General features: G+C 38.9%; 1 protein-coding gene across 8 annotated transcripts; it reads left to right on the forward strand.

The window, feature by feature from the left end:
- Positions 1–45373: 45373 nt before the first annotated feature.
- Positions 45374–99844, forward strand: Wac (WW domain containing adaptor with coiled-coil). 8 transcript variants are annotated; one of them, XM_005083445.4, is made up of 14 exons: positions 45374–45513; positions 46452–46488; positions 47954–48149; positions 74078–74184; positions 78842–78957; positions 79777–79889; positions 84815–85123; positions 90762–91007; positions 91860–91982; positions 92669–92817; positions 94662–94780; positions 96150–96336; positions 96684–96811; positions 98406–99844. In XM_005083445.4, exons 3-14 carry the CDS (start codon positions 48011–48013, stop codon positions 98473–98475), a joined length of 1806 nt encoding a protein of 601 aa, XP_005083502.1. In that variant the 5' UTR covers positions 45374–45513; positions 46452–46488; positions 47954–48010; the 3' UTR covers positions 98476–99844. The 8 variants fall into 8 exon arrangements, with proteins under 8 accessions (XP_005083502.1, XP_040611191.1, XP_040611195.1 ...); XM_040755257.1 differs by lacking the exon at positions 45374–45513 and adding an exon at positions 45526–45547; XM_040755261.1 differs by lacking the exon at positions 45374–45513 and adding an exon at positions 45947–46085 and having other exon boundaries at positions 47936–48149.
- The last annotated feature ends 27583 nt before the right edge of the window (positions 99845–127427 follow it).

Raw genomic sequence — 127427 nt, forward strand, 5'->3', positions numbered from 1 at the left:
AACATGGAACAGGAAGATTTTGTCATAATCTTACTATTTCTACCCACCTTTTCCTACTTTTTAATTTTATCAAAATAGGCTTTGCTGTTACTTTTGAAGCAAATGATAAATAAGGGACAACATGGATTTGGGTTTTCTGATCAGTGATCATGTTGCTGGATGTTGCTAAGGAGCAGCCCCCTCTGCTTCAGATGAGCACACGTGTGTGTGTGTGTGTGTGTGTGTGTGTGTGTGTGTGTGTGTGTGTGTATGTGATGATCACACAAGACTTGTTATTTATTTTGATTCTTCCAAGACAGGACTTCTCTGTTTAACAGTTCTGGCTGTCCTGGAACTGGCTTTGTAGACCAGACTGGCCTCGAACTCACATAGATCCACTGTCTCTACTCCCAAGTGCTGGGATTAAAGGCGTGCACCACCACCACCCAGTACACACAGGACTTCTAAACAGATGAACTCTGGCTAGCTTCTCAGCAGGTCAGACTTTCAGGATAGATGACCTGTGGTTTGTTTAATGTGACTCTTCTAGGAATGGCTCCCCTTTTGCTTGCACAAGCTTGGGGATGAAGAATGGAAAGGCAGGCCAATGACATGACTGCCTACCACCAAGCCTGTCCTAACCGCTGCTGGTGACACTATAGCATCCTGGATCCTGGCTAGACTGTGCAAGGCAAGGGGTCCTTGACTCTCCTGGTTTTCTGGGGTCTAAGTGAGACTTCAGTTCTCATAAGAGACTTTGCTTTTAGGCAGAGTGCTCACTTATTGGACCAACAATTTGCTCAGCAAGTAAAGGCTCTTGCTACCAAATCAGATGACCTGAGTTCAGTCCATATATCCCACATGGTAGAAAGTGGGAGCAAATGCAAGGGATCCTCCACAGGCATGATATGGCATGTACACACACATGCATAGAATAAAGAAATCTAAATCTAAAGTTATAAAGAGATAAAACTCACTGAGACTTCTTTAAGTCTTTAAGAGTATGGGAAAGAGAAGGGAAATGGGGAGCAAAGGAAGGAGAAGGGGGTCAGGATGAATGCTAGTGTCAGGGATGAGGCTACAGCAGGGGGCATCAGAGGTTTGCTTTCATTCTGTCTCCTGCTGTTGTTTTCCTGCCTACATCTTCTTTCTTTGCTTTTAGTTTTTGGAGTGTGTGTGTGTGTGTGTGTGTGTGTGTGTGTGTGTGTGTGTGTGTGTGATACAGCCTCACTGTGTGTAGTCCAGGCTAGTCATAAGCTCACAATCCTCCTGTCTCAGTCTCTAGAGTGAGAATTGTGTGTGTGTGTGTGTGTGTGACTATAATGACTCTCTTTTTAATTTTTTTAGTTGTTCCAAATTCCTCACTTATCCTCCTTACCATAACTCTTGTAGTATAACCAACCTTATTCTTTGTGAAGACCTACCTCCATCAGTTTTTGTTTCTCTTGATAAACATGGGATGGAAATAATAGCAAAACTAAGACATAATCTTCCTAGGTTAACGTATTGTTTATGCATTTAATTTATGACTGAATATAGCATGCATGTTGTGGTTTGAATGTAAATATCCTTGCATAGGCTCAGGTGTTTGTACTTTTGGCCTGCTGCTGGTGCTGTGCTTGGAAGATTGCAGAACCTTTAGGAGGTAGAGCATCTCTGGAGGAATTGGCTCACTGGGAAAGGCCTTGAGGTTCAATATTAAGGTCCCACTTGCCATTTTCTCTTCTTGACTGCAAAAAAGATGTGGCCAGCTCTCTCAAACTTCTGTTGCCATGCCTTCCATGGCAAATGGTGCCCTCCCTGAATCATGAGCCAAAACAAACCCAGTGCTTACAGTTCTTTTGATAGGCATTTTATTGAAGCAAGAAAAGTTACTAATATAATATGTGACTGAGCCAAGATATTTGACTAATACACTTGGGTTGTTTATTTCTCTTCCAAACCATTTACAGACCAACAGCTTCTGTCATCATCCAGGTGGTGGGAGGCCTTTTGAGTGAGGAAGACTGACTGTCTATTACATTCTAAACATTCCTAAAAAACTGTTCCATCACATGTAATTTGGGGAGGAAGTGTCTGCTATCCCTTGGTAAAAGCCAGGGTTTAGGGGTGAGGAAGCAGCAGAAACAAGGACATTAAGACTGTGATTTCGGGGGAGGGCCTAGGCCCCGCCCTGAATGAAATGACAGACTCTGGAGATCCCCCATGGAGGGTCTCACCCTCCCTGGGGAACGAAGTGGGGAGTGGGTGGGGGGGTGGGGGGACTAGGAGGGTGTATAAGGAGGGGGAGGGAGAGGGAACTGGGATTGACATGTGAAGCAAGCTTGTTTCTACTTCAAATAAAAAAAAATTTTTAAAGACTGTGATTTCATCTTGGACAGCCAAATGATCCCTTGGAACCAGTGGGGCACCATCCTAAGAACACTTAGAAGTTAACAGAAGCTTGCTAAGGTTGTGTGACTATTGCTAAAAACATGTTTCTTTATCCTTGAGAGTAGGTTGGGTCTTGTTCTTTGTCCAAGTCTATTCCTCCAGCTTTCCAGTAATCCTGTAAGCTCTTTCAGTACATTCCAGTTTACTTACTATAACCAGAGTTGGGTTTTGTTGTTTGCAATAACAACAGGCCTAGGTGAACTGCAAATTCCTACTTTGATCTCACTGTAAAAATAAAACAAAAACAGTATCCTAGTCACAACACCAAAAAATGCTTTAAGATGGCAACTTGAGTATCCATGTAGACCATTAGTTGCTCTGGGTATTTTAGAGATACATTTGACATTTTAAACCAGTTCAAGCAACGTATTAGATAGATGAGAAAAATGGAAACTATAAAAATGAAAATTGTTTCACTCATTAACTGTAATTATTGTGAAAACCAAATATAAATATCTCCAAACTGGTACAAGCTAATACTTCTACTCACTTATCCTTCTGTATAAACCAAAATTGGGTATACATTTTTACTTTTTTTTTTGCTCCTTGGCCTTTTGCCCTTTGTAGCCAGTTCTGTATGCAACAAATTTTTATCAATGTTGTGGATTTGTTAACTCAACCACAGAAATTTCTCGAATCTCTTGCATTATTTAGCTTGATTAGTTGATAGAGGAAAAGTCAAGAATAAATATGCTCAGGCTATATGGTATTCTACTGTACATCTTTATCATTAATGGACATTAAACACCCAAGTTGACTAATGGGACAGGAATATTCTGATACAATGAAAGTCCTTAGTGAAATTCTCACCCCTCTCTTCTTAATTTTGTGATCTGAAGCAATCATGTAATCTCCATGCTTCTTGGAATCTCTATCTGCACAAAGAAGATGAAACTATTGTCCTTCCAGGCAGTATGAAGATTAAAGATAAGATTTCTTTTTAAATGTAATTGGGCATAGTATCCTGTGCCTTTAATCCCAGCACCTGGAAGACAAAGGCAGACAGATCTCTGCAAGTTCCAGATTAGCCTGGTCTACATAGTGAACCCTAGGACTACACAGAGAGAGACCCTGTCTCCAAGAAAAAGTTACCTTTTCAAATGTATAAATGAATGGCTAAGTACCCATTATGTGTGAGACCTCTGTTATCCAGTAACCTGTCTTAATTGGGCTATAACTGCTCATTATAAAAGGAAGCATAACAGCTAATCCCATAGTTTTTCCACTTCTGGTCTAAATCATCAATAAGAGCAGCAGTAACATCAGCAATTTTATTTATTTATTTGTTGGCTTTTTAACAGAAGTGTCAATCTGGCTTTAAACTTGTGAGTCTGAAAAAAAACAACTTGTGAGTCTTAACTTTTGCCCCTCAAACACCTCTTTAAGACCAAAGAAAGCTGTGGATCCTCTCATAAGGAATGATAATGTGTCATAAATGAGCTCAGTATTACCACACTGTTTCATCGTCCCTGGGGAGAATGTGATGCTAGCTTAGGTTTGGATTCTGGCCGATGGAATCATATACCCCGGCTAAGCTAGAATACAGACAGACACACCCACTCTTCATGTGCCCAAGAAACTCCTGTTGCAGTTCCCTGAGTTCATGATCCATGCCAGGCATGGGTTTAAAAGACTATTCCTACAGAAGTGATATCATCACCCTATAACATTGAAAAATGATTAGTTAGAAAACATTGGGCAATTGTGAGTAGGATTATTGTGGTCATTGTCTCTCCTTACAGAGTGAGAAGACCTAGGTGCCCAATTAATCTATCCTGAATTGAATTAATTTGTAGCCTATATAACTCCCTTGAGTTGTCTAGCAGGAATTTAGACTACAGCAAAACACCTGCTTATGCACTTTGGAGGGGTTGGTAGAAGCAGAGCTTGTGATGATTTGATGGAGCTTAAAATGCTGCAAAGAGAGTGTGTCAGAGCCCTGTTTGCTGTGGGAACCAGAGAAACCCTATTCTAACAAGAGACAACTGAAGGAAGGGTGGCAAAGTGTCAGGATCCCACCCTGAACTGAATTTACAAGCAAAATTGCCTTAGTAACGGCTTCTAAGTGGGTGCAATCACTAAAAATTAGGAGAATAAAGGAACTCCAGAAAATCACTTTCTGGTTCCTCTGTTTTGATTCAGAGACCTGTAATAGCTTCAAGGCTTGACATTAATTCAGGAACTATGATCTACTTGGGTAGAACCATTTCAAGAATAAGAAACTGAGCCAGGTGTTGGTGGTGCATGCCTTTAATCACAGCACTCAGAAGGGAGAGGCAGGAAGATCTCTAAATACAAGGCTAGACTGCTTTACAGAAGAAGTTCCAAGGCAGCAAGAACCACTCAGAAAAACTCTGTCTCTGGAAAACAATAACACAGCAATGCCTGGAGCCGTGTTGACATCCTGGGTCATGCTGCCATATTGATGTGAGTGGCCTGTGGTGCTGCTCTCTGAAGCCATGTTGATGTCCAGCCTGTGCAATCACTGAAGGCCGTGCAAATGTCCATGAGCTGTATTGATGCCTGAAGCCATGCTGATGTCCATGGGGTGTGTTGCTGCCAAGGGCAATGCTGATGTCCCCCTGGCCTGTGCTTCCACCAAGGGTGCTTATGATGGTATCTGTGGCCCATGCAGTGGCAGAGGGCTATGTTTATGTCCATGGTCTGTACTTCCAGTAGAGACCATGCTGAGGTCCACAGTACATGTTGACATTAGAGACTATCTGGATGCCTGTGGTATGAGCTGTCCCCAGAAACCATGTGCAAACCCATGGGCTGTACTCCTGCTGACTGTAAAGGGTAACAAGCTACTTTCGCCATAGTGTTGATGACTACAAACTCAGAGTTGAGAAAGAATGACATCGAAGGATTCTGTGACAAACCCTACCTACATCCCACTTCCCCAAAAAGTAATAGCCTAGACAGAAAGCCATGGAAGAGAACTCTTAAAACTTGTGATAAAGATGCTGAAGTGTAGCTCTCCAGAACTTATGGCTTCTGGCAGGGGTGTGGGTGGGGAAGGACTGAGTTCTAAGAGGTTGACCACCAGGAGCCTCACATGCTCTAGTGAGTATATGGACAACACAAATTTGATTTGGTTTTTTTCTTTATTTTTCTTCTTTTTTAATGGGGGATGGGTCACAATGGTGAGGGGTGAACCTGGGAAGACTAGGAATTGAGTGTTCTTGGGGTTCATGATATGAAATTTCCAAATAATCAGTAAAAATATTATGAAAAAATCAAGAAAAATGAATAAATATGTTATGTTTGTGCAAAAAAAAAAGCAAAACAAAACAAACAAAAAAGAGTAGTAAACTGAAAGCCTAGGATCTGGCTCAGTAATAGACAATTTGCCTACTATAACAAGATCCCCAGCACAGAAAAAAGACTAAAGCAGAAAGCAATCATACATTCAGTTTTGCTTTCCTTGAAATGTGCCCTCCTGTTACTCTGCTGAGGCTGGGAGAGGTGCACGCTGCTCCAGGACTTTAGGACTCCTACCAACAACACATGCCTCTTCAACAGATGTGGCTACTAGGACAAAAGACAGCATGTGGGACAGTAGCAATGAGCACACACAGAAGGAGGATAAAAAATTGTTTCCATAATGCTGTGCTCCTCGGAAATCCTAGGGAATGAGGGCAGCCTAGATGTCCATCAACAGATAAATGATAAGAAAATGTGACATATATACACAATGGAAATCAAGACTTTTATAGGAAATTGAATGGAACTGGAAATTACTATATTGACTAAAAAAAATTCAGACACACACCAAATGTTTTCTCTCATATGTGAAGCCTAGACTTGTGTATGTGAGATAAAACCAGAGAAGGAACTAGAAAGGGAAGAAGAGTTCTTATGGGGGTCGGAGATGCAGGTGGGGTAATGAAATGTGCCACGAAAGCAGAAGGGAGAGATGGTGTGTGGGAAGGAAGGGGACCAGAGGAGGAGGGTAGATGGAGCACATTCCTCACCAGGAAGACAGTGGGGAAATGAGGGAAGTTAGAACTAAGGCTAATGGCATCTATGTGTAGAAATGTTGTAAGGGAATCAATTCTATTGTATGATAATTTGAAAAAAGAGATGCTGGCTGCCTCTGTGTCTAAGCTTGAGAGATGCTGCCTGTGTGCAAAGTTTCTAATGCTGTAAAAAGCACCACTCCCCTTCTTCTTCCTGTTCTTCTCTCTCATTTCGTCTTATTTTTGTTTTTCTTTTAAATTTGGTTTTGATTTGGGGTGGGAGGTCACAAGGGCAGAAGGCAGATTTGAGGAGATGGAGAAATAAGTGGGATTGGAATGCATGATGTGAAAATCCCCAAAGACTCAATTTAAAAAAATTAAGTGGTCATCAATTGGAGATAGCTTCTGGGTTAGGGATGGGGACTTGTTTGTATCCATTTCATGTCTCAGTGCTGACACCCCAACTAACATAGACCTGTGTAGGCTCTGTGCCTGCCTATGGTACAGTCTCTGTGGGTTCATATGTGTACCCCAACCATGGTGTCTTGAAGGCCTTGTTTCCCTGGTATCTTCCATCCCCACTGACTCTTACAACCTTTCCATTTCCTTTTCCATGCAGCTCCCTGAGCCTTGAAGGGAGGATTTGATGAAGGCATCCCATTTAGGACTGAGTGTTCCAAGGTGTCTTACTCACTGCACACTGTCTACTGGTAGGGCTCTCTATTTGTTCCCATCTGCTGTAGCAGGCAGCTTCTCTGATGTAAGTCAGAGCCACTTGCCAAGTGTGGACCAGACTCTCCCACATCAACCATTAATCAAGAAAATGCTCTCCCAGACTCATGCACAGACTAGTCTGGGGGGAATTTTCTCAATTGTGGTTCTTTGCTTCCAACTCTGATAACTCTAGATTGTGTCAAGTTTACAGAAAAAAAACAACAAAAACACTTTTGGAGGTTTTGTTTTAGTGGGGAAAGTACAGAGAGCAACACACGTTCTGCTTGTGTGAAGGAAACTGGAAGTGGGACAGAGGCCCCACTGACCCAACTTTCCGTTCCCTGCCAATGACCTTGTGGGACAGAGGCCTCACTGACCCAGCTTTCCGTTCCCTGCCAATGGCCCTTTAATTTGGTAGCTTTCAAACTCTGTGGTCCTGAGAACTTTAAAAAAATTATCCTTAATGTTTTAAAATTATTGAAGCCTCAGAGTTTTAACTTCAATGTTTTATTCTATTGATATCTGTCACCTCAGAAATTAAATCTTGGGAAATATAAAAACATTCAATTCATTTAAAAAAATAACCCAATCATCCGTTAACATATTTCTATAAAATCAAACAAGGGTCATTTGTTTCCTTGTTGTGCAAGCCTTTGTAATATCCAGCCTAATTTAGAACTCAGCCAGACTTTTGTCTGCTTCTGCAACATTACATGTCATGTGACCTCCTGAGAAGTGCTTGAAAGCAACAGTTCAACAGTTCAAGTAACATTTTTTCAACATTATGAAAAGATTGTCACCGATTTGAAAAGCCACGCCAGACTGTGCTTGAAAATGCTGTTTTAGTTCATCTGCAAGGAGAGAGGACCACAGCGTGTCTGCGAAGTCTGTATGCTAGCTCAGATGAGAGCAAGAGTGAGGCTGTGAAGTCTGTATCCCAGCTCAGATTAGAGCTGGGCAGCTAAGCCCTTATCTCAGCTCTGTGGCTTCTCTGAGCTACTCCACTTTAGCCAAGTTGTTTAACTTTGTTAGTTTTCTTATTGATAAAAGGGACATAATTACATGATGTATATTAAGTGTGTAACTGTGAAATCAGAAAAATGAAATAAGATATTTAAAGGCATATGTAGGTACTAAGTTTAATTTTGAAATTGAATTTTATTCTTATTTTACATTCAAGCATTCATCATTGGTAATTTGTCTTTCTGCTTTTGTTTTTAAGACAGGTCTCTTATGACCCAGGCTGGCGTTGAATTCTTGATTCTTCTCTCCACCTCCCAAAGAATAAGACTACACGTGTTTGCTACCATGCCTGGCTCTATCTGTATTTCTTTTTTTTTTAATTTATTTAAACTCTCTATTGGTGTGTTTTATCAACTTTCTGTGAAGTTGCTGGTCTTTTTAATTAACTATTGGAGCTTCTTATATTGTATATGTATTAACTCAGTTACTTTTTTAGTATTGTTATTACTCCCCTCTATATCTGTAACTATAATATGTAAACTATGAGAATGCAAAAATTTAAAACTATGGCTCCATAATCCTTTAACCTTTTCTGTGCTATGTTTCTCAGGATAAGGAAATTCTAAATTTGTGTGAGGTACAACAAAATTATTATGTAGAAGAGAAGTCCAAGCCTGTGTCTGCCTCATTGTCACTGAGTGAGTAATCACAAACAGGTCTTCAGAGAACATGCCACCTGGGCTGATTCAGTCTGAGTTTCAACCTCAGAATCCATGGGGTCAAAGTGGAAAACCAGGTCCTAGATTGTTCTCTAAACTCCATACACATGCAGCAGTGTCTGTGCACTTCCTCACATAAAACAAATAGTATTTTTAGGGAGGTATGTCATTCTCTACCCAACAATACAGGGACTGGAGAGATTGCTTGGTGGGTAAGAGGACACACTATTCTTATAGAGGATAGGGTTCAGTTCTCATTGCCTACACTGAGAGGTTCACATCTGCCTGCACCTCCAGCTCCAGGGTATCCTATACCCTATTTGGCCTCTGCACTCACCTCCACTCACATGCATATATGTATACACAGACACACATGCATATGCATAACTTTAAAATGATAAAAATTAGAATCTTAAAAGAAGAAGGGGGAGGCTAGACAGCTGCTTAGTGGTGAAGAGCACTTACTGCTCTTGCAGAAGACCCAAGACTAGCTCCCAGCACACATGTACAATGACTCTTAACCACCTGTGACTTCAGCTTCAGAGGGATCCAACACCTGTAGTCTCCTGGAGGGACCTGCAGTCATGCACACACACACAGACACACACACTCATGTAATTAAAATTAAAATACATCTTTTAGAATACTACATTTTAGTCTTCAGCATCATATCCTGATGCACAACCTGGTAGAATCCCAGTGATCCACCAGAGGCCATGACCACTGCCAGAACTCTAAGCCCCCAACTCTGTTGAAGGGACTTCAGATGAACCAGAGGTCACACCAGCCATCAGAAGTCCAGCCTCCACCTCCTGTGGATACCATCTACTCAACCACAGGCCACTGCAGCAAGAAGACAAAAGATGAAACAGAAACCAAGGAACAAAACACCCATTCAACAGACAAACTCAGAAATCAGTACCCAGACCCAAACCCAGATGACTAGATATCAGTGTAACACAACAACTGCCAAGGGAATATGTTACCACCAGAGCCCTGATATCCTACTATAGCCAGTGCTAAATATGCCAACGCTGCTGAAGCACAAGAAAATGACTTTTTTTTGTTTTTTCGAGACAGGGTTTCTCTGTGGCTTTGGAGGCTGTCCTGGAAGTCACTTTGTAGACCAGGCTGGCCTCGAACTCACAGAGATCCGCCTGCCTCTGCCTCCCAAGTGCTGGGATTAAAGGCGTGCACCACCAACCCCCAGCTAAGAAAATGACTTTGAAACCAACTTTTTGAGCATGATAGAAGCCCTTAAAGAGGAAATGAATGCATCCCTTAACAAAATAGAGAAAAAGACAAACAAAAAAATTGGAGAAAACCCTCAAGGAAAGCCAAGAAAAAAAACCCATTAAAGGAAACAAAACTGTTCAAAACTCAAAAAATGGAAATAGAAGCAATAAAAAACAAAAACTGAGGGAATTCTAGAAATAGAAAATCTAGACAAGTGAACAACAGCTACAGATGCAAGCATCATGAACAGAATATAAGAGATGGAAGAGAGAATCTTAAGATTGAGGATACCATAGAAGAGATAGATACATCAAAGAAAATGTTAGATCTAAAATATTCCTGACACAAACTTCCAGGAAATCTGAGACACCATGAAAATATCAAACCTAAAGATAATAGAAATAGAAGAAGGAGAAGAATCCCAGATCAAAACCTCAGAAAATATTTTCAGCATAATCATAGAAGAAAATTTTCATAAGCTGAAGAAAGATATTCCTGTAAAGGTACAAGAAGCTTACAGAACACCAAATAGATTGGACCAAAAAAGAAAGTTCCCTTGCCACACAATAGTCAAAACACTAAACATGCTGACCAAAGAAATACTATTAAATACTGCAAAGGGAAAAGGCCAGGTAACACATAATAAAAATTAAACTGAGGGCTGAAATCAATAAAATAAAAACAGAGAGAAATAATACAAAGAATCAATGAAACAGAGTTGTTTCTTTAAGGAAATCAATAAGATAGAAACCCTTATCCAGGTAACTAAAAGACACAGAGACAATATCAAAATTAAGAAAATCAGAAACAAAAAGGGGACATAACAACAGACACTGAGAAAATCCAAAGTATCATTAGGTCATACTTTAAAGTCTATAATCCACAAAATTAGAAAATCTAAAAGAAATGGATAATTTTCTTGATAGACACCACTTGTGAAAGTTATGTCAAGATCATTTGGGCTGGAAAGATGATTCAGAGGTTAAGAACACTGACTGTTTTCTACAGGTCCTGAGTTCAATTCCCAGCAACCATGTGGTGGCTCACAACCATCTGTAGTGGGATCTGGTGTCCTCTTCTGACCTGCAGGCACAAAAGCAGACAGAGCACTACATACATACTAAATAAATAAATACATCTTTAAAAAAAGACCAGATAATGCCGGGCATTGGTGGCACACGCCTTTAATCCCAGCACTCGGGAGGCAGAGGCAGGAGGATCTCTGTGAGTTCGAGGCCAGCCTGGTCTACAAAGTGAGTTCCAGGACAGCCTCCAAAGCTACAGAGAAACCCTGTCTCGAAAAACCAAAAAAAAAAAGACCAGATAAATTATTTATTTATTATTTATTTACCTCTGTGGTTTGAAAGAAAAATGGCCCCCAAAGGGAGTGGCACTATTAGGAAGTGTGGCTTTGTTGGAGTAGGTATGTACTTACTGGAGGAAGTGTGTCACTTTGGAGGCAGATTTTGGGGTCTCATATATGCTTCAGACACACCAAGGGTCATAGTACATTTCCTGATGTCTTTGGATCAAGATGTAAGGACTCTCAGCTCCAGCATCATGCCTGCCTGAATGCTGCCATGCTACCCACCATGATGATAATGGACTAAACCTCTGAACTCTAAGTGAGCCACTCCAATGAAATGTTTTCCTTTAAAAGAGTTGTTATGGTCATGATTTCTCTTCACAGAAATAGAAACACTAAGATATTTGCTTGTTTTATTAGTTAGTTTTTCAAGACAGGGTTTCTGTGTGCAGCCTTGACAAATTCTGTCCTGGAACTTGCTCTGTAAATCAGGTTGGCCTCAAATTAAAAGATATCCACTTGCTTCTGCCTCCTGAGTGCTGTGATTAAAGGCATGCACCACCACTGCCTAGAACAATTTAAATAGACCTATAATCCCCAAGGAAACAGAAACACTCATTAAAAGTCTCCCAACCAAAAAAGCCTAAGGTCAGATGATTTTAGTGTAGAGTTCTACAAGACTTTCAAAGAAGATCTAAAGTCAATACTCCTTCCTCAATTTATTCCACAAAATAGAAAAGAAGGAATATTGTCATATTCCTTTTATGAGGCCACAGTAACCAAGATACCTAAAACAATACACAGATTCAACAAAGAAGAGAATTACAGGGTAGTTTCATGAACATAGATACAAAAGTACTCAATAAAGTACTCATAATCCAAATTCAAGAGCACAACAAAAAGATCATCCACCATAATCAAGTAGGCTTCATCCTAGAGATTCAGGGATGGTTCAACATATGAAAATATGTCAATATAACCCACCATATAAACAAACTGAGAGGCGGGGGGGGGAGGAGGAGGATGACAATGATGATGGAGGACATGATCATCTCATTAGGTCAAGGTACATAACTAAACATAATGAAAGCAAAGTACAGCAAGCCTATAGCCAACATCAAATTAAATGGAGAGAACATCAAAGCGAATTCACTAGAATCAGTAACAAGACAAGGTTGTCTACTCTCTCCATATCTGTTCAATACAGTACTTGAAGTTCTACCTGGAGCAATAAGACAACTGAAGGAGATCAAGGGGGTACAAATTAGAAAGGAAGAAGTCAAAGTATCATTCTTTGCTAATGATACGATAGTATGTTGCAGGATATTTGATGTCATTGTGACACTATGAGATTGTTAATAAAGTTAACCTTGAAACAGGGGTGGGGTAAATGACTAACTGACCAGAATTAGTCAGAGATTTTGGAGAACCCAGCATACAATAGAGAGGCACAGGAAAAAGTAGGGAGGGGCTTAAAAGGATTCATGAACTTTTTTGATCTGGGAAGCATGAAGACAGGGTCATCTGGTCATTCCTCCATTGCTTTCTTGAGCTATCGGGTTTTTAACCCCAATATCTCATTCTTAATTTTTATTAATAATTGAGTAATTTAGATAATTGATTCAATAGTATACATAAGCAACCCCAAAAATTCTACCAATGAATTCCTACAGCTGATTAACACCTTCATCAAAGTAGCTGAATAAATTCCAAAAAATCAGTAGCCCTCCTATATACAAAAAAAAAGGGCTGAGAAAGAAATCAGGGAAACAGTACCTTTAACAATAGCTACAAATAATATAAAATATCTTGGAGTAATTCTAACCAAGCAAGAGAAAGACCTGTATGGTAAAAATTTCAAATGTTTGAAGGAAGAAATTGAAGCAGATATCAGAAGATGGAAAAATCTCCCATGCTCATAGATCTGTAGGATTAACATAATAAAAATGACCATCTTACCAAAGGCAATCTACAGATTCAATTAAATCCCCATGAAAATTCCAACACCATTTTTTATAGACCTTGAAAGAATGATACTCAGCTTCATATGGAAAAATAACAACAACAAAAACAGGATAGCTAAAACAATCCTGTACAATAAAAACACTTCTAAAGATATCACCATCCATGATTTTAAGCTGTACTACAAATCTGTAGTAATAAAACCAGATTAATATTGGCATAAAAACAGACAGGTGGGTCAATCAAATGTATTCAAAGCCCCATACGTAAATCAGCACACCTATGGACACCTGATTTTTTATAAAGAAGCCAGAAATTCACAATGGAAAAGAAAAACAAAGCATCTTCAACAAATAGTGCTGGCATAACTAGATGTCTGCATATAGAAGAATGGGAATAGAGCCATATCTATCACCTTGCACAAAACTCAAGTTCAAGTGGATCAAGGGCCTCAATGTAAAACAAGATACACTGAACCTAATAGAAACGAAAGTGGGGAATAGCCTTGAATGCATTGGCACAGGAGACAACTTCCTGAACACAACACTGATAGAACAGGTACTAACATCAATAATTAATGAATGGGACCTCATGAACTGAAGAGTTTGTGTAAGGCAAATGACACCATCAATAGAACAAAATGATAGCCTAAAGAATCAGAAAAGATTTTCACCAACTCCATGTCTGACAAAGGACTAATACTCAAAACACATAAAGAACTCAAGAAACTAGACATCAACAAACCAAATAATCCAATATAAAAATGGAGTACATTTCTAAACATAGAATTCTCAACAGAGGGATCTCTTTTTTGTTTTGTTTTGTTTTTATTTTGTGGGGGCGGGGGGAGGGTGTAGTGTTGAAACAGGGTTTCTCTGTGTAACAACCCTGGCCGTCCTAGAACTTATTTTGTAAATCAGACTGACCTGGAACTCTTAGAGATCCAACTGTTTCTGCCTCCTAAGTGCTGGGATTAAAGGTGTGCTCCACCATACTCATCTACAGAGGAATCTCAAATGGCTGAAAAATACTTAAAGAAATGTTCCACATCCTTAGACATCAGGGAAATACAAATCAAAACTACTTTGATATCCCATTTTACACTTGTCAGAACTAAGTTTAAAAACACGAGTGATAGCATGAGATAATGAACACACTTCCATTGCTGAGGGGAGTGAACCTGCTAGTATAGAAATCAATATGATGGTTCCTCAGAAAATTAGGAATCTATCTACATCTAGATGCAGCTATACCACCCTGGGCATATGCCCAAAGGACACTCCATTCTTCCACTAAGATACTTGCTCAATTATGTTCATCTCAGTTTTATTCACAAAAGCCAAACACTGGAAACAACATAAATGTTCCTCAACCAAAGAATGGATAAAGAAATGTGGTAAATTTATACAGTGGAGTATTACTCAGTTGTTAAGAACACTGACATGAATTTTGTGGGCAAATGGACAGAGCTAGAAAAAAATCATTCTGAGTGAGGTAACACAGACTGAGAAAGACAAACATGGCACTTACTTACTTATCAATGGATATTAATTGTTAAGCAAAAGATAATCATGCTTTAATCAACAGACCCAGAGAGGTTAAGTAACAAGGAAGACTCAAGGTGGGATGCATGGATCTTCCTGGAAATGGGAAATAGAATACACTTTGGAGGCAGACTGGTGGCAGGTGGGGATGGGAACAGAAGGGATCGGGTGGGGAGTAGGGGAGGGGTGGAAGGACAAAGAGTACTGAGAGAGACTACTGGAACTGGGGGGGGTGGATTTGGTAGACAATATAGAAACCTTGTGCAGGGAAAACTTTCTGGAATCTATGATGTCATCCTAGTGACATCTTCTGTAACTGACCATCATCTATAACCAGTCAAGGCTTCCAAAAATGGGACTGAGACACCAACCCAGTCACAAATCCTTTGACCTACAATCTGTCCTACCAAGAAGTTGTGCTGGGATAATAGTGGTACATAATTTGTGGGAGTAGCCAACCAATGACTGGTCCAACTTGAGGAGCCCATGCCTGACACTGCCTAGATGGCCAGGAATCAGAGACTAGACAGCCCAGAGACCCAGGATAGAATTAAACATGACTGGAGAAAAAAGTCAATGAAATAATTGCTAATGATATCCTGCTATACTCATAGATTAGTTCCTAGCCCAATTATCATCAGAGAAGCATCATCTACCCATGGTTGGGAGCAGATGCTGTGACCCATAGTCAAACACTAGGTGGAGTGTTGGGCCCTAGCCCCATGGGGTCTCTGTAAGTTGTTGGTCAGTCTACAAGGGCAACTTGTTTTTTAGTTTAAGTGCTTTCTGTTTTACTTGGCCTGGCCTTGACCCTCTGACATCAACATCCAGCAGGAGGAAAACAAGATCTCTCCTACCTGGGTTTTTTTTTTACTGTGTTGTAAACCTGTATAAAAAGCTTTTCTCTCCTACAAGGGAGAGACCTCTTAGCACTTACAATAAAGACACACACACACTCTCCTGGTAATAAAGACAACACATACATTCTTAGTACAAACAAATGGACGTCTTGTCTCTCTTTTCCTGATACCTTGGAGTTGCTTGTGGCGCTGGCGCCACAATTGGAGGTTCCACAATTGGTAAAAACAAACACTTATAAACAATATTTGGGAATGTGGGCGTTGTTTTTTTTAAGTTACTTTTTGCTGTTAAGGGGCGTTGAAATACCATGGGGATCAGGACAAAAAAAATTAAAACCCAGAAACCTGTTGAAGTTTTTGTTTTTGTGGTCTGTAAGGCTGTATCATCTCAGCTGTTTTAGGTGTTGGATTACCTGGGCCACTGTTTTAGGTGGTCTTGTTTTATTAAACCATATTAGTCTGGAAGGAACCCACAGCTTTTTATGTTTTGTGGAAACAAAAGTAGAAATTTTTTTTAAGTAACCTGTCCTTATATTTAAATTTAGAAGTTAAAGTATTTTTAAAACATGTAAGTTGGAATAATTTAGTAACATTAATAATTAAATGTCTTTTAGTAGTTTTTGTTTTTTTTTAGTAATTAAACAATTTAAAGACACTACAACTGTATACAGTATTTAAACTCTTTGTGTATTTTTTATTTTATATACTTTTATTTATTTTTTTTTACTTAATACCAGTACCTCCTTTATTAACCATTACCAATTTTTAATTTACCCACTTTTAATCTACCCTCCAACCGAGGGTAATCTCTCAGGGTCCCCTTACTTTCCTGACCTTTGTCAGGCGAAGGCCTGGAGATTTAATCCAATCCACCCCCCCAACTGAGGGCGATCTCTCAGGTTCCCCTTTCTTTCCTGACCTTGGTGTCAGTCGAAGGCCTGGAGATTTAATCCAATCCACCCTCCAACCTAGGGTGATCTCTCAGGGTCCCCTTACTTTCCTGACCTTTGTGTCAGGCGAAGGCCTGGAGATTTAATCCAATCCACCCTCCAACCTAGGGTGATCTTTCAGGTTCCCCTTTCTTTCCTGACCTTGGTGTCAGGCGAAGGCCTGGAGATTTAATCCAATCCACCCTCCAACCTAGGGTGATCTCTTAGGCAAAGCCTGGAGGTTTGACCATTTAATTTTACTGTTAGAAGGTGAGGTACCTGTTTAATTATTTTTTTTGAGTCTTTTTTTTTTGAGTCTTTTATCTGGCCAATCTTTCCCAGTCTTTTTAAGTCTCTCTGGATCTCAGTGGAACCTCCAATTGTGGTGTCAGCGCCACAAGCAACTCCAAGGTATCAGGAAAAGAGAGACCAGACATCCAGTTGTTTGTACTAAGAGAATGTATGTGTTGCCTTTATTGTCAGGAGAGAGTGTATGTGTGTGTCTTTATTATAAGTACTAAAAGGTCTCTCCCTTGTAAGAGGGAGGAGCTTTTTATACAGGTTTACAACACAGTAAAAAAAACCCCAGGTAAAAGAGATCTTGTTTTCCTCCTACTAAATGTTAATGTCAAAGGGTCAAGGCCAAGACAATAAACCAAGACTAAAAAACAAAAAACACTTAAACTAAAAAACAAGTTACCCTTATAGGCTAACCAACAACTCACAGAGACCCCATGGGGCTGGGGCCCAAACAGTGGAGCCAGGAGAATCCTACAGAAGAGGGGGAGGAAAGACTGTAGGAGCCAGAGGGGTCAAGGACACCATGAGAACACAGCCCACAGAATCAACTAAGCAGGACTCACAGGGGATCACGGAGACTGAATTGACAATCAGGGAGCCTGTATGGGTCTGTGCTTATTCCTATACATATATGCTATGGTTGTGTAGCTTGGTGTTTTTGTGGACCTCCTTAACAGTGGGAATGGGAGGTGTTTCTGACTCTTTTGCCTACTCTTGGGACCCTTTTTTCTCCTCCTGTGTTGATTTGTCCAGGTCTTGATATGAGGGTTTTGCCTAGTCTTATTATGACTTGTTATGCCATGTTCAGTTGATATCCCTGGGAGGCCTGCTCTTTGTCTGAAGTGAAAGAGAGGAGTGAATGTGGGGGAGAAGGGAGGTGTGTTGGGGGGACTGGAAGGAGTGGAAGGAGGTAAAACTATGGTCAGGATTTTATGTATGAGAGAAGAATAAAGAAATAGATTTTAAAAGATGTGTCAATATCTAGGTTGAAAGCATCATTAAGAGTGTGCTGAAAAACAAAAGAACACATGACTTTCTACTTTGATCCATATAGACGTTTCTAACCTACAATATTAATTACTTTAGACTCAGTGAATTTTAATGTGTGATATGAAAATCATTCCACTGTGAATTTTCATGAACAAAACTGTTCTTGTTTTATTTTTGTTGCTGTGACAAATACCATGGCAAAAAGCAACTTAGGTGAAAAGGGGTTTATTTTAGATATTTGTTACAGGTTGGAGCACATATTACAGGCAAAACAAGGCAGGGATTTGAAGCAGTTAGTAATAAAGAATTCACAGTTAACAGCAGACAAAAAATATGCATGCACAATTATTTGTGCTCTACCCCCTTCTACACTTAATACACTCCTGGACTCAATGCCAGGGAACGGTGCTACCCACAGTGAGCAAGTCTTCCCACTTAACTTGATACAATAATGGCAACCCTATGCCCAAGCTTATAGGATGGTTTCTTCTAGTTCCATCCATTTGCCTGCAAATTTCAACATTTCATTGTTTTTTTTCTGCTGAGTAGTACTCCATTGTGTAAATGTGCCACATTTTCTGTATCCATTCTTTGGTTGAGGGACATCTACATTGCTTCCAGGTTCTGGCTATTACAAATAATTCTGCTATGAACATAGTTGAGCAGATGTCCTTGTATAAATGTGCATCCATTGGGTAGATGCCTAAGAGTGGAATTGCTGGATCTTGAGGTAGACTGGTTCCCATTTTCTGGAGAAACTGCCATACTGATTACCAAAGTGGTCGTACAAGTTTGCACTCCCACCAGCAATGGGGAAGCGTTCCCCTTTCTCCACATCCTCTCCAGTATAATCAGTGTTTCTGATTTTAGACATTCTGAAGGGCGTAAGATGATATCTCAGAGTTGTTTTGATTTTCATTTCCCTGATGGCTACCAATGTTGAGCAATTTCTTAAGTGTCTTTCAGCAATTTTAGATTCCTCTATTTAGAACCCCCTGCTTAGTTCTGTATTAATTTAATTATTTGGTGACTAGCTTCTTGAGTTTTTTGTATATTTTAGAAATCAGCCCTCTGTCTGATGTGGGGTTGGCAAAGATCTTTTCCCATTCTGTGGGCTGCAGTTTTGTCTTCTTAACTGTGTCTTTTGCTTTAAAGAAGCTTCTCAGTTTCAGGAGGTCCCATTTATTAATTGTTGATCTCAGTGTCTATACTACTGGTGTTATGTTCAGGAAGCTGTCTCCTGTACCAATTAATTTCAGGGTACCTCCCACTTTCTCTTCTAAGAGGTTCAGTGTGGTTGGATTTACGTTGAGGTTTTTGATCCATTTGGACTTAATTTTAAGTTTTTGTTTTTTGTTTTTGTTTTTTTTTGAGACAAGGTTTTGGAGCCCCTGGAACTCGCCCTGTAGACCAGGCTGGCCTCGAACTCACAGAGATCCACCTGCCTCTGCCTCCCCAGTGCTGGGATTAGAGGCATGCGCCACCAATGCCCAGCTTTGAACTTAAGTTTTGTGCATAGTGATAGATATGGAACTCTGCATCATTATACATGTCCACATCCAGTAATGCCAGCACCATTTGTTGAAGATGCTTTCTTTTTCCATTGTACAGTTTTAGCTTGTCAAAGATCAGGTGTCCATAGGTGTGTGGGTTAATATCAGGGTTTTCAATTTGATTCCATTGGTCTACCTGTCTGTTTTTGTGCCAATACCAAGCTGTTTTCATTATTATAGCTCCATAGGAGAGCTTGAAGTCAGGAATGGTGATGCCTTCTGAAGTTCCTTTGTTGTACAGGGTTGTTTTGGCTCTCCTGGGTCTTTTGTTTTTCCATGGAAAGTTGAGTATTGTCCTTTCAAGGTCTGTGAAGAATTGTGCTGGGATTTTGATAGGGACTGCATTGAATCTGTAGAATGCTTTTGGTAAGATTGATATTTTGACTATGTTGATCCTATCTATCCAAAAGCATGGGAGATCTTTCCATTTTCTGTATCTTCTTTAATTTCTTTTCTATCAACCCAAACTTCTTGTAATACAGGTCTTTCACCTGTTTGGCTAGAGTTACCCTAAGATATTTTATGTTGTTTGTGGCTATTGTAAAGGGTAGTGCTTCTCTGATTTCTTTCTTAGCACATTTATTGTCAATATATAGTAGGGCTACTTTTTTATAGTTAGTCTTGTATCCTGCCACTTTGCTGAAGATGTTTATCAGCTGTCGGTATTCCCTGGTAGAATTCCTTGGGTCACTTATATAAACTATCATATTATCTGCAAATAGTGAAAGTTTGACTTCTTCCTTTCCAATTTGTATCCCCTTTATCTCCTTTTGTTGTCTTATTGCTCTAGCAAGAACTTCAAGTACAATATTGAAGAGATATGGAGAGAGTGGACAGTCTTGTCTTGTTCCTGATTTTAGAGGAATCACATTGAGTTTCTCTCCATTTAGTTTGATGCTGTCTAGAGTCAGTTTGCTGTATATTGCCTTTATTATGTTTAGGTATGTTCCTGTTATCCCTGATCTCTCCAAGACCTTTATCATAAAAGGGTGTTGAATTTTGTCGGAGGCTTTTTCAGCATCTAGCGAGATGATCATGTGGTTTTTCTTTTTCAGATTGTTTATATGGTGGAATACACTGATAGATTTTTTATGTTCAACCTTCCCTGGAATCCTGGGATGAAGCCTACTTGATCATAGATTTTTTTCTGACGTGTTCTTGGATTTGATTTGCCAGTATTTTAAGGAGTATCTTTGCATCAATGTTCCTGCAAACTAAGATGTGCAACTCAGGCCGGCTGTTGGTGGTGCATGCCTTTAATCCCAGCACTTGGGAGGCAGAGGCAGGCAGATCTCTGTGAGTTAGAGGCCACCCTGGTTTACAGAGCAAGTGGCAGGATAGGCTTCAAAGCTACACAGAGAAAACCTGTCTCAAAAAAAAACCCAAAAAACAAACAAACAAAAGATGGAGAACCTTCTCCAGCCCCGTGTTTGCATGTATGCTGCCATGCTTCCTGCCACAAAGATAATGAACTAAACCTCTTAAACTGTAAGCCAGCCCCAATTAAATGTTTTCTTTTATAAGTGTTGCTGTGATCCTGGTGTCTCTTCACAGCAGTAGAAATCATAAGACAGGTGTCAAGGGTCAAATAATAATAGACTTGAAGAGTGTCTGTTAGGATGAGCATGTGGAAATGGTTTGTGCCCGTAATGAGGGCATATGCTTAAGAGACAGGGGACAAGACCTGATTGGAGTGGGTTTAGGTACAAATTAGGAGAGGACTTCAAAACAATAAGGACAGATTATTTCTAAGTATGGGTTGCAAAGAAATAGAAGAGTCAAGAGAAGTGGTGTAGAGACTTTTATTACAATTACATTTATTCATGCAGGGTGTGTTAGTTAGAGATTCTATCTATTGCTGCAACAAAACACCATGACCAAAAGCAAGTTCAGGAGGAAAGGGTTTATTCAGCTTATACTTCCATATCACAGTTTATCATCAGAGGAAGTCAGGACAGGAAGTCAAGCAGGGCAGGAACTTGGAGGCAGGAGCTGATGCAGAGACCATGGAGTAGTGAGTGCTGTTTACTGGCCTGCTCCCGGTGACCCATGGCTTGCTCAGCCTGCTGTGTATGTGGTTTTTTGAGACAGGGTTTCTTTGTGTAACAGTCCCGGATGCCTGGAACCCACTTTGTAGACCAGGCTGACCTCTACCTCCTGAGTGCTGGGATTAAAGGTGTGTGCCACCACTGCCTGGCTTCAGATAGTGGGCTGGGCCCTTCCCCATCAATCAGTAATTAAGAAAATACCCTGCAGCCAAAACTTATGAAGGCATCTTCTCTGTTGAGGTTCCCTCCTTTCAGATTGTGTGTCAAGTTGACATCAGACTAGCCAGCACATGCAGAGCGGTATGTGTACATGCTACAGTGTGCATGTAGGTCACAGCACAGCTTTTGGGAGTCAGTTGTCTCTTTCTACCACATGGGTCCTAGGAATTGAACTCCAGTTGTCATTGGCAGCAAGTGCCTTTACCTGTTGAGAAGGATCTGTCCCTTCATTTGTTTTAGGGATGTGAAAATACCAATGCTTGACTTGTCTTGGAAGTGGTTTCCATTGGAGGCAACTGTAGTTGGAGGGAGAATTGCACATCAGTCCTGAGCTCTCAGAGGGGACAGGACCTGGGATGGAAATCAGATGGAATTTTGTTGTTATTTGTTTGTTTTCTTTTGTTATTTCTGTAAAGGGCCAGACAGTATTATAAAATGTGTGGGCTACATCCTTCCTCTGGTGCATATTTCTCCACCCAACAATTTAAAATTATGAAAACCACTCTTAGCTATGAAAAACAATGAGCAAGATTTGGCCCCCAGGCTACAGTTTGCAGACTTCTACCTCAGGACATGAGCAAAGCATCTGACTTTAGATAAGGACACAGAGAGCACACAGAGTTTGCACATGTTAGCAGTAGGCTGGAAAGAACTGTGTAAGAGTTCAGATGCTGATAAGGCTGTATAAGAACAGTAGGTCTTTTCTGTTTGCCTCAATTTTCTCTAGGAAAGAGAAAAAGTTATCACTGTGGCGAAGGCTGGGAGTTAAAAGGGCTAGATAAGCAGTTATGGGGATTGGTGTCTTTAGATTTTTTTTCAGGAGTTGGGGAGAATGCTCATGTGCTGCGGTGACAATGAGGGTTCTCAGAATTAAACTTCAGTTGCCAGGTTTGGAAGCAAGCATCTTTATCTGCTGAGCCATCTTACCAGCCCACAACATAATTTTAACTCCAGCACTCAGGAAACTGAGGAGAGAGTATTGTGAATTCAAAGTCAGCCTGGGCTATATAGTAGGTTCCAGCATGTCTGAACATGTCTCACTACAAACACACAAAAAGTACTAAGTTATTTGCAGAAGCAAATTAAATAGTCCAAGTCAGGGTGGTGGTGTATTCTGAGTGTTTGTGACCCCCCACATATAATGCTGGAATCCAAACTCCTAAGGTGAAACTTCAGGAGATGATTCTGTCCTGAGGATGGAGCCCTTCTATTTTGATGAGTAATGGCCTTCTATGTAATGACTTGAATGGGGGGGGGGTGGATGAAAAGGTAAGGACAGAGGGAAACTTGGTCAACACATTATATACTTGTATGAAAATGTACTTATGACACCCAGAGCTATCTACAATGAATATGAGCTAATAAATGTTTTTTATAGCTTTCATCACTAGAATCTAGAAAATGGATTCTTTTGTTTGTTTGTTTTTCAAGACAGGGTTTCTCTGTGTTATAGTCCTGGCTGTCTTAGAACTTACTTTGTTGACTAGGCTGGCCTTGAACTCACAGAGTTCCACTTGCCTCTGCCTCTGAAGTGCTGGCATTAAAATCTGGGTCACCACACCTGGCTCTGAAAAATGTATTCTTATCGATAACCCAATTAGATGATGGTTCCTTGATCATAGATTTCTTACTGTAAGAAATAAGGTTCTTGCACAATGAGATAACTCAGTGACTAAATCCACTTACTACAAAAACTGATGAACTGAATTTGATCCCCAGAACCCTCATGGAGGAATGAGATGGCTTATTCACATAGACTGACCAACAAATGGACACACACACACACAAATAAATAAATGTAATTTTCAAGAGAGGTTCCTGTTGTTATTAACTACACAGTTTTTGCTAACTAGGACAGGAAGAATGAATAAACTGGAGAAAATTTCATTAACTGGCAGTATTTTGACACTGCATGGAATTTGTACTTCTGAATTTAATGGACATTTTCCTTCCACTCATATTCAGTTACACAAAAGTAAAGTGGAGTAGATAAACTCTGACTGGAGTTACATTCTTGCCTGCATGCATGAGGAATCTGGAAAGGAAATTGAGGAACTATCTAATGATGCAGTCACTGACTAACTCTTGGACAAAAAAACAGTGATAGGATTAACACATCAAAATTCCCAAAGAAATGGAATGATTATGATCTAGGGGAAGTTAGTAGAAATACAGGAGGGAATAGACTGAGAGAGCCATGCATGAAGGGCACATCAAGATGGCTCTGTAGGTAGCAGCAGGCTGCTAATCCTGCTGACCTCAGTTTGATCCCTGAACCCACATGGTAGAGGGACAGAACTACTGTCTTTCACAAGTCATCCTCTGACCCGTGTACTTACATGAGTGTGCACACCCTGCCCCCATAAATAAATGTTAAAGAGGAGTAGTGTATGAACTTGAGACAACTGAGGGTTTGCCAGTTGCTAGGAATAAGATCTAACTGAGGAATGACCATATAGACAGAGTGAGTAAAGATGCTCGAAGTCAAGGCCTGGCAAACAGCATCAATGTGCATATTAAAATCAGCAAGGCATTGTATATATCACCCCAACACTGAGAAGTCTACAGCAGGAGAATTAGAAGATTGATGGCAGTCCCCAATATATAACCAGACATAACATATATTTCATTCTCTTGTTCCAAAATATAGGTTCTAGGAATCAACTCAGCTTGTAAGACTTTGTGGCAAGTGCCTTTACTTCTTGAGCCACCTCTCCTGCAGATTTCGTTGAGTTTTAAGGAATGTGGAAAGCTCAGATTGGAGGCCACACAATGACCAAAAATGGTGACATGGATGAGGCTATTGGTATAGGAAGAGCAAGCTGATGGAATGAGTTTTTAACAATGTCAAATCCTGTATTGCATACTTTGCTTGCCACCATGACCAAACTCCCTATAGAAGCAACTCCAGGAAGGGCTTGTTTGAGGCCATAGCTTCAACAAGCTAGGCCTGCTGGTATGGGCTGACACTCCAGCAATGAGGCTAAAGCTGAAAATCATTATGAGTTTGATGCCATACAATAAGTAAACAAACCTCAAAAGGTTAATCGACAAAAGCTTTCCTTTCTTTAGCATGCAATGATACATTCTCATCATTTTAGTGGACAGATCTGTGACTTGAATACATTCGCAATGTTCACAGAAAATTACCGAATCTCCAATATGCTTCTACCAGAGTGCAAAAGGAGCCCAAGACGCCATCTTGTCACTTTCAGTCCTCTTGTGTCTTTGGCTCTTGTTAACATGCCCTACTTAAAATATTTACAGAAAAAAATCCACTCTGCCAATTTCTTGTTGGTTGGAGCTGAGTATATTTTGTCATTTGCTCTTAGCATTTGGCTGCTCAGTTCCTTCCTTACTGTTTTCTTCTATTAATTAGTCAAATACTTTCTAGCATATCATCTTGAATCTCTTAAGGTTTTTCTTAGTAGTTGCCCATAGGGATCATCTTAATTTGTGATGCTCTCCATGACCAGTTAGATTGCATGGTACACAAAATCTTTTTCTCCTCTATACCATCATCTTTATAATAACTTTACTGTCATATATTACACCTTTATAACAGTGTTCTGACACATATTTCTCATAATAGTAGATTTTTTGGGATGGTGTATTGCTAAGAAGACTACGCTGACTTTGAATCCACCATGTAGCCTAGCCTGGCCTTAGACTCAATCTTCCTGCCCTAGCCTTCTAAACGCAGGGGTTACAGGCATGTGCGTCTTGCCCGGCTAATCACATTTTGGTTTTAGCATTAATATAGAGAAGATGTTATTAGCAAAACAGCATAACTACTGATTTTGTATCTATCTATATAGCTACCTTTACCGATGGTTTTCTTAAATATCATCATGAGGATTTGAGTTACTGTCTAGTGTCTTTCAAGATCTGGCATTACTGTCCATGTCTTTTTAGCAGTTCTTGGAGACAGTAACATATCCTTCTCAGTTTTGTTTATCTGGAGATGTCTTCAAGTTTTCCTTCACCACTGAAGGACATTTTTATTACATAGAAGTTCTTTGTTGACAGCTTTCTTTCCGCACTTTAACTATGTCATCCTGTGGTTCCTGATGAGAATTCAGCTATGAATTATTCTGATGGCTGTGGATATAACAATTCACTTCTCCTTTGGGGTCTCAGGCTGTACTTTTGGTCCCTCAGTTTTGACAGTTCAATTACCATGTATGCCGATGTAGGTTTGAGTTTATCCTATTTGACAGTGAGCTTCTTGGATATCTAGATTTAGTCTTTTACCAGTTTGGGGATGTTTTCACCCACTATGTCTTTCAATAGTTGGCCATTTTCCTGCTTTCCTTTTGGCATCCCCTCATGTATAATAGTATGCCATGTGATGGCCCACAAGTCTGAGGGTCTGTTCATTTTTATTCATTCTTTTTCCTTTCTTGTTCATCAGAATCAGTCATCTCAATCAACTTATCTCAAAGTTGACAAAGTCCTTATTCTGTTAAAATCTGCTGTAAAAACCCACAGCAGGTCATTGTTGTTGTTTATGATATAATAATTTTCAATGTCAGAATTTTTATTTGGTTTCTTGTTTGCTTTCAGTCTCTTTTTTAACATTCTGTAATTGCCATGGCTTCGTCCTTTCGATTTGTTTTAGTTCTTTGCTTATCACTCACTTTAGCTCTTGCAGCATATTTAAAGGGTAGAGAAGGTTTGGTGGAACACACTTGTTATCCCAGCATTTAAAAGGCAGAGGCAGGTGGACCATAAGTTAAAGGTCATTCTTGGCTACATAGCAAATTTGGGGTCATACAGAGATATGTGAGGCTCTGTCTCAAAAAGAAACACAAAAAAGCTATGGAAAGCCTATGTAATATTTCAGATGTCTGTACTTCTTCAGGATAGTTTCATTCCCTTTTCTCCGTGTGTGGTGGTTTGAATAGGCATGGCCCTCATAGACTCATGTGTTTGAATGCTTGACCCATAAGGAGTGGCACTATTAGGAGGTGTGGCCTTGGTGGAAGAAGTATGTCATTTTGGGGGTGGGGTAGGCTTTGAGGTTTCATACACTCAAGGTACACCAAGTATAGCACACAGGCTCCTTCTGCTGTCTGTGGAGCAAGATATAGAACTCTCAGCTCCTTCTTCAGCACCATGTCTGCCTACATGACCCCATGTCCTGCCATGAGGATAATGGACTAAACCTCTTAAACTGTAAGCCAGCCCCAATTAAACATTTTCCTTATAAGAGTTGCTGTGATAATGGTGTCGCTTCACAGCAATAGAAATCCTAACTAAGGCAGAAGTTATTACCAGGCACTAGGGTATCCTTGGGATAGGCCTGACGAAGCCTTTGCTTAGAGGAATGTGGATTTGGGAATTTTCTTTTAGGAAAGCAGTGAAATGCTTTAAGGTGGGTTAATGGGCCATTCTAGTAGGAAGCCAGAAGGGAGTGGGCCCTGAGAATGATTTTAACTATGGGTGCCTGGCTTAAGAAGTTTCAGAGGCGAAGAACTTTAGTATGTTGCCAGAGATCTTTCTTGTGATATTTTGGTGAAAATGTGGCTGCTTTTTTGACCTTGACCAATGAGTCTGTCTGAGGTGAAAGAGAAGAGATTTGGATTAATTCCATGGACAGAGGACATCTCAAAACAGCCTACTGTGGACTGTGTTTTGTGGTTATTAGTGGCCATACTTACAAAGATCTATAATGAAAAGGAGAAAACCGAGAAAGGAAGGTTACAAAAAGTATAATTTGAAGAGAAAAGGGGCACCAGGAAGTGGAATGGAATGGAATCCTGTGTTCAAGGAGATAAAGAGATTAAAGAAAAACTGGGTGTTAAATGAATAAAGGGAGTAGTTACATCAGGGCATCCACCTAAGTTTCTTTTTTAACTTTTTACAGGTTACTCTCAGTTCCTTCTCCCTTCCTCCTTCCCCTGCCCCCAAGCCCTCCCAACCCCCCACCCACTCCCCAGGGAGGGTAAAGGCTTCCATGAGGGATTTTCAGAGTCTGTCCAGGCCGAGAGAGCATCCCTCCATGTGGAATGGACTTCCAGAGTCTATTTGTATGCCAGGAATAAATACTGATCTACTCTCCAAGGCCTCTTCTCTGGCACCCAGGTTGGAGGGAGGGTGTCTGGACCAGTCCCATGCTGTCCTCCCAGGCATCAGTCTGGGGTCCATGAGCTCCCCTTTGTTTAGGTCAGCTGCCTCTATGGGTTTCGCCAGCCTGGTCTTGATTCCTTTGCTCGTCACTCCTCTTTGCAAATGGGTTCCAAGAGTTCAGTTCGGTTTTTAGCTGTGGGTGTCTGCCCATTCCTCCACTGGATGAGAGTTCTAGGATAGCATATAAGATAGTCATCAATCTCATTGTCAGGGGAGGACATTTAAGGTAGCCTTAATGCCTGTTGGTGTCATTCTTGTAGATCTGTGAAGATCTCACTAGTGCCAGATCTCTCCTCCAACTTATAATGACTCCCTCTATTATGGTACCTCTCATCCTGCTTCAGCTAAGTTTCTAACTTGTGAAAAGGAAGGAAAGAAAAGCTCAAACTGGGTGTGGTAATACACACTTTTAATCCCAACACTAAGAAGACAGAGGAAGGCAGATCTCTAAACTCAAGCCCAGCCTGGTCTATACAGAAAGTTCCAGGATAGCCAAGCTTAGGCAGTAAAGGAAACCATCAAAAACAGAATTTTGGTGAAGATATAACTAAATTAGAGGCCATGTTCCAGCCCCAGCAAGTAGACCTTCGCAGCTTCGAATACATGGCTCTGGCTTTAGAATCGAGGACAGAATGAAGGTGTTATGTAATCTCCTTCTGTGACTACAGAAATCGCTAAGACCAGGCATGTCCTGCATGGATGCTCAGATGTCATCGTGTGAAGCTGTGAAGATGAAGCCTGTATTGCCTTGGAAACCTCAAGATATTGAAGAAGTCATGTGATACTTGTCAAGGAAAGCTGCTAATAGGCAGTGGAACCAGTGCAAGAGGAAGAAGTGTATTGCAGTCAAAAAAGATGAAAGAGTTGGAGATTTAAAGAACATTTTGACATCAGACATGGAGATGTAGAGTTCATAGTTTGCCCAGCTGGTTTTTGTTCTTGTGTTGGTCTACTTTTTCCTCACTATGCTCCATTTCCTTCATTTTGGAACAGTATAATATAGACCCTGTACCATTATATTTCCAAAGTATGTAACTTTTTTAATTTTGATTTTACAGGGCATTACAATCAAGAGATTGCATGAGTCTCAATAGAGATTTTGAACTTCAGATTTTTAAACAAGTTTGAGAATGTTATAGATCATGGGAACTTTTAAAGTTGAACTAAATGCATTTTGTATTATGGTATGGCTATAAGCATGGAGTGGAAATGTGGTGGTTTTAATAGGTATGGCCTCTAGAGACTCATATGCTTGAAGGCTTGACCATAAGGAGTGGGGAGTGGCACTATTAGGAGGTGTGATCTTGTTAGAGGATGTGTGTCACTGTGGGGCTGGTCTTTGAGGTCTCTTATGCTCAAGCTATGCACAGTGTGGTACACCAGCTCCTTCTTCTGCCTGTAGATCAAGATGTAGAACTCTCAGCTCCTTCTCTAGACCATGTCTGCCTATATGCTGCCATGTCCCATCATGACAATAATGTTCTAAACCTCTGAACTGTAAGACAGCACCAATTAAATGCTTTCCTTCAGCTGGGTGGTGATGGCGCACACCTTTAATCCCAGCACTCAGGAGGCAGAGGCAGGCGGATCTCTGTGAGTTCGAGGCTGGTCTGGTCTGACAGCCTCCAAAACAATAAAGAGAAACCCTGTCTCGTAAAACCAAAAAAAAAATGTTTTCCTTTATAAGAGTTGTTGTGATCATGGTATCTCTTCACGATAATAGAAACTCTAAGCCACCATGTATGAGCCATATTTTGTCTTATGCTTGCTCAGAAATTCTTTAGTAAGGGCAGGCCTAGAGAAATGATTCATTAGTTAAGAGCACCTGTTTCTCTTGCATATTCCAGATGGACTCTGACACCCTCTCTTCTGATCTCCATGGGTACCTGTATGCACAAGGTGGATATACATACAAATAGGCACACACATCCACATAAATTACAGAAAGGATGTTTTCATTACAAATAATGCCCTTTTACAAATAATTCTTTTTGACTATAATGTGATGATCAGATTTCCCCTCCCTCTAGATTTGTTGCTGATATCACTGTTCTTATTTTTAGCTTAGTGCCTTTTTTGAATATTTTACATATGTGAAGTTTCCTGTTGGCTTAATAATCATCTATCGTCTCAATGGACATTTCCTTCAGTTTCTGGGATAAAAACAAGGAAGTCTTTTGTCAGTAGGTTGGCTCTATTTGCAATACATTATGTCTTCAGTTTTCAGGAAGACAGCTCACAACACATCTAAACTTTACTTCCCGAGGTTATCCTGAGCACTAGGCAGAAGTGATGGGTTAGAATTTGAAACTCTATGGGCAATGGTATGCCTTTAATACCAGGACTCAGGAGGTAGAGGCAAGAGAATATCTGAATTTGAGGCCAGCCTGGTCTACAGAGTGAGTTCCAGGATTGCTGTGCTTTAAAATAGTTTTGACAAACTTCCTCTGACTGAAGAGTCACCTCCGTATCTTCCAACAGACTCAGGTAAAATTAAAGCAAGCACTCTGCTGCAATCCTCCAGGGAGTCACCATGCAGCTAGAGTAAACCACCACAATTCTTCAAGAACAAGGTTCATTCCTCTTCCTGTAGCACCATAAATATATTTGTCATATTCAAAGCTACTGCTGAGCTAGGGACAAGGAGACAGTGAGTATAAGACGAACAACTCTCCTCTGAGATATAGTCAGTGTTTACTTAAGTATTTTCCAAGAGTCCACATAAATTTGATTTTGAAAATTTTCACTAATTTATCCAATGGGAGTGTGTGTGTGTGTGTGTGTGTGTGTGTGTGTGTGTGTAGGATAGGTCTGGAGTTTCATACTTGTCATTTAATTTTTTAAGATTTATTTTATTTAATACATATGAATGTTTTGCCTGCATGTATGTATGTGCACTATATGCTTGCCTGGTGCTCACAGAAGTTAGAAAATGGCATTGGATCTCTTGACATTGGAGTTATGGATTGCTGTGAGCCACCACGTAGGTGATGGGAGCCTAACCTGGGTCTTCTGCAAGAGCAGCCAGTGTTCTTAACTTCTCATCATCTCTCCAGTCTTCATAGTTGCCAATTTTGCTGGATTTATCTCCACAGTACTGAAGAATGAGAGTGAAATAGAGAGGATGAGTCTGTGAAAACAATAAGAGGAGTGGTCAGAACAACAGAAAGAAAATAAGGACTACATTGTGACTGGAGAAGCAATAGGACAAGGGTAATGCCGAGAGAGTGTCAGATGTTGTGAGAACAAGAAGGAAAGAGTGTTCATTAAACATAGATATAAAGAAATAACTTGCAACCTTAAAATTCTTTTCCCTGGGGCTGCAGGCCATAAACTTACATTGGGCAGCTCAGAACCATCTGTAATTCAGCTCCAGGTGATATAACACCTCTGGACACTGAATTCACATGCACATATCTACACACAGACACACACACATGAGAACAGTAAAAGTGGAGATCCTGATTTTTTAGGCAGGATGATTCTTGACTGTAAAGGATTGTTTTCTATACTGCTTTGTCTTTTGATTCTTTAACCACTGACACTAAATGTCTGTAATATCCCCTACTCACACAAGCGATAACCAAAAATGACTGTCCACCTCCCTCTGAAAAGGCAGTGCCCTGAAAAGATCTGCATTGGTGATGTCACAGAGGCAGGTATCAGATTGCAGTGACCTGAAACATGAACAGGAAAAATGAAACCTGGGTGGGCCACAGACGAGACTTACAGGAAGTCTGGCTTACACGAGGAAGGGGGCAGCCTAACAGACAGGAAATATGGAGTCAAGGAATTTCATAAATGTAGGATTTAGAAAGTGGATATTAATAAACTAGGTGAAATAGAAAAAATAACGAATCAACAATGAAAGGAATAATGAATATAGATAACTGAAAGGGTGCAAGGAGAGTAAGAATAAAAAAAACAACCTTAGAAACTGTTGCAGAATATTCATGATAGAAAATTATGACAGAAAGTGAGTTAGGTACAAAACTTTGGAGTCACTAAAACAGAATAGATAATAGAGTATTTTCTCCAAAATTTTCAAATACAAATAGACTAGACATTGTGAATGCAATTCTTATCTAGTAGTTTATATAGTTTTATTGTGTTAGAGTTAAACCCTTTCCTTTTTATTTAGAAAAGGGGAGGGGGGATGTTGCAGAATATTTCTTTACACTCTGTGAAGATGTGTCACTGTGATTGGCTTAATAAAGAGCTAAATGGCTAATAGGTAGGCAGGGGAGAATAGGTGGAACTTCCTGGCAGAGAGAGTGACTCAGAATGAATCTGGGCATGCAAGGGATGCCAGTGAGACACTGAAAAAGTTGGATATATTGTGCAGAAAGTTTCATGTGGCAGAACACAGATTAATAGAGACAGGTTAATTTAAGTTATAAGAGCTAGTTGGGCTGGGCATTGGTGGTGCATGCCTTTAATCCCAGCACTTGAGAGGCAGAGGCAGGTGGATCTCTGTGAGTTCGAGGCCAGCCTGGTCTACAGAGCGAGTTCCATGACAGCCTCCAAAACAATACAGAGAAACCCTGTCTCAAAAAACAAAAAAAAGAGCTAGTTGGGGGAAAGGCCTGAGCTAAGGTCAAGCATTCATAATAAATAGTAAGTCTCCATGCCATTATTTGTGGGCTGGTGGTACAAAGAAATTCTGACAATATAGCTTGATACAAGAAACAGTAACCCTAGGAAAGTCAGTAGCCTCCTAACTGGTTTTCTTCATTCCTTCTTCAACACGTATTCTAAACATAGCTGCCATTTTGCTGTTCAAGAATCATCTTTCTTAGAATAAAAGCCAACTGTCTTATGATGAGCCAGAGCCCTTATGATGTGTTTGTCTGCCCCTCCTTTATCCTTCCTGAAACCACTTCCTAGCAGTCACCACCTCAGTTTCCATCCTTCAGACATAGTTTTATTATTATTAACACAGGAGGCACATGCCTTTACTTTTTTCTCATTGCTCACAATAATTCTCTTCAGATACACATACTCTTCTTTCACTTTATTTAAAAAAATATTAGCTCTAAATTCCATACATTCTTTCACACCATTATTCTCTGTGCTATTTACTATGAAGGAAGGGGAGGGGAGAATGTTTAAATCTACCAGGGCAAAGCTTTTTCTTGCTCATTGATGTATTCTCAGCATATGGGAGGTACTTATTGTGTTGAACAAACATGGGAAAGGTGCAGATAGATGCTATCATGCCTTGCTAACTAACTGGACTTGGAATCACTTAGAAATAATCCCAGGGTCTATCTGTAAGGGTTCTCATAGCGGTTCATCTCAAGACGGAAGATGTGACTGGAATATGGGTGACATCATCCCATGAACAATTGTCACAGATTGAATAGAATTAGAGGAATGAAGACACCAGCTAAGCATCTCCTCCTCCTTTTTGAGACAGGGTCTCTCTACATACCCCTGGTTGTGAAATAACTCACTATGTTGACCAAGCTGACCCCAAACTCAGAGATCTTCTTGACTTTTCCTCCTAAGTGCTGAGATTAAAGGCGTTCACCATCATATCCAGCTTCTCTCTGCTTCTTGAGGGCCAGATGTAAAACGCTCAGTCAACCCATAGTCCTACCAAATGGAGCAATCTTCAACACAATTGGCTTGTATACCTTTCAGATTATGAACCCAAACCAACCATTCCTTAAGTTGCATCTGTCAGGCATTTTGTCATGACAATGACAAAAAGTAATTTATACAGTAAATTCACACATGTGAAAGCAGGAAAAAAATTTTGGTGTCTTCATATAGTTTGGGATGAAGTAAGTAACATTATCATCTAAGACCAAAGATAAGGTAGTATGAGGAGGCAGTTTTAGGGAGGACAGGAATTTGGAAAATACCTTGGAATTGGTAAAAATGTTGAAATTTGAAATGGTTATACAGGAGATCAATTTGATTTTGGCCAGCATGGCCTGGCTTTTTATGTCATATTGCATTCTGAACTCAGGTCCTCATGCTGGCATGGCAGAAACTACCAATGAATCCATCTTCCCAACCCAGATCTGTTATTTTAGTCTGCAGTAGCATTGCTGTTTATGTGCTGAGAGGATGAAAAATGTCATTAATTTCAGCTGAAGTTTGGCTGAACACTAGTATTTATTATGTGGGATAGCTTTAAAGAATGACCAGTTGAGCAAATCCAGCACTTACCTCTCCTGCCAATACATGAGTCATGGAGTAATCCTCACATGGCTGCTTACTTATATTACTTTATTCCTGTCCAGGATATATCATACTGATTCACTGCTATCCTAGAGATTTTTAATTTCCCTTTACTAAACAGCAATTTTGTTGGTACAATACAGATTTTTTACTGATAACTGAATCAAAGCCTCTCCTCATGTAGTTATATAGGTAAAATATAAATTCCACAGAAGTCAAGACCAAGTAATTATTACATAACATTGTGTTCCTAAGATGTACTATGAAAAAGCCCAGTAATGCTAGAGGCTTTCATTTGCTTCAGTTTTTGTTTTGTTTTGTTTTAACTGGCCATAACATCTGGTACTAGTAAACCTACTACCAAGGAGACTGAGACAAGAAGTTCAAGGACATTTTGGACTATAGTGTGAGTCTTTGTCTCAAAAAACAAATAAATAAACAAAACAAAGAGATGACAACAAGACATAGGGCGTGAGCCTATATGACAGGGACAATTAAAGTCATTTATCTAATCCCATTTACTTTTCATAAACAAAATGATATCCTCCTTGAATTGAGTTTAGAGATAAGAAAACTGTCAAAGCAAAATTACAGTTCAAAGAGAGTAAGAGCTCACTCACTTGCATTCTCATTGTCTTTCTCTCTACCAGTGTTTTGTCTGCATGTATGTGTACCTCGTGTATACAGTGCCTTAAGTGGCCAGCAGAGGGCGCTAGACCTCTTACAGGAAGTTGTAAGTTGTCATGTGAGTGCTGGGAATCAAACCTGCGTCCTCTGGAAGAGCAGCCAGAGTTCTTAACCGCTGAGCCATCTACCCAGACAAAGATAGGTTATTCTTGTTGTGTATGTAACCTTATTCCATGTTTCTTGATCATATGAATGTGAATGATGATGGTCTAAAAACATGGATTAAGGTATTCCAAAAATGTTCCACAATGGAAGGGGTTACATGAAACTTTATTATGTAACTTTATTAGTTACATAACAAAAAAATTCCAAATTAAGGCACTTACTAGATACACTGGCAGGGAAATTATAAGTGACAAATGCTATGTAGTGCCATTCTTAGGTTTTGAATTACAAAAATCTTTTGGTCTGTTAAGAAAACATAATGGAAGCCAGGCATTGGTGGCGCACACCTTTAATCCCAGCACTTGGAAGGCAGAGGCAGGCGGATCTCTGTGAGTTCCAGGCCAGCCTGGTCTACAGAGCGAGTTCCAGGACAGCCTCCAAAACAATACAGAGAAACCCTGTCTTGAAAAAGAAAACATAATGGTTTTGAGAATCACAAAGATTTTAGGTCATGGAAAGGTGTGGGTATTATATGGCTTTCAAAGGAGTTAAAAATGACCAAGATAATTTTTCTCTGGTCTACAACATTTTAGCTTGCCACAAAAGGAAATTTAGTAATTTGGACTCTAGAGTCTCTAACATGGGTGTGACTTCTTTTCTCTTAGAATTTCCTTGTTGTTCAATCATAATATTACATGTATTACATGTATGTGGAAGCCAACATTCCTTTGTGTCTCATGGTGCTGAGAAGGGTCATTCTTAGGGATTGATAAAAAATGGAGCTGAGTAGACAGCAAAGCAATCTCTAAGAGAGAGATACAGTGGGTCAAGCCATGTAGGAATAATTCCTAGATCATATCAAACTTATGAGACACTATTATATGGGTCTGATTTCTCTTTATCTGTCTCTCTGTATCTGGCTTAACATTCACCTACAACATAATAGGAGTATTAGGTCTAAAATACAGTAACCAAGAACATGGTATGACCTAAAGAAATAAAAGTAGCAGTTGAGGGGAACTGGCATTTCAACCAACCAACCTACCAATCAATCAATCAACCATAATCTTTAATCAGATTGACTATATGTTTCCCCTTGTGTCTTCAGTTACTTATATTCTGTGAGATATTTTATCTGATGTTAGGAAGATAAGCTAATGTTTTTTAGGAGAGAGAGAGAGTTTATTTCAGCTTACATTTCCAGTTTATAGTCCATGATACAAGGGAAGTCAAGGCGGCAACTTCAAACAGCTGTTCACAGCAAGCACTTCCATATTCAATAGCAGAGGGAAATGAATGCAGATATGCTTATTTGCTTGCTTGTGCTCAGCTCCATCTCTCCCCTCTTAGATAGTTCAGGAACTACTACCTAGGGAAGGGTGACACCTGACCTCTCTCCTGTCCCTACACTTCTGCCTTTCCCAGAAATTTGTATGAACAACTGGTGGGTAGACATTTCTTTGTGCTTCTTCCATGTTGCAGAGAACTTGTAAGATTCCTGCATGCTGCTGGGTGGAGAGGATGGGGTTTGGAGGGGATACTTGCTCTGCCTAATGCCCTGGTGCTCCTCTGTCACGTTGAAACACTCCAGCTGGCTTCTGTCTTGGGTGTAGTTCCAGAGGTTCAGTTCATTATCATCATAGTGGGGAGCATGGTGGTGTTCAAGCAGACATGGTGTGGGCTACATCTTGATAAGAAGGCAACAGGAAGTTGAGTCAAGCTATTATCTTTTAATTCTCATTTTTCTCCTGGCCAGTTTGATCCCATAGCTATAGTCTCCTGTGATGGCTAGTTCTAATTTTTAGGAAAGATTGCTTTTTTTTAAAAATGGTATTGTTATTTATTTATTTTTATAGTTTATTTTATGTACATTGGTGTGAAGGTGTATCACTTGGAACTGGAGTTACAGACAGTTGCAAACTGCCAATGTAGGTGCTGGGAATTGAACCCCGGTCTTCTAAAAGAGCAGCCAGTGCTCTTAACCACTGAGCCATCGCTCCAGCCAGAAATACTTCTTTTTATATAAAAATTGTTATAACTCTTATGATACATAATTTTGTGACAACCTATTATTTGGTTAACACATGAGGTTCCAGTATGGGAATGTAAATAGGCAGTCACATTACAGAAGAGATCAGAACACCTAGTATCACTTCTTTTAAAAAATTACCCTTTCCCTGATATCAAATATTAGTGACAGAGATAGAAAGATTAAACACCTGAGAAATCAGGTTTTCTACAGATTTGGTAGGAATAGTTCAATCATATTTCTTTTTATATAACCAGAAAGAAACGGGAACTACCATAGAAGTCATTTGTAATATTGCCATTTACTTTCATTGACAAAATTGAATATTGGCTAACTTAAAAAATTCTGGGTAACTGTGAAACTTTAAAAGACTCAATCAAGAAATATAGACTCTTATGAGGCTAAAAAATGTCATCAATATTATTATCATTGGAGATACTTTGTTGAATTTGAATAAAAAGCATCAACCCAGGGCTGGAGAAATCTCAGTGTGTTAGGATTTTCTGTACTGTTTAATCTAACTTTTTTTTTCCCTGAGGTAGGGTTTCTCTGTAGCTTTGGAGGCTGTCCTGGAGCTAGCTCTTTTGTAAATCAGGATGGTCTTGAACTCACAGAGATCTTCCTGCCTCTGCCTCCTGAGGGCTGGGATTAAAAGTGTGTGCCACCACTGCCTGGCTTGATTTTTTAATATTTTTAACTATGGTAAGTTAATATATATGTATCTTTCTATAAATAATCTCTAATCTCAGTCTTTTCTAAACCTTCTAATGATATAGTTAACCTTCTAGTTTTGTTTTTACCCTTTTCTGTTAAAAAGTCCTTTACTTTAGTAAAGAAAATTTACTTTACCATAAAAATCTCCATATTAATACCATGAGACTGAACAGCATAATAGGCAAATTTACTAACTTAATCCAAATTACATTTATGACATAATGTAACAACCAGCTTAGGACAACCTGCTCACATATGGTTGAACTGTAAGTTTCCTGTTCATTGTAGGACTCAGTCAGACTTTATTGCTGCCTAGGCATTTTATACTTTTCATTTTTTAATTCTATGTGTATGGATGTTTTATTTGCATGCATGTATATGCACCACATGCATGCAAAGCCCACAGAGGCCACAGGAGGGCACTGGATCCTCTGGGACGGGAATTACAGATGGCTGTGAACTACCACGTGGGTCCTGGGAACTGAACCTGGATCATCTGGAAGAACAATCAGTCAATCAGTGCTCTTAACCAGTGAGCCATCTCTCTAGCTCCTGCTTAGATTTTTAAAAAATAGATAAAAGATTCTTTAAACTTTTATTTGTTCCCCTAAGATCCTGAGAGTTACAGAACATTAAATTTTAGGATGATCCAGCTAGATAACAAAGAACTTTGAACAATTATTTTATTTTAGTAGAAAAGGCAGGAGAGATAAACACAGCTAAATTTCTTCAAATGTTAACACTATAATTGTTTTGGATACCAAAGTTTTCTGTTCCTCTGAAAAACTAAGGAAGTTAGCAAATGGTTAATTTTATTCTCCAAGCTAGACAGGAGTTACTCTGTTAGAAACAATGGCTGCAGGCCAGACCTACAGCATTTTTATATTTATGTAGTTTTAAAAAATCGTATATTTGAAGTTTTAAAAGAAAAAATCATTTCCTATGGCATTCCATCATGCTGTATATATCAGAAACCCACTCATATAGCACTATATTACACATAACACAAGAACATTTTCTGGTAAAACAAAGATACATTTAATTTCTTAAAATTATTATTATTGTGTATATACTATATGTATGTGAATGGAGTGTAAGAATGCCATTGTTCATGTGTGAAGGTCAGGGAACAACTTTTGGGAGACATTTCTCTCTCTCCTTCCACTGTGGCTTCTGGTGATAGAATTCAGATCTGTCAGGCTCAAACAGAAAATACTTTTACTTGCTCAGCTATCTGACCATTCCTAAAATGTAAAATACTGAGTCTAATGATTTAACTAATATGGTGATTGTTAAATCCAATATTGTTGTTTTATAAACAGTACTAATTTTATCTTGATAACTTTAAAATATATATGTACATTATATTAAATATTAAATATGTATAATTTTATAACATCTATAACAGAATGCACTAGCCCTTAAGAATGCATTGATGTTGAGTAATGTTTGAGTTTGCTTCATATTGCTGTGATAAACATCATGACCAAAAGAACTTTGAAGGATAGGATTTATTTCAATGTGTGTGTGTGTGTGTGTGTGTGTGTGTGTGTGTGTGTGTGTGTGTAAGTGAGGGGGTATTTGTGTTTTGTTTTCTGAAACAAGGTCTCACTTTGTAGTTCTCACTGTATTATAACTCACTATGTAGATCAGGCTGGCCTTGAAATCACAGACATCTGCTTGTTTCTTCCTCTCAGGGACTGGGATTAAGTTTAAAGGTGTATATTACCACAGCCAGTTTCAGCTTGTACTTCATAGTTCATCACTAAGGGAAGCAGGGCAGAAACAGAGGTTGTAAAAGAGTACTGCCTACTGGCTTGTCCCTCATGGCTTGCTCAGTTTGCTTTATTATACAGTCTGCCCAAGGAAGGTACTGCTCTCAGTGAAATGGGCCCTCGAACATCAATCATTAATCAAGAAAATGCCCCCACAGACTGGTCTACAGGCAATTTATAGAAGCAGTGTAGATGGAAATTTCTGTCCTTCCCTGTCCTACAGGCTCCTTACAATTCATCTCTATTTTGATAGTGCATCTATTTTTCTCATTTCCTATCCTGTAATATCTTTCTTCAGTTCTGGTAGTTTGCAAAACACTCCTAATGGCCAGGTAGTGGTGTAGCATGCCTTTTTTCACAGCATTCATGAGGCAGAGGCAGGTGGATCTCTGTGAGTTCCAGGCCAGCCTGGTCTGCAGAGTGAGTGCCAGGACTGGCTCTAAAGCTACACAGAGAAACCCTGTCTCAAAAAAACAAACAAAAACCCTCTATTATTAATCTCTTGTAAGTTAGAAACTTTGATCATTTCTTCTTGGATGCATTTACATTACAAATGAGGCACACTGCTCAGTCATACAACTACATGCAACTACATGGAACTTCCTGTTTAGAGTGCAAACACCCCAACCAACCAGGCAAATGAAAATACACTAGGGCTATTAAATATTCCTGTTATTTTCTTCTGAAAACCATGAGCTTCTCTGGTAGCTGGAGACCTGTGTTTTGGGTCAGAGTCATGTGCTGACAGTCAATTCAGAACAAACCAATCAGCTGTCAGCCAAACCAAGGGAGGGCCAAGCCCCAGAAAAAAAAACTCACCAGTGACCATCTGAAAAGGCAGATGGGTCCCATGCTGGGACTTGGACCCAATCTAGGCAACTCCTCTGCTCAAAGTGAGTTCTCACTAGGGCTCTATGTTCAGGTGCCCAAACTGTTCCAGCAAGTACATAGCTCTTATCTCAAAGCAAGTACAGATATTCTTGGGCCAAATATGGACCATGACTCAGAACACACATGTGTAGATAACCCTGAAAGACATGTTTCACTGTAGAAAGCATCACATGAGAATTTTTTGGTTACTACAGAACAAGGAAGATTGTAAATCAAGGCGCTCAACAAAATTATTTGTGGGGACCTAAGTGGAAGATGGGGAAGTTCTACTACCCAGATGTTGTCTGGCGTAGTCTTAGGTTTTAGATTAGTGGAAACTAATTTTAAATATCTTGTCACAAAAATGTTAGGTCAGACACAGGAGTGGGCAATGACTGGCTTTCCACAGACCTAAAACTAGCCCAGATAATTTGTCTTGACTCTGCAGCATTTTAACTATCCCCAGTCATTTGGCCCTACACTTTCTAACACAGCTACAGCTTCTGCTAAGTGTGAGTGTGTGTGTGTGGGAGGGCAGTCAGTTTACAAAACACTGCCTCTGAAGATGTACCAAGTCACATTACTAGTCAGTGGTCTGCTTTATGCACACAATTTGAAAACCCAAAATTTTAACCAAAGTACTCTACTATGCTTGAGAGAGAAGCAAGAGCATAGAAAGAAGGAAAATGAAAAAAAGACAGTGGCTAAGAAGAGCTCTTCTTGCAGAGGACCCAGGTTCAATTCTCAAAACTCACATGATGGGTCACATCTGCCCAGTTCCAGAGGGTCTGACACCTTCTTCTGGATTTCATAGGAACCATCCACACAAGTGGTACACATATATACATGCAGGCAAAACACTCATACTCAAAAACACAGAAAGTAGGGGACACATCCTTATTTTGTCAACTTTCTACAAGTAGCAAGTCTTCAAAGGTTCTTTTCACTTTGTGGATCATCCTCCACCAACAGCATCACATGAACTAGTCACCAAAGCTATTGGTCTTTTCCTTTGCTAGTTGTTATATATTAATCTACCTTTGGAAACAGGGGTCCAGCCGGTTGCTGGAGGTGCACACTTTAAATCCCAGTATTTGGGAGGCAGAGGCAGGCATATCTCAGTGACTTACACAGAGAAACTCTGTCTCTAAAAACAAACAAAAAAGGAAATAGGGGTCCATATCGGTTACTGTTTTCACGTCTGTTAAAAAATACCTGACAGAAGCAACTTAAGGAAGGGTTTATTTTGGTTCACAAATGAGGGTTCAGTCTATCATGGTGGGAAGCCACAGCAGCTGGACCTGGGAGCAGGCGGTTGCAGTGCACCTGCAGGCAGGAAGCAGAGAGAGAAATGCTGATGCTTAGCTGCTTTCTCAGTTACTCAGTCTGGGACTCCAGCTCACAGGGTGGCATGCCCCATGTCCAGGACAGAGCTTCCTTTTCTGAAAACACCACCACAGAGTTGTGTTTCCACAGTGATTCTAAACCCATCAGGCAGACAAGATTAATCATCACTGTTCACTTTTGAACTTGGTTTTGAGACAGTTTCACTACGTAGCCTAGGCTGGCCTCAACTCAGAGATATGCTTCTGCCTCTCAGTGTTGGGATTAAAGATTTGACTCCAACCAGCTTCACTCTTATCTCAGGTGGAGAGAGTGATGCAAATAGTTGACTTAAAATGTGCCATGTATGAAAACTGATGTGTGCTTTTTATAACTTGCTGCAATACGTTTTACCTATGTTAGTAATAATCTTCTCACCGTCTTACTTCTAAGGGCAATACTGACTTGGTAATGTTTTGGGAGCAGAGGCAGGTTGTCATGTAGCCTAGACTGGCTTCCAACTTGCTATCTAGCCTAGTATTGATTACCTTAACCTCTAAGGCCTGATCCTCTTGGCCTCTACCTACAGAGTCTGGGATTACAAGGGTGTGCCACCACACCCAGTTCTCATTCTTTTAAGAAATGCAAAAGACTTAGAAAACTTCCTCTTGAGAACCCCAACATTTTGCTACCTTCTTTTTCTAATGAAAACACTCTTTACCCAATAAATATTTTCAGACGTATAACAGGTAGCTTTCATTTTAGTGTAAAACACTGAATAGCAAATTTGCCATTCTATGGGAGATTAGGATTCTTTTGGGGAGTGTATATGTGAGAAAGAGCAGTCTGGTTTTGGACATATTAATGTGATGTAGACATTTGGGTAAGGTTGCAGAATAAGTCTGAGTCTAGCATCTAAGGATTAGTGTGGGCCTTAAATGTAAATCATCCAGCTAGTTCTGAGTGCTGTCACCAAGATCGCTAATACAGAAGTACCAGGAATACTTGAATCTGGGGCACTCCAGGTTTCAGGGGTAAGAAAATAGGGAAGAATGAATAAAGTAAGGAACAGCTGTTCAAGCAGTAGTATAGCACATTTTAAATGGACTTAAGTGATCCCACTGAGGAGGTAACATAAGCCAGACAATTATGTGTGAGTGCCAAGTTTGATTTTGTACAGGACAGTTTACAGTTACCAGAGTGTAGTTTTGTACTCAGATGTGGAAAAGTTGGTAGTTCAGGACTAGACAGGAATTGTTACTGCTTTCTGATTTCTGTTGTTGGGGTAGGAAGCAAGATAATGGCTTTTGAGGAGGTGCATTTAGAAGAAAGATGTGACACAGCTGGCTAAGGAGGCAGGTTAAATGGATTAACAGCCCTAGGGATTTGCCTGTGTTGCACCTCAGCAGTCAGGAAAATAACTTCCTCCTTAGCATGGCTGGCTGTTTCCTTTCCAGCCAAGTTCAGCTATTCTGTCATAGGTATATACTGTAGTGAACCAGCCAGAATCGCACCGTAGGCAGCTAAGGAAGAAAGGATTGAGAGTATTTTAGGATTTGTCTAAGGATTTATTTAAGCTAGGCAACAAATTACTTATTTACTTATTTATTTTTTTACAGGTGCTAGGAACTGAGCTCAGGCCCTCTGGAAGTACAGCTAGTGCTTATAACCACTGAACCTTAACTATTTCCAGTCATAAGCATAGATTTTAAAAAATAAATACATGATTTGCCCCCCAGTAAACACATTCGGTCTTTGTTATTTGTAGTTATTGTTGATAAAGTAATCATGAACACTATACTCACTGTTCCTCAAATAACAAGGTTAAGTCACTGTAAGCTGTTTCTATTTTCATCAACTGGCCAATACATGAGATCATTTTATGTGTCTGTTTTAAGGTATGTTCATGAAAATAATTATAAACATTATTTACAGGATACTCATGGCCAAAAGCACCAGTGGTGACTCTGAATGAAACTAATCTAGCCCAGGTGTTTTTTTTTTTTTCTCTAAGTTTTACCAGATCTTTATTGTGTTTAGGAATACCAGACAGCATCTGAGCTAGAATTGTGAAAATCATGGCATTATATACTTAGTGTAAAGACAGTTGTTTACAAGACATCAACTCATATTTGAGAAAGTCAGGGTAGCATTGTTCAATGACAGCAGAGAACAGTTGTCAGATCTATGTATGTTTGGTGGATATGGATGTGGGAGCTACAAACGAACTTTATTGAGTAACTAAATTTGCAAATATGGAATAATGAGTACCAGTGGTACATCTGGAACATTTCTAACCTAGTTCAGACCTGTGTTATTTCATCAAAGGGGAACAAGGAGTAAAGACATTAGCTGCGTGGTGGTGATGAAAGCCTTTAATCCCAGCAGAGGTAGGCGGATTCTCAGCAGAGAATCCCAACAGAAGAGGCAGAGGTAGGCGAATCTCTTGAGTTTGAGGCCAGCCTGGTCTACAGAGAAGATTCCAGGATGGTCAAGGCTACACAGAGAAACCCTATCTATTGATGCCAGTCTTCAGGATTTCTACGCAAAACACATAACACCTTTGTCCTCTTCCAACTTGGTGTCTGGGACTGGAGTCCCCTTACATGAGATAGACATGACTACCCACACCCACAGCCTTTTTGATTATTTCTGTGATTACTCTTCAAAAACATTAGCAATATCTCTCCCTCTAGCCTTCCCCATTCCTTCTTAAGTCACAGACAACTTTTTTTTTTTAAATTACTGATAGCTTCCAAGGGCATTAAGCAGGCTTTTGCTCATAATTTTAACATTTGCCACGTGTATGTGACAAGCACACAATATCATTATTTAAAATTTTTTTTCAGTAATGATTTCAAGGTCTGTTTCCATATCACACTAACTAGACTTGACACTGCTGTAACTTGTTGGATACCAAATTGACTTCTCGGTATTTTCTTTTTTTTTCTTGAGGGGGCATTGTTTTTTTGATGTGAATCTTGTTCTCTTCTGTTTACTGAAAATTTTTCTGTTAAATCCACTTTCAGGGCAGTAACAATAAACCAGTCCGGCTATCAGCAAGAAAAGGCTGTCGCTGATACTTTTTCCATCCTGAGTATCCCAAATAACTCACAGCAATCTCACTCAGCACACCACAGGCTTACTTTCTTTCTTTTCGGGACAGGGTTTCTCTGTATTGTTTTGGAGGCTGTCCTGGAACTCGCTCTGTAGACCAGGCTGGCCTCAAACTCACAGAGATCCGCCTGCCTCTGCCTCCTGAGTGCTGGGATGAAAGGTGTGCGCCACCGCTGCCCGGCACCACACGCTTTCTTGTCTTGTCTTTTTTTTTTTTTTTTTTTTAAGCAGCCGCACTCTCCAAAGAATTTCCTACCAGGGAGAGGAATGGGGGGAGGATAGGGAACTCGAGGTGGGAAGGCTCCGTTACGCCCTTGCGGCCGGGCACTTACGTCTCCAGCGCCAAGGCCTGCGCCTCAGCCGCGCTCCCCGCTCCCCGCGCCGGATGAGTGACTGCACTCGGCCGCGGTTCCGGGTTCCAGCGGCCGGCTGAGGGCGACTTCCGCCGCGGCCCGCCGAGGCTCCGCGGCAACCGTCCCGGCCGCCCAATTAGGGGCTTTCCGACCCCCACGCGGAGCCCGAGGGGCGGGGGCCGCGGCCGACTCGCGGAGGGCACCCCGCCCCCGCCGCCGTTGCGCCTCTGGGCGCACGCGCAGCTGCCGCCGCTCTGCATTTAGTCCGCGATGGCGTCCCTCGCGCCCCACGGTTCTCCTCCCGAAGGCGGCTCCCACCCCGCGCAGCCCGGAGGCCCCGGGGCCCGCCTCTCGCAGGCCCCCGAGCACGACTACCCCTAAAGTGGAACGGGAGTGGCCAGATTCGAGAGTGAGGAAAGCAGCAACCGGAAAGGGCTTGACGGGTCGCGGGGCTACGAGCCCAGGCCTCAGAGGAAGAGGAGGGCGGGAGCAAGCCGAGGTTTGCCGAAGGCGGCGTTCTTCAGCCGCGCGGGGTGGGTAGGAGGGGGGTGTGGCGGAAACTGCCGAGCTTTCCCGAAGGCGGCCGCGGCCGAGTTGCCCGGATGTAGTTGGTGGAGCGGTGGCGGCGGCGGCAGCGGCGGCGGTAGCAGCGGCAGCGGCAGGAGGCGGCGAGAAGGACTCGGAGGCGGGGGGGAGGAGGGCAGGCGGCGGCGGAGCAGGAGGAGGAGGGGAAGGTGCTGGAGGCGCTCGCTCTCCGCGGGGACCCGAACGCGGCCTCTCGTCCCCTCCCCCCGGCTCGCGCTGCCGCCGTGTAGTTGGCGCCGCTGCCCCGGCCGACCCTAAGCGCTGGTGACGGAGGGAGATGGCCCGGGAGCGCCGGCGCCAGTAACGGGGAGGTGCCGCGAGCCGCCGAGGGCGCGCCGAGTCCTGGTGCCGGGGCTGCTCGCTGCCCGCCCGCCGCCCGCGCGCGCGCCCGCCCGCCTCGCGGCCGCTCTCCCCCTCCCCGACACACACACACAGCCGGGCATTGATGGTAATGTATGCGAGGAAACAGCAGAGACTCAGTGATGGGTAAATCGTCTTTTCGTTTCGGGCCGGGCCGCGGCGGAGGGCGGGCGGCGGGCGGGCGTCCTTATCGGGAGCTGGCCGCGCCGCCATTTTTGTTGTTAACCCTGATCGGGATCGGGCGGAGGAGGCGGCGGGCCGGGTTGATCGGGCGGACGGGCGTGCAGCCTGGGGGGGCCTGGCGGGCGCGGCGAGCGGGCAGCGGCTGCTGGGCCAGATACTGGCTTGGGTCTCTGAGCCCGGGGATTGTCCGCGGCGCGAATCCGCTCCGGTACGTTTGGTCGGCGGCCCGCGGGGAGGGGCGCCTGGGGGAAGCCGCTTTCTTCCTTTCCCGCGATGTCTCATGCCACCGTTCTTCTTACTGTTTTTCAGCTGTCACGACCGGAGGGGGGACTCTCAACCTTTCCAGGTACCAGCCGATTCTGGGGTAGAGGGATTGGAGGGGGCCGGAGGGGGGAAGGGAGGGACTGCTACTCGAGCGCAGGCTTCAGAAGTCTCTACAGGCCCTTCCGTGCAACAAATCCGAAAGTAGCACGACTGGCCCGCTTAAATTGGTATTTGGTTCCTTTACCACTCTCAGAACACATCTAGGGACTTGAATTAAGAGGTGGCTAGAGGAAGTTCAGGGTTTTTCTTTCTTTCTTCTTAAAGAAAAACATCTTTAGCAACCAGGAAGACTAGGTTTGAGGGGAAGGAATCGCTGGGGTGCAGTAATAGCTGACTTGAGAGGCACGTTTACTTACGTGTATCTGGAGAGCCGAGAGATAAATGTGAGGTTTTAAAGTAGAGGAAAGAGAGGTACGTAAGTGAGCTACAGTTGTAGACTATTCCCTTGCCACCGTTTTTATTTTTTAGTTCAAATTACTCCCTTTAAAGGGAACGGTTTTGTTTTTGCTTTAGTTAATTTAAATTTCCTGCTACTTGGGTACTTCATGCCAATAGAAATGTCTCTGGGTGTCTATTGTTACTGAAGTTTTTGCATGTAAAGCTTTAAAGATTTGCTGGTGTCCTCAGGACAGTAACTGTCTGATGGCAACAGAAGTGTATACTTAACGCCACTAATCATTTTTAAAAGACGAAAGAACAGGAGATCTGCCTCTCAAGGCTCTGTGGGCGAGGTTGGCTTCCAGTTTACTCCTGTCTTAAGTTCTGAGTGCAGGATTACACGTGGGAGCCACCAGTCTAGCTAGAGAGCAAGCAAGTTTCTATCCTGAGACTGTTACCTTATAGGAGCTTCCTAGATGACAGACTATTTGCATGTGTCAGAGATTATTGACCCTCCCCCATGTGACTACTAGTGAAGGACTGACACATTGTGTTCATCTTAAAGCACTTGCTGAGGAGAACCATTATTTTAAGGACTTTTAGAATTATGCCTTCTTAGAAGCATTGCTCATGCATCAGTTTATTCTTATAGCTTAAGAGTATTTTGTCCCTGAAAGAGCTTGTAAATTAGGGTTAGTGCTTTATTTGAATCAAAGGAATGGAAAGACTGTTTTTTTTTAACAATGTTCTTAAAAACATTCGTTATTTATACATATGCCTGGATGAATTATTTGTAGAGTACAAATGGATTGTAGTTTAAGCTTTCAGAAAGTGGTTTTAGTTTCAAAGTGTCAAGATAGTTGTTTTTTAAAGTTTACATAATAGGGCTTGTTCTCCCCCATTTGCATTCTGTGGTTAGATTCGTTATCAGGAGTTTTATAGTAACTCTTGAGCGTTTAGATTTTTCTCTGAATAAGGGAGGTACTGAGAATGGAAATTAATGGATTTTGATGTAAGTGAAGTCAACATATTAAAATTTGTGATTAAAATAGCTAATTGAGTTTAAAGTTTCAATTTTTCTCTTTCTTTTGGGGGGTGATGTTTTACAGGCACTTAAATATTCATCAAAGAGTCACCCCAGTAGTGGTGATCACAGACATGAAAAGATGCGAGACGCCGCAGATCCTTCACCACCAAATAAAATGCTGCGGAGATCTGATAGTCCTGAAAACAAATACAGTGACAGCACAGGTCACAATAAGGCCAAAAATGTGCATACTCAAAGAGTTAGAGAAAGGGAAGGTGGTAAGTAGTTTTCTGGCCCAAACTGTCAAGTGTATGTGTGTACTTTGAGAGTTAAACACTGCATTCAGTGTGTCCACCTTAAGGAAATTACTGTGTACTGATGTTATCAAGTTTACTAATTTTTTCTTCTCTTAAAATTCACCAGTCACTGGGAAAATGATGTTGGCATGAGCATAGACTCCAATGTTTGATGATAAAGAGTACATTTCCAAAGATAATCTTTTAAATGTTTACTAATCACAACAGAGTTCCTGAACAGTTTTCCAAGAAAGGAACTTTGAGTTCTTAAGATTTTGGTTTAGTTTGAAGTCATTGTGCTTCAAATTAATTCCTAAGGTGTTCAAGTTTTAATTGTAATTGTGAATTACACATTTAAATTAAAGAGGAAGTTTATCAAGATAGCTACTACCATTAAAAAGGCTTTTTGTGATTTAGGAAATTAGTTTTTGTCATAACCATTTAAAATCCTACATCCTGGTTTTTTCCTAGGGTCCTGTTAATGTTTAATTGAAATGCACAACTTGAAATACAGTTCTTTTTTTTAATTCATATTTTACCTTTTGAGATAGGGCCTCATGAGCTATTGAGCTGAGTGGCTTACGTCTTAGTGCTGATACCTTCTTGTTAACCTATTCAAACTGTAGTGGGGACTGGGAATAGGTACATTTGCAGACTTACTTTGCACACAGTTTATAAATGTAACCATTTGCTTCTAATGTCTGCATTGTAGGATAAAAAAATTTCACTAAAGTAATTCAAAGCTGTATTTTTTTTGCACAATAAGACCTCATATTACTTCAGTAGATAACATTTAAAACTACTAGTTGAAAACTGGAGGAGGCCCACAGAATACCACAGGCTTTTGTTTTTGTTTGTGACTAGTTCTTAATGTTACTTCCAGAAAACATTTTCCATCTTCTGTTTTACTTTTTTTGTTTTCTTTTTGCCTTTTAGGGTAGAATCAGCTTTATTCATTGTGATCATATGTTGAGAAACATTGGCCTCTACATAATTACTGGGTTGAGAAATTATTAATGGTCAGAAGATTGCTTTGGAATGGAGTAATTGGATGGGAGGAAGATAGTTGTGTGGAATATAGTTATCACTTTGTGTTGCTTATGCAGATAAACTGTGTTTGTGAGCATAGCAGGTTATTCAAGTGTTAGAAAATCTTGACTACCAAAAGGTTATTGTCAGTTTTAAGGGTAAAATTTCTGTAGTATTCCATACATTCTAGCTAGGGTAATGGTATGAATCATTCTTCAGTGTCCATTTTACATGTTAACTATTGGAAAGCAAGATTAATTGTACTTTTAGTATGCTTTATTTTGAGCCACTTTGGTAATTGACACGAAAGGATATGGTACTTGATCTGATAGACTTTCAAGTTGTTTTTGTAACAATTGGACCCAGTTAGGTATGCATTCCAAAAGTCCAGTAAAAAATCAGTTTTACACATCTATAAATGATTTCATCTACTTACACTGAGGCAGTAAGTTCCTTTAGAGTTGGAATAATTCATCCTTACCAAGTTCTGTTGCTTATTTGTTCAGTTGAACATAAATCATGTGCCGAGAGTTCCGTCTTAGAAGTCATGATATGATGTGATCCTTTGCCTGGAGATATTCTTAGAGTATTGAAGTTTTGACTTGACACCTAGGCCTACTGGTGGTTTAGTTGCTTGCCTTTTCTGTATTTGTTTACTTTTTCATTCCCCTTCATAAATGAACTCATCATACATTCTTGTTGGCTTGTGTTTCCTTTTCATTTATACTCCTTTTGATTAATTCCATTTGCAAGCAGTTTGTTAGTTATTTTTATCTGTAGTCATTTGCTACGCTATACTTCATTTTTATCACTTTTCTGTCTTCTAGAGCACAAGAGATACCATAACTCCATTCTTTCTTAATCCTTTAAACCATGAAGGAGATAGACCATAAAATAATCTTGTTGGTTTTTTCCTTTTTTTTTTTTTTTTTTTTTAAGATTTTGGTTCTTTGGGAAACTCAAAGGGTCTCACTGTAGAATTGACTAAATTGGAACTTGATATATAGACCAGGCTGGTCCCAAATCCACAAAGACCCATCTGCCTCTCATAAAATCAGTCTTTATTGAAGAGTTCAGAGGCTATCTTTGAAGTCCATTTACACATGTGTATCTAATGTATACTTTTTTTCCTTTGAGACAGGGTGTTACTATGTGATTAACATGCTGCCTCTGCCTCCTGAGTTCTGGGATTAGATGAGTGAACCACAGTTCTGGAACTGTTTTTAATTTTCATTGCGTTAAAACAACAGAAAAGCAAGTCTTGAGGATTCATAGGGCATTAATTTTTTTGTTTGTTTTCTTTTTGGTTTTTCAAGACAGGGTTTGTCTGTATATTTTTGGAGGCTGCCCTGGAACTCGCTCTGTAGACCAGGCCAGCCTCGAACTCACAAAGATCTGCCTGCCTCTGCCTCACGAATGCTGGGTTAAAGGCATGTGCCACCAATGCACGGCAGGGCATTAAATAATTTAAACAATAAGCTTAATGGTACAAATAATTTAGGATGTGATGTCTTTGTGGGTGTTCCATGAAACTATTCACAGAACTTAGTGTGAAACAGTGTATTTGAAGGACTTAAAAGATGCTGGGGGGGTGGGTCAGTGTCTCAATTGCGTATGTATTGGTTCCTAAATTTGATAATTTAGCAAAATTACATATTTTGTTAAAGTTAGAAATTGTTTTTAATGTTAGCTGCTTGCTTTGGAGAGTCAGTATTGCTTCTAAGGATTTGAAGTTTGTAGGTACATGTTTATCAGTTCTGGTAATCTTCTTGTAGTATATTCACTGTATATGTTGAGCAGGCCTCATCAGAAAATCTGAAATCTTGTCAATGTTGAAAGCCCTTCTGGATGATATATGCTCAGTTGGTAAAGTCTAAAGAAATACCCCAAATCTCAAAAGGAGCTGGATATTTTGGGTAGCACACTAACATATTGAAGAATTACTCAGTATTGATCATTGGAAATTTAAGTTTTCTAGATGTCTAATGATGCCTGGGTCTTTTTATAAAATACAGTATTCTTTGTGCCCCTGTGTTCATCAAGGTACATTTTAGACAGGGTTTTGCATTAATAATAGAAAGCTTGAAATTCTACTTGACCCTTATGTTGACATTTTAAAGTAGTACAAATAGTATCTGTTTTTACAATTCTACACAGAAGGAAATACAAAAGTAGTGATAAGTGAGTCTGGAAATTCTCTCTAAGCAAGCTTCTAAACTCAGAAGTGAGACAAACCAAAAACTTATTTGGTAGCATGTAATGTGGCATAGATTATTTGAACTTGGATATGATCCTCGTAATACCTCTTTGGCTCTAGGCCAAGTTATTACATGCTAGTGTTTCTTTGTAAAAAGATATTTCATCTTTAAGTCTTACCAAAAGTTTTCTCTAGTCCTACCAAAGGTACCTGAGGATAAAGCTTCTTAACTTTCTTTTTAAAAAGTGAGTTGTTACTTTGGTACAGAATTTAATATACTACTATTTACATTTTAATACTTGGATTGACTAATGGGTAATTTGGGGCTATTGAAAACAAATAGTTTTCTTTGTTTAAAAAATCATGTTTTAGGTGGGCATTGGTGGCACCTGCCTATAATTCCAGCATTCAGGAGGCAGAGACAGGTGGATCTGTGTGAGTTTGAAGCCAGCCTGGTCTGCAGAGCAAGTTCCAGGACAGGTTCCAAAGCTACAGAGAAACATTATCTCAGAAACACCAACAACAGAAAATCCCCCAAAATCATGTTTTATAGTAATATAGACAGAATTGTATTCATTGAATCTTAGGTGATTAAAAAAAAGACAGGAAATATTTTGTCATCAACAGAGTGAGGATGAAAGATAAGCAGTCTAATCTTGTTTTTTTTATTTTTTGTTGACACGGGGTTTCACTGTAGTAGCCTTACCCAGTCTTTATTCTCCTGTCTCAGCATGCTTGATATTTTTTTTAATTACATATTTATGTGTATGGGGCCTATGTGACGGTCAGAAGTTCACTCTCCTATCCTGTGCCTGGGGATCAAACTGGACCAGGCTTGGCAGCAAGCCCCTCTACCCTTTGAGCCTTCTCATCAGCTCTTCCCTAATGCTTTTCCTTTTGATCTTTTTGAAACAGTGGCCAGTGCTGGCCTTGAATTCCTGATCACATTGCCTACACCTTTGAAGTGCTGGAGCATATCAGCAATCTGCAATCCTAATGTCTCATTGATACAGCTCTGGAACATTTCCCTTAATTTAAGAAAACACTCGGGCTCCCCCATGGTCTAAGAATGTGTGCCTGTAAATCTGGATAATTATAACAAGTCATTTGTCTTAGAACTTTCTGTCATGCCATTTATTTTGCATTTCCGGTTTGCTTTTGAGAAATGGCTATTGAGTTATTGCATTCTATTTTGTAATACATTTGGGTGGTCTACTTTGACCATTTAAGACAGTCTTAATTAATCTAATTGCTACTTAGCTGGATTTAGAAAACTTGGTGTAACATACATACCTAGGGCTTCTGGCTCTGTAAGTTATAGGAAAGTTACTGCTGTATTTGCTGAAAACATAACTTTACTAGTGTGACTATGCAGTGTAGTTTGGGGATAGCTTATCAGTTGACTAATAAAACAGTGAAGATGCACTGATTTGGTGCCTTTGAGGCACTATAACATGTGGTGTCTCACTAATTACCAGTCATTCCAGAGCCTAGTATTTCAGGTTTGTATGTCCAGTCTCTTTTAAAGGCTTTTAGGACACCTTAGATTCCCCAAATCCCTTTGCATTCTCAACTGAATGTTCATGTAGCCGCCCTTTGAAATCAATTCATAGCTTGTCCTGTTCTACTGATAAAATTGATAGAAACTTTTAGTTCCCAATTGTTGAAAGTAGCAAGTTAAATCTTCCCTGTGTGTAAAACTTTCTATCCTCAGATTATACTTCCTAGTACCTAGACTAGGCTGATTTTTATGCTCACTGCCACCTCCTATGGTGGTTCTAAAGAGCCCTGAGTGGAGATTTTTCCTTTTTGCCACATAGTTATTTCCCATATAAAGTTTAGAGTGACCTAGTTAGGGTATTACACAGCTCATGCCACTCTGAGGTTAGGCCTACTCTTAACTATCCTGAATGGATGTTTTTTGTTTTGAAGATGGGGTATTCTACTCTAGCCCAGGCTGACCAGCAATTCACAGCTGTTTTCTTCCAAATCATGGCAATTTTCTTGCCAGCTTCTGAGTGCTGGGGTTATATGCCATCTACTCCTCTGAATAATTAAAAAGTTAGTGTAGGTTCAAAGAACTAGGTTTACTGCTTTTTCTAGAGTTAGAAAAGAAAGAGGTGGATAGTTCAGTAAAGGAGAGCTATGTAACAGGCTGCAGAGACTGAGGGCATTTTCTCACATCTGTTGTGCCATTTCCAAATTTGGGGGTGAGGAAGATTGATATATGGGTTTAAAGTAAAAACTCAAGTGTGGAATAATGTTAACCAGACCAGATTTGACTGCTTGTCAGGATTTCAAGAAGAGTTTGCTACAGCTTATTCTATAACATCTGAATTACTCTGAATCGTAGCAGTTAAGAGATACAGCATAGACAATAGATTTTTTTTTTTTTTTTTTGACTCAGGGTTTCTCTGTATAATACCCCTGGCTGTTCTAGAATTCACTCAGTATACCAGGCTGGCCTCAACGACTCACAGAGATCTGCCTGCCTCTGCCTTCCCGAGTGCTGTGATTAAAGATGTGGGCCACCACCACCCAGTATGGAAAATGGAAGTTAAATAAAACTGTTTAATGTTGGTATTTGTAATCTGCAGCTCTAGAGAGTTTCCAACTCAAATTGGCATCATGAGGAATCTTCACATTAGAGGGATTATTTGCTAGAATGTGTATTCTATATTTTTTAAACTTTACAAACTCCCCTGTCACCTTCCTGTACTAATGAATATTATGATTTTTACATGCATCTTAAATCACCAACCAATTGTCCTGAGACAAAGACATCTAGCTAGTGTCTGGAACTAGAAAAGTTTCTAAGTGGTGTAAGCAACTGCACAGACAAATTAATGTACTGAGTTTGGGTAATTGTCACCACTGTTGCTTTAGGTAACATTTTAAGCATTAAAATCCCTCCGCTCATGAAGTTGACCTAGGATGGTTCAGTGACAAACTTGGGTTCTTGTATATTTGAAAATCAATCACACAAGTCAGTGTATTTATAGTCACTTCAGGTGCCAGCTATTATTTTATAAAATTTATTTACATGTGTTTGTGAGACATTGAGATGACTCATCAGATCAAAGCACTTTGTTGTCTAAGCCCAACAGAGAGCTTGATCCTAGAGATTCATGGTAGAGAGAACCAAGTCCTGAAAGTTGTCTGTTGACCATTGCACTTCAGGTGTGGCATATACCTGGACTAGCATCAAACACACACACACTTAAAACACAAACTTTCAGAAATGGTATTTAAAAGATACTTAGGTTGGTAAATTAACATAGGCCTAGATTTTTCTTTTTAAGTTTTTATTCTTAGTTTGTATAACGTTAACAGCATGTTCTGAAAAGTTCTGACCTGCTTTATTCTCAGAACTAGTTTATTTTGGTAGCAATAAAAGCAGTATTTGCAAAGTATGATACTTGGAATGTTTTTGCCTATACTAGGAGGAGAGGATGCCTAAATTGTATTTAATATTTGTGATTTATGAGAATGATTTTGAATATTCATAAAAGGCTATGCCTGTTGGAAACACTTGAACTTTAAAGACCCTTGAGAGCTGAGAAATAAAGAACATTAACATTTTTGATGTAATGATAAGAGACATCTTTTTTATTTGCTTGATTTTTGGAGACTTTATCTCTGTGCAGCCTTGGCTGTCCTCAAAATTGGATTGTAGACTAAGCTGGCCTTGAACTTACAGACAGATCTTCCTCCCAAGTTTTGGGAATGAAGGCTTACACCACCATGCCTATCCAGGCTAGTAAAGTAGTACACCACTGAGCTGCTCCCTTTCTTAGAAATAATTTGTTTGATATTTGAAAATAGTTTTTCTTTGGTATGACTTCAATAAATAGATCAAGCCCTTTGCTTAATGCATCTTTTGTATTTTTACTTGATCTGTGGTTTTCCTCATAGTGTAATAATTAGGCAGTTAGATTTCATTTCTCAGTTTTTAAGGCATAATTTGATAACATGTATTCTATTTTTGAGTAAAGAGTGAAGTTTTGTGGACTACAATGAGACTGCATGTAAGGAAATGTTTTGTCATCAAGCCTAAAAAATGCTTTGGCTAAATTACATTTACCCTGTTTTTAAATTATAAATCAATTGATTTTTTTTTTTTTTGAGCCAGTTTTGCTGGTAGCATTCTTGGAATTCATCTATGTAGATCAGGCTAGTCTCATACTTGGGATAATCCTGCTGCCTTCCAACAGCTGGATTACAGGTGTGTGCCCAGTAAAATATCATTTACCTTTAACTTACTTTCTCCCCTGATATACATCTAAATTAATGATTGTGTATTGCAGCAAATGTGACATTTGCTATCAAATGTAGCTCTTGCTTATAAGTAGATAACCATTAGGATGGATGTTTCCTGCTCTCCAGTTGGAAGTTTGGATTGTTGAGTTCAGATTGTTTAAATGCAGGATACAGTTTTAGTTCTGTGTAAGCCTCTAGACCTGTCTATGTTAAGTGATGCTATTACTACTTTTCTACAACAGTGTGCCAGGAAGGTCTAGACAAATACAAATTAAGGAATAGAGTTTTCCTAATGTCCAGACTATGTTCTTTTGGGACACTGAGAACAGGTTCTGCTCCTGCATAGCCAGCCTGGCCTTTAGGATCAAGCATGGTGTTTACTATGAATGTGGGGGACCTGGGTTAAGAATGAGATCAGCAAGAGAGACTGAGCATAGCCAGAATCCAAGAGTGTCTGCAGCAGTTTTGTCACTCCCACTGCTTTTGCCTTTTCCAAATATTCCTTCTCTCAGTCTCCCTTCCTTTTGTCTCTTAGCAGCCAAGCAAAACTGCTGTCCTAGTGCTTAACGTTTATACTATTGTCTCTTTATGTTTATAGTCCAGACTGCTTGTTGCTATTCCAGCCTCACAGCTTTCTTGGCTAACCTTACTAGAAGATAGTAGTGTGTCACCTCCCCCTTCCTTTGCCTGTGTGAATGTCTGTATACCACTTGCATAACTGGTGTTACGGAAGAGGAAGCCAGAAGAAGCTGTCAGATTCTCTGCAACTGGATTTAAAGATGGTTGTAAACTGCTATGTGAGTGCTGGGAATCAGCCTAGATCCCCGGAAAAAGAAGCCATTGCTCTTAACTGCTGAGCTATTACTCCAGACCATTAGTGTTTATCCACATTGTAGAAAACCTGTTTGAGCCTGTCTCCATTTTACATTATAGTTGTTTTTTGTTTGTTTAGTATTTTGAGATGGTCTGTCAGGTATCCCAGGGTGTCCTTGACCCCATTATGAATCCTTGAAATTCTAATCCTGTGTTCTCAAGGAGTGCAGGGATTAGAGGTGTGACCATTACCACAGCTGTTACAGTTGATGGTAACATGATTGTATGGCTTTGTGTATAGTAGGTAAACACTCCACCAACTAGGTGAGCTACATCCCCAATCCTTGTTATAGTGCCTTTATGGTGACTTGTGGTTTATAACGTATATTATAGGCTAGTGGTAGTCAGGTTGTTGTTGTATTTTGTCTATCCCTAAAAACAATGACACATTTTGCTCTATAATCTTTTTTGAGAACTGGTATTGTAATTTAAACTAGTGATTTATTGTGTTGGGATTTTATTCCTGAAGTAACGTGTTAACTGAAAGTCCTTTTGAATAAGGAAAAAAAATGAGAATACCAGTACTACATGGGCAAGCTTTCATATTTTTACCATAAATCGACTTTTGAAAATAAACCCTTAGAAAATATAACAGCTGTCCTCATTCAGCAATGGCTCAGTGTTTAAAAAGTCTTGGAGATTGATTTGACTGATTTATGTTTCAAAGCTACTTTGCAGATAAGTTGATGTCTCTTTAGTCACATTTGAATTTTTGCCTGAAACAGGGTAACCAAGTTGCCTTCCATTTCGCTGTATTTTTATTGAGTATGTTCTTTTCAGTAGTTATGCTTGTTATTAGTGATAAAGGAATTAGACTATATTTGAGTAACTGTTATAGGCTCTCATTTGGTTTTTTTTCTTGCTGTTGTTTTTTGAAGGAATAGTTATTTGAGAACTGATGTCATTCTCCATACATCCTTGTGTTTGAGGTTCTTCACTCCTTTTTTGAATCTTAATGTAATGCTTGCTTCTGAAAAATGAGCACACTGTCATCTTTCCAGTGTTGTCCTATCTGGCCTTAAACAAAAAGAAAATATGAGCGGTGGTGGCACATGCCTTTGATTTAATCCCAGCACTTGGGAGGCAGAGGCAGTCAGATCTACAAATCGAGTTCCAGGACAGCCAGGACTGTTACACAGAGAAACCCTGTCTCAAAAACAAACCAAAACAACAAAAAAAGGTGTCTTCCAAGAAGCATTGTTTACTTTCATAGGTGGTGGGGTGGTATATCATGTTGCTGTTGCTTTTCTCCTATTGGGCTTATAATGGACCAAAATTGTATGGGAATTTAGGGTTATTGACTCGTAGATCCTTAAGTTTTGTTTGTCAGCCCTATATTATATTCCCCTCTAGTATTTAAGAGTTTCATACCTGCATATAATGTACCCCTTATTTGCTCCTGTTTTGTGACCCTGCCTCCTAGTCTTCCTCTCAGCTTGGTGTGCTGCTTTTGAATCATTTAGTTCACTTAGTGCTGACTTGTATGTGCATGAGTTAGGAATCTCAAGTATACCTTTTTTTTTTTCAGAGCTTATCTCTAAAGAAAATTCTCCTTTCTCCTGAATCCATCATTTGCCAAAAGTTTCTGAGATAGTGGTGGGGCTTCGTGAGCTCTTCCTCATTCATGTTGGGATTTTTGCCTGGCTTCACCTTGGCCACTGAGGATTCATGTATGTAATGGTGCTGTGTTGATATCACAGCAAAAACTGTTCCACTAAAGATGACTATTCCCTCTGGTTTTAGAGTTTTCTGTCCTCTTTCAAGTTGATCCTAGAGCCTTGGTGGCAGTGGTTTGTAGTTTGTAATTAATATAAACCATTTTGGAGTGACTATTTCAGTCTATTATCTGTAGGTATGGGTTTCTGATGAGGGTTGAGAATAACACTTACTTATGGGTATAAAGATAAGTTAAAGTAGCGGTTTAATACTGTTTATACTTAGAAAAACAGTAATAGGTTCACCCAGGGTGCCTAGTACCTAGTTAGCCATTATTTTTGTCTTCATTTATGGTTGTGGGTGTCAGGTAACTCTGTGAAGTATTAGTTCTGTCCTGCAGAGTAGGCCTGTAATCCATTCAGAAAGTAGTTGGTTACTACCATAGTATTTGGGCCACTATTGCATCAGTGGCCATATTATTATGCCCAGTTCTAGTCATTATTGTAACATTCAGGGGCCATGCTGGTTAAATAAGTATTGACCCCCCCCCCCCAAAAAAAAGGCATACAGTGAAAGTTAGCCTGTAGGTATGAAGATTCCACATTGGTCCTAGCTTGGTTTCTCCATGTCCTGTGACTCCAGTATGTGGTGTTTTCAACAATAGAGGGTCTTAGCAGTGATGTTTGTGGGGATAACGAGGGGTGGGTGTTTTTTGTTTTGTTTTGTTTTGTTTTGTGGATCCCACTGACCAACATCTCAAAAGGTAACCCATTCTTGTCACTGGCTATTTTTGATACGCTGTGGTTTTGTGGAAGGCAATGTCTTCAATTAAACCTCAAGTGTTCAGTGTCTGTTATCTTTCTGGTTCTGGGTTACCTCCCTCAGAATGATCATTTCCAGTACTACCCATTTACTTGGAAATTTCATATTTTTTCTTTTCTAGATGAATAATCTGTTGTGTATATAAACATGTATGTTGTGTATACATAAAATATGTATGCTTATTAAATATTCTAGGAAGCTTCTATAGTTTTCCCATAGTTTCAAATCTTTTTAGTGTTTTTCCCATTTCATACTACACTGTGTAGTGCTCTGTGACCCTTTCCTTCATATTCCCCTACCCCCATGATTCCTTACTAGTTTCCTGCCATCTAGTACTTCAGTTTAAAAAGAAAATGCTCGCTAGCACCTACATGTGAGAAAGAACATGCATTGTTAGTCTTTCTAGGAATGGGTTACCTCCCTCAGAATAGTAATTTCCAGTACTATCCATTTACTTGAAATTTCATTTTTCTTCTCTAGGTGAATAATATTCCTTTGTGGATGTGTATTTTCATTGTTCATTAGTTGATGGACATCTAGGTTGTTTCCATTTCCTATCTATTGTGAATAGAGCACCAGTGAACACAAATTAGCAAATACCTCTGTAGTAGAATATAGATTCCTTTGGGAGTATTCACAGGAGTGGTATAGCTGGATTATGTGATAAATTGATCTTTAGATTCTTTGTCATGCCATAGCTGGTAAAGTCATTGCCCCCCCCCCTCCCATTCTGTAAGCTGCCTTTTCATTCAAATGATGGTATCCTATTTTATGGGAGAAGTTTAGTTTCATGGGTTCTTGTTGGTGTTAATATCTGTACTACTAGTGTTCTGTTAAGAAAGTCCTTTCTTGTTGACAATGAATTGAAGCACACTCCACATTTTCCATGAGCTTTAGGCTAATCAGGACTAAATGTTATACATTGTAGAATGGTGTTTTGTGCAGTAGCCCTACATCTTTGATGTGTTAAATATTTTAGCTTTCCATTCAGTATCATTTCTGTGGGATCAGTAGAAGAGGACAAGGAAGCATATGGAGTACTTAAAGACTCGATGGATGGTCTTTGGCTCTGTAACAGTGTCAGAATATCACAGTTAGGAATGACTAGTGAAGAACAAAGTGTTGAAGGGCTGAGGATCTAACTCAGTGAGAGTGCTTGTCTGGGAGTGGAGATACTGACTCATAACTGCCAGAAATCTTTGAGTACTGACCTGACTACTATCTCTGAGAAGGGTCCCTGGCAGTATGTGGAGGTGAAGAATGTCAAGTGGGAAGAATACTAGGCATACCTTAGTTAAAATTTGGAGATTAGCTTTGATAGATTTTAGTATTTTGACTGAACACATAACTTCTTGTTTACTATTAAAAAAAGAGAACCAGATTGAAATTTATCATTACTAAACTCCTTTTCAAATAAATGGCCTCAAAGTTGTACATAAGAAACTTGAGACTTTTGCTTTAATTTCTGCTTTGCAGGCGTTTGCTCTATGTCTTACAAACACATGCTAACTAAAATTCCCAGCCAGAAGTATAGTGTAGGAATCTTGGTTTCTTTTGATTATGTGGAGATGTTCATTTAGTGTTTTTAGTCGGCAATGGAGAACAGCAGTCAGCAAAAGAGACACCTTTGGTGCTTGTGTTTAAGTTTAAAATTTCAAGAATATTATAGACAGAACACATTTGTACTGTGTCTTAATGGTATCAAGTCAACTTTAAGAAGAGTGGATGGAAATAGGTTTGGGACACTGTCCTTTAATTATAACATTGTAGAGACAGGTGAATATTTGTGAGTAATATGACTTCAGTTAATTCTATCAGTGTGGCTTCTAGTTTGTCTTACATTATCAAATTTACTATTCATTTTCAAGAACAGTTTTCTCAGAAAAACAAACAAAAACCCAGAAGAACTGGATCCAGCTGCATTTCTCTTTCTGGGCATACATCCAGAGGATTCTATTCTAACCCAGGGATTTTTTTTTTTTAATTTGTAATTTGTTGTTGTTTTGTTTGTTTTTGAGACAGGGTTTCTCTGTGTACCCTTAGCTGTCCTGGAACTCACAATGTAGACCAGGCCAGTCTGGAACTCATAGATCATCTGCCTCTGCCTTCTGAGTGCTGGGGTTAATGGCATGCACCACCTTTAAAAAACTAAAATATAATTTAATCATTCCCTCATCTACCCTCTTCCTCTAACCCTTCATATTTTGTCAACCCTGAGATTTAATTCAAATTCATGTCCTCTTTTTTAATTATTACGTGTGTGTGTGTGTGTGTGTATGTGTATGTGTATGTGTATGTGTATGTGTGTAACTTCCTGAATCCATTCAATTCAGTGTTGGCTTGTTTGTGTGTTTGCAGGGCTTGGTGTTGGATTAAGGGGCTCAACCCTGGAGAGGTATAACTCTCTCTCCCAGCAGAGATCATTTATTCTAGGGTTGGGTTCTGTGAAATTTTAGCATGTCTATTGGTGTTGTCCTTGATCAGGTATTGTTAGGCAGCCATATTGCTGAGGCATGGGTGTAGCTTCTCTGTCATTTCCAGGAAACAGTCTCACAGCAGACATTCTGGTCCTAACTCTTACAATCTTTTCTGCCCCCTTTTCTGGATGTTTCTTGAGTCTTAGTGTATGGATCATATTGTATATACATACCAATTGGGCCTGGGTACCCCATAGTCAGTTGTTCTGTGTTTTTACCAGTTGTGGCTCTCTGTAATGTTCTCCACCCCTTGCAAAGAGAAGCTTCGACAGCTACATTATAGAACACAGATTCTTGCACATCCATCTTTATTTCTGTTCTATTTAGGATAGTATGGAAATGGAATCAGCTTAGATATACATCAACTGATGAATGGGTGATAAAAATGGTTCTTGTACATAATGCAGTTTTACTTAGTCAAGGGAAAATGAAATCTAGAAGAGTATGAATGAATGTGGGAATACTAAATGAAATAACTTCATGTTCTGTTTCATATATACATCTAGATTTTGTATTTCTCTCACTTCCTTGGAATTCTAGTAGTAGATTTCAGTGGGTGGCCAGCATCTGGTTTGTTCCTCCCAGTGGTGTGATCAGAAACTCAGACTACAATGCCCCCCCTTTTTAAATCAAGGATTCTAGAGTATAACTTGAGTCCTCATGTTTGTACAGCAAGTGCTTTACTGACTGAGGTATATCTTCAGTCCCTAGAACTTAGCTTTTTTTTTTTTTTTTTTTTTTTTTAACGAGACAGGGTTTCTCTGTATTGTTTTGGAGGCTGTCGGTCCAGCCCAGCCTCGAACTCACACAGATCCGCCTGCCTCTGCCTCCCGAGTGCTGGGATTAAAGGCGTGCGCCACCACCGCCCGGCAGAACTTAGCTTTTTATATATGTATTTGTATCAGTGATTGTGGCATGGCCAGTAGCATTATTCAAAATTTGGTTTATTATTGTTTGAGGTATATGAGAATGCCACTATTCTAACAAAGTAAGACCAAGTAGGTACAAACTTGTGGGTGGTGGGAGCTTGATGTATGCTGGTTTATCATGCTTCCAAAAGTCATGATGTTTCACAGAATTTTGCAAGCCTCTTAGTAGTACTCTTTCTTACATGGCTTAGTAATTGTGGAGGTTGGGAACTAAACATTGTGGTTAGTGGTGGGAGATCTGGGATAGACATTAAGTTAAAGCTTAAAAGATATCTAAATATGTTTGAACTATAGTTTTGAGCCTTGATGAAAATAAACCATGGGCCCTTAAGATTCAGAAAATATAGTTATCTTGGTATTCCTGGGGATTTTGCTTCTGTTTCCCCCTCACATCCACATCTAGCATTTTAAAGTCTTTTATAGAAAGCATATTTAGGATACCATATACAGGTCACCTGCAGAGTATTAGTATGTGGTGCAGTGTAACATTGGTGTGTAGTACAGTATCCTGTGAGTATTGGTATGTTTTATCTGGTGTTTGTGCAGGTCTTGTTTAAATGTCTATGTTTAGGTTTTATGAGTGCAGCTTCCCTGTCAAGTCTAGAAAAGACATCAGTCTTTCCTGCTACCTCCTGCAGTGTTCTATGACCTAGTATGTAGAGGTTGTGTTGTAGATGTGTTGGTATATATTGGGGGACCCCACAGTCCTCTGCATTTTGACCAATTACTGACTCTAATGGTCTCCATCTGTTGCAAAAAGAAGCTGCTTTATTGAGTGATAACGTCTACTCTTATCTGAGGACATATGGATAAATGTTTAGAGTGCAGCTAGAGATTATACTAGTTTAATAAAGTGGTACCGTGCTAAAATTTCTTGTAGTCACCACAGGGTAGTGGTTTGAGTTTATATCATATCATATCATATCATATATTACATTATATTATATTGACAAGACCTTAAGTCCAGCTGTTGGTTATCCCAAGATATACTTGGTACTATTTCACCTGGGAGGAAATCTTGCCTTTCTGGTTATTGTTGTGGTTCATAGGTATCCTAACTGGTAGGACTAATGTTAACACTTCCTGGGTAGCTTGGATAGCACCTTTGGATACTGTGAGAGCTACTCTTATCAGACAGGAGGCTTCTGGGTCAGTTACAGCTTGATTTTGTTCTAAGTGCTGTGTCACAAGTGTGTGGTGTCTTCAAGTTCTGAGAGGCAACCAAGGGCAAGAGCAGCAACCCTGTAAATCGTTTTGCTAGTCTCCTCAAACCTCCTGACCAACAACTTGAAGGGAGGTTTTCCATGCCTGGCACTGGTTTGTTATTCATGGCTTTTTTTTTATCATTGTCACCCCAAGTGGGGTAGCTGTTTGAGGATGTGTGTTTTTAAGTAAGATGTTTCTTTCCCTGTAGTTTTTTCAAACTTCTTAGTGTTCTCAACCTTCTGTCTTTGAAGTTGCCTACTTTCCACATTTGCACTTGTGTCCCTTCCCAGCTGTTTTCCTGTTTACCCTTTCATAGAGCCTGTGTCCTATTGTCCTCTCTAGTGCTCCTTCAACTCCATCCCTACTCCAGTGTCTTTTCACTTTCTTTCCCAGATTCTGCAGTTAGTGCAGGTTATGTACTTACATAAAGACTGCAGGCTGGGATCCACAGATAATAGAAAATTCAATGTGCTTCTGGTTTGGATATACTTGATTCAGTATATAGTACATTCATCATGTATTTTAGATATTGAAGCTTATGAGGTATTCAGGGTTAGAGCATTTTCTCCCATTCTATAGGGTGAGCAGCATCTGTTGCTGCTGCTTACTTCTTCTACATTAGAGGCTTTTTGTGCTATGATCCACTTATTTTTTTATTTTGTTGTTTGTGCTCTGATGTCATACTCAGTTATCACCACGACCAGTGTCAATGAGATTCATCCATATACTGTTTTAGGAGTTTCAAACAGTTTTAAGTATTTAACCTTTTTGAAAGGTTGTAAAATGCCTGTTTCCTTCTGCTTGCAGATGTTTAGTTTCCCTCTGTATTGGCCATTCTTTATGATGTATTCTTGATAGCATTGTCCATGATTCACTGTGTTTGTTTTGTATATGTCTTATTAGCAGAGCCCTACTGGTTGGATTACTATACCTTTGTTAATTTAGTTTTAGAATTGAGAGTGTGATAACTTGAGCCTTTTTCTTAAAATGGTTGTTTGCTATCTTTTATGGGTGCATCCAAATTTTCAAAAGTATGTGAAAGGATGCTGATTAAGTGTAAAGATTATTCAATGACCTTTGTCTAAGAAACACAGGTAGTTTTTCATGAAAATGCCTGTGTAATCAATTATGATAAATAGCTTTTAAAAAACCCATAGATATATGCCTGATAGTTAATCCGGACTACTCTGTTTAGAACTTTTATGTTATGTCATTCCCCTCTCCCAGTCCTTTAGACACATGACCTGATTCCCAGAACTAATGAATGGTTGGCTACCGTCATCCTGAATAATGACACGGAGGGTTATCAAGTATGAAAGCTTAGGCTTGTTCCCAACTAGCTCCTATAACTTAAATTGACCTGCTTAAATTGATCTACATCCTGCCACATAGCTTGTTACTTCTTTATACTGTACATCTGACTTTCTCCTTGGTGAATCCATGCCTCATATTGTTCCCAGAGTCCCTATCTCTGCCTGGAAGTATTGCCTAACCTTTCTGGCCTAGCTATTGACCATTCAGCTCTTTATTAAACGAACCAGAAGGTGTCTTAAGCAGGTGAGGTAAAACAGTGACACAGTGAAATATCCTGCAACCACAGTTGTCATCATCAAGGCCAAGTCCTTGTAGTTAAACATGCAGATTATTCAGTGGCCCTCTGGCATGATTCTATCTCCTTCCTTCCACACCCAGGTCTCTCCCTCAGTTCACTTGCCACATTTTCCTAGTGCTAAGCAAGTACTACAGCTCATAGTAGAGCCTGATGTTCTCAGGAGTGTACTATGGTATCATCCTGGGGCCGTAGGATTCAGTCCAAGAGCACTGTGTACTGTTTCAATTTTCTGTATTCCCTTTTGATAACAATTCTATTCTGACTCTGTTGCATGGAACCTATGCTATCTTTTCTGACAGGAATTATATATACATTATATAATTGACTGATACACCTTTAGATCACAACTTAATGTGTTTCCAATGTCAACAATATGACAATGTAGTAGCAATACTATAAAACTAGTAACACACAGTGTTACCATTAGCTGTATGAAAGATAAAAATTTATTTTTAAGCAGCCCAAATAAAAAAACTAATGGAATAGCTTCAGAATGGTTTAGAATTCAATAAAATGTTCTTTTGGTCTATTTTTTCACCTCCCCTGTCTGCTCTCTTACCTTACCCACAAGAGTGGAAGATAGAATGAGAGAGAAGTAAGGTTATAAGAGACTTTCAATACTCCAAAATGAGAAACTGACTTGAAGTGCATGGTTTGATAGAAGTTTAATGATTACCTTATTTTTGAAAGAATTATTTGAAACAGATATGAAGAATAACTCTTGAAATTTTAACCTTAGCATGTATGCTACATTCAGAGTGTTGGAAGAAACAGAAACTGAGGTGGTTTTTGTTTTTGTCTTGCATTGGAGTGTGTAGTTTGGCAACCAAATGGAGATACTTTTTATAGATAGATTGGTAGGTAAGAGTAGGTTTATTAACTTATAGATAGAACTTAAGGAACTGTACTTAACTCTAGAATGTTAATGAATACTAGGGTCTTGCAGACTTTCTGTAAAGTCGAGACAGTAAATTTTGGTTTTGTCATCATTGGGTCTTTCAAATAACATGCTGTAAAGTATGATTGAGTGTATCTCTCTGGGTTATGATATATCTGATTTGGATGTACAAATAGATCAATAATCCTACCTTGTACTCTGGGAAAAGATAAACATTGTAAAATCATTTAAGTTGAACCATTGCTAATAGTTGAGGAACTTTGTTACTGCTAAAGCAACTGTAGACAGGAAAGGTTTAGCCAGATTTAAATAGGTATTTGCCAATACCTATTATTGTACATAAAGAAGTGAGGGCTGGGGATTTACCATGGCATTTAAAATCAATGTGTGAGGAAGAGATTTAGCACAGGAGATTGAGGAGTTATTGCAAAACAGGAAGAGTGTCTCCTGGAGGCTCAGTGAGGAAAACATCTAAAAATTGTGGGTTGGTCAGGCCATATCATTGGGTGAAAAATGTAGGAACTTGGAGACTTAAGGACGTGGGCTCAGTGTGAGTAAGAATAGTCTTAGTCTCCTTTGAGTTCCCTTCCTCCCTTCTTCCCTCCCTCCCTTAGATAAGATTCAGAAGAACCATCTAAGTTAAGATTGTTGGTAGGTATGCTTCAGTCTAAACTGGTGGAGCAGAAGTAGTTAGGAGCACTGTCTATAGGGAATGAAAGGAAAGCATACGACACAAGGTGTTGGTGGCGCACACCTTTATTCCCAGCACTCGGGGGCAGAGACAGGTGGATCTCTGTGAGTTTGAGACCAGCCTGGTCTACAGAGGAGTTCCAGGACAGCCTCCAAAGCCACAGAGAAATCCTGTCTCAAATAACCAAAAAAGGAAGGAAGGAAGCAAGCAAGCAAGCAAGCAAGCAAGCAAGCAAGCAAGAGAGCAAGCAAGCAAGCAAGAGAGCATGCAGCTTGTCTTGTTAGTGTAAATACATGTTCTGTTTTTAGGTAGTTGACATTTGTTTCATTGGTATGTGGTTTTGTGGAGCCAGAAGACAGATATAGAGGACATGTGGGTCCTGTGGCCCGAACTAGGTTTAGCCTTTGTTGCAGTTGCCTTTACTGTCCTAGGCAAGTCCTAAGCCTTTTTTTTTTTAAATACATTTATTTATTGGGTATGTGTATTAGTAGGAAATGTCTAAGGCTCTGACTCTGGATGGTTTTGTTGTCTGTCTTTAAATATTAAGCATATGAAGATTTGTCTGCCATCCTAGGACTTATACAATTCAGCACAGCTTTCATTCAGTTCCATAGTACACAACCATGTAGATTGCTGATATTTTATCTATTAGCAGTTTAACCACTGTGATACTCAAGTATAGGTGTCTTGTTGATCATGTGTGGATACATACAAAATATTCTCAATGTTACCAGAGTCAGGCTATTTTATAATGACCTGATTTTCCTGTTTTTGATTTCTAATCACATTGACATTATGCAAATACTTAAATATTTTTCAAGGAAAGGAGTTCAATTACTGGTGTTAATTAAAAGGAGTAGTAATTGTTTCTAGTGTGGAATAATGAAGTGGACCACATTTGCTTCTCACTTTGCTCATAAAATCTAAGCATCTTTTCCTGGATAATATCTATTTTAATGTTTGGTTGTTATATATTGTAGGACAATTACAGTACATGTACATATAATATATTAATGACATTTGTTTTATTTTTAACTTCTTAAGTTACTATTTTCAAAGGTACATATTTTTGCTGCTCTATGGTTTTTTTTTTGATAAATAAAAGTAAAACATAGGAAGTAGTGATAACAGAGTTTCTGACATTTACCTAGGCCATCATTGTGAAAACTGAGTCCAGAACTAAGAATAAAATACAGCTCCTGGATTTTAGTCTGCCTTTGAGGATATTCTGTGGACTTGAAAAGGCAGTAGTATATTCTTTAGTTAACAGCAGACATACGCTTCACAAACTTGGCTGTCAGAATGAGCTAAGCAGTCAACAAAGACTCAGAAGGTCTATCAAGAGCCATGAATTTTAACTGTCCCCACCCCATTTTGTTTTGGAAATTAGACAAAGCTGTATAAATGAGAGATGTTTTTTACTCTGTTGGTTTGTTGCAGGAGGTTCAACATATAGTAAGTGTCCAAAGATTAAGTGATTGTTACATGAGAACAGTGTTTGTGTTAGGTGTGTGCTTCCTCTTGCATGTAGAGATCTGCATGGTGATAGTTGTGACTAATAATATACAACAGTAAAAGTGTGTAATAGCTATATTATGGAGTCAATTGATGTGTTCTATAATGTCAGTCATTTGGCATGGAAGAAAGCAGTAGTCATCAAAACAAGCAATTGGTTACATTAGAGTGTGTGTTGATCCCATTTACTAAGATGATGTTTAGCTGGTTTCCACATTGCAATTCCAGTAGAGCTTCTGGCAGATCTCTTACTTTGAATTTTCTTATTCTGTTCTGTAATTTCCTTTGGCCAAATTACAGTTGCTTCAATTTTGAAGTTTTGTCTCCTTAGTGCTGTAGCACATGTGATACACTAGCTTAAAACAAGAATTGTTAAAAAAAATTGTATTAGGTAGCCAGATAGCTCAGATTTTTCAAGGTGCTTGCTCTCTACTCTGACCACTTGAATTTTGGCCTTTGGAACCACGGGGTGAAGAGATTTGATTCCTGCAAAGCTATCATCTGAATTGCACACTTGAGCCATGACATATGTGTGTGCTTGCACTCAGACTCAACACCTGCAATTATGTACAAATAAATGCAGTATTTTTTTTAATTCTTTAGCATTAAATCTTTTTACTCTTAGCACAAGACCTAGTGGTTAATCTGTTATCTTCTGGCATTAAATTGTAATCCAGTCTGAATTGCCAGTTATACATGGATTTCCTCTGTGTAGGTGCTTTAAAAATGTTTTATAGTAAAATTCAGCAGGTTCGTTGGCTATGAGGATGGGTGTCATTGTTGAATTATATTTTAATATTTGATGACCCCTTCCATTCTCAGATCAGATGCTTATTTCATGGGGGTTCATTTTTTTTTTAATTACTCTTTACATGCATGTGCGGTCTGCACACACATTTATAACCTTCAGTTGCTGTACAAACGGTTTCATCTTTCATTATCTGAATGAAAATACTCTCTTGTTTTTCCTTTTAAGACAAGGCTCTAGGTAGATCAAACTGGCCTTGAACACACAGAAGTTTGCCTGCCTCTTCCCCTGCTCCTGCCTCCTGAGTGTTAGGATTAAGCATTTTTGTCCTTTTGTCTGTATATATGCGTTGTGATTTCTTGATTTTAGGAGTGACATTGCCTTCAGTGGTGTTCATTCATTCATTCACTCCCTTTGTCTTTTCCCCATCAATTAACTAATTCTTTGACAGTTTCATACATGTATTCAATTCTTGACTATATTCACCTTCAACTCCCACTACTCCATTACCTGTGGCTCCTCTCCCTCCCTCCCTCCCTCCCTCCCTCCCTCCCTCCCTCCCTCCCTCCCTCCCTCCCTCCCTCCCTCCCCCTCCTCCCTCCCCCCCCCCAAAGACGAGTTAGTGCTGCCTGCTGGAGTGATGATTGGTCTTGTTGACTGTGGGAAGTTTGCAACCACTATGTCCTATTCCAAGGACAACATACACAGCACTCCTCCCTGTCATCTTGCTCTTGCACTCTTGCGTGTTCTGGGATGTTCGCTGAGCCTGGGGTGGTTAGTATAGATGTCCCATTTGGGATGGAACACTCTACAGTCACTTGTTCTTGGCACTTAAACCAAGTTTGTTTCTGCATTACCCAATGCTCACTGCAGATATACGCTGTTGAGAACTTCACTAACATTGTAGGTAGATACATGAACTCATGAAGGGAATTTTACAACATCCATTTTGCTGAGCACTTTTAGTAGTTTTGTCTGCTTGGAGCTCTGACCTTCCAAGCTGTGGACTTTTGACCTGGTTTACAGTACCAAGTGTGAGTTCATCCTGTGGACGCAGGCCCCAGTAGAATCTAGTGGTTGCTTTTCCACAACCTCCTCAGTGTCTGACAAGCAATGAAATTTTTATTTTAATGTTGTCAACCCAGAATAGGAACAGAACATACCCTACCACTGACCTGTTCTTCCCAGCTCTCTGATATTTCTAGGGCACTGTTTGATGGTGTCACTAAATTTGTGGAGGGGGGCATATAGTATTAATTTGGTTCTTATCAAGGTTTGTTGTTTAATTTTGTGTACAAATACAGAAAGAAGTGTGATAAATTTATTGGGAGGGGAGTGCCAGGTAGAGAGATTGTTTTCTCTGAAATTTTTGGTGTTGATGAATTACCTATATTATTGAGGCTTTCTTTTGATTCAGGAAGTTCTTTCCTCATTAAAAAAAATCGTAGGAGAAAGTTCTTATCCTCAACTATGGTTTGGGGGTATGCATATCTTGGGGTTGTCATTCAATAGCCATGTGCTTTTTTGTGTATCTTTAAAACTTTAAAGTAAATATTTACTTTATATGGATGGGTGTTTTGTCTTTATGCAGTATGTACCACATGCATGCCTGGTACCAAAGGAAGCCAGAAAAGGGTATTAGAATCCTTGGGCCTGAATTTTCAGATTTTTGTGAGCTGCTATATGGGTGCTAGAAATCAAATCCAGGTTCTCTGAAGAGCAACAAATGTTCTTAACTTCTGAGCCAGCTTTCTAGGCCTGCTTTTCCTTGATTTTTCAAATTGGGCTATTTTTTTTTAACCAAGATGTAAAATTTCTTGTTATTACAGCAGATCAAAAGTTTTCAGATTGTAAAAGAGGTCATATCCATCCTTCTTACCCAAATCTAGATACTCAAGTGCATCCTATAAAAATGCTTCAGACCATCTTCTGTATTACCTATAATTTCTACTACAAGTCAAATGCTATGCAATTGAAATACTTTTATCATATATTGTTTAGATATATTTAAATGATAGATAAATGGCAGTGTAATGTTTTGCATTCTTTCATAGTTTGATTCAAGTGTAAATGATAAAGCTTAATTTATGACCTCTGTTTCAAGTGTTCAGTAACTTTTTGGTTGCAGCCATTCAAATGATCATTAATCAAAAGTGATCACTGACTATCAAGTGCAGTCTCTTTCTTGTTAATTTATCTTCTAATTCATTCGGTTTCATTTAAGAGACATTAAGTTAGCATAGCTTGGTTCATGCATCAAAACTTCTTTTCAAGGCATTGAGGACCAGAACAGCAGAAGCATAGGTAAAATTTAAATAGCAGAACACAAAGGCTGTCAATCTGCTCTTGAAGAGTCAAGCCTGGGGATAAATATGAAGGAGGGCAGAACCTAGTATTTATTAAATTACAAACACAAAACATATCCCCAGCATCCCCACCCCCCTTTTTTTTTACGGCAGGCTTTCTCTGTGTAGCTTTGGAACCTGTCTTGGAACTCACTCTGTAAACCAGGCTGGCCTTGAACTCAGATCTGCCAGCCTCTGCTTCCTGAGTGCTAGGATTAAAGGTATAAAGATGTGCACCACTACCTGGCCTTTTTTAAAATTAATATTGGTTTAAGCTTCAGTCACTTAATACCCAGTCTTACCTTATTAAAACTATATTGGGGAATATTTCGTTAAAGCTGAATTCTTGGTAGTAATGTGCCAACAGCATAGAGAGGACAGTAGACCATCTACGTAGCTTGGTTTCCGTTTGCTGAATTGGATGAAACCCTGTTGAGGTTGTCTCAACACATGTATGTTAGCTGTTACTTTTCACTTGAACGATCACTGAGTTTCTGGGTATGACTGAGTTGAATTGTGATGGTTCCTGCTCTTTGGTCATCTTACTCTCCCAAACACCCATTCTTTCTGTTGTAAGAAAAGTTTTTTTTCCTTTTCAGAAAATATGTAAGTTACCATAGGGTTGATACAGAAGTAAATTTAAGATTAAACAAATTACATTTCATAAAATTGTGCCTGGCAGTAGTTTTCTATAAGACTCAGCTTTAACCATCATTGCTACCATTATCCTAATTTTGGGAAGTTTGCTCCTCTCCCTGTTGTATCACTTAAGTTTACAAAGGATAATATATAGAAGGTAAAGCTCAAATAAAATGTTCCCTCCAAATGCTTTGCTAAATTATGGCTTTTATTGGTTGCCCTTGTAAAGTTTATCCTTATCTAGTGGATGTTGATGCTTAGGTGTTTGATTTTTGACAGGCCTTGAAAGGTCTGTAGTTCTTGACCTAAAAAGTAACCGATAATCTTTTGTCATGGAATACTCACAGTTTTTAAGGGAAGAAGCTAATCAGTTAGTGGAATGTGTGCCAATATTTGATGTTTGTTGATAATTACTACAACAAGCTGGCATGAAGCTTGGAGATGTGCCTGCCTCTGTCCAGCTTTGGGCTTAATTTTGACTGGTTTCTGATTTTTATTCTGTTGTTGGATTTACTTTACTGCCTACTATATCTAGAAAAATGGTTTAATGACATATAAGATAGTAAGTGTAATATAAGTACATACAAAACCCATCAGACTTCTCCATTGTCAGACTTTTGAGTGGGTTTCTTTTATTGAATCGCCCACATTGATGTTACGTTAACTTTGTTAAACCACACTGATGGTTAATCCTCTTTTATCTTTTGTGATATCAGTAGCTTTTTTTAGTCTGTTCATAGGTTTACTTATAAACGGATCCATATCCGAAATTTAATCTTCGCTATAGCTGTTGCTAGTTACTGTTAGTGCCCAGTGTATGTGTATTGATTACCAGGCCAAGTTCATCTACTTTTGATGTCTAATGGAGGATTGGCAGTGTACATTCATATACTTGCTCCCTTCTGTTCTAATTTTGGGTAGATCAGCTGACAATTTCTGTTTGGATTCATTGAATCGCAATAGTCATCACCATCTCTCACGATTGTAATTTGGTAATTCAAGGCCCACAGGATCTTTTTCCATTATAGTTAGCATCCATAGTGTCTCTAGTGCTTTCCTTTAAGGTGCCAGTTATGACCTGGAAGTGGTGACTGTCACCTTAAATCCCAGCACTGGGGAGGCAGAAGCAGGACAGACATGTGTTGTCTCTTTTTGTGTCATTTATTGATGAGTATTTCATGTTTTGATTTGTGTTCCTTGGCTTTTATTTTCCTGGTGCTAGGAATTAAGCCTGTCTTTTGCGTTGCTGTGAGTGATAATTACTCTGTACTGAGCTATATTCCCAGCCATCCACATTGGCTTTTCCTAAAATAGTAGAGGAGAAACTCTTTTCCTTGGTGATCTTTGGGATGTGTATTGGTAAGACACAGGTCACTATTAAGAACTTTTAGGTAGAGTTGGCCCTGGCCCTGTCAGGAGCAAGCTTTTTATGTAATCTTTAAAACTTAAATAGGTTCTCCCTTAGATTTAAAACTACTAAAGAGCAAGTTTAGGGGTTATTGTTTAAAAATCAGAAAATGATTTCAAAAATAAGGAAAGCAGCAAGTTCTCTGTGGTCTCTTGTTTTCACACTCCTTTCATTTTTCTTTGAAGGAAACTTGACAGTGTGATTTTTTTCTTTGTTTTTGTTTGGTTTGGTTTTAGAAAAGTCTCCATAAAAGTTCTGGCTCTCTCGAAACTCACTATGTAAATACAAATGTCCTCAAACTCACAGAGATCCCACTGTTTCTGCATGTAGAGTTTTGGGATTAAAGATATGCATCATCATGCTCAGCTATGCAGTCTTATTTTTAAGTCATGTCTGTTTCTAGTAGGAGCAAACTATTTCTGTAGTATAAAATGAATGAATTGAGCTCGGTGTTTACATACACCTATAATTGATGTTTAGCTGTATGAATTCAATGTTAGTCTGATATTCATAGGATATGTTAGTAAAATAATATTTACAATGGTATGGCCTAAAAAGTAGGTGACAACTGTAGTTACTCTTTGGTTTTTTTTTTTCTCTTTAAGGGACCAGTTACTCTCCACAAGAAAATTCACACAACCACAGTGCTCTTCATAGTTCAAATTCACATTCTTCTAATCCAAGCAATAATCCAAGCAAAACTTCAGATGCAGTAAGTACTAAAATGATGTTTAGTTGGTTAAAAGGCTGTCAAAATGAAAAAGTGTAATGTTAATATTCTTAGACATTGTCTTTTAATATTTAAGATATTTCAACTGGAATTGAGCTTTACATTTTTGGTTGTATTCATATAGCAAGAAAAACTTGCCTTTGTTGTATATATGAAGTACAAATAACATCAACTTTTCTATAAAGTTAAGATGTTTTCTTTTAGTGATAACATAAATTACTTGTTTATTCTCTTCTCTGAAGTTTGTACTTAACCAGACAGTGAGGACAATATCCTGATCCTAAAAGGCATAAAACAAACAATAACAACAACAAAAAAAACACCACCATAAAATATTTTGGCAAGCTTCAATTAATGAAATATGTTTCAGTGTCGGTCCAAATGAAATTTCTTTTATGTTTATTTAGCGAAGAATACTTTAATCAGATGTATGCTAAGTTTTGTCATATAGTTAAGACAGTGTAGTTCATTTTCATGGAACTTGATGGTGTGTGGTGGGGACAGAAGTCATATCAATTTAGAATGTTAAACACGTTTTGGGGATCATTGAGATGACATCCCATTCCTCCCCAAAAGTCAGCCAGTTGCAGATATTGTGTACAACAACACTTAGAGAGAGGGAGAAGGAGGAGAGAGAGAGAGAGAAGAGAGAGATGTGTGGAGATTGAAGGACATAGTGGTACATGACACTAATCTCTGAACCTGGGAGGCTGAGGCAGGAGACAAAAGTGGGGAAATTAGCAAGAACTTGTCTTTAAAAAGGAAAAAAAAAGCATAACAAGGGTTTTTGATTCTGGGGGAAAGGAACTGTCCACAGACTAAAAAGTCAGGCCTGAATCATAAAATAGTGTCAATCAAGAAAGTGAATATCATAGAAAAGCAGTGAATAACCAATGAAAGATGTAATGTAGCAACTATAGATTTGTGGTTTTAAAAGTTATCACAAGTAGAACTTCAAAAATACATGAGAGAGCAAAAAGTAAAGCATTTGAAGAAATGGCTCAGAGTTAAGAGCACTTGTTAACTCTCCCAGATTACCCTAGTTGAGGTGCTAGTAGCACCACTTTCACAACCAACTGTAAGTCCAGCTCAGTGTGTATAACACTGCCTTTTTGCCTTGGTGAGCATCTACTCTGTACATATTGTACATAAGTGCAGACAAAACACACGATAATGGATCTTAAGGTGTTCTTGGAGAATTTCAAATAAGACAATAAATTTTACATTATATATTTTGAGTGCACTATTGACGTTTTAGTTGGCATTCAGGCACCTCTTAGCATTGTGTTTTCTTTTGCCTCATAGGGTGGGGCTGTACATTCTGATGGGACAGAAAGGATGATACTTAGTTGAATATCATAAATTTATACAAAGTAGAGTAGTTTAAGATACTGTATTGGGTCTAGTAAGGAAAGAAATCATGGTAATTATTTTATCACCAAGATTCCAGCACATTTGTGAGTATGTAGGCTTTCAAACAAGGGCTCTGATTTTGCTCATTTAGAAAAAAAGAAATTGGGCTGGAATGATGGTTCAGTCATTAAGAACCAGACTTAAAACCAAAAAAGATAGAAAAGAATTACTCCTCATTAGAAACAGCACTGTGATAGAGGCTGGAGAGAAGACTTAGGAAGTAAAGGCACTTTTCTGTGCAAACCTGAAGACCTGAGTCCCAATCCCTGGGAAGGGAAGAAGGAAAGATGAAAACACCACTGTTCCACACTACACTCTGACCTCTTCTTATGTGGCTTTCTTATCTCCATCACATGCAAGCTTGTGTGTATGTGCACACATAAGTGTAGTAAAAGCAAAATTAGAAAGCATAATTGAATCCCGCCCCATTCTAAATAGCCTACCTTAATTTTGAATAGCTGGAAAGTGCTTTAAACTCAAACTTGACTTTATATTCATGTAACAAGCCCTCTGGTTATCAGTTAAGTGGCCTTTGATATTTTGGAGCTTGCTTGAGTGTATCATAACTTTGTAAAACCTTTGGAGGCAGGGTCTAACTGTGTAGTTCACCTGGCCCAATTTTGTTTTTTTCTCATTATGTAGGCCAGGCTGGAGTGGAAGTCAAAGATCCACCTGACTTTAGTTCCTTCAGAGTGCTGGGATTAAAGATATGTGTCACCATGCCTAGCTCTGCAGCCAATTTGCCTGGAAATATTCTCTTTAATTTATTAATTTTAATTTTACTAAAAAATATTTATTGAAGGATTATTAGGACTTAACAGGGAAAGCCATCTTTATTATTTAATGAGCTATTAATAACTAATGAGTTAATTTAGTATTAACACAATTCTGTAGTTTTAGGAATGTTGGTAGTATGAATAGTTGAAAAAGTAGAGATAACTTTTTTGAAGAAGAAACAGTCACATTCATGAGATATAAAAGGTTTGAATTTAAGGATATGTCTTGGTAGAAGTCCCTTTTATGGGAGGGTTAGGCTGGGTTTGACTGTGTAATCTTGACAGGTCTGAAACTTGCTGTGTACACCAGGCTGGCTGCAAAGCCTTGGAGATCTGCCTGCCTCTTCAAGGCTCTATTTTTAAAAGTCATGCATTCTCATACTTTCTTTAGACAATTTATATAAACTTGTTATGTAGTATGTTGAAAATGAAAAATATTTTAAAATTTAACTTAAAAATGCCAATCAACCCCATCATGTGTTAATATGTTTAACATTTTAATAAAAAGTAACCTATCTAAAGGATATCTTAGATGTCTCCTATTCAGGTTTTTTTGTTTGGGCAGGGGTAGGTTGTGTTCACAGCTCCTGCATTGCATGGCTTCTCAGTAAATGCCCCTTTGATTATGATAGATTAAGAGGAAAAAGGGAAATTCATTTTAGTAATGTTAAGTAGTTTTGAGTCATGTAGAAGCTCAGGTTTCCTCAAGTATTTGTGATGTTACTTGAGAACTAATGGAGTCTGTGGCTACATGTTAAGCTTTTAATTTAGAAAATGTGAATTGTATGCAGACTTAGTTTCATTTTAGATACTCTTTGTAAAGTCAGGGATGTTGACTCCTGCTATTATATATTGGTATTTTTAAATTACATCATTGCTTGAAGGATCTTTATACTTGACTCTTTGGGTTGAGATGATGTTCGTGGGTTTGTGATTGGGAAAGTAATTTGCAACTTACTTTGTACACTTAAGATATTCCACTTGTACAAGCTGAGATTTGAAACTAGTGTTGTAGATTCTTAAACTTCAAGACTGTGAATGTTGCATGATGGGAAGATAAAGTTTTTGTGGTATAGACAGTGGGGGATTACATATTTTGTGAACTTGCAGGGTTTTTTTTTTGAGATTGCCTAAATATAATTTTATGTGTTACAGTGAACACTGTTGTTTATCATATCTGTGCCGCACACCCCCTCCCCAGCAAGACTTCTGTTAAAAGAAGTACTGAGCCTATATTGTAGAGAGAAACCTTCCAGCCAGCCTGGTTCCAGAGCCACATCAGTCCCAAATGAACACACAGGAGGCTATATTAATTATGAAGCTGTTGGCCTTGCTTATTTCTTACTGGCTAGCTCTGACTTAAGTATCTCCAGTATTGTTAATCTAAGTATTTCTCTTACTGGAGAAAAGGGTCCGGACTTCTTACCTCTATGGCAGCTACGACTCCCTGTGTTTCTCCTACCCAGAGTCCTCCTCAACTCCTAGACCCACCTATCTTGCTTCCCTATTGGCCAACGGTGCTTTATTGACATATACACAGGACTGCCCCATCACTATATATTCTGATACAGAATGTTGTTTCCCTTGAGACAGTGGACAGTTTGCAGACTATTACTTTGAAGAGCACTTGTGGTTTAGACACGGGTATTTGTCTATTCTGCTCCATGGCCTGGATCTTAGTCTGTTTCTCTGGTCAGTTTCTAGACCGTGTATCTTGGCTAATGTTAACCTCTGAACAAATATTTAAAGGCAAACATCTAAAACAAAAATACTAGACTGTTTCCAGGTATCTTGGGCTTGATGAAACAAGTACTTACTTTTACCTGCTTTTTTAATCTTAAGACACCACTTCCATGCAACCACTTTCCAGGTTTTTCTAGTTTCATCGTGATTTTACATAGACTAATGTCTGCAAGGGGTCAACTGAGAATTCTGAAAGATCAGTGTTAGTTACAGAACTATACTGTTATTTTGTGTTCTCCATTAGACAATATTCTACTTAGTACTTGCCTATGCCATGGATTTTAAGGGCAAACCAAATTCTCAGCTTTCTGTTTTTCTTAAAAAAAAACTTTTGGTTTCTTTTTTCTCAAAGTAACAACAAGTCAGTTGCCATCTAACACTGTATGTGATTGCCTTTTTCCTTCTGAGCTTAGAAGCAATGATTTAATGCCTCCACATGTCATTAGTTTTATTAGTTAAATTGCTACTTAAGTTGAACTCTTACAAAGCTTTCTAAATTCCAGATATTGATAATCTCATGTTCTTCCCAAGCCTAATAAAGTAATACTACTTACAATCTTTCTAGATATTCTTACTGTTAAAGGTTTTAATAGACTCAGTGTTCTTAAAATATATACATGTATGTTTGGTATAAAAATAATTGAAATTTTTACTTCATGTCAAATGATTAAATGACATTTTGTAATTTTTAAAATGTATTTTTTAAGCCTTATGATTCTGCAGATGACTGGTCTGAGCATATTAGCTCTTCTGGAAAAAAATACTACTACAATTGTCGCACAGAAGTTTCACAGTGGGAAAAACCAAAAGAGTGGCTTGAAAGGTATTTGCTTTTAATCTAGTAATATTCCCTACTTAATTCGTTTCTTAACTCATCCTATGCAATTAAACAGTATCTTGAGGTTCAGTATAGTGAAACCATTTTTTAAAATTCCGTTTTAGTCATGGTCCCATTTTTCTGTTTTCCTTTAATGTAAAATAATCTCTTGGACATAGGCAACCATCTATGGAGGCCTGTGAACAGTCAGTATATTTGATAAAATACTTAGTAATCAGTCATTTGATGCTGTAATAGAGGTCTTTATTTACTTCATGTATTTAGTTGGTTTGAGACAAATTTTCATACTTAGGCTGGCCTAGAATTCTCTCTCTAGGCAAGGCTGGCCTTTATCTACCACATCCTCCTTATGCCCTGTTTCTTTTCTAAGATGGTTTCTTTGTTGTAGTCTTGGCTGTCCTAGAACTAGCTCTATAGACCAGGGTGGCCTTAAACTCACAGAGATCCATCTGCCTCTACTTCCCAAGTGCTGGGATTAGAGGCCTGCGCCAACACGGCTCCTTTATTTTTTAGTAGAAGTCTTTATGTGAAAACTTTTTTACATTTATTTATTTTTAGCCATTTTTTAGAACTGTTTTGGGGGGTAGACTGTGTAGTTAGTATGAAAGGCTGGTAGTTTCACTGTGAGAAACATTCTTAGCTGTCTGTTGTATCTGTCTCCAAGACCAGTTTCAGTAGCAAACCGTGTTCCCTCTTATTGCATGTACTATTTTGTTGAGCATTTGGTAAGAAAAGTTATTACAGAGACTCAAGTACTTCATGTTATTTTTATTCATAAAGTGATATCTGATCTTTTACTTCTAGAGAACAGAGACAAAAAGAAGCAAATAAGTTGGCAGTTAATAGTTTCCCCAAAGATAGGGATTACAGAAGAGAGGTGATGCAAGCAACAGCCACTAGTGGGTTCACCAGTGGGAGTAAGTGTTCTTTTGTTATCTAACGGTGTTTTTTATTTGTTACTATTGTTTTAATTTATAAATTCCATCTACGTGTGTAATGGACGTGAAAATATATGTGGTCTCTATTATTGCTTCTTGATTATTTCCTGGGAAGGGAAATGGGTTCATGGTGGAATGGTGGAGTATGTGTTTCTCATTACTCATGTTGGTAAAGAGTAAAGTTTTACTTTTTATAGTACTAATTGAGTTCTTGGGCTGGAGAGATGGCTCAGAGTTTAAGACCACTGCTTGCTCTTCCAGAGGTTCTGAGTTCAAGTCCCAGCAACCACATGATGGCTTTCAACCATCTATCATGAGGTCTGGTGCGGTGCCCTCTTCCTCTTCTGGCAGCCAGAACACTCACAAAAGATAGACAGACAGACAGATCGCTCAAGCATACACATTGATACCAGTGTACTACTGGCATTTTTGCTAACAATGAGAATCTATCAGTATGTTTCATGGATGAAAATTTGGTTTTTGTTTGACATTGCAGTGATGTGAAAGCATGTTTAAACAACTCTGTCATTTTCACTATATTAGGAAATCACAATCAGATAGTCACACAAATTTCATGAGAGAGGCTTTACCAGATTGTACTGGGGTCACATATGAATGCTAGGCTATACTCTGTTATTTTTCAGTGACTTTAACGTGTTGATGTGTTCGCAGTGTATCTCTTACAGTAGTATTGCTGGGATCTAACCCCATTATTTGTATTAGAAGTTAGTCCCACTGTGTTTAGAGATCTGTATAAGCTGTGGACTCAGGCTTCACAGGAACTTAACCCATGAAGCTGTTCTTCCACCTTGTTTATTAAGGTACCTTGAGCTCTAAGACAAACTGTGGTCATACCATAACATTTTCTTGAGATTCATCTAGTGATGTGTACTACTGGTTCTCAAGGAGTACTGATTCTTTGATGGGAAGTATTACTTAGTGTGAACCTTTAGTATAACTGTACTAAATGAGTAAAATTATACTTAGGGAATGAATTAAAGTACTAAGTTAGAGAATTACAATACATTTCATTTTAAGGCATAAAATGTGGATTTTAATCTTCTGTTGTCCTTTGTCTTGAGTAACTAGCAGACTTTGATCAAACAAAAAGAAGCTAAGATTTTTCTTGAAATTAAATGGCACATAGTTTGTTGTCTCTCATGCAGTTGACGGATGGACTAGAAAAGAACTATTAAAATCAAAACATAAGGAAAATCTATTGTGCTTGTGAAGTAGGTCCTGGAATTAAACAAGTACTGCATTGGGCCAGCTAATTGTAACTAAGTTTAGTCTAGTAGTTCTTAAAGAGGGAAGACTATATCTGCTGGCTTACAGGAATATTGGGTGGCTATTTTAGCCATTTCACACTGATTAGTCATCTGCCTGTAACTGAATTCCTAAATGTACAGTCCGTAAGTCTGTAGCTGAATTCGTGGTTGTATATATTTTGGGTTTTTTTTGTTTGTTTGTTTGTTTTTTAAGTGGGAAGTTTTATTGGTGGGAGGAAAGGGAGTGGGAAAGGAAAGGTAGAGAGGGGAGAGAGAATAGAGACCTATGTTGTTTTCTTAATGTTTAGTCCGTCGTTTTCCACGGTTAGAGTTTATAAAGCTAAACTGGCATGGACCACATGGTAGCTTATTGCTGCGAGACAGTTTCCAGCATTGCAGACCGTGCTTGTCCAGCACCTATGTACTTTATTTTAATGGTTCTCAATGTTAATACCTTTCCCTTTGGGAAATTTTGTGTGGGCTTTGTTAGAGGCTAAAAATGTGTACAATAGTAGCTTCTCAAAATAAAGTAATTCTTTGGGGAAAAAATTCCCACCACCAAGGAACCAGGAATTCCATTGTGCCTTCCTCCAAGAACAGAAATTTACTAGACACACCTGATCCCAAGGATAAAATGCCTACAGTTCAGATCCAGAACATGAGGCCATTAAGGGCAAGAATTCAAGTTAATAAATGGAGAGAAATCAAAGTGGTGTGGTATAATGGGAAAAGAGAAAGATACCAGGACCTTTCCTTTTGGGAGTGTATGAGGGAACCAACCCACCCATATAGTAAGACTTAAATCTGTAGTATAATGTCTCTTCCCTGGAAGTCCTTTTCCCAAGGTTAGGTATTTGGACAAGGTTCTCCATTCCCTTGGGGGCTTGAGGAAAGTTCCTGCTTGATTGAGCAGTCATTCTTATCTCTGCCTTGTGCCTCTTGTCAAGGACAAGGCTAGCTTCCTCAACCCCAGATCTCAGGCCACACCCCAGCTCTCATGCCCCCTTGTCTCCTGTTCCTGTTTAATCTCATGTGCAGTTATTTAGTGTAAAAAGTGTAGTTTCTATTCAATTAAATAAGCTGGCAACCAACCTGACTCACCTTCAGATCATAACCCATTGACTCTTTGGTACCTGAACACCTCCATCCCCCAAGAAGTCTCTAGCAGTAAACACTAAGATCTAATTCTGAAACAGTGATGGAAAGATTTGTGTGTCTGTGTGTGTGTTTATATGTTGGTATTTGGTTCATGATTTCAAAGTCAGGCATGTTATAATTTTAAAAGTTAGACTGTCTCTTATGGGGATATACTTCTTTAATCACTATACTAGGGAGGCAAACACAGGTGAATCTGTAAAAATTTAGAATGTTGAACTTTTCATCTCTTGACCCAGGAACTTTTTGAGATACTTGCTTTGTTTACTATATTTATATGTATAGGAATCAGACATGTTTATATTTAGAACCAAAAGTGACATGTTTTAGCCCATTTCAGGGATCTGCTTCTGTGTTAGTTTGATTCTACATCTGCTAAATTATTGCCTGTACCATTTTGCTTCAGTATAATATCATTATTGTAAGCCTTCTGCTGTCTGAAAACTGAGTGGTTTTCAGCCATTTCACACTCAAATGATTTGTATCTGCCCCTTTACTGAAAATAAATTCCTTTATGTGCAAATGAGTTAATAGGTCTGGTTGGGGTCATGATCAGTATTTTATTTTTAAAATTTTAAATAATGGTTGAGAAAGAACTTTAGCTATGTTGGTTTTTTTTCTATTTAATTTTTCCACTAAGTATATAAGGTGCTATAGTAATAAAATCAGTATTCCATTTAATTATTTGACATTGTCAAATGCTGTTTTGTACTTACTGGCATTGGGTAGAATAATAATACTTGTGTTCCTTTCAAGAAATAAAATTAGTGGGAAGATTGTTAGATGCAGAGAGATACTGGAGTATTTGCCACAATCTGATACTCCTAAGTGTATGGTTACAATTTTTCTTTTTTATTAACTGCTTCTGGATTATTTCTTTCTGTACTTAATATTATGATTCTTCTAAATGTGAGAAACCTCAGTTGGAATTTCTTATATCACTAGTGACATTTTGGATCTGGCATTCAGAAAAGTCTGAGGAGCCGTGGTGCAAATAGAGGTACTTGTGTAAATGCCTTCTGTCTGGTGATGGTAGGAAGTAGTTGCTTCTCCATTTTCATCTGAACCATTTGGCCTTTACATGGTTTGCTTTTAGCCATATGCAACTAAAAGAGGATTTTTTCCTTTTTGGTAAAGAAAAATAAAAGTTATAGGTTATTAAAGTGGTAGGAAAGTCATGCTGATGCACTTGTTTTTGAGGATTTGTTATAGTTGTATCTTTATAATGAAGAAACTAGACTAAGATTCCAATAGTTTTATGTTTGTACAAGATTGTAATTTAAATGATTTTTACACCACCGTCATAAGCCAATCTTTCTGTTATTGGTACATTGTGTAACATACTGAATCTGTATATTAGATAACTGGAGAGTTTCTTCGGATACAGTTTAGGGCTTTGGTGGCAAACCAGTGTCTTGTGTGTACTATGGTAGTTGTATAGTGACAACTTTAAAGTTGATTTATAACTTGAGTCTGTTCTTTGTACCTTCTTGATCTTGAGGGTTAGAAGAACTGTGGATTAGGAAAAAACATATTCAACAGTGGGCATCCTTTATATAACTGTCAAGATATGTCACTTCCTTTTAATCTTAGGGTATTTCTTGTTTGGATGTTTTTTGGGGGGGGGATATTAGAGTGGGGTTTTTTGTTTGTTTCTTTTTAACTAATGATCTTTGTCCAGAAGATTGTTAAAAATGTCCTCCTTTTGTATTACTTTGTAGAATAGAAGCACACTATCAGAATTTAAATTATTGGCAGAATTTGAATTATTTCCTATACTTTGTGAGCTCGAATGCTTCTGATGTAATTGCTGGCGATAAGCACATTTTTCTGATTATGCTTACATATGTTGGATTTCTCTTTTCAGAATAGCATGTGAATGGTGAAGTATTATTTTACCCTTGTCAGTATTATTTAAGATATCTACTGATTTATGTACTGGATGAGCAATTCAGTATATAGTAAACCATCTTATATCATTGAAAGCCCTAGACTAAAACACTTTAGAGCCCACATTAGCTAGCAGCTTTATTATTCAAAAAAACTGAAATTAACGAAGCCAATGTTCTTTTGTAATTGAACCACTGGATAATTCTGTTAAATATTTGAATCTATGATCCATATTTTAAAAGAAATAGAAACATTTTCCTTTATTTTTGGAAGCATAAATTTTTTGAGTAAAATGTTATAACTATTTTTAGAATTTTTTTGAAATACAGTTTAATTTCAAAGAACCCATTAAACGAGTTGACCTATTGACTATAGATTATTATTTATAGTTGTTCAAACTCTTGCTGTATTGATACTTGATACCATTGTTAAAACTGCAGACACTAACTGGGCTTGCAGTTGTATGAAAAGGGCCATAGTTACAGTTATGTTGCTCAATTAGCTGATGTTCATGACACAGGATTCTAACAGCATCTGTTTTTCTTCCCCTTCTGTCATTCCAACATCTCTTTTGTGAACTGTGAACTACAGTGGAGGACAAGCATTCCAGCGATGCCAGTAGTTTGCTCCCACAGAATATTTTGTCTCAAACAAGCAGACACAATGACAAAGACTACAGACTGCCAAGAGCAGAGACTCACAGTAGCTCTACGCCAGTACAGCACCCCATCAAACCAGTGGTTCATCCAACCGCTACCCCAAGCACTGTTCCTTCCAGTCCATTTACTCTTCAATCTGATCACCAGCCAAAGAAATCATTTGATGCTAATGGAGCATCTACTTTGTCAAAACTGCCTACACCCACAGCTTCTGTCCCTGCACAGAAAACAGAGAGAAAAGGTATGCTGTTACTACTAGAACTGTAGGTTGTAAAATATTTTTTCCTTCTGCTCAACTAGGACTCTTTAATATTAAAATTTTAGTCTTTCAGAGTGTTGCTAGGTAGGTGTAGGTCTAAAATTAATGGTTTGGTTTTTCTTTTAATTAATACTTCTCAGGACTCAGGCTTTTGTTTTTGGTCTTTGACACTAAAACCAAGTATTTATACTGCTTACTAGTGGTTTTAATTAATAATATGTCAAGTTCAGATGGCACAGTGCATTATTGTTTGGATAAAATATTTTTGAGGTTTTGTGGCTGTTTGTCTAGATAGCTTGGGAGATGATGTCCACTTTCTCTTAAAGACATTTTAAAGTATGATTTTCCACATGAGGCGGAAAATAAAGTGAATCAGACCTTGCTTTTAAATCTTGGACCTGAGAACCGGAAGGATTAGAACACAAACTGCCTTCATATAGCTTATTATATATAATATCCTTAGTATGCTCAAAAAGATAAAGTTGTAGCAAGAGCTACAGGCATCTTCAAAAGTCCCCTTGCATAAGGCATTCATAACTCAAGCTTGATACGGTTTTCAATGTCAGAAGTAGAAGGGAATCCATAAATAATCCCAATTACATCTATACTAGAAATTGCTGATTCACATCACGTTGATGTGTTGGTCTGTGGTAGTGTGCTATTTTTGTTTTGTTTTGTTCTTCCACTTCAGTGCCAGCAGCCTATGGGTACAGAGGCCAGGCAATGGGTAGGAACCAGTTTGCTCTAGCATGAGACACTAGGGTGACAATCCAAATCCCCATGTAGTGTGCTGTATTAAATGATGTATGAACAGCATCTTTGGTTTTTGTCCTTCAGTAATGCTCTGTTCCTAGGCCTTGACAAACAGTAAAACATTAGTGGTTTATTGTACAAGGTGGGAGGGGACAACTGAAATAGTGGTAACAAATGTCTTAGTGTTGGAAAAACACCTGCATTGACTATTGTTTTAAAATATACTTGAGGGACGAGGTGGCTGAGTGGTTAAGGTGATGGACTGCTAAAATGTATTTGAAGGGAAGAGTGTGTGTGTTGTGCATCTAATTAAAGGTTCTCACAATGGGTATAATTAATAGAGCTTGTTTAATTAACAGCAGCTTTTGTTTGCTTGAGGATCAGAAGTGTGGGAAAACATGAACTCATCAGTTTTGCAGGAAATAGTGTTGTTAGTGTGAAACAGTGTCCTAATGTTTTATCTGTACCTGTTTAGGTGACTGTGAGCGTGTCTTGGTTAGCTTGTCTTATACAAATAAGTAATAGACAAGCATTAGATGCATCAGAAATACAGAAGTTTTTTTATCAACTAGAACCACAGCTCTAATGCCCCTTCTAGTTGTAAAGTCCTTTTTAAAGTTGTGAAATCACAAAAAAAGCATTAGATGTGAGTTCTTGTACTTTATTCTGGTCAAGGAAGCATAGGTTTAAAGAATTTAACTAATTATCAAGTTTTTCATTTAGTAATTTAAAGGTGTGCTTGCTTATTTTGCTAACACAAATCAGCTATGGACCTGATCAAAGATCTCATGCTAGCTGTAAGACATCTAAATCACATAGCTAACAATCTGGTTCAGATATGAAGTAGATAGTTACTAATATGCAGGGTGTCACAGTTCTTAGTCTAAATTTCCTTATTCTGTTTTATGGTGTCCCCAGACTATGTAAAATATGGCAGAGCCCTAGACTTACTGTATGATGTTTTTTGTTGCTGACATAAAATGAACATTAACTGGCTAAAGTGGACCAACTTCAACATCCTGTCTCTTGTTGTAAAATACCTTAAGGGTCCTAAATATCCATAAAAAAGTGAGGGATTGGTTTAGAAAGAGACAAATAATTGTTGAATGTATACTTATCAATGTGGTAAAGTATTTTTTTGTAATCAATTTAAATTAAGCCAACTTAAATTGATTGCAAAGTTTCAAAGTATGCTTAGCTTTCTACATTTTTGGTGGCATTTTTAAAAGTATAATAGAAACAACCTTGTAAAAAGAATATTCGAAAATAATTGCTCATAATATAAGCATGGAATATACCAAAAATGCTTGTTTACCTCTTTACAAATTGGTAAATTTCACTGTGTTAGACAACTCTCTGTTGACAGATGAAAAAAACCAAAATTGGGAGATTATTATCAGATTGGAATAACGTATTTATTTGTGAGGACAGAAAGCTGAGGATGTGTTAAGTTGGTATTTTGGTGTGGCAATTAGTTTAAGAAAATCTTTGTTTTCCCCATTGAGGCGGGTGGTACTAGGAATGAACTGAGAACTTCACACATAATAAGCATTCTCACTACTACTGAACTATATTGATAGCCGTTCTTGGAGATTTATTTCCTCAGTTGAATGGAAGTGACAATTGCAAGTTATTTTTGTTTATACATGTGTAGAAAGAGATGTGTGTGCTCAAAGACATGTGCTTGTTTGTATAGACAGCAGTTGCTGTTACCTAGCCTTTTTATTTTCTGCTATGTTGGTCATGAAACAACACTATTGTGCAAAATCAGGATATGATTTTTTTTTTTTGAGACGGGTTTATCTGTATAGCTTTGGAGCCTGTACTGGAACTCAATCTGTAGACCAGGCTGGCTTCGAACCCACAGAGATCAGGCTGTCTGTGCCTCACCAGTGCTGGAATTAAAAGCATGAACCACTACTGCCTGACAAGAATATGATTCTTTATTGGATATAGTAGTACTATGAGCTCCATGTATCTGCACATTCTGTTGCCCTAATAACCACAGGGAATTAATTAGTATCATTATTCCCTGAGTCTTAAAGTTGTGTAATACGTCACAAGGGAGTTAGGGCTTGTCAGGGCTAGAAAAATACAGATCAGAAATACATTCTGGCCAGTTTTTTTTCTCTGAAGTATTGTTTGGAAGAGGTAGCAGTAGAAGAGATTGCTTTCAAGTTTAGATGTAGGTAAGTTCCTCCCTCTTCTGACAGAAGTGGAAGTACAAGTCAACAGTTTACAAGTAATACAAGTAGAAGCACAAAGGGAGGAGTTATACCTCTCTTATGGAAATACAGGAGTGTGTCCTGCTTTGCATTACAGTATATATTATTGCATGATTTAAGCAGTCTCTTAAGTGTTAGCATTCAGAAGCAAACTTTTATTTGTTTTGGAGACAGGTTTTTCTGTGTCATATTGGTTTGTCTTGTAACTTGCTGTGTAAACCAGGCTGGCCTTGAACTCAATTTGTTTGCTTCTGCCTCTGTGTGCTGGGAGTGAAGATAGAGTCACTACCACCTGGCTTTGTTTTGTACCTTCCTCCCCCCCCATATCTGTTTTGAGCTACTCAGTCACTGGTTACCCTGGAATTTGGTTTGGCAATCACTCTGCCCTCAAACTTAGAGGTCTAACTGCCTCTGCTTCCTGGGATTAAGGATGTTCTCCGCTGGTGTACTACACTTTAGTCTCCACATTATTTTTTTATGGCGATAAATACTGGTGCCATTTTTCCTGAGTTTCATTTATTTGGTGTAAAGGGAAATACTGCAGAATTTTTAAGTTCTTACATTCAAGGCTCTTGATTAGACAAAGCAGCATCAACACAAAACTGAAAACTTTTTTGTACCTTCACTAACATTACCCTGTCTATCAAGGTGGCAATCTTTGCAGCATTGAAATACGTATAATGCCATAGGAATGTAAGTACTGGTTTAATAATAATTCATGCAATAATAAAATAGCATTTGTTTGTCTGAAGAAAGTAAAAGAATGCTTTTGAGGGACAGGTTCTAAAAAAAGTTACATATTATAATTTGTACAAATAAATTTTAATGAGTACAAATAAGGATAAGGTGTAATAGACTTTTAAACCACAGTAGGTGACACAGATTTTCCTAAAAAGAAATTGTCATTTCAATAATGTTTCTTTTGTCTATGAATCTAAAGCTGCAATGCTGGAAATGATAGGCAGTCTGCTGAACTCAGGGCTTGAAAAAATATTTAAGGACTTCTGAGACGATAAATTCATTACCATGTCCATGAAACATACTTAAAGTAGCTTTGAAATACACACATTAGAAAGGTATTATTCTGAGTTCTTTGACCATGGAGTTGTGTTGTGAAAAAACTGATACTCGGCAAGCCTATCGTAATTTTCAATTTCTCTGGGGCCATGAAAGTTGCTTGTTTAGTTCCTAGAATTAAATACAGATGTTTAAGATCATGTGAATTAACAGTACAATTTTCATGCAAATGGTTCTTGACTTAATATGTGAAGCCTTATTAGTCATAATATGTGCATGATTTTTAAGTGGGTATACAGAGAAAGTGATGCTTTAGCCAATGTTCATAGTCGATTGATTGAATGATGTTGATTGGTTTTGAGACAGGCTTTGTCTGTAGCCCCGGCTGTCCTGGAACTCATTCTGTAAGAGTAGCCTCAAACTCAGGAGATCTACCTACCTTTGACTCTCAAGTGCAAGGGTTAAAGGTGTAAGCTCCTACTGCCCAGCTTACTTACCAGCTTTGAGCATTTTAGGGTTAGGGTTAGAATATTGCTTAGTTATGGCAATTGAATGTATATGTATACACACATACATGCACATTCACACACGTAAATATACAGGGCTATGTGTGTCACTGTTTCTGTGAAGGCATCTATATCTAAGAGAAGTTATGACTCGTAAAAGCAGTTATCTTCACTTTTTCTAAATGTCATGCATTATGTTCAGTGTGTCTGCATTTAGTCTTCAGAATTGTTAAATGCTTCTGTTACTTACTATAAGCATTTAGTATTTTGTTAGGCTTAATTTTTGCCAGTGTAATGAGTGTATTTTTCTGTCTATTTAGAAATTCTTTTAAACATATCCTGGTTTCTCTTACTTTAGACAGGGTCGTGCTAATGTTGCCCATGCTGGCCTAGAATTTGGAATGTTTCTGTTTCACTTTCCCAGTCACACAATTGGGTAGTTATTAGGCTGGCTGAGGATGTCTTGCTGGCTGTGTTCTCTCTCTACAGGAATTAATAAAGTCTTTATATTTCCAATTTGTTAAATGCTATAAAGATCATTCTGTTAGTGTTTTGTGTTCACGTGCAATGAATATACATGGGAAATGGCAGCTTTTCATATATATTCATACATCTTTTATTTTCAAATACTAGGAAATGGGACTCTTCTTTATGCTTGCTATTTAAAGGCCTGTTCAGAAATATTAATGTTCACTGTAAAATTTTACAACTTGATTATGAAAAAAACTTGTTCCTAGTCTTTATCATTCATTATGTTTTGAATTCATTTTGGTTATGACTGGCTATTACTGTGCTGCACATAGGTGGTTTTGACCTCATTTGATATGGTACATAAGTCCTGTAACCTTGTTATTCCATCAAATACTTTGTTTGTGTGTTTGGTGTATAGCCATATAGCAGTGTGATATTTCAGTCATTTATCAGTTTTTTAAATGTAAGCAACTAGAATCTTTCATATTCAAGATTTTCACTGATAAATAAGGATATGAAATTACCTGTTTCCTGAGGATCAAATACAGTTTGTGATATGTGTGTAACACATGGAAGATCTTACTGTGATGGTGTTGGTTTAGTTTCTGATGTTGACAATAGTTTGAGCCTTATTTGTCTTTTATTTAGAGTCTGCTCCAGGAGACAAATCAGTATCACATTCTTGCACAACTCCTTCCACATCTTCAGCCTCTGGCATGAACCCAACATCTGCACCTCCAACATCCGCTTCAACAGTACCTGTTTCTCCTGTTCCACAATCACCAATACCTCCATTACTTCAGGACCCAAATCTTCTTAGACAGTTGCTTCCTGCTTTACAAGCTACGCTACAGCTTAATAATTCTAATGTGGACATATCCAAAATAAATGAAGGTGAGTAGTCATAGTCACAGCTTTTGAACATTATCTGTATTATACAGTATTATTTATAAAATTCTCATATCATTTTAATCTGATTTTTCACTATTTCTTAAGTATTTGAATCATTTTGTAGAATAGAAGTCTGAGCAAAAGTGCAACTAGTTTAAATTTGAAACTATTAAAACTCAAATGTTAAGTCATAACAATGTAAGTTTAATTAGTCTCTATTTGCATATTTTCTCTTTAACATTAAGTAGTGTTAAGTGATTTATATTCATCCAAAAGCTTGAGAAGTCTCAAACTGGTTTTCTTGTTACTCTCAACTTCTTGGTGTTTTTATTTTATTCTACTAGATACCTATAATTCTTTTGTGGGTAAATGTTTATATAAACAGTCTGAAGCCATGTAAAATAATCTGTAAAAGGAATCTTAGCCATAAAGCATATGCTATTCCTATGTGCTAACTCTGTTTTTTGTATCCCCTTTTAAAACATGATGAGTTGGTATACAGGGCTTAATTGGTCAGCTTTTTGAAAAAAGCATTCATGTGAAATAGTGACCTTTTTTTTTTTTGGTTGATTGCCAATAATGTAATAAACACTAACTTGCATAGATTTCCACTGTTCTTAGCAACTTTATACTACAGTAAAGATATTTGGCTTCCCTATATTGTATACCTGTTCTCTTCCTCCTATCATTTCAATTCTTTATCCCCATTATATCAGTGTGTGCCAGGCTTTCATTTTGAAAATTTTATGAAACCAGTTTCTCTTTTACTATTGCTATTTGTTTTCTAGGAGTTTCAGGTTGTTACTAATGCCAGATAAGTTCTTTATTTTGATTGGATTTTGAATGTTTTATAAGTTCTTACAGCAGCTGTAACGCAGGCTTCCCTGCAGTCTATCATCCACAAGTTTCTGACTGCTGGACCATCTGCTTTCAACATCACCTCTCTGATTTCTCAAGCTGCCCAGCTCTCTACACAAGGTATTATTCCTTCCTCTTCAGTTATGAGATTGTCTTTCCATTTTGTGTTGCTTTGAAATTAAGGGAAAGTTTGCTTTTAGTTTGAGTAAAATATTATTTACAATGATCTTATTTGGCTTTTAATATTGGTGTGCTTTTGGATATATTTATTTCCTTCATTTTATACTTAGGTATTTATCTGTCTGGATCAGTGTATTTGTAACATCATATATTTTAATCAATATAAGTTATTGATAAGGCTTTTTACTCGAAGCAGAAAGCAGACTATACTATACCTACTCAGTCTTCTGAAATATCACACACGTGAGGACATGGAAATTTGATTTGGGTTGTTGATAGACATACGTGTTGAATGAAAGCTTGATGGTAGAAGTCCATTAGGTTAGCTGCATGAGTCATGGGACTTTGGACACTTCCATGAGCCTAAGTGGAAACTAAATATGAACTAAGGATGTTGAGGAGGCTACTGTGTGAGAATACCGTTATTTATGCTTAGCTTTGCAGTGTTAGAAGTGAAATTGATCTCAGGGTTGTAGGCTTTGCTCCTTCAGTGAGGACATCAGATTCTGATAGATTCACTTGTGCATCTTTGCAGTGTTTAAAGTGACGCAGCAAACCTTATTACATAGACACAAAAAAAGTTGTTTGGGGATTATTTGAAGTTAATTGCTTCATTTTTTTCACAGCCCAGCCATCTAATCAGTCTCCAATGTCTCTAACGTCTGATGCTTCATCCCCAAGATCCTATGTATCTCCAAGAATAAGCACACCTCAAACTAACACAGTCCCTATTAAACCTTTGATTAGTACTCCACCTGTTTCATCACAGCCAAAGGTATGTCGCCTTTGTAGGAATTATGGAAATGGCTGATTTGTAGAAATGGTAACATTTAGAATCTACATTGCAGAAAATGCCCCCTTGAGAATGATGTATTAGTGGAAAGAATGACTAATGGGTGGCATTAGATGGATCACCATGAATGAGCAGACTTGAATCTGGAACTAGCTCTTGTAGACCAGGTTGGTTTCCAACTCATAGAGATCTGCCTGCCTCGGCCTCCTGAGTCCTGGAATTCAAGGCATGTGCCACCACTGCCCAGCCTATATTCCTGATTATTTTGGAGATTGTGACATGGAATTCTGGATAAGCGGGGTCTATGGGAGAATTGTAGCATTTATCAAAAATTTCTGCTGGTTTCGGGGGTGGGATTTTTTTTTTATCCCAAAATAGTGAACCACCTTCTCTCATAAGAATTGACATTGTTAAAATTTTGCCTCAGAATCACATGTTGTTTGCTTTTCTTAGTAAAATTAAATTTTCATATAAATCTAGTTTTTGTAGTAGAGTTAGCGTTAAAAAAGGTTCTTCTGAATACAGAGAGTATTTTTCTAAGCATTTAGGTACAAAAACCTTCCATAAATGTCTGCTTTAAAACACAGTTATAAAATAAAACTGGAATATAATTGGATTTTACTAATGTACTAATTTTGGCACCTATCAGATATTTGGATCTTAAACCACAATTCTTAAGTCAGTGCTAGTTGTTGTCACTCTTGCTTTTTTTTTTTTTTTTATGTTTCTGTGTGTGCGCTCATGTATACATACCTGGAATCGTCTTCAGTTGTTTTCCACCTAGTTTACTATCTTTCAGCTGAACTTAGAGGTTATGACTAAGGCTAGTAAGGCTCGCCAGTTTGATCTGGGAATCCTGTCCCTGCTCTGTGGGCGCTGGTTTTCCAGTTTGGTTGCTGTGTTAGGCTGGGATTCTTGACATTTGTATAGCAAGGCCTTTCTCCACTGTGTCATCTCTCCCCTTCTGTCAGTAAGGTATAGAGCTTGATGTGTGTAAAAGTTGTGTACATATATTTTTGTTGTTGTTTTCATGATAAATGGAAAGAAATTTCAGAGAATTAAAACTTCATTTTCCTTGCATGTGACATATCTACCAACCATTTTCAGAAATGGGCCTCTTGTTCTATCAATAGGGTAACATCAATTTCTCAAATGAGTATACATACTGTGTGTGTGTGTGTGTGTGTGTGTGTGTGTGTGTGTGTGTGTGTGTGTGAGGTATATCATACATATACACACACATACTTGCAAACACATTTTGATAGTATCTGTGGTCCAGTGATATAATGTATATTTTTATAGAAATAATAAAGAGAAATACTATAGTGTATTAGAAAAACTGCTGAATAATAGTTTTTCCTGTTGGTGCTAGTAATGTACTTTGGTGATTTTTACTATAAGGCATTTTATAAGACAGATTGTTCAGATTTAATTTTTGGGCAGACGGATGACTACATTGTTAGAGTTATTATTGAAGAGAGATGGGAGTTTGGATCCCAGCACTCAGTTTTAGTGGCTCACAGACATCTAGAACTAGCTCCAGGGAATCTAATACCCTTTCTCACCTACATGGGCAAGCATGCACACAAAATAAAGTAATTTTAATTTGATTTTGTAAAAACAACTAATTTAAAGCTTATTGACTGTGTAGTTAAATGTATAAGGAGCAACCAAACTAATGTCACCAATATTGATGTAATGAAACAAAGTTGTGACAACTCTGTTAATGGTGTTAGAATGTCATTGGCATTAGAATTTGTTTATCTGATTTTCTTGCCATTTTCCTGTGTGTATAAAGCCTGTCTTACCAAATTTTGACATTTTAGGTTAGTACTCCAGTAGTTAAGCAAGGACCAGTGTCACAATCGGCCACACCACAGCCTGTAACTGCTGACAAACAACAGGGTCATGAGCCTGTCTCTCCTCGAAGTCTTCAGCGCTTAAGGTTAGTTGGTGTGTTGACTGTTTGTTTTAATATGGCATTCTGTGTTTGAGCAGGGTGTACATGTTGGAACATGTACAATGTAAAGAACTTATTGACAGATTCACAGATGCCTTTACTGAACAAGTTACATGTACAAAGACTGTACAAAGGTTATGACTGGATTAATTGAAGAAAGTGACTAATTTAAATTTAACTAGATGGGAACTAAAATGTTTATGCAAGGAAAGGTACATGGCTTCATGTTTGTCACTATATTGTTGAAACAATGAAAGTCCTCAACTCCAAAGTTGGTGTATTGCATTTTCCTTATATCTTCTATCTAACCATTCTTACACAGTTCACTTTTAATATTGTTATATAGGATTGTATTATGTTTGCTCTCTTAACATTCATTACAGTACAATTTAAATGAAATTTGTTGGATGGTTTATTTTTCCCCCTATTTTATTTCTTGCTATGAAGTGGCAAAATATTCCGAGCTTTTTGTTTGTTTGCTTGCTTTGTTTTCTTTTTGTTTTTCGAGTATAGCATTCCTGGCTGTCCTGGAACTCTCTTTGTGGCCAGATGGGCCTTAACCTTTCAAAGTATGCCTGCCTCTGCTGGCAGTAAAGGTGTACTGCCACTGCCCAGCTTTGAATGTATTTTTGTTTGTTTGTTTTGTTTTCTAAACAAACATTTAAGAATTTATACATCCTTTGAGGTGATCACCTTTGGGAGCTGCCTACTTTGACAATGTTTCCATTGCTCAGAATTTTGGTAAATTATTCTGTAAATAATCCTTAGAGGATGCAGTATTATTTTAGCTATATCCTCAATGGTACACTCTTCATCTTTTGGGAGGTTTACTTTTTGAAAATAACTAAAATGAGCTTGGGCGACTGCAAGTTTAGTTTTCATCACCATGTATCCTCAAGCCCTGGCCCCTAACCACAAATGCTAGTGTGCTGCTTTTGTCTCATTTCATCATGAGTGTGCCCACTCAGTTCTCTAATGAAATGCCCGTGTTTTCCCTGATGTGATTTTACCCTCACATTCAAGAATATTTTATATCAAACGGACACAGACCTCTCTTTAACTAGACACAAAAGTATGGACATGTGCCCTACATTTGTGAATGAAAAATTTGACCTTTGCTTTATCTTTGTCATATTTGAGGTCAACTTGTCATTTGCAGTTTCAGTTCTAAATTTGATATAAACAGTAATGTTCCAAAAAGTATATTTTCTTAGTATATTTTGGATCAACAGTTCTATTTGATAATTTGAAATTTTTTTGTAAGATTTGGATATTCTTAATACACATTTTTCCCTAGTATTATCTAGAAATTACTTTTAAGCCCACTGTGCATTCACTATGTTTTCTCTTGCAGCAGCCAGAGAAGTCCATCACCTGGTCCAAATCATACTTCCAGTAGTAATACATCAAATGCAACAGTTGTACCACAGAATACATCTGCTCGACCTGCGTGTTCGTTAACACCTACGCTAGCAGCTCACTTCAATGATAATCTCATAAAACATGTTCAAGGGTGGCCCGCAGACCATGCAGAGAAACAGGTATGTCTCTCCCCTTTTCTGTCTTCACTCTTCTCTACTCTTGTCTATTTTTCTTCTATGTGAAGCTGGTCTAAAATATACTGTGTAAATGCAAAGCTAGCTTGGAACTTAATACCTTATCACTTCCTTTGATAGAATGCTACAATGATAGATATGTACTAAAACTATACCTAATCTTGACTGAAACTATATTTTTAAGGACCCTGAAGAAAAACCTAAAGCACTTTGTACCATTAGAGAAACTTGTGCTTATCTTTGGGAAGTTTTATTCTGTACTTTGAGTGTAAGTTTGTTCATTGTTTTGTGCATGTTCGTATTTTATATGAGCTTCATTTCTTTAACTGTAGGCATCAAGATTGCGTGAAGAAGCCCATAATATGGGAAGTGTTCACATGTCAGAAATATGTACTGAATTAAAAAATTTGAGATCTTTAGTTCGAGTATGTGAGATTCAAGCAACTTTGCGAGAGCAGAGGTAACATTTTTCATTGGTGTTTGTGTGTTGTTCCATATGAGGAATCTGTAATAGTTATACTTTGTTTTTTAAGGAGTGATTTTAGTAAGCATATTACAAGCAAAAGTAAAAGAAAGCAGATATGTTGATAAGAAAAAAGCAGCTCAATTGATAAGTTCTTGATTAAGAGAGATTTTTTTTCAGGCAAAGTACTATACAGGCCATGCATGAACTTCTGCCTTCCATTGCTCCACAGACATTCACCCCATGGTTTCAACAAATCACCTGCATTCAGAATGACTACCTACTAGCTGTTTTTTAACTGTTTTCCTTTTTTCCTGGGAGCTGACCTGCCTCATAAAAGGGAAGGCTCAAGACACTTGGAATAATAGTTCAAACAGCACACGACAACCAGTATAATATCTTTTATCTGTGTGTGTATTCCCAGAGGCTGATATCTGGTGTCTTCTCATTTGCATGCCTCCTTGTATTTTTGAGGCAGGCAGGGTCTCAGACCTTAGAGACTAGCTGGCCAGCAAACCTCAGAGGTCATCCTGTGTCTGCATCTCTTAATGCTGGGATCACAGAGACATGTTGTCATACCTAACCTTTTAAAAAACCTGCATTCGGGGAATACAGATTCAGATTCTCATCTTTGTGCAGCAAGTGCTTCCCTATAAGTTTGTTTACCTGCTGAGTGCTATGGTGCTCTGGCTTCCCATTAACTTACTGTCTGTCTCTGCCTGTCTTTTTCTAGACAGGGTTTCTCTGTAACTTTATAGATTTGGAGGCTGTCCTGGAACTTAGTGTATCACACTGGCCTCGAACTCGCAGAGATTCACCTGCCTCTGTCTCTTGAGTGCTGGGATTAAAGGCGTGTACCACCACCCGGCTAACTCAATCTCTTTATTTGGGGTTTTTCTCTTAGTTTATAACTCCATACTCCTTGGTTTATAAATGTACTTCACAATGATCTGTTACGTTAAAAATGAGATGATGATGGCAGCTTAATTGGAAATGTTCCTCTTTATTTAAGGTTAGCTTGGTTAAGTTGGCTCACCTAAAATCTTAAGAGATTTCTGTTTATATTTTTAGGTCCCTTGGAAATAAAGTCAAAGTTGCATTGTTTGGCCAAATTGTAGTGTTTCTGCAATATTAGTATTTTCCCCTGTGCTTATTCTGTTTATCTGATACTTCAAATAGATAAGATTAGGTAGCATAGGTATAATTTGAAGCATGTGCAACTTTGTGTTGGTGTTTTATTTGACACGTTTTATCTACATCTTCAATAGTTATCCTAGCTTATTGGATTCTTGTCTGTTTAATTCTAATCTTAGCAATATTATGAGCAAGAATAAATGGAATATGGCTTTAAGTTATAGTTAACTAACTACCTTTTTTAACACACAAGTTTCAAATCATTCTGTGTATTTGAGGTAAACATTGAAAAATGCTAGGAAACTTAGTTTTCCAGCTTTTCGAGTATTTTAATGTATGACGTGTTAAGTTATCTTAACTATAATCTAAGACTTTAATCATTCAGTGTTAGTATTCATTTTATATTTTCATCGTTTTTTGTAATGTACAGATCTTAATATCTGCTTTTATTTTTCAGGATACTATTTTTGAGACAACAAATTAAGGAACTCGAAAAGCTAAAAAATCAGAATTCCTTCATGGTTTGAAGATGTGAATAATTGCACATGGTATCCTACAGGAACTGTTAATCTGTTGCCCAGTCCTAACATTTTGAGCTGCATTTGAGTAGACTGTGGACCGTTAAGCTGGGCAAATGAAATGACAAGGGGACTGGGGTCTGTGAGAGTCAATTCAGGGGAAAGATACAAGATTGATTTGTAAAACCCTTGAAATGTAGATTTCTTGTAGATGTATCTTCACGTTGTAAATATGTTTTGTAGAGTGAAGCCATGGGAAGCCATGTGTACCAGAGCTTAGACATCCGAAACTAATCAATGCTGAGGTGGCTAAATACCTAGCCTTTTACATGGAAACCTGTCTGCAAAATTAGCTTTTTTAAAAAAAGAAAAATTTTGGGGGGTTAATTTATCATTCAGAAATCTTGCATTTTCAAAAATTCAGTGCAAGCGCCAGTCAATCTGTGTCTTAAGGATACAACTTTGAGCAGTGTATAAATATCATGAGACAACTGTTCCGCACTTGCACCTGATCAAGAGCAGTGCTGCTCCATTTGTTTTGCAAAGAGATGTTTTCATTTCCTCTATGTTCCATTCCCTCTGATGTCCTTGGCCTGATTTTATCCATTTTTTAAGGTGCCCCTTCTCCTTTCTTAGGGCACTGTTGCTGTGGCACTTTTCTATAACCTTCTCATTCCTGTGTACAGTAGCTGGAAGTTGCAGTGATTGAGCATAACCCACATGTTTGTATAAATTATTGAAATCCATTTGCACCCTGTAAGAATGGACTTAAAAGTACTGCTGGGCAAGTGTGCTGAAAATACATTGACTGCTCAAACATGAGGAAGTGGCCCAACGAACATGGTTGTGGGAGGGGAAGAGGAAGCAAAGCTAGTCAGATGTGAATTGTATCTGTTGTAATAAACATGTTTAAACAAATGAATTTTGTTACTTTCTTTTCCTTCGGTCAGTGCATATTAGAATTTGAACTACATGGGGATTCTTTATCAAATCTATTCTTGTTGAATATTTATATATCTTATTACAGTAATTCCTTTAAAGGGAGATTTTGTTTAAAGCATATTAATAAATTGTGCAAAAGATATTTAATGAATGTGAAATTCAACAAGAATGACGAAGTCACTTCCAAGTGGTGTTGTCATTTGTTCAACCTGGTTTACCTGTCTTGCTGTTATGACACTTCATTTTGAAGGATGTTTGTGTTGTAGCTAACTGTTCAAGTCTGGTGCTGACTGCTTTTTCTTAGCCATCACAAAAACGCTCAGTTTGTGTAATTGGAGTTTCCTGCTGTTACACAGAAATGGTGGGAAAACTCAGCTTTGTATATTGTTTCCTAAAGTATATTAAAATAAAAAAAGAAACTATTGCTACTATAAAACTACCTTGCCTTTTTTCCCCCTTTGCTTAAAAAATATTAGTCACATGGCCTTAGCATGACACTGCCAGTGTTGTACCAAATCACAGAAATTTTGTATGCAGAAAAGTCTTTTAATCTCAAAATTGAAACATCTGATTTAAGAGTTGTTTTCATTGTTGGGGCAGATGTGTGCTTCCAAATGTACCATCACCAAGGGCTGATTTTTGTTTTGCTCTGAAATCAGTGTTTAACTTCCATAGATGCTGAATTCTAAAAATTACTTTTGTGCTTTGACTATATTCACTTAATTATATTTAAGCTACATGAGGTAACATTGAAACCTTAAACAATAACTCTTAAACCCTGGTGTTGGTGTTATCTGAAGCATGGTGTGATGGAGAGGAGAGATAGTGTTTCCCTTGAAGCTGACTTCCTCTTGTTGCTTACAAGGACTTTTTAAACCTTAAGAAAAGAGCCATGTCAAGTGTTACCGACAGAATGTTCATACCTGTGGAGTTTTTTCCATCTGATGAACTGTGCTTATATAAGTAAATGGAGTTCTAAAGAATTGTGTATAGCTGAAACCTGGCTGTGCCATTTTTGGCAAATGGCTACAGATTTGTAATGGAAAAGGTAACCATTTAGTGGTCTGGTACAGCCTGACTTGTGAGTTCCATAAATGATTTTTGTTGTCAATACTCCATTTATCTATTATATTGTTACTCCTATTTGTTTTGATACTTACAGCCTTAAATGGTTAAATGTATTAGAAAGATTCTTAATTTGAAATTTCATCTAGTTGCATTTTTATAGTAAAAACATTGCACTCTAAACCACATGCTGTGTCTGGCTTCTAACCTCCTGAGCTGACTAAGTTGTATCTGTTAGAGCAAGGTGCAATACCCTGAGTTAACCTTAGTTGCCATGAATTTGAACATGCAACCTGGTTTAAGGATTTTGAAAAATAGAAACTCTGGATAACTCTAGAAAATCTTTGTCTCCCTCACCTCCTGCCCTTTTAAAAAGTATTTAAACTTTGTAACTTATAACATATGGGTGATGATAAATGTTAGAAAATCATCCTCGGAAGAGAACTGGCATTTTTTTTTCCAATTCAGTTCTTGGTTTCAAAACTTGGGGCTGTAAATAAAAGAAAAAATATAAGCACACAGAATACGCCACTCAAATTTTTTAAAGGCTTTTTTTTCTTTTAGGAACAGTCCCTGAATGGACAGCTTTATGTTTGTTTCATGCTTGTTTGTAAAATAATCTTAGAGAGGACAGGCTTAGGAAACTTGCAAGTGAGATTGCTTTTCCTGTTTCATGTTCTGTTTATAAACACCTTAGTTCTGAGAGAGGAACATTCAGGAAAGGCCATTTACTCTGCCTATCAGAGTCTTGAAGTTTCTGCTTCAGGCTACTGGTAATTAGGTGCTGGGTTGAAATATCTAGAGTTCTTTTCAACACCTGTAAATATGGCTATATTCTTGTAATTTGTACAGAAGTGTACAAAATGATACTAAAAAGTAATAAAAATGTTTTGACTCTATTGTGCAATTATTTCAGAAATGTGTGGGAACAGTCTTGAGGGTAAAATTCTGTGTTTTGTAGGAAATTTAAAATACTTGTTAGATAGCTACTTAAAATGTTAGTAGTTGGATTTCAATGACCTTTCTCTAATAATCTAAGTGAAAATTCAAAGAGCTTGGCATGCAGTTCTGGCACAGTGCTCACAATGTGTGTGAGCCCCAATATTGATTCCTAGGACACCTCCCTTTCCCAAAAGTGCAAATCTGGGTTGGTTTTTGGCATTTAGGTCCTATTTCACATTACTGTTTGCTCCTGATTCCTGACCATGGGGGATGGAGTGGGGGGTCTCCTGCATGCAGTTTGCCTAGATGGTGTCTGTTTGGAGAGATTCGGTTACATTCAGATTTCTTCTGAACTGATCTGTGAGTTCCTGGCAACAGTCCCTGTAGACATTTGTTTTGATGAGGTGAGTACCCAAAAAAGACTTGTTAACAGCTCTGGAGTGAAAGGTATCCTGACTTTCCAGGAAGTCAGACTTTACCTACACCTGTGTAGGGAAGGCATCCTGGAAACCTACAGCTGGGGCTTCAATGGGGGTGGCCTCCCCATAGGAAGTGGCAACCTGTTCCCCACAAGGGAGCTTCCCAACAAAGGTAACCCATTTCTTCCCAGCTCTGGCCCAAGATGTTACTTGTCCTTCTGCATGACCTAGGAACACCTGTCCCTATTCCTGAGGTAGAATTTTGCGGTACATGGTGGGAGGTGGTGGCTCCAGATTTTTCTAAATGTTTCCAATGGACATAGAACTTTGCTCAACTGCCCAATTTGGATTGTGAGAATCAGCTGATTCTTATTCCTTAGATAGCACCTGGGTGATCATGGCAGGATGTAAGGACAATGTTTTTTGCCTGTGCACATTGTTTCCATTCTTTGGAGGAATATGGTGGGGTCTGAATTGTCTTATGGGAGTATGAGTGTGAAGTCTATTTTGAAATCTTTGCCCTGTATTTGCTCAGTGCTTTGGAAAACATTTAAAATTCATTCTTGAGTAAACCACATTATATACAAATTCAAGTCTCAAATTTCACCTGTGGTCTTGGACATTTTGGATTTAAGTCATGTTCAGAAAATATGGTTGCAGAACACTCACTGCCAGTGCTGTTTCCAGTTGAGTTTCTGTGGCTTACTTTTAGACAAGGGTTTCCTAAGGTCCTACTAAAACAATTGATGAACTGATGGTGAAATTGCAGAAGATGGCCTCGGGTTTATAAAAGGTAGATCATTCCTCCACATGTAGAGACAAGAAGTGATAGCCACAGTAAAAGGAAGGTAGAGCCTGTGAGTGCAATGGAGCACATTTCTTAATCAGCCCGAGTCAGTTTCATGGTGTTAAGTGGGGAAATACAGAAAGCTGGGCCTGAGGGTAGGTGACACATTAGGATAAAAAAGTCAGTAACCAGGTGTCAGCTGAAGCTGACAGAATTTATCTTGTACCTTCCCTCATCAGTGCCTACATTTAGCAGATGGAAGCCCTGGAGTATTTCCTGCAACAGCAGAGGGAAGAGATTTGTTTTTAGAGTGTGTTTTGCTTTTCTTTAATTAGTGAGAAGGAGGATTTCATGTATGGCATGTATGAAGCCATTATACATGGTTGTCTTCCCACTTCCCTGCTTATTGCAGGATATTTAACCACACTGTGAACCCCCAAGATTGCCTTATTTAAATAAAAGCAACTACAGGTCAAGAGGCGGAGCAAGCAGCCAATCTGCTAGAAATAGCCATAGAGAGTGAAGGGAAGTCAGGAGTGGGGTGTCACAGGAAGGAAGGGATATGCAGTTGGAGGAATTTTGATTCAGAAAAAGAGATTAGGTGAAAGCCCTCATTCTGAGACAATGGGGGAGGAAAGTCAACTGGTTCCATTCTCTGCCTCTGAGCTAGCAGGTTTTCACCCCAGGATCTGACTCCGGAGTCTTTATTGGTAAAACAGAAAGATAGTTAAAACACCTTTGCCTCTCTACATAGAGGCAGCCGAGGCTCTCCTGGGCCTCAACATCAGCAGCAAGTCACCTACAGTTGTGGAGATGCAGTCAGCAACTGAGGCAATGATAAACAATTGTCACTAACATGAGGCACAATCACAGGAACAGAGAAATTATGCTAGCAAGGAATGAACTGAGAAATCATCGCATTGGATAAGACATCTCAGAAGTCCTTAAGGAGAGAGTTAAGTAATAAAGAAAAATCTCTTCCACATTAAAGATGGGAAATATCATAATGCAGGGTGTTAGGACCCTGTATAGTGTTATTTTAGATGGCTTGATAATAGAGGTAGGAAATTAAATGATAAATGACTTAACTGAGACTGACATACCAATTATAAATACTATCGGACTAGTAATTCCTATTTTATCATTAATAACCATAGTGGATTTTTGTGCCAAATATGAAAAGTTGACTAATAAGATACAAGCCTTAGACAAAAAATGGAAGCCTAACTTCCGGTGGCTTAAGCAGAAACACCGGAGGCCTGAGGACTGAGCACAGCTCAGCAGATCCAGATCCCACACCAGCGGGATTCAGCCCTCCCAGAGACTGCCAGCTTCCAAGTCCACTCTCCACCCACAGCACAGGTGAGGTGAGTGTGGGTCTGTCTCCAGCCTGCTTTCTGGTGGCCTGAGCAGGACAACCGGAGACCTGAGGTCCGCACATCAGAGCGGGATCCCAGCCCGACGGGATTCAGGCCGCTCAGAGACTGCCAGCTTCCAAGTCCCAGTCTCCACCCACTGGACAGGCTAGGTGAGGGTCCAGCCTACCCAGAGTTTGCTAAGGTTCTGATACTAGGATGGCCTCCATCCATGCAAGAGGAAAGCCACCAGGGTATTGGACCTGCTCCCACCCACTGGAAAGAGGTCGCATACCCACCAGGGGAGGAAGAGACTCCTTCTGCACTCAAGGAAGAAATGATGGGAAAGAGACAATACAAAAACACATCCACCAACAGAAAAACAGATATGACACCACCAGAAACTAGAGAATCTACCCCCGCAAGACCTGAACAGTCCATTGCAGAAGAAGCAGATGAGAAAGACCTTAAAAGCAACTTCATGAAAATGATAGAGGCCCTCAAAGAAGATATGAGAAAATCCCTTAAAGACATGGAAGAAAAAAACAAACCAAAAAAATACAAGAATTGCAAGAAATGGAGGAAAAAACAATCCAAAAAAAAAATGAAAGAAAAGGCAAACGAAAAACTTCAACAAATGCAAGAAAGAGCGGAAAAGACAAAGCAAAAATTACAAGAAACAATACAAAAAGTACAAGGGTTGAAAGCTTAAATAGAGACAATAAAAAAAAACTCAGTCTGAAGGAATGCTGGAAATAGAAAAGCTGGGCAAACAGGTACTACAGATACAAGCATAACCAACAGAATACAAGAGATGGAAGACAAAATCTCAGGTGTTGAAGATACACTAGGGGAAATAGATTCATCGACCAAAGAAAATTTTAAGTCCAACAAACCCCTAACACAAAATATCCAGGAAATATGGGACACCGTGAATAGACCAAACCTAAGAATAATAGGTATAGAAGAAGGTGAAGAAAACCACCTCAAAGGGGCAGAAAACATATTCAACAAAATCATAGAAGAAAACTTTCCCAACCTTAAGAAAGACATGCCAATGAAGGTACAAGAAGCTTACAGAACACCAAATAGAGTGGATCACAAAAAAGTCCCCTCACCACATAATAATCAAGACCCCAAATATACAGAATAAAGAAAGAATATTAAGAGCAGCTAAGGAAAAAGGCCAAGTAACATATAAAGGCAAACCTATCAGAATTACACCTGACTTCTCCATGGAAACTCTGAAAGCCAGAAGGTCCTGGATAGATATTCTACCAACACTAAGATCACGGATGCCAGCCCAGGCTGCTATACCCAGCAAAGCTTTCAATCACTATAGAATGAGAGCACAAGATATTCCATGACAAAACCACATTTAAACTACGTATCCACTAACCCAGCCCTACAGAAAGTTCTGGAAGGAAAACCCCAACCCAAGGGAGTTAACTACAACCAGAAAACATAGGCAATAGATAATCCCACTTCACCAACAGCCAAAAGAAAAGAGGTGGAATCCACATATAATTCCACCACATCAACTATCCAAAACAAGCAAGAATGAGCAATCAATGGATATTAATATCCCTCAATATTAATGGTCTTAACTCACCCATAAAGAGACATAGGCTAACAGAATGAATTCGAAGACAGAACCCATTGTTCTGCTGCATACAAGAAACACACCTCAGCCTCAAAGACAGACATTACCTCAGAGTTAAGGGATGGGAAAAGATTTTTCCAGTCAAACAAGCGGGGGTAGCAATCCTAATATCTAATAAATTAGATTTTAAAATAAAATCAATCAAAAGAGATTAAGGAGGGCAATTCATAATTATCACAGGAGAGATCCACCAAGATGAAGTTTCACTTTTGAACATCTATGCCCCAAATACAAAGGCACCCACATTCATAAAAGAAACATTACTAAACTCAAATCACATATAAAGCCCCATACACTTACAGCCCCACTCTCATATCTAGACAGGACAACCAGACAGAAACTTAACAAAGAAGCAAAGGGGCTAATAGAAGTTATGACCCAATTTGGATTAACAGACATCCCATCCAAATAAAAAAGAATATACCTTCTCAGTGCCAGATGGAGCCTTCTCAAAAATCAACCACATACTTCGCAACATATCAAATCTCAACAGGTACAAAAAAATTGGAAAACTCCATGCACCTTATCAGACCACCATGCTTTAAAATTAGAATTCAACAACAACAAAAATTGCAGAAACCCTACAAACTCATGGAAGTTGAATAATGCACAATTGGACCATTCCTGAGTCAATGAAGATATAAAAGAAAGAAATTAAAGATTTCCTAGAATTCAATGAGAATGAAGACACAACATACCCAAACTTATTGGACACCTTGAAAGCAGTGCTACAAGGGAAGTTCATAGCACTAAGTGCCCACATGAAGAAACTGGAGAATAGTTACACTAGAGAATTAATAGCACAACAAATCTCTAGAACACAAAGAAGTAAATTCACCCAGGAGGAGGAGACACCAGGAAATAATCAAATTGAGGGCTGAAATCAATAAAGCAGAGACTAGGAAAACAATACAAAAAATCAATGTAATGAAGAGTTGGTTCTTTGAGAAAATCAACAAGATAGACAAAATTTTATCCAAACCTACCAAACGACAGAGTGTGAACATACAAATTAACAAAATCATAAACGAGAAGGGGACATAACAATGGACACTGAGGAAATCCAGAGAATCATCAGTTCATATTTTGAAATCCTGTACTCCACATAATTTGAAAATCTAAAGGAAATAGACAATTTTCTGGATACATATCACTTGCCAAAATTAAACCAAGAACAGAGAAGCAATTTAAATAGACCTATAACCTCTAAGGAAATAGAAGCAGTTATCAAAACTCTCCCAACTAAAAAAAGCCCAGGGCCAGATGGCTTCAGTGCATAATTCTACCAGAAATTCAAAGAATAGCTTATACCAATTCTTCTCAAAGTATTCCACGTAATAGAAGTAAAAGGGTCTTTGCCAAACTCTTTCTATGAGGCTTCAATAACCTTGATACCCAAGCCACACAAGAAAGAAAACTTCAGACCAATATCCCTCATGAACATTGGTGCAAAAATACTCAATAAAATACTGGCAAATCAGATCCAAGAACACATCAGAAAACTCATCCAACATGATCAAGTAGGCTTCATCCCAGGCGTGCAGGGTTGGTACAACATACAAAAATCCATCAATGTAATCCACCATATAAACATGCTGAGAAACAAAAATCACATGATCATCTCATTGGATGCTGAAAAAGCCTTTCACAAAATCCAACACCCCTTCATGATAAAGGTCTTGGAGAGATCTGGCATAACAGGAACATACATAAACATAATAAAAGCTATATATAGCAAACCAACAGCCAACATCAAACTAAATGAGCAGAAATTCAATGCAATTCCTCTAAGATCTGTAACAAGACATGGCTGTCCACACTCTCCATACCTTTTCAATATTGTACTTGAAGTTCTAGCTACAGCAATACAACAACAAAAGGAGATGAAGGGAATACAAATTGGAAAGGGAGAGGTCAAACTTTCACTATTTGCAGATGATATAATAGTTTACATAAGTGACCCAAAAAACTCCACCAGGGAACTCCTGCAGCTGATAAGTACTTTCAGCCAAGTGGCAAGATACAAGATCAACTCAAGAAAATCAGTAGCCCTACTATATACAGATGGTAAAAGGTCTGAGAAAGAAATCAGAGAAATATCGCCCTTTACAATAGCCACAAACAACATAAAATTCCTTGGGTAATGCTAACCAAACAAGTGAAAGACCTGTATAGCAAGAACTTTAAGTCTTGAAAGAATGAAATCAAACAAGACACCAGAAGGTGGAAAGATCTCCCATGTTCTTGGATAGGTAGTATCAACATAGTAAAAATGGCAATCTTACCGAAAGCAATATACAGATTTAATGCAATCCCCATTAAAACCCCAGAACAATTCTTCACAGACCTTGAAAGAACAATAATCAACTTTGTATGGAAAAAAACAAGACCCACGATAGCCAAAACAACCTTATTGAACAACATCTGGAGGCATCACCACCCCTGACTTCAAGCTCTATAATAGAGCTGTAGTCCTGAAAACAGCTTGGTATTGACACAAAAATAGACAGGTATACCAATGGAATCAAATTGAACACCCTGATATTAACCCATACATGTATGAACATCTTAATTTCAACAAATAAGCTAAAAATATACAATGGTGAAAAGAAAGCATCTTCGACAAATGGTGCTGGCATAATTGGATGCTGGCATGTAGAAGAATGCAGACACATCCATGTCTATCATCATGCACAAAACTCAAGTCCAAATGGATCAAAGACCTCAACATAAATCCAGCCACACTGAACCTATTAGAAGAGAAATTGGGAGGCACTCTTGAACGAATTGGTTCCTGAACATAACTCCAGTAGCACAGACACTCTAAGATCGACAATTAATAAATGGTACATCCTGAAACTGAGAAGCTTCTGTAAGGCAAAGGACACAGTCAGCAAGACAAAAAGCACCCCACAGATTGGGAAAAGATATTCACAAACCCCACATCCGACAGAGAGCTGATCTCCAAAATTTACAAAGAACTCAAGAAGCAAGTCTCCAAAACACCAAAGGATCCAATAAGAAAATGGGGTACAGAACTAAATAGAGAATTCTCAATAGAGGAGACTAAAATGACTGTGAGACACTTGAGAAAGTGCTCAACATCCCTAGCCATCTGGGAAATGTAAATCAAAACATCTCTGAGATACCATCTCACTCATTGTCAGAATGGCTAAAATCAAAAACTCCAATGACAGTTTTTGTTGGATAGGATGAAGGGGAACACTCCTCCACTGCTGGTGGGTATGCGACTTGTACAGCCACTTTGCAAATCAGTATGGAGATTCCTCAGAAAAATGGGAATAAGCATACCACAAGACCCAGCAACTCCATTCTTAGGCATATACCCAAAAGATGCCCATTCATACAACAAGGATGTCTGTTCCACTATGTTCATAACAGCATTATTTGTAATAGCCAGAACATGGAAGCAACCTAGATGCCCCTCAACTTAAGAGTAGATAGAGAAAATGTGTTACATTTACACAATGGAGTACTATTCCGCAGAAAAATCAATGGAATCCTGAAATTTGCAGGCAAATGGATGGCACTAGAAGAAACCTGAGGGAGGTAACCCAGTCACAAAAAGAGAAACATGGCATGTACTCTCTCATATATGGATTTTAGACATAGATCTAGGGAGTGCCAGCCTACAATCCCATGGCCAGAGAGTCTGGGAAACAGAACCAGACTGATGCCTGGGAATCCAGCATGGGACTGATCAAGACCCCATGAATGTGGGTGTCAGTGAGAAGGCCTAGGTAATCTATTGAGCCTTGGGTGGTAGATCTGTATTTATCCCAGGTATACAAATGGACTTTAGGCACCCATCCAATAATGAGAGATGCACTTTCACCCTGGACTCTTGGGGGAGCATCTAGGCCCTGCCCTGGATGAAATGACAGACTGTGGACACCCCCATGGAGGGCTTCATCCTCCCTGTGGAAATGAGGGGATATTGGAGGGGTTGGTGGGAGGACAGGGAAGGACAGGAGGGAAAGGAAGAGGGACCTGGAATTGACATGTGAAGCAACCTTGTTTCTAATTTAAATTTAAAAATAAAACAGAAAAATATAAAAAAAAGAAAAAATGGAAACCACTGTTAAAATGGAGAGAATTAGGTCTCTGTATGATTACATAATGGATTATTTAAAATGGAACATGAAGGGATAATCAATTTAACTGGGATTGGCATAACATTCATTATAATGTTGATAATCTTTTTGTCATTTTGATAATTCTTTATCTCTAAAAGATTGGTTGATATGATTTCTAAGATACATGCCTTAGAAAAATTTATTAAAGCAGATTATAGAGATACTCAAACACAGACTACGGAATTATATGGGAAAACAAGTTCACCATTGCATTTTAAGGCTAAAAAGGAACACTCTATGGTCTTATGAGAACCACCTTTAATATGTCCAGTAGCCTTATAGGAAGTGCCAAATGAAAGAAATTCTATAAGAATTACTTGGAAATCTGTGACAATGTTGGATTTAGGGACATTCAAGGAAGCAGTAGTCTCATATGGCATCCATTCACCATTTGTGAAGCAGATGATAAACACATGGTCAATCTGTAATAGGGTTATCCCTATTGATTGGAAAGATTTGATTAAAGCTGTCCTAGAGCCTGAACCACAATTATAATGGACTTTTTGGTTCAGAGAAGAGGCTAAGAATAGTGAGCAATGGGCTAAAGCTAGAGGTATAGATATCCCCCAAGACCAAATTCATGGAGAATGAGATTATATTACTTTAGAGAGGCAATGTCAATATGATGATGATATCTTGGGTTTGTGACATGCAGCAGCTTTAAATGCTAGGGAAAGAATTGGAGAAGTAGGAAAGAAAATTGAATCATTTACAAAAATTATACAGGGCTCAAAGGAAGCATTCATGAATTTTGTTCAAAGACTGTCATCAGCAGTCAACATAATGATATCAGACACAAAAGCTAGAAAAATAATAATTGAGACTATGGCTTTCGGAAATGCTAATGCACAATGCAAATGGATAATTAGACCTTTAATACAAAATCAGCATCTTTGGAGAACTGAATGCAAGATACAATTAACATTGAAACTCATGATGATGATACATGTATAGGAGAGGTGATTTCAAGAGGTTTAAAGAAAAATCAAAAAGTCAAATGTTTTAATGGTGGCAGACAAGGTCACCTGAAAAGTGATTGTAAACAGGGCATTTATACAAACAAGTATAATCCAAACAGAACTCTCCTCCTTTCCAGATTATGCAGAAGGTGTGTCAAAGGCAGGCATTGGTCGAAGGAATGAAGTTCAACAAGAGACTATCAAGGTAATACCTTGCCTTCAGGAAATGTCTTGAAAGACCTCTTGAAAACCCCTATGCCAAAACCAGTTCATTCATTTCCTACCACTGTGAATGAAACATCTTCCCAGAATAATTAACTAACCTAATGCCTATTGAAAGATAACCTATTGCTCTGGATGACAGAGGAGCTTTACAAGTGAAAACAAAAATTTCAGGTGAAACCATAATCGAAATCGATAAGTATTAGATTATGAACCTCACCAAAGTTAGGCTTCAGGAAGGGTTTTGTTTTTATCTTTCCAGGAAAATAAAAACAACAGTCTTGAGGAATTTAAAAACCTTTGGATAAATAGGCATCCAAAGAAAAAGTGAGAACTACCCAGAAAACAATTACCAAGAAAAGGAATAATCTGACCTAATGAGATCTCTGAAGTCTCTAAAAGAAGATTGAATCCAAGCCAGGAGTTCACACACACACACACACACCTTTAATCCTACCACTTAGGAGGAAAAGGCATGCATATCTCAGTGAGTTTGAGGCCAGCCTGATCTACAAATTGAGTTTCAGGACAGCAAGGACTGTTAATACAGAGAAACCCTGTCTCAGAAAAAAATGAAGAGGAAGAATAAGAAGAATATGGAACCCCACAACAATTTCACTAAGACTATGATAACACCATTAAGCTGAACAATGCCAACTAAAGATCAACTTTGGACTACAAACTAGTCCTAACAGCAGAGATGATCCAGCCTCACAGACACTGCTCAGAACAATTTTGAGGAGGCTAGCTGAGATGATCCAGCCTCACACACTACTCCAACCAGACTTGAGACAAATCCTGCACTTTCTCGTTATGCAGAGACTGGACAAAATTGATACAGCTTGTCAGTTAATCCAAATCTTCTCTTCAGGAACCCTTAAAGATCTTATCACCCCAAACAGCAGTAAGTAACTTTAAGAACATGATGACCCCATTGCCAAAAGGTGGGGTGGGTGGTTTTAGGTCACTCATTGGTTTATGGATATTTGTCATTGTTTAGGAGAATTGATTAAAAATGTTTGTTATGGTCAGGAAGAAAGTTGAGGAAAGGGGATTAGATTCAAGGTCTTTATTTTGAAAAGGGGGGGTAGGATACAGATATGATAGGATAAAAAGGGTAGATTATTGAATCTTCTCTGAAAAGAAAAAAGGGATGGTAAAGATATGATAAGATGAAAAGGTAGATTATTGAATCTACTCTTAAAAAGCAACTACTAGTTTTAAATATTTTACAATGGATTGGACTTTTGTATATTGAATGCAAATATTCTATACTGATACAAATTTGAGATTAATTTGTTAAGACATATTGCACGAACATTTCTAATCTTGTTCAAGGTATTGTACAGCTCATTTAACAATGCAATGCAACTCTCTAGTCCTTGAAAGTTATTCCCAACTATATTAGATAATAAGGAAATGTAGGTGAGTAATCCCTCACTTATTACAATCGAACTTGCAGTCACATTAGGTATGTTTTCAAAGTCAAACAGAGATATATTTTAGAAAGACAGGTCATCTTCAAATACTTGAGATCTACAAAATATGGCATTTAAAATGTTTCAATACCATAGGTTCTTTTTTTATGACAATGAGACATGTCTGCTCCTGGTAGCACCAATCTACTTCAGAGACGATGATGAGCACTGAAGAAATTCCACATGGAGTTTACTTTCTTTAAGGCAAAAGTAGACACTGGGCAAAAATGTGCCCTTACCTCGACTACTGACAGTATGCTGTCCAAACTGGACAAACAGGACTCAAAAGAAGGTGACTGCAAAACATGGCCAAGACAAGGTGGGAAAGTCCTTCAGAAAATTCTGCTTCACAGAAAAGTCTGTCAGAGATGCTAGCTCTATAGGCCAAGGATGCATGCCCCAACATTGCAGAGGAATTTTGGGAGACTGTCCAGGCAGCCAGCTATTTTTATTATTTCTCACATTTTTTTGGAAATTACTTGCTCATACCACTTACTAAGTAATATGTCTTTCTTGGGTCTCTGAGGGAGCTAAAGACTAGTTAGTATAGTTATACTTTTCATAATTTATTAGACTCAGAAAAGAAACTCACTAAAGAGGTGCAAAGTATAAGAGTCTGAGAGACATTTAAAGATAATTTGATAATGCAAATTGGAATAGAAATAAATTAGGTACAAGACTGCTTTGCTTTCCTGATCTTCAGTTTGAAGCTTGAACCCCAATACCAGCCTCGGGGTCTTTTATATATTGTGTTACAGGGAAGGTGGCTGGGGAAAAATGTATAGCTCAGCAAAAATAAGAGTTATAAACCATGGGCTGGAGAGAGGGCCCAGAGGTTATGAGCTCTGGCTGCTCTTCCAGAGGTCCTAAATTCAATTCTCAGCAACCACATGGTGGCTCACAACCATCTTATTCTGGTGCCCTTTTCTGATGTGCAGGCAGAATACTGTAGAGATAATAAATAAACATTTTTAAAAAAATAGTGGTGCGAGGGAATTTTAGGATCTGTCAATTAAGCAGGGGCACAAATGTCAAAGAAGGGAGGTACTGTTCTGTGTGGACAACTGAAGAAATAATTCTGGTGGAGGTATCATGGTATTTGTGCTATAGGAAGGAACATTTCTTCAAGAGATTTTAGAATTCAAGAACCTATACATGCTAGCACCACACGAATGTCTTCTGTGCTCCAAATCTGGAACTTCGGGGTAAACCCTGCTTAATTTAATCTATTGAGCCATGGTAGCTCCAACAGTGGGAAGCAGGGTGTTGGCAAAGATAATGTGGTTGGTGTTTCTTCAGCTCTCCTGAAATACTGTTCCCCATCAGAGTAGGAACACTTGAAAAAGCTAGCTGACTTTAAATGGTCTCTCTAATACTAAAGGCACATAATACTTATAAGAGTACCTTGTCCTACAAAGAGTATGTAATGAGTGAGTGATGTTTGGTGTGAGGCTTCTTTGTTCACAAAATATATAAACTCGTCACAAATAACTTCAATGAATGTAAACTTCACTGATGGTCATTTGTTTCCCTTAGGTGCATGATTACTTCTTGACACTGGGTGGCAGTAGAAGCCAGGTGATGATTCAAAGTCAACTAAGAGCCTGTATTCAGCTTTTAAACTTAAGAACATAAGAATAGAGAAAGGAAGGCAAGAGTAGACAAGAAGGACAGAAAGAGGGGAAGGAGAAGTAAGGGAGAGATAGAGAATGAGAATAATGCCTTTGGCATGTTTTAAATGACTAGGAATAGCAATTTCAATGTCATAAAATCTAGAAAAGCACTATAATATTGTCATTGCAAACATGCCAATCATTGGTCTACTCTGTGAAGTTTCCAACCTTTCTAATACTTTCCCTAAGCTGGACTGTTACAGTTTGTCATCTACCAGTTTGGAGGTCTCCACACTGTCTTCCTCTCACCTCTCTGTCTTCCATCACCCTTGTTTGAGACTTGGACCTTGAGCTATCCCTCACTTCTTCCATTTCCAACACTGGGTTTCTCTTTTTGGGATCCACCCTATCATAAATCAAACTTCAGTGGTGAAAGAAAGGATAAAAGAATGGGCAATAAAATAAAGTTGTTACCCTAGTCATTCCTATTTTATTTTTCTGAATGTTCTCTTTCTCTTAGATGAAGGAAGGGGGCCAATGAAAAGGTAGCAAACCCATGCACTCAATAGTCATCTGGTTTCAGCTCCCACCACATCACAATAATCTTGAAGTAAGGAAACCATCAGTAGATTAATCAATTAAATGAAAAACATGAGGCACCAAATTTGAGGGTATGTGGTAGAAGAATTGGAGCAGGTGCAGTTTAATGCTGAAACTGTACTTACACCTGACCTATGTCTGTTCCTCTCTTCACTCTAATCCATGCTCCCCAGTATGGGTCTCTGTAAGAACTACCCATTATTTACCATTAGATCTGCCTGCCTCTAGCTCCCACATCGTGGAATTAAATGCATGCACCATTATGTCTGGTTTTCCATCTGTTATTTTTAATCAAATTACTGGCCCTAATTTTTTTGCTCCAACATGCACATATAGTACTTCTTAGACATAAATTTATTTCTGAAATAGGTTTTTGGATGTAGTATTCTGTTTTCAGGTTTCTATTGCTGTGAAGAGACACCATGACCTTGGCAAGTCTTATAAATGAAAACATTTAATTGAGGTGGCTCACTTACAGTTTCAAAGTGCAGTCCATTAACAACATGGTGAGGATCATGCAGGCAGATGTGGTGCTAGAGAACTGAGAGTCCTACATCTTGCAGGCAACAGGAAGTCAACTGATACACTGGGCAGTATCCTGAGCATAGGAAACCTTAAAGCCTACCCCCACAGTGACATTCTTCTTATAACAAGGCCATAGCCACTCTAATAGTGCTGCTCTCTATGAGATTATAGGGGTCAATCACATTCAAAATACCACATATTCCCTTAACAAAATCCAGATTTGTAGTCATTAAATGAATAATTGACAATCATGAATATTTGACAAGCATTTTTGAATTAATATTCTTTCCACTCTCGAGTGGCCAGAACTGTACCCTGAGACACAAGTCATGTTCCTGTCATGCTCTTGACTTGCTGATCTCCTAGGTATACAGCAGTGTACTGTGCTCTTAGTTCATAGTCCCTCACAGAAATAATTAATGAACACAATTGAATCACCTTCCCATGACTGAACACTACCATTTGTTTAAAGGAGGGTATAAAAAGGTTTGAATTCAGCTGCTGCTCAAGCTACAATACCTGCAGCAGCCCCTCCATCAGATACCAGTAGGCACCCTACTGTCTGTGAATCTCTAGCTCAGGAACTTCAGGGTACTGGAATTCCTTACCTGGAGAAGTGAGTTTATATCAAAAGGGATATTTTGATAGCCACACATCATGGTCCCAACCCCTTTCTTTACCTCCTACCTGGAAATCACCCCATGGAGCCCACTGCAAGCTTGTGTTTTGAAGTCTCCCACATCCTCAGAAATATAGATGAGGCCTCATGCGTGGCCCTGATTTCCTCTCTTTAAAATTCCATATGCTCTGCCTGCCCACAGCATTAATAAGTTTTAATAAACTTCTTACCCCCAACCTTCCATCTTAGTGTCTCTCTTGAACCTGCATCTGAGTACTATCAGAATATATAGACACTGGATTGGGCACAAGGAGTCCAGGTTCTGACTGGTGAATATTTGATCTGACACACTCACCTGTCAGCACTTCAACTTTCTCACCAGTAAAAATATTAGTTCACACTTAATGAAACCTGAGACACCCAGGGTTTCTATCATTCCAATGATAGAAAAATAACCTATTTAATATCATCACTGTTGGAAAAGGGTTTCTTCAATGTTGAACATGTGTTTTTCCTTCTTAAATCTAGCAAGGTTGTGATCTGTGTTCCAAATTCACATTTTTTATTCTAATGAAGCTGCCATTGTTAGAGATAGGGACTGGATTGCAGTACTGGGCTTGCTTGGCCAGAACACATTTTCAAAAGTGGTTGTGACGTTGGAAATGTTTTTTCTTTGCCCTGGACTTAAGTTGTCTAAAACATCATTTCCATGTCAAGTACCAGTTTTATGTCAGAGCTCGTTTGGGTCTTGGCATGTTTCTTGTGAGGACTTACTTTTCTTAAAATATTTATTTTATTATTGTATGTGTTTGAGTGTTTGTTTCTATGTGTCTGTGCACCATGTGTGTGCCTAATGTCTGAAAAGGGCAGAAGAAGAAATCAGATCCCCTGGTCCCAGAGTCATAGACTGTTGTGACCTGCCATGTGGGTGCTGAGAATTGAACTTGGGTCTCCTGCAGAAGCAGCAAGTGCTTCTAATTACTGTGCCATCTCTTCAGGTCTTTTTGTGGGGACTCAGAATTCAAAGTTTTATATGCACTTCCAGTTAGTATTAAAATCCAGATTCTGTTTAGGTATAATATAGTCACAGGTGGTGTCAATGTGACTTCATTACAAGAAGTAAGGCTCTCCAAGTAAAATTATGACTGTGAAAGAGATGCATGGCTATTTTAAGCAACCCTTCCCTCCATCAAAAAGTATCTGAGATTCAGAGATCCATGGGAAGAACCCTTTCCACCTCTTCTGTGACAAAGACTTCTCCTAAGCTGCATTCCCCACACTGGGCTTCATTGCAAGGAGGCTGCTGCCTGGCCTACTGCTCTTGCAATTACTTTACAAATAATTCCATCACAGTGGGACAAAAACTAGTGACTGCTATTGATCAGTTTAAATAGGCTTTAGAAACATCCATTTCTTTTCACCATCCTAAGGTTGATGTTGCAAATAAGTATGACTAAAAATATTCGTGTGTGTGTGTGTGTATGTATGTCTGTGAGTGTGTGCCCACGTGTGTGTCTGTGAGTATGTGCCCACATGTGTGTGAGTGTATGTGTGTGTGTGTGTGCGTGTGAGTTCATAGAGATGCCAGAGAATATAATTAGATGTTTTTCTTTAGGAGCTATCTCCTTTCCTCCCTTAAGACTTTTATTTATTCATTTATTTATTTATTGGTTTGTTTATTTATTCATTTATTTTTGTTTTTGATGCATGTTTTTCACACTGGCCTGGAACACACTGTCTGACCCCTGAGCCCCAAGCATTGACCTGTCTCCAACACCCCAGCACTGGGATTACTAATGCACCCCACTGTGCTCAGCTTTTAAAATGAGAGTTTGGGCTCAAGCACAATAGTTTCTGTTGCAGACTCTTTTCAGTGCTAGTGATCAGTAGCTCTCCTTTCAGCTCCTCTTTGGACTGACAGTTAGGGCATACGTCTCTCCCTTGACCGTGACCTTATGCAGGTAATAGAAGAAAAGAGAATCTGTCACTCGTTCTTCCCCTTTAAGCAGTTCCACTCAGGGGTTGAGCAACAAATGCAGAAGTAAAGGAAAGCAGGAGAAAAATGGAAGCACTGGCACTGTGGGAGGGAATATTACTGTGTATTTTAAAGTTTGTGTGTGCATGTATGTATGTATATGCTGGAGAACATGCACATGCCTGTACATGTGTGTGTGGAGTCCAGATGGAGATAATAGGTATTTCCCTAGTGGTTGTTTTCCATCTCAACTTTTTGTTACTGTTTTTGTTTTTTCGAGACAGGATTTCTCTGTTCTCTGTGTAGCTTTGGAGCCTATTCTGGCACTTACTCTGTAGACCAGGCTGGTCCCGAACTCACAGAGATCCTCCTGCCTCTGCCTCCCCAGTGCTGGGATTAAAGGTGTGCACCACCAACGCCTGGCCCCATCTCAGTTGTTGAAAGGGCTTTTCACTTAACCTGGAGCTCAATAACTGGATAAGTTAAGTGGCCACTGATCATCCCTTTCCTAGCCTGTCCCGTGTTTAAAGGTGTGCTGCCATGCTTAGCTGCTGCTTGAGAGCTGAAAATCCTAACTCAGTACCTCATGCTTGCATGGTAGGTGCCAACTGAGCCTCTAGCTTTTTAAATTCTGTTTTAGAATTTAATATGTAGGGATCCAACTAACACAGGCAGCCAAAAGCGAGAAAAGAGTGTGTTTTAAGAAATGAAGCTTTCGCTGGGTGGTGGTGGCACACATCTTTAATCCTAGCACTCGGGAGAAAGAGGCAGGCAGATCTCTGCGAGTTTGAAACCAGCCTGATCTATGAGAGCGAGTTCCAGGACAACCTCCAAAGCCACAGAGAAACCCATGTGCCCCCATGACATTCTTAAGTTATAGCCTCTTTTTCTTTGATTAGGTAGCTGAGAGGAGCTGGAGGGAAAAAAGGGAGATGATTCAACTTCAATTAAGAACATATTTAAAATATAAATAAAATTTCTAAAATTTATAAAAAAAGAAAGAAAAAGTGATGCATGGCTGACCTGGATCTGTCACTGTGGCAGAAGGGAGGCAAGATGATGATGAAAAAGGAGCTGGAAGGTTTGAGTTCAGACTTGTGAGCAGAGTTTATTAGTTCTGTGGCCCACACAGGGCTCATATTTGCCAGCTTATTGTTCTCCAGTGTTTTAGGATATTTACTTGTTCATAGAAATACTAAAAGTATGAACTTTGAGATAAGAGACACAGTGGACTTATTTTCCAAAGTGAAAAGAACTCTCTGTGGCAGTTCTGATCAGAAAGGAAGCAAAGGAGGAGTATTTCTGTCTCAGGGTTTTTAATTGCTGTGAAAAGACACCCTGACCACTCAGTTCCTATAAAGGCATTTAATTAAGGGTGGACGATTTACAGTTTCAGAGGTTCAGTCCAATATATCATCATAATGGGGAACATGGCAGTGAGCAGGTACACACGGTGCTGGAGCGGAGAGTGCTACATCTTGTAGGCAACCGGAAGTCAACTGATTGTCACACTGAGTGAAGCTTGAGAAAAAGACCTCAAAGCCTATCACCACAGTGACAAACTTCCTCCAACAAGTCCACACCTCCTAATAGTGCCACTCCCCTTGGGGGGCATTTTCTTTCTAACTACCACAGTTCTCTACAGGGTTTTACACATGTAAAATTAGAAAATTTTGCCAGTCAGAAGATGTAGACACATTCAGTTATGTCTGAACTGACCTAACATGGACACTCATTCTGTCCCTCTAGATAATTGATGCATTTTACCACCTGGCCCCAGTGAACAGAAATGCACTCATGCTTACAGCTTGTTATAGGTTATTAATATATGTTTCATATCTCTGAGAAGCTAAAGGTGGCTGTTGGCAAAAGAGATATGTAAGGATTTACTTTGATTGCCTAGCTCATCTCAGATAGGTGAAGTATGACCAAGATGGCAGGAGGCTTAGGAAGACGAAGTGGTAACTCAAATTTTCTTAGAATGGTTTCAAGTTGAATTGTCAAAACTGATTTTAAAAGTTCCTTTACAAATATTCCTTTTGTAAGTATGTTTAGCCTTTTCTAGCTTTGCTACCAATGTCCTGGCCTGAGCTAAAACACCGCAATAAATAAAGAGGACTTGTGAGCGTTCTGTATTCCCTAAACAATAGTAACGTCTGAGGCAGAGGCGGTCAAATGGCAAGAGCACAGCAGGCCAGGGTCCATCTGTGCAGCCCATCTCAGTGGAAGCTCTGCTGCCTCAGCTCATGTCCAGTGTTCTGGCCAGAGCTGGGCTTGGTAATGGCCATGGTTCAGTTTCAGTTTGGAATCTTGGCACTGAAAATCTTGAATCTTTCTATTTGAATTCGTTTAATCCATCCTAGCCACTAAGACTAAGTCTAGGCTCACCTGCAGGGGGATCAAGGAAGCTACTTGCTCTCTCTTTTTTTTTTTAAGTTGTTTTGAGAGGTTTATATAATCTCAGTAAAAAACTTTATCCAAGCAATTTTATATTTCTAATTGAATCTGATACTCAACTAATCATCTGTGAAATATGAAAATATTACATATATATTTAATGCCTTGCACACTGGCAATACATGCATCCTGGATGATAGGGAATATTATTTTTGGTTACACTGTAAATTATATGACAAATACTTTTACATTTGATCTTATTAGAATAAATATGGTTAGACTATCAAAGCAATGTTTCCTTTTGCAAATAACTCTGTGTGTGTGTGTTCATGAGATTAATGTTGGCAGGTATATGCTGTGGTGCTATGTTGAGTTAATTGGATCAGAAGATGACTTTGAGTGTTTGTCTTTGCCTTCAATTTTCTTTGACATGAAATCTGTTTTGCTTCAGTGTCTATAACACATTGTTTGCAGAAAGGCTACTCTTTAAGCAATAGGACTGGAACTATAAAATTATAGATATTTTATTTTGAGAAATGTTGGGGCTAGAGTCAGGAGAATGATTCAACTGCATCTATAAGCAGTACATCTATAAGCAGGAAACTTTGTATAGGGAGTGGGACCAATGGACCAGAAGTATGAATGACACTGAAAAACAAGAGTCCCTAATAATGAGGTGATGAGAGGAAGAAGATTGGGATTAGGGAGGACTAAGAACGTTTGCTTTCTCTGTTTCCTAGGTCAATGCTCAAAGTGGTAGACAAGAGTCCAGGGAATGCTGAAGCAGCATGTACCAGTTGGGTCCCCAAAAGAAGGGTTTTGGTGATAATTAAAAAGCTGTGAAGTTGAGGAGGTGTTTGAAGGACTCCTAAGCCCAAATAAGGATCCTAGTTAATGATGGTGAATCTGTGTTAGACATACAGTTTGTTTCAATGGATGTGCAGAACTGAGCAGAAATGATGGTGGATCCATTGGAGATAAGGCTAGAAAAGTCTAGAATACTCTTATTGTCCAGGCTAGACTTCTGGGGCAATGAGACCACAGGTAACAGAAATATCATGTCTCAATCAATACCTTCCCATACCAGATCAGACCAGAGAAACAGGGCAGCAGAAACAATTAGTTCCAAACCACTTGCCTGCAGAATTTTGAACTAACTAAACAATTGTTGTTGTGAGACACTAAGTTGTAAGTAGAAAACTTAAAAGCTGATGTAGAAAAATCTAACAAATCCAAAGATCTCAAGGAAGACTAGAAAGCAGTAATTAAATGGTGTCTCAAAGGCTGCCTGTCTTTAATAATGACACAGATTATACCATCTCTATAAAGCAGTTACAGTAAATGGATATTTGATATCATTTCCCCACTTTTCTTAGTCTGTTGTACTGCTATAAAAAGTTGTCATAGACTGCTTAGTTCACAATGAAAAGTGATTAATTTGCTTCCTCATCCTGGAGGCTGGAAAGCCTGCATCTGCTGGGGACCATCTTCCTGTGTCATAACATAACAGAAGGCAGCACACAATGAGAGATCCAAGAGAACATGAGAGATGCAAAGAACTGAGCTCCCCTTCATAACAAACTCACTTCCACAACAGTGGACATCCCCTAGTTTAACTATGTTAATCCCCAAAGGAGAATTTAATCCTCAGGAGTTATTTCCATAGAATGGGCCACCTCCCAGCATTGCTGCATTGAGAATTGTGTCCCCAACACAAGGTCTCTGGGGGTGTTTCTATCATTGCACTTTCTCTCTTATCTGGACTCCAGGTGACCATATTATGACAAACAATGCAAACATACAGATTTGAGGGACTCTAAATATATCTTAAACTACACAACATTCTTTAAAATTTTAAATATTCTTATCATCTTACATAAGATTACAGTGAAATTTGAAAGACAGGAAATACATTTTATGTAGCAAGATGCTAGGAGTAGGTATTTACTTCTTGCAGTTCTGGCCACTGGGAAGTCCATGAACCAGGGGCAGGCATCCTGGTGATGAACAGCTCTGTCTATTTCTAGGCTAAGCTGATGCATGTCTGTGGGAATGAGGAGGACTAAGAGGGTTTTCACACCCAGAAGCCTTTTCAGAAGAGCATTAAGCCTGTCTATGAAGCTTCCTCCACAAGGTACCTTTATCTCTACCTTACCTCCCAATATCACTACCTTGTGGTTTGAGTATCCAGTGAGATCCACTGGGAAAACCGGTATTTCCTGTAAGAACAGTTTAATTGGAGAAAGCTTCTGGGTTAGGGATGGGGGTTTGTGCCCACCTCCCTCTCAGTGTTAGGATGTAGCAAGCTGCCGGTGTTCAAGGCTATGGTGCTACCATACTTCACAAGGATCCGAGGCTCAGGGCTAAGGAGAATGGTGTTTTATTATTACAAGGGTGGAGCCTTAAATACCAAAGGCAGGCATGGTGAAAAATCCCCAAGGTAGAAGCCTACGTTTCCAGGGTCCTCCAACAAAGGGTGGCCCCCATACAGGAATTAGCATTTAGACAAAGGATGGACAGAAAACAGGAACTTGCATGCAGGCGTGACTGGGAGGAGGGGGTGAGAAGTGTTTAGCCAAAAGCTCCTAGTAACAAGTGGTCAGCAGAACCCCCATGGGGGAAGGGTGCAACAAATCCCCCTTTTATATATAATTAAAAAATGAGCATCTGTCTTAGGTTGCCTGGGACGTTAACATCTATTTTACCCGTCATCGAGAAGTCTGTCCAGGCCTCATAAACCCTCTGTCTTAGGTTAATAGATGTCACCCAGGACATACCCATCATTGATAACTCATTTGTCTTGCTGGCTCAACCTGGCCTGCACTGAGGGGTTATCTGTTGACAAGGAAAGCATGCTCTGCTTTGTATGAAAACCCTGTTTTATGATGTTTTACTCTTTTGACTTTTTGAGCGGCCTACCAGCTCCCAAATAATTCACACATGGAGGTTCATTCTTAGTTATACTTGTCTAGCCTTAGTTTGTCTTGTTTTTTGCTGGGTTTTCTTACCTTAAAGTATCCGGGCTACCTTTTGCCGGTGGGCCTTTTCCTGATCTGACTTCTGTATATCTTACTTTCACTCTTACTCTGTGGCTGGCTGGCTGGCTGGCTGACCCCTGATGTCCTCCTCCCCTTGTTCTCTTGCCCCGCCTATTTATACTCTCTGCCTGCCAGCCCTTCCTAGCCTTGCTTCTACCTGGCTGTTGGCCATTCAACTCTTTATTAGAACCATCAAGTGTTTTAAACAGGTAAAGAATCACAGCCTCACAGAGTTAAATGTAGCATAAACAAAAGCAACACACTTTAAAATAATATTCTACCATAAGGACCCTATGTAGCTTTGACTTTTGCAAGTTCTGGGCATGTTGCCACAGTCTCTGTGAGTTCATACGTGTGCCAGTCCTGTTCATCTGGAAGGGCCTGGTTACTTGGTGTCATCCATTTCCACTGGCTCTTACAATCATTTTGCCTCCTCTTCCACATGGCTCCAGGAACCCTGAAGGGAGAGTTTTGATGAAGGCATTCCATTTATGACTAGTCTTCCAAAGTCCCTCAATTTCAGCACTTTTCCAATTGTGCGTCTCTGACTTAGTTCTTGTCTCCTGAGAGAAGTAACCCATTCCCTAAAAGACAAATATGGTCTATATTCTCTTTCTTGCAGATGTTAGTTTTTAAGTCTTTCAATCCTTATAACCATAGAGGTTAGGTACAGAGTAAGGGACCATCGGGGGGAGAGGATGTCCCAAGAAAGGAGAAATAGACTATATAGTGATGGAGAGACTGTGTGTGTGAGTGTGTGTGTGTGTGTGTGTGTGTGAGAGTGTGTGTGTGTGTGGTGTGTGCTTGTGTGTGTGTGTTTGTGTGTGTGTGTGAGTGTGTGTGTGGTGTGTGCTTGTGTGTGTGTGTGAGTGTGTGTGTGTGTGTGGTGTGTGTGTGTGAGTGTGTGTGTGTTTGTGTGTGTGTGTGTGAGAGTGTGTGTGTGTGTGGTGTGTGCTTGTGTGTGTGTGTGTGTGGTGTGTGTGTGTGTGAGTGTGTGTGTGTTTGTGTGTGTGTGTGTGAGAGTGTGTGTGTGTGTGGTGTGTGCTTGTGTGTGTGTGTGTGTGTGTGGTGTGTGTGTGAGTGTGTGTGTGTGTGTGTGTGTGTGTGTGGTGTGTGCTTGTGTGTGTGGCAGGGACTGAACTGGAAGGAATACATTGAGAGGGGGCAGGGAGATAGGGGTGAAGGCAGGAATATGGGGAAGGACAGCTAATACTAAGTGCTATTTAAGGGATCATTTTCAGTAGAAGCTTCTGAAAATATATATGTCTATGAAAGAAATCTAAATGGAATCAACTTATTTTTTTTCTGAGGCAAACATTACCCGATCAAATGCTCAGTGGATTTTGGATGAAACCAACAGGATTATGTTAAAACTTTCACAGTGAAAACATAAGAAACACACAACCAAGTACCAGGCCAAACTCTGGGAATCCAATCAAAGAGAGGGAGAAGGGAATGAATACATGAGTATGGGAAGCCAAGATCATGATGGAGAAATAAACAGACAGCTGAACCAAGCTCATGGGAACTCATGAACTCTAGACTGACAGCTGTGGAATCCCCATGGGACTGAGCTAGGCCTTCTGCTTGTGGGGAGACAGTTATGAAGCTTGGACTGTCACAGGAGCCCCTGGCTTTAGGATCAGGATTTAACCCTGGTACATGAGCTAGCTTGTTGGAGCCCATTCCCTATGGTGGGATGCCATGCTCAGCCTTAATGCATGGGAGAGGGTCTTGATCTTGCCCCCAACTTAATGTGCCAGACTTTGTTGACTCCTCATGGGAGCCCTTACCCATGAGGAGGAGTGGATAGGGGGTGGTTGTGGAGATGGGAGGGAGAACTGAGGTTGGAATGTAAAATGAAACTTAAAAAAATAAGTAAATTATATATAAAAAGAAAAACATAAGAAATAGAATAGCTTTGTAGTATATGAACACACATGGAAGATTTAGACCTCTGAATCCAAAGTTACTTTAAGGCTTTGATAATCCAGACATTAGGGTAGACATATGAACAGATATATAGATCACAGCTGTATATATATATATATATATATATATATATATCACAGTAATAGGGTAAATAGACAGCACAAGAGACAGTATCAGAATTACATAATATGTTTGAGAAGTTGTCATCACAGGTAAATTGGGAGGTCACATTTATTATAAAAGGTTGTTGGAACTATGGATCATCTTTATGGATAAAATGAACATTTGATTATTATTTTACACCATAGTCAGAGAACAGACAGACTAATATGACTTACAAACCACAGCTCTCATAATCCTTGAATTACTGTAAGACTATTGCTTTGGATAGAGTTTAGAAAATGATCTCACAAAAGAGGACATCAGTGAGCATCAAACTTCATTAGCATAAAAGTTTGAATACATGGAACAAGGCTACAGTGATAAAACTTCAAGCCACCAACTGGCAAAGACATTTATGAAGCATTTACCTCACAGCGTATCTAAGTGTGAAAAGCACATTTCTGACCTGAAAACAAGATAAAGAATGGAGTGTCTGCATAGATTTGTGTGGACACTTAGCACAATATAAAATGGTACAGCTATTTGTAAATCAAGATGGGGGTACCTCATAAAGTTAAATGTGTCTTTACACAATGCTCAGGCCCACTTCTCAGTGATTACCTGCCACTAGGAAGACATATTCACGTGGACTAACATTAGAACAGGAAACAGTTATTCCTTCCTTGTTGAATAGTAAACTGTGGGGAATCACTCCTACAAAAAGAAGTAAACTGCTTACTACACATGCATGGCTGTAGGGGAGGCCTCAAAACTGTGCTACATGAAGAAGCAAAATTGGAAGGCTGCATACAGTGTGATCGTATCTGTGCAAATTAGAACCTTATAGTGACAATGTAGATTCATAATTGAGGTTAAGACTCAGGGAGAGACCTAAGGCAAATGGCTATGCAGAAAATTTGAGTTTAAGGAAGCATCTATATTATCACTGTCTTATCCAAACTGCAGATGTCAATGGTAGCATGAAAATGTCAGTCTACATTTTGTTTTGGTTCAATGCTCACAATTTATTATACAGCTATTTTCAGTTTAGTTAGTAGCAGAGTCTTCTGGGATAGTAATTAAGATTCAAAGAATTGATCTTTCAGATTCAGCTACTGTCATCCTGGGTGTTGGGCCCATGGAGCAGGAAGCTGCATCTTCACCAGCAGCTGAGGGGCTCCTCTATGTGCAGATGACCAGCTTATAAATTTGGAACTGTGGAGCCCCTGAATAGAACCCAGAAGCTGGGAAATCCCCCGAGTAAAGACTTAATCCAATTTTACACTTTAAAAAGTTTGCAAACATGACTGTCTGAACAATAACACTTGAGATTCAACTTTGTAGAATTTTCAAGTTCAGGAGCAGCCATACTTCAACAAGCCTTTGATCCTTGGGTTGACAAGTTGTTAGGAAACCGTGAGCCACGGAGAGCATGTAAAGTAACATTGAGACAGGGACATCTCATAGGGGTCTCATTTACTTTAGGACCACAGTTAGTCAAAGCCAGGATCTGGAATGTTCTTGCAAGATGTCTGTTGTGGAGGGAAAGCCAATGAAGCAAACCTGCGAAACATTTCTGGTCCAGGACTGAATGTCAGGGATGCATTGCCAGCCTTGAGGAACTCAAGAAAGGAGGTCTCAAGCTGTACTCTGAGAGGAAGCAAGACAGTGACCCTGTGAAGAGGGTAGCCAAGTTAGAGAAGTTGTAGAATACTCTGGGGTGGAGTATCCATCATTCCTGAGGTGAGATCTGGGTGAGGTGATGGCCTGCCCCGCCAGTACTGAGCTGTTACATTAGTGGTCTAAGTGAGGGTGGATCCTGGAATGTACGTAGATTAGGAAAGCAGTACCCTGTAAGATAGGTGACTTCTCCAGGATTGCTTCCCACTCTCACATACCCCTTCCCTCCTTCTACCCTAAACCCTTGTCCCTGAAACTTTTCAACTGTTACAAGACTGCTAAGGGATGCTGGGAGAAACAGCTCTGGGGGTAGTGTGGTGGTATTTGGGTGGGACCTCTCAAGAAGGGGAGGGAAGGGGAGGGGGCCAGGCCTCTCTTACCCAACCTAGGCTGAGTTTCCCTTCCTGCACTCTCTCAGTCTGAATCTGCTGCTTTCCCTGCAGCTGTGGCTTTGCTTTTCCTGCCCATTATCCCACTGTGGAGTTCCCTTT

Source organism: Mesocricetus auratus, unplaced genomic scaffold, assembly GCF_017639785.1.
Source record: "Mesocricetus auratus isolate SY011 unplaced genomic scaffold, BCM_Maur_2.0 Super-Scaffold_100013, whole genome shotgun sequence".
Taxonomy (NCBI): domain Eukaryota; kingdom Metazoa; phylum Chordata; class Mammalia; order Rodentia; family Cricetidae; genus Mesocricetus; species Mesocricetus auratus.

Bases quoted from the DNA above. Each gene is read 5' to 3' on its own strand.
- Wac (XM_040755261.1), top strand. From the start codon at position 46,045: ATGGTAATGTATGCGAGGAAACAGCAGAGACTCAGTGATGG. The intron at 79,890-84,814 runs GTAAGTGTTCTT...TGTGAACTACAG, and splicing joins TAGTGGGTTCACCAGTGGGA to TGGAGGACAAGCATTCCAGC. The intron at 96,812-98,405 runs GTAACATTTTTC...TTTATTTTTCAG, and splicing joins GCAACTTTGCGAGAGCAGAG to GATACTATTTTTGAGACAAC.